Source organism: Ursus arctos, unplaced genomic scaffold, assembly GCF_023065955.2.
Source record: "Ursus arctos isolate Adak ecotype North America unplaced genomic scaffold, UrsArc2.0 scaffold_17, whole genome shotgun sequence".
Classification (NCBI taxonomy): Eukaryota; Metazoa; Chordata; class Mammalia; order Carnivora; family Ursidae; genus Ursus; species Ursus arctos.
In genome coordinates, this window is record NW_026622841.1 from 38,078,805 (window position 1) to 38,222,983 (window position 144,179).

General features: G+C 41.0%; 1 protein-coding gene across 1 annotated transcript; it reads left to right on the plus strand.

Moving 5' to 3' along the window:
• The first annotated feature begins 17,001 nt into the window (after positions 1-17,001).
• On the plus strand, positions 17,002-114,212 carry KLHL14 (kelch like family member 14). Its single transcript, XM_026496163.4, has 8 exons — positions 17,002-17,981; positions 45,198-45,319; positions 91,670-91,759; positions 99,289-99,367; positions 106,335-106,525; positions 106,607-106,765; positions 109,546-109,703; positions 112,047-114,212. Exons 1-8 carry the CDS (start codon positions 17,032-17,034, stop codon positions 112,185-112,187), a joined length of 1,890 nt encoding a protein of 629 aa, XP_026351948.1. The 5' UTR covers positions 17,002-17,031; the 3' UTR covers positions 112,188-114,212.
• The last annotated feature ends 29,967 nt before the right edge of the window (positions 114,213-144,179 follow it).

Consider the following 144,179-nt stretch of genomic DNA (forward strand, 5'->3'; position numbering starts at 1 on the left):
TTTAAGGGAGACATTTTATAAATTCCACACAAAAGCCCCTCTTATATCTACCTGTCGGGAAGGCTGGAAAGTAATAACTGGACAACAAGGAGCTCAGGTGAAAATTAAGATTGCATTATTAAAAAGAAAGAAAAACATGAATACTGAATAACCTAATCGTAATTTCTGCCATCAGGTCCAAGAAAATCAAAATTCTTATTTTCCACCATACAAAATGGTAAAAGGGGAAACACACAACTCTGGGGGTCATGAGAGCTCCTTGGAGTGCTTGCTGAAGTTCAGAATGCTGGTGCCCAGGAGATGTTAAGCTGACATTCTCATTCAGTGATTGTGATCCAGGGGGTACCCAGGGCCAGGCTTTGAGAAACACTGCTTTACAGCTTCATTACCATTTGTCAGCCTTTCACCCGCCTCTGCCTGGAATGTTCTTGGTCATCCCTTGATAACAAACTCTGTTTTGTTCCTTTTTAACCCTTTTATTGTCTATAACTAGATCATACAAATGGGTTGGACACAATCCCCAGAATATTAGTTCCATCAACACAGCAAAGTTGGAAGGGTAATGACAGATGGGTTTGGGCATTGCAAGAAGCCCTTCCTTGCAGGCGGGCAATAAAAGTCTTCCCCAGGAGGAGTTAACCGAGGTCCCAGAGTGGAGAGGTAGGGCCAGGCCTTCCAGTGACTCTGATGGCCGGAAGCAGCCAGATCAAGCACGGCAGTCAATCTAACCGTGAGTGATTAATAGCCGAGCAGAACCTCTGGAGCTTTATTCCCCAGTCCCTGCTCGGCTTCCTCTTTAACACTCAGGTAAATGTCAAAAGTGGACCTAGGGATTATAGCTGACAAGGGGTAAATGCCTTCATGTTGTCCTCCAAAGGTTAAGGTTTCCCAGACTCAGTTGGAAGCCCCAATCTCCAATAACCATTAATCCACTCTACACTGGTAGGAGTGAGCATATTTATGACTGCAGTCACTAAAGGGTGAAATAAAGATTAGTTTTTAGTTAGGAACGCAAAGCTTTTGAGATCAATACAAACTCACTGCTGAAATCAATCTAAAGTTTGGAATTTTTAAGTAAAGATTTACTGGGCTTCCTTGTACAGTTAATTTTCCAAAGGGAAAATAAGCTCAGAAATGTAACATAGTAATCAAATTGAGTAAACACTAGTCAGTTTTTAAACTGACCTTGGTTATGTGCATATCAAATAAGTATGTAAAGCAATAAAAATGCCCATAATGTGGATTGTAAATTTGCCAATAAACAGGTAAAACCAAAATATACATATATATTTGCATGATAAAAATACTAGCAGCGCATTTGCCTGTTTGAAAACATAAATAATCAATAGACATTAATAATGAAGTTATTCGTGCATTTCCCCATTACTGTGCATATTAAGTGTCTCAATTATTTATACTTAGTTTGATAGATAAATGTATAGCCATATTTTGTAAAAAGCCTTCAGAAAGGATATAGAACTGTTCTTGAAAACGAAAGCTACTGTTTGGATGTGAGAACAAGCGGACTGGAAATACATAGCTTGTTATACTCCTCTGCTGTTCATGTTTGATGCATGCATACAATTTATTATGCAATTTCTTGAGATTTGACGAAGTAATTGTCTAGCAAACCATAGGTTTAATGATTTTTTTTTCTGTTTCATATGAAAAGACTGTAGGTATTTTAGGAAAATGGTTTAATAGATCAGTGTCTATAAGCACTCTTTGGCTTGTTATGTATCTGTAGGTTGTGGAGACCCAGAGATATTTTAGGAGAAGTGTGATTCCATGTAGTAAATTCATTTTCTTCAGCAGAGTAAGTGCATGAAAGCTTACAGTAAGCTATAACTCCAGAAATTATTTAAGCTACCCCTGGGCCCTCATAGTGGAGCTGCGTATCTTCTCCGTTGGTGTGGAGGGGAGCAAACAGGAGAGCGTCTCCAATGAGAAGGGGGTCCTGGAAGACAGGCACAGCCTCCAATTAATTTCTGACAAGGATATTGTGATAACAGGTTGGTGATTTCTGCGGATAGGAGAGGGTAGAATGACCAACTACACTCTAAATGATCTATAACTCAGACTCATTTGCCACTATTTGCTGCCTGGATGCCGGAGATGGGCTCAGAGAGCCCTTCACCTAAAGCATATTCCTTCCATTCACTACAGGCAGAGCTGTAGAAAAATTTAGATTCTGGGTACTGTTGTCGTACTCTTTGAAATATTTAGAGAGTAGAGCGAAATTTTTTTAGTCGCTTAATGTTGGCATCTGCCACCTGGTGCCCCACTCTTGGGAAATATACAAAGCCACTGAGCAAACGTGTATATATTCCTAAATAGCAGAATCCACGTGGGTCACAGGAGACAGGTAATATTTCTTACTACACTGAAGCTATTACATTCGTCCTAAAACAATATCTTAATAGATCATACCCTCTAAGGGTGGATAAAGCAATTCTTAAGCTTTACAAAGTGCACATATACAGTAATTATATACACTATGTATATCTATGTATGTGTGTGGATGTGTATGTATGGAAAACTATAATTCATGTGTGCACATATATACATATGTGTGTGCACACGTGTATATATACATGAAAGCATATAAACACACATGCAAAATCACCATATCTACCCTGGGAGAAAGAACTTAACTACTTAAATTGTTATTCAGATGTTTTGATCAACAATACATTATTTTACCAAATAATTTGGTGGTTTTTAAATCACTTTAATAAATTACATTTTTATTAAGAAATTTATTTAGCACAAATATGCCCTCAGATTCTTACACGTGCCATTAGAATGAAGCAATTTGGGGTGAAGGTTGCTGAACTGCCATAATATATCTGTATGAGTTCAAGAAAAGCCAGATTAGGAGTTAAGATACCAGAAGAGTTTTTAGGTTTCTACAGATTTCAGAACCATATTGATAAGTGACAGGGTGCTTAGATAATCCTACAGCGCCAGTTCTTCCTTTGCACAAACCTCAAGGCATTTGTTCTAAGAAGTAGCATGTGAGGACAAAAGTCATCTCACACATAGCATTAAATATTTTGTTGAATGAATGAATGCATGCATATATACATACATAGTGAAATCCATCCGCCTACCAGCACAAGTGAAACAAACAAGTCCAACTCCTCTATCCCCAGGGGTGATCAGTTAACTGCCTAAGTGGCTCCAGGTAGCAAGTTGGGCCCTTGGGAGCCACAGATTCTTCCAAGCCAGCAGGGAAGGAGACCATACACACAGAAGGAAGCTCTAAGAGCCTCAACTCTTCATTTCACAGGAATTCCTGAAATACAAAGGCTCTAAAAGGAAATCTATATTCAGCCCTGTATCTTTGTGCATCACAGAAATCCATCTACCTCCGTGGCTACTTGTTACAGACTTAGCACAATTCTTAAAGAAGCAAATATGGGGTAGATGCACATTCTCTGGTGCCTAAAATTACAAATTTTAAAAAGCTAGCAATACCACAAACTTTGCAAAGTCCACAAAATAACATAATTTTAACTAATTAATTGTCTAACATATACCTCTATAATGCTCTTTTCCATGAAATTTTGACTTCGTAGTCTTCAATGGCACCATGGCAAAAAAAAAATTGTAATACAGTTTTCTAGAGAACAAAAGATCAGTGTTTCTAGTCTTTCTTCTACCTTGATTGAACAAATTGTATTTTTTTAATTATTGATAGCTTAGAAAATTTCTTTCAGATTCCCAATGTGTACGATAAGTTTCTTTCATTCACTAATTATATGATTTCAATTTTCTTGTTCAGGGAATCATCTTAAATACCCCCATATTTTTCAAGGACTGTTTTAAGAGTACATATTCATATCACAATAGAACTTCCAATACTACACTTTTTTTTTTTTTCTTGATGGTGTTTGAGTCAGCACAGTGGAAAGCCAGAATATTCCTGGTAGTCATTCTTCCATTGGGGCAGCTAATAATAACCTAAGTCTATGTGAAAGTAATTGTCAACACATAAATTACATCCTAATACATCCTACTCTATTCACACTACATTCTCTATTCAACTTCCCTTTCACCAATGTCTCAAACATGTTTATGGCTCCTTCTCCAGCAGCGTCTGACATGAGGGAAAGTCCAAGTGGAAATAGAGAGAAATTTTAATTGGTCGCAACTAAAATGTCTTATTTTTGGAACTTTTACACATTGCTAGGGCCTCTCCCAGAGCCTTGGAAGGGGCCCTTGCAAGTGAAGAAGCTTCCCAGAGTACAGCCTCCTCTGATCACTGAATTCAGACATAATTTATTGGAGGCCCTTCATAGCTTGGTTGGGAGGCCCAATCCTCCTGCTTCCCAAATTCAAGAGAATTTACCCAGGCTCTGCATTATGAGCTGGGAGCCCATATCCAATGCCTCAGTCAACATTTTAAGGAAATAGAGATTCAGATCTTGAGATTTAGAGCTAACAAGGATACTAGCAACCACATAATGCCCCTCTCTACTCCATAGATGATTAAACTGAAATCCAAATGAGTCCCATTCTACCTATAAAAAAACTGATTCTTTGAGAAATGAGGTTTCTTGCCTAATTTTACACAGTTGGTAAATTGTGTAGTTGAAATTTTAACCCAAACAATCTCTTTCCAAAGTCAATATTCTTGATCACCATGCGATACCACTTTCAACTACCTAATGGATATGATCTCCCCCCATAATATTTTTTGCATTGCTTTTATCGGTTCAAAAATTATTTTCACATTTGTTTGCTTTCTTGACTGTTATATTGTCGTTAAAAATAAATGTTATACGAATTATTATTATCCCTTTTACAAAGGAGAAAATTGAACATTAGAGGCATTAGAATATTTATGTTACCAATGAATTAGATAGAGCTGATCTTCAAATCCATTTCCTTCAATCCTAAATTCTGTGTTCTTCTCTCCTATTTCCCCTGGGCTTTTGAACTATTAGGGCAACTGTAGCTACAGCCATCCTATTATGGAATTTCCAGTGTCCATCAGGATCAATAGAAGCAAGATCAGGCTAGGTCTGAGATGCTTTTTCTTATAGCCTCTTCTCAATAGGCCTGTGTTTGAGTTCTTCCTCTGCAGTTGTAGAATTCTGACATCTTTCCTACTGAAAAGATATTGAAAAAATATTGGACTTTGAAAAGTTCAATTAAACAATTTTTGGACTTCAGTTGCAAAGTATTCATTTTCTGCATGTTACACATTTGAAGTATAACCCTATTAAATAATAAATCTGAAGACTATTACTCAATGGTTTATTCCTCCATAAGAGCACTTGTTTACATCCTGCGAGAGCTCAGTGTACTCTGTGGTCTCATCAGCCCCAAAGTAGGGACACTGTTCTTCCTTCTTTCATGTTTTTCCCATGTAAACCGTTCAAGTTAAAATCAAGTTGGTTTGTAATGGAATAAAGTTGGAGACATCAGTATGAACTCATGGTTAGCTTAATATAGATACAGATGGTTCCACATAGAAACATGTATAAATATGTGTACATACAGGATTATTATACATACATATAACTCCTTGTCCTGTCAGCTATCAGGTCTAAAGGAAGCACCCCAGGAGCAACTAGCACACTTAATGCTCAGATCTTCATTTCTAATAGCATCTCCAGCAAAAGGAAGCAAGATTCCTTGGAGAAATGGTTGATCTTAGGACTAAGGCATGAAATATACAAAGCAAGCGTGCAATATCTTGCCAGGAAGGAAGGAAGGAAGGAAGGAAGGAAGGAAGGAAGGAAGGAGGGAAAGGAGGAGGAGGGAGGGGAGGGGGCAAGAGGGGAGGCAGAAGGAAAAAAGGACAGTAATGATAGGAGTGTATCAAGGGATACAGAAGCCAATTGAAAGACCTCCCAATGGCTGAAGCTGAAACAGTTCAAGCAACAGAATAAAGCAGTACTGGATTATAACCCAAAGAACAAAAATAAATATCCATGGGTCCATACTGATATAAAATAATGATTAAATAAGTAAATAAATAACTGGGGGAGAATAGATCAATTATCTTTTGCAGACAAGTTCCAAATATTTTCTTCAGCCTCCAGGAGTTGGGACGTAACTCTTCCACTCCTTAAGTGTGGGCTATGAATAATAATTTCTTTCCAAGGAGTACAATTTAAGGGAAAAAGTTTGTGTGAGGGGGCTACTCTCAGTGTGCAGAAATCTGGCTATTTTGTTTAACAGTGATAAGTCATGTTGATCACATGTACCCTTGACATTATGAGATTAAAATGGCACTTTGTATACTTTTGTGGTTCTCCTCCTAAAAATGCACTAACCCAGTCTCATCATGAGAAAAACATCAGACAACTCACAGTTGAGAGACATTTTACATTTTACAAATCAGTATCCCTAAAAACTCAAGGTCATCGAAAACAAGGAAAGTATGAGAAACTGGATAGCCAAAAGGAGCCTAAGGAAATATGACAACCAAATGTAATGTGAACTCCTGAATGGGATCCTGGAAAAAGAAATTGGGTAAAAACCAAGTAAATTTTAATGAACTATGGATGTCAGTTAATAATAGTAATGCATCAATATTGTTTATTAATTGTAACAAATGCATCATACTAACGTAAGATGTTAATTATAGGGGACACTGGGTGCTAGGTATATGGAAACTCTACTATCTTTTCAATTTTTCTGTAAATCTAAATCTATTCTAAAATAAAAAATTGATTTTAAAAGTACCTCTGTAACTTAGGAAAAAAACTAAATAAAATATTATGTTAATAATAGTTTCAAAAGAAAATACAGTTGGCAAATACTGACAGCTACCCGTGCTGAGGAATACTAACTTTGGAGAATAGCAACAAATATACACACACATTTAAAATTTTACCTTCAAAATTAAATACTGTACATATTACCTAAAATCATTATACTTGAGTTTTTCCCAAGCATCAATAGCACATATTCATTAAATGGGCAAGTAAGCATTTACATATGAGACTCAACTGACAACTTTTACCCCTTCAGAGATGCGACAGAATTTTGTGTCAAAAGTATACACATTTTAGATTTATGAAAGCAGTTAACAATTGAAAGCCTTTCTTGAAGATGAGAACTGCAAAGAGCTCCATCTCACACTTACAAAGGAGTGTTCTTGACATTTCCTTTTGAAGCATTTGGTTTCTTTTGACTATTGTTAGAAAGCCAAGGAAATTAATATACATAAAACAAGATAAAACTGGACAAAATGTTCTTGCAGATGAGATTCAAGTCCCCACAGGGGACTTAAATTAATCCTTATCTCAATCCATGGTACTTTTAATGTTGAGCTCAATAATGTGTAAAGACAAAACGAAAAGTTTCCAATCCAGATTTATCACGTTGTCTTAGCAGTGGCTGTATGTTACCACCAGATTTTGAGAAAATATATCCTTTAGTTAGTTGGTTGTCTTTTAAAAAATAAAATAAAATAAAACCCAACAGAATTCCTGAATTGTATGTCACCTCAGCCAACCAACCCCCAAAATGTATCCAAACTGTCAAACAAAACTTCAACAATATAACTATATCAAGCCATAGAATTTGAGCAATTTTAACTTTTTTGAAATATTGTGAAATATTATATTTTAAACAAACATAATAGAAGTAGAAATAGGATTAGGTGTACTGGGGTGGGATGGAGAAGTGGGAAGGGTGTGGTGAAAAAGATAAGAGAGCAACAAAGAAAAATTATTCTGAAAATGGACAATTGGACAAATTTGCACTAATATCAAAGAAGCTGAGAGCAGAAATAAATAGATATTTAAAGGTATAAACAGCTCATCTGTAAAAGAAACTGGACCTTACTCAAGATGGTATGTCCTTATAATGATACAATAATATTTATTGATTAAGCATATGGGTTTTCTTTTTTTTTTTAAAGATTTTATTTATTTATTTGACAGAGATAGAGACAGCCAGCGAGAGAGGGAACACAAGCAGGGGGAGTGGGAGAGGAAGAAGCAGGCTCATAGCAGAGGAGCCTGATGTGGGGCTGGATCCCGGAACGCTGGGATCACGCCCTGAGCCGAAGGCAAACGCTTAACGCTGTGCCACCCAGGCGCCCCAAGCATCTGCCTCTTGATTTCCACTTAAGGTCATGATTTCAGGGACTAGGATCCAGCCCTCTGGGCTCCGCACTCTGCGGGAAGTCTGCTTGAGATTCTCTCTCTCCTTCTCCCTCTGCCCCTCCGCCTGATCTCTCTCTCTAAAAAATAAATAAATAAATTTGAGGGAAAAAAAAAAAAGGAAGGGGAAGGGGAAGGTGATTAGGATAATTTGCCAATTTAGGTGACAATTCTTTGACTATTTGCACGAAGATGACTCAGTAACTACCCTGGCCTCAAGTCTCTGGGCAGTTTTCAGGGAGAGGATTGTTTTCTTCTTCTTGTATTGCTTAAACCTTCATCTTATTCCATAAGTCATGAGGAAAGTTCCCAACTTTCTTTGGGGAGCATTGACTTTCGTTTTATCCCAATGAAACCCCATATTAGTTAAATGAAGGAAATACTCTCTCCAAATATGGGAAAACTGAGACCTGGAGAATAAAAGTGATTTGTCCAGGGTCACAGGTAATGTCAAAGACAAGCTGAAGCCCAATGACCTCCTCTGTCATCTCAGTCATTGGCATGAAGGCCTATTGCCAAAAAGCCACTTTTCAGAGCCAGGCATATATTCAACAACCTATCATTAAACTATTATTAATAATAAACGACCTTACATTTTTAGAATCTCAATTACCCAAGACACGTACATAAAACACCAAATGTTCCCAAAGATAAAAAATGGTGTTTTTTTAAACTATAGGAAAACAAACTGAAACATAAAACATCTAAAGAACAAAGTCAAAAATAGTGGTTCTTTTGTTAAAGTAACCAGTTGTCTCTTGAGTAACAGTATGAATTATTGCAAACCTGAGAAAAGCAGATGTCTTTATTCCTTCCATCCCATATTTGTTGAGTTCTGGGCATAATGTGCAGAAAAGAAAGAAGAAAAGGAAAACTAAGAAGCCTTTAGCTACATATGTGTATTTTTTTATTTAACAAGCATTCACATGGCGCTCACTATGTGTCTGGAACTGTTCTAAGCACTTTTACAAATATTTACAAAATTTAAGCGTTATAAAACCATAGGAGGCAGGTACTATAATTATCCCCCTTCTTGGATGCAGAAACTGGGCAGAGAAATGTTATTTACCCAAAGTTGCAAAGATGGAAAGTGGCAAAGCTAGGATTCAAGTATAAGTGGTCTGCTTCCAGAATGCAGGCTTAGAAACACAGTGTTGCGCTACCTTGGTTTAGTAGTTTAATCAATATTTCCATAAAAGTAACTACTCCCTTCAGATTTTTAGAGCACATTGCTGAGTGATGGCTGCCATAGGTGAAGGATGAGGGAAACGCTCAAAAGATCCTATCAGACTCTTATCAATGGGCTATGAACAATAAATGTTTATTTCACGATGTTAAAAAGATTTTTTTTTTTATTTTTAGACAGTAGATCAGTAAAATCAAGAGATTGAGTAACACCACTTTGGTTAAATGCTCAACACAGTCCCTGATTGTGAAATACCAACTCGTTTGTCCTGATGTTACCCTGAAAAATTTGAAAATTCATCTTTCATCGTCCATCAATATATTTATTGAATAACTATTATGGGCAAGGTACAGAGCTGTGGATTTCATGGGAGATTTTATCAGATACAAGGCTTTTTCTCCTCTAGAAGCTTATAATCTAGCTGAGATCATAAAATGCATTTACCTAAAGAAGCAACTAGCAATACAAAGAGGTAAACAATAAATGTCAAAAAAGTATTACAGGTAATAAGTACTATAAGGAAATTAGGAGCCCGTTCTTTCTGCTCCAGTAGTTCATTACGTATACCCTTATTAGAGCAATTATCACAGTGTGATTATTCACATGCTGTGTCTAATTTACCTGCCTGTCTCCTCCATTAGAATGTTAGCCCCTTGAGGGCAAGGATGCAGTTTTACTCATCATCATATCATCCATGTTTAGCATGTTGTCTGGGATATAATAAATACTTAACGTATGCTTGATGAATAAATGAATGAAGTTCACAGGAGGCAGGCACTCATTTTGTAGCTAGCGCAGCAGCATGGTTCATCTCTGGAGTCAGGCTGGATTGATTTGGATCTTAGCTCTACCTTTGAAAAGCTGTGTGGCCCTGAAAATTTTACCTGATTTCTCTGCACTTCATTTTGCTCATTGGTAAGATTAGAATGATGGTACCTTTCTTTATTGGCTAATTTGACTAAGGAACAAGTCACCCCCAAAAATTAATGGCTCGAAACAGCAGCCATTTATTTTGCTCAAAGGTCTGTGCCTTAGTAAGTTCGAGCTACATTGGTTCTTCTGTCTCAGTCGGGCTCATTCATACATCCCACGTCAGCTGGGACCATGTGGTGTCTCGTCTGCCACCAGGCTAACCTGGACTTTTTCACATGGCTACTGGCAAGATTCAAAGTAGGGAAGTTGAAGCATACAAGGCCTTTTGAGGCTCAGACGTGGAACTGGCACAAAGTCACTTCTGGCACATTCTATCCATCAAACAAGAGACAAGGCAAGCTCACTTTCAAGGGGTGGAGAAGTAGACTCCACTCTTATGGGAAGAATAGCAGAGCCACTTTATAATGGGGTATTTATACCAAGAAGGATAGAGAGTTGGCGCCATTTTTACAATCTACCGTGCTCTCTCACGGGATTAGCAAAAGGATTAAGAAAACAAACATCTAAAGGATCTAGGCTAGTGTCCACCAAACAAGTAATGAGTTCAATAAGAATTAGCTGTGATTATTCTGTCAAAGCTGCCAGAAAGAGTTTCAAAGTGGAAAGGAATCTGAGTTTAATCTGAGAAATAGGTGGGATTTCTCTATGTAGAGAACCAAGGCCTCTCACAAGGATACAACCTAAAGATGTGCTGTGAAAGTGGGATGTATTTCAGAAAGGAGCCAACCACAGACTTCCCAGAAGAGCTACACCAAGAGCCTACGAACATGGAATATTAGGCAATGACTTGGACTTGACCCTGGGGCAAAAGTAAACAATTGGCTTTGACTAAATGCTAGCAATTGTATCTTTTCTTATCTTTTACTGTTATTTCAGATTTTTTGTTCTAGAAGCTTCCTGATGCTGCTGGTTTTATGATATTTCTGTCCATATCTACCCAAGATTTCAAATAGAAGCCTATCATTTTTCTCTGGGTTTTACCATTCCCTATCTTTGGGAATCTAGGAGGTCCTTCTTTGCTCAATTTTATTGTAAAATAGAATAATTCCTCCCTTCACCCATTTTACAATGGTGGCCATCATGAAGGTCAGGCCACAGGAAGTAGTATTTACTAACCAAAAGAAACACAGGAGAGGCCAGGCTTTGGTGTCGATAGAATTTGGTGATCACTCATACATCTTAAGCGGAAAAGTCAAGAATAAGGAAAATAAAGTTTCACTGTGGCTGCCCCTTCACGTGAAGCAGCAAAAACACTCCTGGAACTGTTCTGAAGATAAGCTTAAGTTCACCCAGTCCCGTGAGATGGTCCTGAGCAACCAGAGCCACTGATCCCGCCTGGGTCCCTGTCACCCGGAAGGCTGACCACGCCACTTCGAGCTAGAGCTCTACTGGATTGTTCAGTGGCAGCAGTTCCAGAATCTCGCCACTGTACATAGTTGAAATGCAGATTCACTGATGAATAATCTTGATAATTCTGTCGAAGTATGAAGACTGCTTGAATTAGAGGCCTACACAATCATATTTAGTTTTTTTATAAGACAATTCCAGCTTCTCTTATGCCACGTGAAATCCATCCTGCTGAGCGCTCTTCACTAGTCACGTCCTTCCTGCCATTTTAAAAACAATAGTGGCAGAGATGCAAGCTGCTGATAGCGCTCAGCAGGACAGATCAAACACACAGATGCAATTTCTGTACGTTGAACAGTGAAGTAGGATAAAATTCAAATACTTCCAATCGCTTAGTAGCTAGCCTCTGATTGCTGCAAATTGAATCTTTCATAACGGGATTTATTGTAAACAGTGTCATATCATTTGTGAGTTCTGCAATAATTTCAGTCAAAGCCAGTGCAAGATATTGGAGGTGTGAGACATGATGCATATGCCGGTTTACACCTAGATTAGGAAGGGATTTTTTTAATTATCAATATTATTTTTAATTGCTTACAAAATAGCCGTAATTGTAATTTTTTTTTCTCTGAAATCCTAAACATTCTCAAATAGTGTAACTTTAAAACCCAGAAGAAAACAGCCTGGCTACGTCATTTCAACAGCTGTTTTAGAATTGCAAGACCCCAGCCCTGTTCTTCCCCTTCCACTCTAATTGTTAAAGAGGCATCAAAATTATAGATAGTTAAAATTTTTGAAATGTGCCTTTCATATTGTTTGGGAACAACAAAGATCCTTGTAGTCATAATTAGCGATCAATATATCCTATTAGTAAAAAAAAAAAAGAAATTCAAAATCAAGATATTTTGAGATCTCAAAACACATCTTACTTCCTTTATGAGAACATGGGAAGATGGCAATAGTTTAAGTGATCAATACTCTTATTCATCTTTGGATTTAGTTCCAAATACTTCATTGGAACCTCATAAAAGGTAAACATCAAAAGCATACTTTACAAATTATACTTTCAATGTATGAGAATTTGGTGATACTCCACATTCTTGATAGCTTTAATTGCTAAGGCACAGAACCCCCCAAAGACACTATATCACAATTATACAATCTTCCTGTTCAAGACCTAAATAAGGGAAATTCAAAAAAGGAAAAACTGCAAACCAAATAGTAGAGCCAGAAGATTTAGATCATCTGTTCCCTTTCCTTTCCCTGCTCTAAACAAAAAATCTTTTTCTATTATTTTACCATGTATTTGAGCTTTTTATTATAAATGTGAAATGTGAAATACAGTATCTCAGCAAGATCTAAATAAAGTATCTTACTCTCAGATAACCTAGGACCTTGATAGGGAAGCCTTTGTGAGGAGTAAATGCTTCGGTTCGATCCCTCCTCATTTATTTAAGAGCAGATATCCCACATGCATGTTAATGTTTATTATTCTAAATGGGGAATTCCCTATTTCTAAACCGAAGAATTTTCAGTTTTCTCCTCCTCTCTTAAGCAGGTGTCTTTCCATATCTCACAAATTAAAAGAGAAGGAGGAAAGATAGCCTTTGAGTGGTGCCCTGATGTGTATTTTAATAAGTTTACTAATCAGAGCACATATAAATTAGAATGAATAATATTCATATCTTTAATAGCAAAGAAAACTCAATTTAACTCCTGTCCAGCTTTCTTTCATGTTCATTTTATTCAAGGGCATGCCTTCTTCTTCTTCTCCTTTTTTTTTTTTTTTGGCCTTTTTTTTTTTTTTTCCTTTCTTTCTTTCTTGGACACCTCCAACCCCCACTGACAACCGAAATGCGGGGCTATAAATGTAAGGGCGCAATACATCATGAGATAAGTCTAGAGAACATGTCCTCTACCAAAATGCACATGAATTCCTGGTACAGTGAAAATTCCGGAATCATTTGGGGGTTCATTTTGCATGCTAAGCAGGGTCAAAAAGGTGAGCTTTATGTGGTCATCCTTATATATCAGATGAGGTCCAAAGTTTAAAGGTTACATTTGTGAAATTGCAGCTGGGTTTCCTAGCACTTGATTTTAGCTCCTGCAAATCAAAGACTCTTAATTCAAAGACAAATCTGACAAAATGAAAATCTTTCAATTAAAAAAATATGATTTCTGAACCCTTATCTGTTGAAAAGATGACACAGAAGTTCAGAGATGGTTGTTTAACCAGACAAAATGATAGAGAAAATATATTTTCCAACAAGATCATAAAGCTTGAATAGTGCGGGGAAACAAATGTAAAGTGAAGGGCTGTCCTCTATTCCGTCTACCAGCTCTAATTCCCCCACCCTCAGTTTGTACACTCAGCCACTCACCTTTTAGGCAAGGGCTAGTGTCTTCCAAATTAGACTCAAACCCCAAATACCAAGACACTAGAAAGTGGCATCTTAGCATATTTTGAGATCAGACATTTTCTGCATTTCATGGTGGGGGGGAGCAGCATACCAATGTAGTGAAATCTGGAAACAACAGCATATATACAGACACAAAAAAAAGTTTGCATATTGCACAGAGCGCTTGAAGATCATAAATCTATGCATGAGAAAGATGTAGTGGAAATTTTGGGGGGGATTAGAGTTTATTTTTGTCATCTCTGTGAGACAGCTACTCATTCATCCAGATCACAGCTAAGAAAAAAGCTGGTCACAGAAATTAGCAGTTTCAGCTCAGCAGCGAAGTCGCCAGCCTGTGAAGGCAGAGAGAAATTGACTAATTAGCAATGCGCACTAAAACTTGACGGTTCTTTATAGAGAGAGAGAAGAGAGAGGGAGAGAGAGGGAGAGGGAGGGAGGGGGGGCTCGCTTTTTCCCCTTCTTTCTTCCAAAGATGTTTGAAATCGCAGTCATTTACGCTCGACAATTTTTACAATAGCCTTGAGCCATAATTTTGCGAGTCTCTCCAGCATCCATCCCCCTGTATGGTCTCTCTCTACTGGCCAAGCACGACCGTTTCTCTCCCCAACCGTGGATTTCCTATTACTCTCGTTACGACTCACTGAGCCCCAGGCCCAAGGATAATGATGTGTTGTTTCTTGGTAGCATAATTTGTCACACGTACATTTTTTCTTCTTCTTCTCTTGCAGAAAGCTCTGCTCCCTCTCTCTCTCTCCCTCTCTCTCCCTCTCTCTTTCTCTCTTTTCTCCCTCTCCTACATTTTCTTGCTGTTGCTAATTCATGGTGATCAAATGATGTACGACAAAATAAATTGTAAAGAGTGACTGCCTGGAGTTGGGAACCAGAAGGTGTTTTCCCCCTCCCAAGGAGAGAGCAAACCTTTAAAAAGGAAGGACAATTGATTTTTGGGGGGGAGCTTAAGTGAGCCTTGACTTTGCAGCTGGTTGAAAGCAGGTAAGTTTCTGGCCTTGTGTCTGCCTTGTGTGTATTTTGTTCTGTCTTTTGGGTTGTTGGCGGGGGAAGGGACGGGGAGGGAGTCTTTGGGGGGGGGTAGTTGTGTGGCAAACGCTCATAAAGAATAAAACTATTGCAAGAAATAAGCAGATGAGGGGGAAAGGCAAAGGAGAACAAGAAGGAAGGGGAACAGGAAAAGATGGGGGGGGAGCGAGACAACGAAGCGGGGAGAGCGAGAGAGAGGTATGACCGGGTCCACTTAAAGGGAGAGACTCTGGGAGATGTTTCAGGAAAGCCAGAGCTTTGGGGGCCGGTGGGGGAGGGGGTCCTGCCGGGGGAGGGAGCTCGAGGGAGGTTAGGGTCCACCTGGAACGGGATGGTAAAGTGAGTCGAGAGGAGCCCAGTGTGGTATAAATAGGAAGCCGGCGATCCAGGACTGGCGCCAGGCAGGGCAGAGTGAGCCGCAGTGGAAGGGGCAGGTCCGGCGGGATCCCTCGGAGCCGGGCGGCGGCGGCGGCGGCGGCGGCGCCTCTCCCGGGCGGGCGGGCGCGCGGGCGGGATGTGGGCAGAGGGTCCCTTTCTGCTCGGCCCTGGAAGGTGCAATTACAGGTTAAGGACCTGGCATATCGATTTCGCCTCGCCTCCCCCATCCTGTCGTCCTCCGCCTAGATGCGGGCGGTTCAGACTTTTTTTACAGAAGTAGTTCCAGGGCCAGGAGAGTGGGGGTGCCCGAGTGGGGGGGGGCGCTGGGGGTTGTACCGAGGGGCTAGTAGGGGCGCTGAGGCTTCGCGTGGAGATGCTGGGTGGGATGCAGAGACCCCGCACGGAACCTCACCCCCTCCATTGGACAGCCCCCACCCCTCCCCCAACACCTGCCAGTTAACTTGAACTTCTCACAGTTACTGGAGTTAAAGCCACTGTTCCTGGTGCCTAGGAGACAGATCTTCTCACGTGAATCCCTCCGGGCCTCCCGGCTCCCGCTCTAAATCCACCCCAGTAGCCCCACTTCCTCCCTCCTCGTCTTCCCCGGTGCCGCCCCGCGAGAGAAGGGGAGACACACATCTGAACTTCCGCGCTTTGAAATGCTGGGGGCGGGAGAGGGGGGGCCGGGGGTGGGGGCCTGAAAGGATTCTCCTGCCAGGTTTAAAGACGTCTCTGGAAAATTAGCAAAACTGAGTGGTGACGGGGAAGCCAACAGTTTGCGAAGCAGGGAAGCAGGCAGGGCCGGGGTGAGGGAAATGAGCTAGAATTGATAAGGACAGCTCCCGCCTCTGCCGAGTCCACTGAGCTGGTCCTCACCGCGCTCCACTGCACTTTCCCGGGAGAAGAAAGGGCTTTATCTGCTACCTCAGACTAGTAGCCTAGGAGTTTCTCGGGGCAGCACGGATAATCGAAGGTCTTCCCAGCTTTTGGAGGGCTAAGAATCGCCCACCCGCACGCTTGTCGGGTCCCCTTTCCTACCCCCCAAACTGGACCAACTGCGAAAAGCAAAGCTGCAGGCACAAGTTGACCTGGAATCTCCGCCGACGGTCGCCTCTGCGCTCTCCGGGAACCCCCGGCTCCCCACTCCCCGGCCTTTCCCTTTCTCGGGCCCGGCATGGACACAAGCCCACGAGGTGTCTCGGCCTCCGTCGCCACTTTGCCGTCGCTGCTGCCACCCCTGTCGCTGCCAAGAGCCGAGCCAGGGTGGTTTTAGGAAAGTGAGGGACGAAGTGTGTGGGCGGTGGCGAGAGGAGTAGCTGGGAGCCGAACCGGCGCCCCGACCCCAGACAGGGCCCTTTTGGTGGCGCTCACGGATTCAGTGCCTTCAGACCTTACTCCCGGGGTCGGGGTCCTGGGGCGCGCCGGGCAGGAGCCAAGCTGAACACTGATTGTTGTTCTTCGCCCTCCCCTCCCCTCCACACCCTTCCCCACCCCGACCACACCCCACCCCCTCCACTACCCTTCTCCCCTCCCTCCCATCCCCCACCCGTCTGCCAGGTTGGAGGAGGGTTTAAAGCCAGGTGCGCCAAGTCAGCTCGCCATGTCCAGATCCGGGGACAGGACCTCCACCTTCGACCCCAGCCACAGCGACAACCTGCTGCACGGCCTCAACCTGCTGTGGAGGAAGCAGCTGTTTTGCGACGTGACCCTGACGGCCCAGGGCCAGCAGTTCCACTGCCACAAGGCCGTGCTGGCCTCCTGCTCGCAGTACTTCCGATCGCTCTTCTCCAGTCACCCCCCTCTCGGGGGAGGGGTCGGCGGCCAGGACGGCCTGGGGGCCCCCAAGGACCAGCAGCAGCAGCCGCCGCAGCAGCAGCCGCCACAGCAGCAGCAGCCGCCGCCGCAGGAGGAGCCCGGGACTCCTTCCTCCTCCCCCGACGACAAGCTGCTGACCAGTCCCCGGGCCATCAACAACCTGGTGCTGCAGGGCTGCTCGTCCATCGGGCTGCGCCTGGTGCTCGAGTACCTCTACACGGCCAACGTGACCCTCTCCCTGGACACGGTGGAGGAGGTGCTGTCGGTCAGCAAGATCTTGCACATCCCCCAGGTCACCAAGCTCTGCGTGCAGTTCCTCAACGACCAGATCTCGGTGCAGAACTACAAGCAGGTGTGCAAGATCGCCGCGCTGCACGGCCTGGAGGAGACCAAGAAGCTGGCCAACAAGTACCTGGTGGAGGATGTGCTGCTGCTCAACTTCGAGGAGATGCGCGCCCTGCTGGACTCGCTGCCGCCCCCCGTGGAGTCGGAGCTGGCGCTCTTCCAGATGTCCGTGCTGTGGCTGGAGCACGACCGCGAGACCCGCATGCAGTACGCGCCCGACCTCATGAAGCGCCTCCGCTTCGCGCTCATCCCGGCCCCGGAGCTGGTGGAGCGGGTCCAGTCAGTGGATTTCATGCGCACCGACCCGGTCTGCCAGAAGCTGCTGCTGGACGCCATGAACTACCACCTGATGCCCTTCAGGCAGCACTGCAGGCAGAGCCTGGCCAGCAGGTAGGAGACAACAAAGAGGAGGGCGGGGGTTGCGGGGGGGTGGAAGCAGGAAAGGCCGGAGGGAGGGGAGGGGGCAGAGGGGAGGGGGGAGATGGGTGGGCTGCGCGGGAGGCTCTGGCAAACTGAAAACAAACGCATACAAACAAGTCAGATGGTGTGGCGAAAGTTGATTTCGGAGTCCCCGAAAGGTCAACGGGGAAGTGGCCTAACAGCATCCCTGAGCGCTGGAAAGCCCACGTTCTCAACATCCCCAGAGCAAGAAATGTGGGACTTGGGGACTGAAATTGACAGGCAGGTGGGGCAAAGGCCGGGGCAGTTGCAAGTGCAGCTCTGGAACCCTCTCTTAACCGGTCGTCCCTCCAAATCTCAACATGAGCTTGCTTAAGGGAAAGGATTCTGCAAAGACAAGTCCCACCGCGCTCCACCTCTTTCCTGCCTTGGGTGGGCAGGAGCGTCCTGGGCACGCTCCGTGAGGAGAGCTTTCATTCTTTCTGTCAGGCTCTCAAGGTTTGTCGTTGTTGTTGTTGTTGTTGTTGTTGTTGTTGTTTAGGGACCGAGGTCTGCTCCCTTTGGAAGTTGGAGCCCCAAACATTTTGCCTATGAGGGTCACTGTTGGAAATTCTGGCATGGCAGACCCAGGCAAACTTTTTTGTCTTGTGGAAAGCCTTTCTTTTTCACTTTTAGAGGAGAGCAAAGCAAGAGGGTTCAGGGGGTCGGAGTGAATCATGCCTACAGCTCCCACTCTAAGGGGAGCACAGCTGAAAATTGGGAGGAGAGTCATCTGGCTCTAGTTAGGTCCTTGTGCCTGCTCTGAAGTCATGGAAAAGTTGGGGACTTGTTGTTGCTCTTCGGAATGTGTCTGTGTGTGCTGCAAATAGGGTTTCATGTCAAAGGGGAGAGAGAAATGATGCCTTTTTAAAATGTTGCTGAGATTTTTTTTTTAACTGTAGGAATCGACAGTCGTGTTTTATTGGCTCCAATTTTAAAACCCCTTTTAATGAGCCCTAGCAGAGAGTTTCTTTCTCTTTTTAAAAAAGAGAAGCAGTATCTTCTCAGTTTCTCATGATAAAACATCATGATTTCAGATGCCAGCCTAATCCACCAGAGTGTTACATGATTTAAAAATCCATCATGGCATTTTTCCCATTCAGAAGGATGAATACAGTGGGGGGAGGGGGGTCGCTTTTGTGCAGCTTTATGGGATTAAATATTTATTTTTAGTCGTGATGTTTCTACTAGACCCAGGTAGAAATATTTTAAGAAAAGGAAGATATTCTGTAAGGCACTGGTATTCAGGTGAGGCCCACAGGGGTATGGGAAATCTTGGACTTAGAAACCTTCTAAGTTGATTTTCTACTATTTGTGAGAGATGAGTTAATGAATTGTGTCAATAAATGACAGTAGGACAATAGCACAAGCAAGAATTCAAACCCCCATGTGCTTGAATAGTGAGCACGGGAGTCCAAGTGTGAATAAGAACATGGGATGTACTTTTATTTTGTAGAGTTTTTCATTTGTCTAAAGATCAAAACTTAGTGCGATGGGCAAATGTCACCACACCAATGGGCACTGGTGATTAATATTCTGTTATCTTAACTTTTATCACTTTTAAATGACCTACAGGTATACTTAATTTAGCATATATTATACATATTCAGGAATTCAAACAACACAGTTATAGTCCTGAACATACATTTATTCGTATTTTTAAAAACATGTAAAATCTAGTAGAAACTCAGAAGCCCAGAGGGATAATAAGATGAAGGCTTAACTTGTTTTAGGAGTGATTTTGGGATATGAGCGTTACAAATTTGATCTTATAAAGAATTTCTGAAGCCCTCAATGCACTTTTACCTAATAAGTATATTCTAGGGCTCAATGTTAGAAGAACAGTTGACTTTCAAAATGCAGAATCCGTTTTCCACCTTAGTCTGGATTCAGCATACCAGCTGGGGCCTGCTGGTTCTGTCCTGGTGGATGGCTGAGATACCAGGCTGCCTGGCTCCGTGACGACACCTTCCAGCTTCACTGGGCCATATCATTTGAAGGATATGTAGTGGTGTCTGACCACTAAATGCTTACAAGTGTCATGGATGCTGCAAGAATCTGATACTTCTGCGGTAGGAAGAAAACTGTATTTTTCTTTAAAAGCAGAAGATACAGAGAAGAAAACAGTTCATGTGAACCTGTTGTTGATCTCAAAGTAATATAATTTAGCTTTTGGTCCATTATTGATAACTGTAGCATTTTAATTTGGGGGGACTAATTACATTATTCCAATTTTAATTTGCAGAAAGAATGTCAGACTAACCATCAAGATCTTAACTTTAATGTAGACAAAAATGCTGTAAGTTGTAACCAATAGTATTATATTGGCCCATTTATTATAGCATCAGCAGAATATAAAAATGTTCTCTCAGACTTACATGTAGTTTAACAGAAGGATACATGTGCTAAACAATTGCTTTTGCAAATGCATCACTTTTATTGAAGACAATTAAATGGAGATGCATTGTATTTATTACTCTTTATCCACCTATAGTTTTTAAAGTCTAAATGTGAAAGAATTCCTCAAATTTAGGCAAGGAGTTGAAAAACTAAAATTGACTAATCTGTTGGAAAAAGTATGAAATATAAGGAAATAGAATCACTTCAAAAAGAATTTATTTAAGAATACATTATCTATAGAAAGTAGGGCTATTAATGTAATAACAATATTTTAAATATTTTTAAGGATTATGAAATAATTTTGAATTTTTATTACATCTAGAAAAATAAAACAACCCAAGCCTGAAGACTTTATAAATATCCATATTAATATTTAATTTTTGCTCTAGTTGCTTTAATCTTTCTGAGTATGCTATTTATGCTCAGATTCATGATTTATTTTAGCAAATTAAGCATAAGAATAATAAATTAAAATTGAAAGACTTTTAGTATCTTATATTCAAATATATGCATAACTAATTTAAGAGAGGAGACAAATTAAGACATTAAAAGTCTTATTATTTTCTTTTTGTTTTATTGCAAGAAATATGAAACTTAAGAAATAAGTTCTTGAAAAAGTTTCTGGGAAAGTCATTTTTAAAAGCTTCTAAAGCATGAAAATTTAATTTAATAAGTAACATAACATGCGATGTTTTAGTACATTAATAAGTAAATATCAGAAAACATACAGTCTAAGTTTACTTTAATCCCCAAAGTTTCTTATTTGTGTTTTTAAAATTTTTGTGCATAATTTAGTAGTTGTTCTAATAAGTCAATTTGGACTAGATTCATTAACTTCTTTCTTACATTTTTATTGCATCTCACACGATGTAACAGTTAAATAAACACTTATTGCAAGTTGAAAGAATTAAGATTATAAAATAAGAAAGCTTCAGTGTTGCACTTCACTAATATGTTCCTCAATCTACATTACTATTGCACATAACAAAAGTCCATTGAACCTTCTACAAGAAAACACCTGTAATAGAAAAGCATTGGTGAAAATAATCATATTTTTTAAAACATATAACCACCAGCTGTTACAGTCCCATGTACAGTCCTACACTGAAGTGTAGTTTTCCAGAGATTATATTTTATAGAAGACAGAAGGCTACCTTATAAATATTTCACTCTCTAAAAAAGTCTATTTAAAGATTTCATATAAATTAATTTAAAAATCTACTTAAACATCAGGAACACAATTATCTATTGGCTAAAATGACTTGTAATGATTAAAAAGCCATTAGATTTCCTAATACACAGTTTTGATTCCTGGCTTTAGTGCTTAAAAAGTGTTTCTTTAAATGTAGGACTATATTTTCCATTGGTTCTCTTCCTAAGGCCTGAATAACAACCTTAGCAAAGCAAACTAATCTTGTATCCATGTATTCTCTAGATTGTTACTTCCCTTTATATCAATTTGATACCCTCAGATTAGAAGTTGTTAGGTAGTTAGATTTTTGTATCAGAAGTTACTCAACCATTCAGAATACAATTTGTTTATTATGTGAAACAGGACCATTGATTACAAAATTATATCACAGGTATGGGAGCCAAATAGTTATATCCTACAATCAAAAGGCAATTAGAGTAGATATTAATGTGTTGCATTGGCTTAGAGGATTAACTGACACAAGTGGACATGTTCAAATTTTAATTCGTATCTTGTATTTTTCCATATTTATGAACACGTGGAGGTTCACTCATTACCTTAGCCAATTTCCAAGTATCTCTATTTTCTTAACTTAAAAATGCAGTAAAAAATGTATCATTTTATTGACAACAGCTACTTCATACCAGAGGATCTTCTAAGCATTGTACAAACATTAACTTATTTAATGCTCAAAACAACTTAAAAAGTAAGTTCTTGAAAAAGGGATGAGAACCAGCATTAGCCTCCTTCTATAGATGGGAAAACCGGTACACAGAGAAGTTAAGCACGTTGCCCGTGGTTGCACAGCTGCTAAGGGGTAGAACCGAAGTCTGAGCCCCGGCGGTGTGGCTCTGGAGTCTGTTCTCATCCACAGTGTTCCGCTGCCTGCTCTGAGGCTCTCCAGGCTAGCATACGATCTAGTGATCGTCCTTCGACTTCTATATAGACTTAAGACTTTTCTTTTGGAAAGAAACTTGTGAGGGTTAACTATTAATGTGTCTGACTTTAAAAGAAGTTAAGGAAAGGGATTGTTCTAGGCCTGGGGTTGAATTTTTTTTTTTTCCCCTGTAAAATGACCAAATAGTAATTATTTTTGGCTTTGCGCGTCACATGATCTTTGTTAAAACTACTCCAGTCTTCCCTTGTAGCACAAAAACAGCCCCAGACAGTATGTGAATGAATGGGCGCGGCTGTGTTACAATTGAACATCACTTGTAGGCGCTGAAATTTGGTATAATTTTCACACGTTATGTAACATTCTTCTCCTTTTGATTTTTTCCCCCCACCATTTAAAAATGTAAAAACCGTTCAGGGAGGGGCGCATATAGAAAAACAGGAGGCAGGCCAGAGTTGTTCTGTGAGTCATAGTTTGCCCACCCGTGTCCTAGGCACTTGGGATATATCTATGAACAAAATGGACACAAAATTTTTTCCTTATTCTAGTGGAAAGAATCCCATTGATCTTTCTACCTCTGCTTGGAAAGACTACAAGTCTCAGTAATTCTACCAATGCCAAATTAGAATTTCAACTTCCCATAATAAGGCTTAAGAATTTAAGTAGCAATCTCAGGAAAGTAAAGAGTAATTAATTTAAAAAGTGAATGAGCCGCTCATTTTTTTTCAAGCATACTATACAGAGAACCAACTAGATTGGTCATTATTCAGAAGAGTTTAAATATCATTTGTATGATATTTTAATGATTTCCAGTAGGAAACTAGTCAGGTACATTTAGCACATTGCTAAGATTGACATGCGTATATCCAGCTGACTAGTCAAAGCACATAAACGAACACATGAACAATTATTTTTCTAAATGCTGTCCTATATCTCCAGCTGCTTTGATCAAAGGTATGTGTTGTTAGGACTCCTGACTTCCAAGTGAGCTAGCTGGATGCAGTATATCTATAGTACCTCCCTGCCTTCTCCAAAATGAGTAAGCTCTAGAGGAGCAGTCCTGCTGTTGTAGGTTTGGTTTATGTGTCTGTCTCCCTCAGCAGATCAAGTGCCCGACCTTGACCTAGAAATGTGAGTTCAATTTGAATTGTTATTGGTCTTAAGTGTAATTGAGGTGGACACTTAGGATTTGGTCAGTTAAGTGTGAATTGACAAAGCCAATGTTGAAATAAAAGTGGAGGTTATTTTAAAGATGATTGATACACACAATGTTGTTTACCAACCACAATAGTAACTGTCACTGTGGAGTAACTACCATGAGCTCGACATGTTACTTACTTATATATTCTAGTCCTTGTAACATTCTTCTCATCTTTTTAAATGTTAGAAAATTGAGGCTCAGAGAAGATAAATACTTTGTCTAATTATCTGGATAGGATTGAGTTGGGAGTCGGTTATCATCATCTGAAGAACGCTCCCTTGTTGCGAGTGTCTATTATAGATACGGCTTATACAGAAAGCAAACTCTAATCTACACCTTCCATATCTTTGTTTTACCACATCACAGAAGAGATTAAAAGTTACAACTTTCTAACGCTTCTTCAAACCCACCCAAACAAAAGAAGTGAGAGGGATACTTTGGAAAGCTAATATTCTTTCCCGTTGGTCTACCGGACTTAATTATTAGTTCTGAGATTAAGGGGCTATATAATGGGGTTGCTGAGATTTTTCACTACAAAATTAACTTACTAAAAGTACAATGAGCCAACATATTTTAAATAAATCAATAAAAATAAGAACTTTCAATATAACTATGAAAAATAATTGTGAAAATAAAAAACAAAACAAAACAAAGCCTAGGAGCTTGAATTTAAACCAAGAGGTTTTTTCCCTAGATTTCTGTGCACTGGTGGAGTACTAGAGTGGTATTAGCTTTGTTTCTGTGAGGACAATAGAAAGCTATTCATGTTGGTGACACTTACAGGTGATACATACAACAGGTAGAAGCCAGAATTATAAAAATGCCTGTATACTCTAATAACATAAAATAAGGTTACCCTAATTGGAAATTTATTCTGTTTATATTTTGTTTCAAGAAAATCATTTTAACAATTGTTTGCCATAAATGTTTATACCTTCTGTCATTCACTTAGAATTTCAGAAAATATATTTATTGTTATGTCCTTTCCATTAACTTCCAAGATAATTCATGATGCATGAATTACTAATGATGATTTCTTTAAACTCACACACACACACCACTATTATGATATGGGCAGGAGAACGAGTCAACCAGAGGAAGGACTCTCAGTTGTGACATAGATGAAACAGTGAATATGTCTATTTCACTGTGAATATTAAAATGGCCTATCTAGTCACAAACAATATTAATGAAAATAGGGTCAGAACTGTTTGCAACATGAGAATTAAAGCAGATATATACTAGAGAAAGCCTACAATTGTAGGGAAATAAAAATAGTGAATGTTTATGATGCAAAGAGAGAAAATAAATCATAAGTAAAAAAAGAAGAAAAAGCAGCAGTAAGGGAAATACAAGGAAATATGGGCAAAGAAATTATTAAAAGATAAACCATCTGAAACAGAAAGAAAAAGAGGACGAGCAGTGCAGGAAGATGGACAAAGAAATTCTAGAGCCCGGAGAGTAGGTGGTCAATAATTGTTGGACAAAGAAGTACAAATTTAGAAGCATTTAAGTCACTACATACCCAACGAATATAGTTTACAAGGTTATTGATGGTGTTCCATTGAAGAAAGAAAAGTCAGTCCTTAAAAGAAACAAAAAAAGATTGTTTCCCTAAGGAGAAGAAAAGGTCGATCATGGTATCTTCAGTCCTATAATTCAATTCAGTTCAGCAATTATGTATTTGTAATCTGAGTTAATCAAGATGTTTTGGTAAAAACTCTGTGTCCTTGTGCTAGGTAATGCAGTAGTTTCGGAAGTGTCAGAGTTCAAAGGGGACAGTCTGCTATTCCAATAGGAGAAGATGAAAATACAGCTGCATTCCTTGTAAAATCATCTTAATTTTCAGTAAAATTGGAACTGGCAGCAGACCTGAGAAGCAAGGGGGCCTTCACAACCTTGGGCAGCTTTTCTAAATCCACGCCTACCACTGCACCACCCCACAGTGGGAACTTGGGACGATGCATTGCAATATACCACTAACAAGAAGTTCTGCTGCGAAATATCCCCCACGTTTGCACTGAACATAAATATATCATCCACCAAGCCCTGAGCTAGGTCTGAGATGCAGAGCTAAACAAGACAGACACATTGCTGACTTTGCGCAGTTTACAGTATAAGGAAAAAGGATACAGAATGACGCGAATCCATCAGACTGGTAATACATGCTGCAGATTAGCAAACTTCCATGCGCTAACACATAACTGAGTCCTATCACCTCACTGGGGAGACCAAAGAAGACTTTATCCGCAAAGAAGTTGAAGATGAGCCTTGACAGATGAGCTCTCCAGAGTGATGAGTCTGGAGGAAGGTGTGAGCCCAGGAAAAGCAGAAGCTGGGAGAAGAGCGTGAGCACCAGGCAGAGGAAAGTTTGGTACCTTCCAGGAACTGAGAGAAAGTGTGTGTGGCTAGGGCTTATGTGGAAAGGGTTGTTGAAATCAAACAGGAAGTCGTAGGCCTTGCTAAGGGTTATCCACGACATGGCTGAATTCCATAGTGGAAAAATCAGCATTTTTTTTTCTTATTTGAACTGGGAAAATAAGCAATAGTATGGTAGAAACATAAACCTCGTAGGAGTCCTAGCTCCACTTTAGCTGAGCCCCACAGCAGTAAAATGCGTTAATATTTGTAGTTCTACCTGCCAGATTTTGGTAAGGATAGGCTGAGACAATGATAAAACCATATACACAGAAAATGCTATTTAAAATCAACTTATTAATTTTCAAAGATACAATAAGCAAAATTTACCTGAATACACTTTTGCCTATCAAGAAAACTGTTGACTATATCTGTGATTTCACTGAAGCACAGAATTAGTCAGAGACTTTTCAGACCAGATGAATGAAGTTGAAGGAACCCGGAGGTGAACACAAGGGCATCAGAAGGAAGTGGGAAAATTAGACTATCTGATTGCTCTCAGTAATTTATTTGTAATTCTTCAAAGGGAAAATGATGGCCTTTAGTCCCTCTTCTTTTTAATCGCATAAACTCAAGCTTAGACGCTTCGTTTTGCTGTCCCCAAGCCCGTCACATGCATATGTCAGGTGCTGGGCTCCCGGTGCGCCTGTGAGCGGGTTGGTAAATTGCACCTGCGCAGGGACTCGGAGCTTCCTCAGAGCTCAGCTGGGCCACCGTATGGAGACTGGCTCACTGGAGGCGGCAGAGAAGTGAACTGAAGAATTACAGTCGGTTTCACTTCCCTGCCTTATGTGCCTTCAGGTGCCTCTGAAGACAGGCGAGGCCAGTGAAATGGAGATGAGGAGGAGGAGAGACAGCACCCATGTTAGAGAAGGAAGAGTCCTTGCGAATGTAGAGACATTGCAGAAAAATGGGGATAGATGGAGGTGTGTACGTGTGTGCGTGTATATCCACAGACAGTGTATATTGCTGGGTGCCAGCTTTCAGTTTTCCATACAGTGATTTCTGAGATGTGCTTCTAGTAGCCAAAGGTCTATTTTGTATGTGAGAATGGGAGCGGGACAGTCAGCAATTCGGTCTGGCACTGAGTGAGGAATGGCTGGGTTGGGAGGGTCAGTTTTTCCCCAGAAAGAAAATAATCACGTTTGTAGATCCTCCCCAGAACAAAGCGGCAGGCCACTGTCTGGCCCTGATCTTTAGGCCCCCTCGAAACCAACCACACCAGAACATCCTGGGCGAATGGAAAGGATTAGAAGAGAGAGTGTAATATCTGTGAGTCAGAGACAGAAACTTTGAAGGGAAAACTTTAGTGCTTTAATATGCACACTAGGACCTTAGCACTTTTTACCTCACATGCGTTAACAGGGGTTCATTGATGCCGCCAAGGATCCCAGACAATATTGGTGTATTATATAGAGGCAGAAGTGTGTGCCTCGTAGCAGAGACCAGTTGGGTGGATTGGTTACCATGACAACTGTACCACTACAGTCAGTGGCAATCCCCGTAATCTCCCTGTTTTAAGGTTTTCACAAGTGTTCCCTCCAAAATGACATCTGTAGGTAGGGACTACAAAGTAAGGCTAGGAAATATACATATATGAATAAGAGAGAAAATGGCATAAGAGGAGGTACAAATAAAATGGTTATGTTATAATGCAAACGTCTTAAACAGTTCTATAGCATAGTAATTAAGACCTGAAAGTCACACAGACGTGGGTCAAATCCCACCTTGACCACTTACAAGCCGGCTTTCTTTGGGTGATTTACTTAACTTATTTTCAGACTGCTTATCTATAAACTGTACATAATAATACCCACTTCATTTGGCCAGTTCTGAATGTTGGAAGAATGCACGTGCAACATTTTACATAGTGCCTGGCTATGGATACTTTATAATCGGTAGCTTTTGTTTTTATGAGAATAGTTCTATTTATATCTAATTTGCTTTTCTGTTCACTTGTTAGCACTCCTAAGTCCATACAATATGTTCTTTCTAGAGCTGGATTATCATAGCATGAATCCCAAGTGCTGCTCTGATAGTGATAATGTTTCAGCAGGAACTTTAGAATGAACTACAGAACTTAGGCCAGTCTTGGAGTCTGTTCCATCTTCTTGATCTATCCATGTCAGCAACTGGAAAAGTTAGAGAAATCATGGTGGATTCATGTTGAATGACTTTGTTGAGATATAATTTACATAATATACAATTCCTTTTAAAGTGTAAAATCCAGTAGTTTTAGTATATTCAGAGTTGTACAACCATCAGCACAATTAATTTTAGAACATTTTTATCACCCCCCTAAAAGACCCTGTATCTATTAGCAATCAGACCCCATCTCCCTTCTGCTCCCCCTCAGCCCTAGGCGACCACTAATCCACTTTCTGTCTCCAGAGACACATGGAATTGCTTGTTCTGGGCACTTCATATAAACGGAATCACACAATTTGTGGTCTTTTTTCTGGCTTCTTTCATATAATGTTTTCATAGTTCATCCATGATGAAGTATGTAATAGTACTTCATTCCTTTATGGCTAAATAGTTTTCTACTGTACGGATATGCCACATTTTATGTATCCATCAATTGATGGACATTTGGGTTGTCTCCACTTTTTGCTATTATGAATAATGCTGTTATGAACAATTTGTGTACAAGTTTGTATATGGACTTATGTTTCTGTTTCTTTTGGGAATACACGTGGGAGTGGAATCGCTGGGTCATATGGTATTCAGGGAACAATGAACAAATGTTTCACCTTTTGAGGAACTGTGACATTGTTTTCCAAAGCAGCTGCACCACTTCGCGTTCTCACCAGCAGTGTATAAAGGTTCCACTTTCTCCACATCCCCACCAACGCTTTTTGTCTTTCTGACCACATTATGGCTGTGAAGTGCTAGCTGACTGTGGTTTGCATTTCCTTAATGGCTAATGATGTCAAGCACCTTTTCACGTGCTTATTGGCCACTTGTTTTGTTTGTTTTGCTTTGAAAAATGTCTAGTCAAATCCTTTAGCCATTTCGTAGTTGGGTTATTTGTCTTTTTCTGATTGAGTTATGAGTCTTTTAAGGATTTTTAAAAGATTTTATTTATTTATTTGAGAGAGAGAGAGCACAGAGGCAGAGGGAGAAGCAGACTCCCTGCTGATTGGGGAGCCAGATGTCAGGCTTGATCCCAGGACCCTGGGATCATGACCTGAGCTGAAGACAGACGCTTAACCAACTGAGCCACCCAGGTGCCTCAGGGATTTTTGTGGTGTTTCCTGTGCTCCTCGATCACAGCCAGGACCCATCTTCTGCAGGAATTGGCTGTAGCTGACAAAAATGAAAAGAAAATGCATGCAAATTGTATGGTGGAAAACCCTCCAGATACTTTTGTATGACACACATATGTCTGTTACTAAAACTCGTGGTGTTGGGTGTGACTGAAGACAATATCTGTGGGCGATTTTGTTGTTGTTTTGTTTTCTTCTTTGTGTGATTATTCTGGCTTTAGGTTGATTTAAGCATTATATTTCTCAACCGATAGTTTGGATCGGTTTAGCAAAACTTTTATTCAAAAAAATATATCCATTACTTAATTAATTTATTTAAATTTTCTTGGAGGTACAGAAGACATTTCTATTCAAACTGTGTTTATACAATAATTATTTTAGGGAAATGAAGTGAAATTTTTTGGTTGCCAAGACAATGAGAACTCAAAATAGCCACTGCAGAAGAAAAAATACGTAAAAAGAAAAAAACCCCTGCAAAACAGATGCTCTCAATTGGAAGGCGATGCAGAAGTATTCCTTATGGGGCTCAGCAGGAATCAGTACAGCCCAGGATTTTTGATCATGGGTTTCAGCTAAAGGCTTCACGGCACGTACCCCCAAGGTGGTTTCTGCCCTGGGAAAGCTAAATTTGACATAATAACTTGCCTACTTTCATCTTCCTTTGCTACAGTCTCCTTGCAGTTTTCCTCAGGGATAAAAAATACCTGCTACTCTTGACAAGACATTACACTTAGGACCCTTAGTAGGTCAGGTGCTATTCACAGCTGTTCGGTGAGTGTATGCATATGGAAGAACGTTCAGCAAATCACTTCCCAAACTTAGTGTTTATGCTTCTGGATGGACAATTTCTTTTCTTTTTTTTTTTTTTTTAAAGATTTTATTTATTTATTCGACAGAGATAGAGACAGCCAGCGAGAGAGGGAACACAAGCAGGGGGAGTGGGAGAGGAAGAAGCAGGCTCACAGCGGAGGAGCCTGATGTGGGGCTCGATCCCATAACGCCGGGATCACGCCCTGAGCCGAAGGCAGACGCTTAACCGCTGTGCCACCCAGGCGCCCCTGGATGGACAATTTCTGTTTTGATTATGAATCTCTTTGAACAATCAAATGTTTGCTTTCTGTTAAGGTTTACAGTCTCCACTACATAACAAAGACTACTCCAGATCTCTGACTCCTGTCATAGGTCTGGGTTCCAAGTGGTAGGAATTTTAACGTGGATTTCTTTATCTAGATATAAAGTGTTATCAAAGGTATAGGATAATTTTATAGTTTCTAGTATGCACTGCCAACACATCCCAAGAAAGCAGGTAACCTCTCTAAATTAATCATTTGTATATGTGTTTAAAAGGCAGGCATCTTCTTCCCTCTGTGGAAGTCGTACTCACACAGACAAGATACTAATTCTAGGCAGTCACTTCAGTATCTCTGGAAGCTAACAAACTTCAGCTGTCACTCAGACACTCTTATATTCAAAATCTGGAGAGAGAGAAAGCAGACAAAGCAAAACTGAAATATGTAAACATCACTCTAATGCACTCAAATAAATTCCAGGTTTGTGTTTTCTCCGGACGTAGAAAGCAGCAAACTACACCGGCAGCAAGTAGTCTAAGTAAAACCCTATTCCAAGGAAGAGGCACCCACTGTGCAGAGAGGGGCCCCTCAAGCCTTCCATCAGCCTAGTCAAACTGAGAGCCCAAGTTCCAGAAAATGATAGTCTTTTTGACCTAGAAAGAATAATTCTCAACTCAGAAAGATGTGTCTGGAAAATGTTCCACATTTTTTTATGGCAAGGAAACTCCAGAGTCTCAAAGCATAAGAAACATTTAAAATTTGTGAAAGCACAGAGAAATTCATGTCTATGGCTTTATAGACACTAATTAGAGTCTGCCACAAAAGCGGATGTGAATCACTTCTCTCCATTAGCTGTATCTGTTATTATCCCTCCTAGTTGCCCTTCCTCCACTGGAACATTGTTACCCATTACATTTACTGCATACGTACAGGACTTGAACACCAAACAGAGGAGTAGATAGGAGCCTACCTCCCCATATTCTAAATTCTCCGTATAGAGTATAGATGGAAGGCTGCTATAAAGTAGAGTTATTTTGTGGTAAAATTAGGAAAACCCTTTCTCAGGGTAGTTACGCATGTTTCACCATAGAAGGCTCCTTCTCAAGTGTCAGTTCCCAAAAGTGAGCATGGTATTCGTTGGTCTCTTTCTGCCCTGCGTTCCTGTTGGCTGGACGGTTCTAAGGAAAGCTGTATTAGCCGGCTTGAGCTGCCATTGTAGAATAACACGCTGGGTGGCTTAAATAACAGGAGTTTGTTTCCTCCCAGTTCTGCGAGGCTGGAAGTCCAAGGTCAAGTTGCCAGCAAGGTTGGTTTCTGGTGATCCCTCTCTTCCTGGCTTACACACAACAGCCTTCTCTGTGTCTTCAAACGGCCCTCCTCTGTGTACAGAGAGACAGAGATTTCTGGTGTCTCTTTCTCTTCTTACAAAGACACCAGTCCTATGGGATTAGCGCCCCACCCTGATGACCCCATTTAACCTTAACTACCTCCTAAAGACCCTGTCTTCAAGTACAGTCACTTTGGGGGGTAGGGTTTCAACATATGGATTTGGGGGAAAACACGATTCAGTTTATAACAAGAGCCAGTTTATACCGTAGGATCCAGGAATCAGAAAACAGGTTAGGGGAGCTAACTGAATTGTTACTTTTCAACTAGGCCTATAGGGCAAAGTTATATAGGCAATTGAGCAATAGTCCAAGTCAGCAATACATGAATAGCTATCTATTCCAGTAATACAAAGCTGGAAGAGAAACATATCCTCTTTCCTCCGCCTCATCAATGCCTAAATCAGTAGTTCTCTTAAAAATCAACAATAGAAGGGCACCTGGGTGGCTCAGTCGGTTAAGCACCTGCCTTCAGCTGAGGTCATGATCCCAGGGTCCTGGGATTGAGCCCCACATGGAGCTCCCCGCTCAGTGGGAGCCTGCTTCTTCCTCTCCCACTCCCCCTGCTTCTGTTCCCTCTCTAGCTGTCTCTCTCTCTCTGTCAGATAAATAAATAAAATCTTAAAAAAAAAATCAACAATAGAGATTTTTAATAAAATATATCTTCCCTAGCCGTACCTCAGAGAGTCTAAATAACTTGATCTGGAATGTGGACCCAAGAACCTGCATAGTTAGCCACATCCCAGGTGGTTTTGGGACGGGTGGTTTTTGGACCACACTTTGAAAATCATGAGACTAAAACAAAAAATTGCTTCTGCTTTCCAATTTGTTACATATCTGTAGAAAATGGGAGAACATGCTAACAGTAATTTACTGAGAGATAAGTTTGAGGGAAATATGTTGCAAACTTAAAGGAAATCTGATAAACTGACATGAGAAAGGGGGAAATGCGTAGCGGGGAAAGTTATTGGAATTACCAGACTCCTAAGGGATTTATTTCCTGATGATGGAATTGGGGTACCTACTGCACTAGAGAATTTTCAGAATAATGCAAGCCACACAGTAGAGTGTCCACAATTCAGCCTCAGAGAATGTGGTCAATTTCCCCAGGATGATTTGCTCCTGCCTGGGAAAGAGCTGATGACTGAAGTGGACGTTGTCATGGGTTGGTTGATTGGGAGGGTCTGGGAGGCTTCCACCCAGATGCCCTTTCCGGCGGGAACACTGGGGAGCCTCTTAGCCTCTTGCAAAGCCCTGGAGTTAGGGTTTACTTCAGCATTAGCCCCTCCAGGGTTGGTGAAGCAGCAAAGAACAGAAAGAACTGGCTCCCCACAGGGAGGGAGAGGAAAAAAGGAGGAGGATAAGAGACTCCTATTTCACCCACAGCAGCGGGGTGTCCCTAAGCTGGATCCCACAAGCCACACCTCATTGTCTCCACAGCACACACACCCCGGGCCTGCCTCAGTCCCTTGCTGCCTATCTACCCAAAAGTAAGGGTAACCTTCTTCATTTATCTTAACCCCAGGATGATTTCATAGGATTATTCTTCCCCTCTAATCAAATTCTGGGCCCATTTAGATGGTATCAGCTGAAACTCCCTTTGCTTGAATTGAAGGTGGACGCCTATTTATTGCCATGAATATTCCAAGAGAAGCCTGGAGTAATATATTCAGTTACTAACCAACTTTTCTCACTGTCTTCCCGCATGGCCACTCCTGCAGGGACTCTCCAACTGGAAACAGCCTGCGTGGCGGGAGGCTGGCTCCGGTTCCTCAGAACGAGCTTCCTAGTTTCCCCACGAGAAATGTCTCCCTGGAGTTAAGAGTAATGGATAAAATCAGGCTCTAGACCCTGAGGTAGGATCTGGCCATGGCCCCCCTCGGCATCATCCAGGATGGCTGGACTTTCTTTGGAATGCTGATTTTGTTAATATATTCATTTTGACTGTTAGGTCCTAGACCCTCAGAGACAAGTAATTTTAGCCGGCTCTGTGCTATCCTGAACTTGAATTTTCAACATTATTCTGGGATCTCGTGTCTTTCTGCACTTTTTCTTGTGTGGCAGGTACCAGTTTCCCCAGGTCAGGAAGTCACTCTATCTTTTCGAAAAGCCAGCCAGATGGGCGGGAGAGAGAAAGAGAGAGAGAGAAGTCTCCATAATGAGATTAGTTCTCAGGGGGCAGCATGGTCTAATAATTGAGCTTTCTTAGGAGTGTAAATGCAGGCATTACTTATGGGTCCAGCACTAGCGTGAGAGTGACGCTTTATCTCCTTTTGTCACCAAGCTACACAGAGCTGGAATGGCTCCTTGGTGACAGGCTGCATAGAACCACTTCTCTCTTGAGCAAGGAGAAGAGCTTTCTCCTGTCGCACAAACATTGGCTGTCCCTGCCAGCTCGTTCGGTAGCAAGCCTCTGTGCTAGTGAGCAGTGAGATCCTGTGTCCCACTTGCAGGCATGAGGATTAGTCTAGGAGGTAATACTTGCCACTCAACTTCCTCACAGGGATGCAGGGAAGGATTAATGAGATGCTATTTCCATTGCAATTTATGCTCTTCAGAAGAAAGGCACTAAGTACTAGGTATTAGAATTAGGGATTATATAGGTAATCAAGCAAAGAAGATATTCAACTGCTTCTAGTTACTAAAGGAAGCTTTAATCTGGGAGGTGTGGAAGGAGGGGGGATATGCAGTGAGTATAAATTTGGCTGGGAGCCATGGTCCTCATGAAGCAAAGGACCAAGGATGGAGTGTGAGGTGCTATGTACAGGGGACCTGTTCTGGCCCTGAAGGCTTAGGATCTCAGGGAGGAGGCCTACATTTTGTGGATTCAGATGAAGGTTTCTTTGTCATATCTACCTCTCCCATCATTGGCCAGTCTACCGGTTCGGTCCCAGAGGAGAGTGGCAAAGGCAGAGCAAACTCCCCCTTCCACACACGGGACGCCATGGTCACGTTTCCTAATCCACCTGGCATTCGTACGTGCGAGGGAGGAATTGTGGAAGAACCCGGCATGCTGCAGGAGCTTGGGCGAGGAGTGAGGGGGCGGGAAGATGCTTCCTTACAGTTGCGACGTGCGAAGCTATGGTCCATAAAGAGGTGGATCTTCTCACAGCCAAACACATAAGCAGTGGCAGAGTTGGAATGTACCATGGTTTTCACAGGTTCAGACCTTAAAGTCCTGACTTCTTCCACTTACTATAGTGTGTCCTCAACTATGTTTTCCTTCCTCTGGTAGGATGTGAGACAAGTTCAGATGGCACACGAAAAACCATTTTTTAAATGTATTATAATAATTAGGTTAGCTGTTACTACATGTGAGCATGTGTTAGAAATAAACAATTAACCCATGAAGTCCATCATTCATAAATGTGATTGCTCAGAGCAATAATTCTCAGTAGTGCCTGCACGTTAGAATCACACGGAAAGCTTACAACAAAACAAAGTAAAAAACAATGCTGAGTCCCACCCTCAGTCCTTAAACCAGAATCTCTGAGAGCTTGCCCCCATCCTAGATACTTTGTGAAAGCTTTCCCAAGTGATTCTAAAGAGCGAGCAGCACTGAGAACCACTAAGGTAGAATGGGATTAAATGTTATTTAAGTGAGCACTTTTAAATAAAATACTAAATCATGTCATAGTGTTTGGATACGGCAAATATCACGAAGTTTTTACATTGTGCTAATAACTGAAATGTGGTAAACTTCTCTGTCATGGGTAGCTCCCATTCTGTGAGACATTAATAATCCTAAAGAGCAAAGAGAAAAATAGGGATATCCAGTAAAAATCAGGGATGTGGTGGTGTGCCAACAGCAAGACTGATTATTTGGACATGCTTGAGTAGGCATAAAAGACGAAAGGGTTTGGGGCAGTGCAGAGGAAGGTGGCAGGTTAGATCTGGGTGTTTGTCAGTAAGACCGTTGCCCAAAGTATTACCCTCTGACTCCTCCACCTTATAGTTCAGAAACATGGATTTCCCCCTTCCCCTTTTGCCTTCTGACTCCTTACCACACTCACTGACTGGACCTTAAAACAGATGAGAGAAGACAAACAAAAAGGATGATAAAGGATCAGTAATGATTTCTTGAAGGTGGGATTACCAGTGACTCTTTTCACCTATTCGTTCTTTTGTTTACCATTTCTTCATTCATAAAAGAAGCATTTATTGACTACCTACTGTATACTAAGTCCTTTTTGCTTGTAAATATAGTCAGACTTTTTCTCAGCGAGCATGAATTGTCTTTAGGATATGACCAAATAAATCTTAAAGTTACTTCCATCTTAGAAAAACTGAGTAGTGTATATGACTGACCATTCTCTGGTCACCACACAGCCAGGCTCGTGGAGGTAGGAAGAGGGGCAGCTCCAATGTCAGAAGATGGGAAGCTAAGGCATTTCCAATTATTCCTGACCCTGAGTATCACAGAAGGCGGGGGGGGGGGGGGCTGCTAGAAAACCCTAGAGACATTTCCTCTGTGAGATAGAGGAAATAAAACCCATCTTGAGGCACCGGAAGAGATGCCCAAGCCCTTTTTCCTCTATTCTTTCATCTGTTAAATGGGGATAATGATACTTTGTGTTTACCCACCTCAGAGAGGCATTATCAGGTCTATTTAAAGGCTCTTCCGATGAAAGCTGCTGTGTAATTACCAAGAACAGCTATGATAAAGAAACCTAAATACAACAGCAAATCAGCTGGAACAAATTCTCAAGGGAGTTTACTTCTCTGGAAAAATTTAAGAAAAGGGTAGCAGCTCTCCTCTGGGGACTTTTGGGTACCATTCTAGCTGGAAGTTTAGGGAAGGCTAGCTGATTTTCAAAGTCTCCTCCTGGCCAAACACTCAGGATCTTCCTCTGCTTACTTTTCCCCATGGTCTAAGCAGTTTCCATCTGAAATTCCTCTTTCAAGTTTTTTTCAGACCTTAACTGAGAAACTTGTTTATCCCTGAAGAAAATTGCAAGCAAGGCATTTACCTGTGAGAGAGAAGGAGAGAGAAAGGGGAAGTTAGAATGTGGGGAGAATGTGCCCCTTATAGACGATAGGTAATGGGGAATTCTATGATAGTTTTTAAGAAGAGGACTGAAGTAGGTGATCATGAACGTCAGGCTTTGCTGAAATTCATTTGACAAAGTCATGGAGGGTCGATTCAACGGGAGCAGGAGCACGGAAAGCAGGGGCAGCACTCCTCCGTCAGCTCAGGAGAGAGCCAACCCAGTTGATTCAGGCTAACAGCAGTTTGGAATATAGAGATAGGCTGAAGAAACATGACAGCTGTAGAATCTATAGGACTTGGCAAAACATTGAAGATAGCAAGAAAATGGAAGAAGAATCAAGATTATTGTGAAACTTGGTGACTTGGATAAGGTTTGGTGACATCCTCAACAGAGAGAGAGCAGACCAAAGAGTGAGCAGGTTGAACTTATTAATGAGATCTGGCTCCACACCACTGTAGGAAACCCAATGGTTTTATATTTTGGTGAAACTTACTTATGCAGTAAAGATTCTGGCTATTTATAAGTGGCACAACCCATGGTTTCTGAAAGACTTCTAAGCGATATAAGAAAAAGCCAAATTCCAGTGAGTGATCTTCACATGAGTGATTGATAAGGTTAATAATTATGCATAATAATAACAATCATTTATCGATTGATTACCATGGGAACTACATAAATATTTTCCATATGCAACCCAAATGTCAGCTCGCGGCTTCCCAGATCTGGTAAAAACTATTCCAAACCCCACCAGTCTCATGGTCTATGGAAATCCCAAACCCATCCTCACGTCTGGGAATCCCTGGGGGCTTGCATCTCCCTGGCTTTTCCTGCCCCCCAGACCAGACGTGAAATTGCCCATTCACTCACTGCTCGTGTAAAAGGCCGAGCCATCATAGGCTTAGTGAAGTCCACTGAAATCGGAAAGTATTGGGAATGAGTCGTAACCTTTCAATCTTCTCCAGCTTCTCCCTACTGGGTTATGTCAGAGGTATCAGTTGTTCTCTCCCTTCACTAGGCAGAGACACTCATTTCCAAGGCATCATCAACACAAAGTACTTGCCATTTGTTAAAGGACTGGCTCTGGAAGGTGGTTTTATTCACAAGTAGCAACCATTTATTTTCCTATTACACTTAACCCTTGTGACATTCCCACTCTACAGATGAAGCGACTAAGTCTTGAAGAGGTGGAATACGAGCCCAAGGATAAAAACCTCTGAAGTGGCAGAAAGAGAATTTAAATCCAGGTCCGGCTGACTCTTACATTAAAATGAACGTGGCCTTTAGAGGATGGGAAAATGATTATATACTCCAGTGTACTTTGCCACTTCAAAACCGCTTAGTTTTTCCATCAAATCTCTGTTTAAAAAAAAAAAAAAAAGACTATGTATTCCTAAAGACCATATATGAGGGATTCTAGAGTAAAAACCCCAGTGAGTTAGTATTGTTTCAGAGAGAACAAGTTAGGATAATTAAAATATCTAAACAATGGAAATACAGTACTATTATTTTTAAGTAATAAAACTGGGATGGGGACATAGGCCACTAGCTTGTCAAACCTGCAAATTACACAAAGAAATAGCTAAAAACACTGATGATGGCAATAAGGAGGAGGATGGTAATGATAGCATTTATCTAGCACTACTATAAACACTTTGCATATATTATTTAATTTAATTTTTAAAAAACCCTCTGCCTTAAGTCTGTTGTTATCCCTATTTTATAAATAAGGCTAAAACGGGGAAAGAGGCTAGCCCAAGGTCATGCATCTCAAAAGAGCTAAAGCTAGGGGCACCTGAGTGGCTCAGTCGCTTGAGTGTCTGACTCTTGGTTTCAGCTCAGGTCCTGACCTCAGGGTTGTGGGATTGAGCCCCTGCTGGGCTCTGCGCTGAACAGAGAGCCTGCCTGGGATTCTCTCTCCCTCTCCCCAGCCCCCCCCCTCTGCTCACTTGCTCTCTCTAAAAAAAAATAAAATAAAATAGACCTGGGGTCTTGCCCAAATTGTAGGACTTATACCCTTAACAACTTAACAACCAGGCTCCCTGCTTCAAGAATCATGATATTTTCAATAGATGTCCCCTCTAGGATGGAGGTAAGTGCCATGAGGGACAAGGAATTTACCCCTCTTGTTACCACCATTAGCGCTAGTGTTTAGAACAGTACCTGGAACATAGTAGGAGCTCAGTTAATAACTGCTAAATAATAAGTGAATTGGAACAAGATATCTAAGTCAGTAGAGGATATAAAAACGTTTAAAAATAGCCACATGTCGATGTTTAAAATATTTAACCACAAGAAGTATAGGATAGGAAAAAACCTGGCTTGAAAACATTTGGTTTTTTTAAAAAAATCTGTATTCATGGTCCTCTGGAAGCTGAACAGGAACCCAACACTGCACTGTGACCTCTAAAAGACTACTGTAATTTTAGAAAGCCTTAAAATATATATTATATATATCCTTACATATATGTAAATATACATCATATCACATCATATTGGTTAGTTTGTGTACAATGCTGGTCACATCCTAAAAAGGGGACAACAATAATGTAGAGATATTCAAAGGAGGTGAGTACGATGGTAGGGAAAATGGAAACTTTCTCAGAAAGAAATGATGATTTTCCACACAGAGTAGAGAAGACATAGGGCAACTATCTTGCAATATTTGAAGTGCTACCAAAGATAGGCACTTGCTCTTTTTTTTTTAGAAAACTTAGATAGATATTCAGCTCAGCATAAGGTAAAAAAAAATATCTTTAACACAACTATCCAACATCTTTCCACAATAAAGTGGATTTGAAAAACCAAAGTCCATTTTGTTATAAATTGCCAAATTGATGAGAATAATTACCTACGAAAAAAACTACTAAAAGATTTCTACGTTATAGGGAGAGGGGGACCAAGTCAGTGACCTCAAGCCTGGCTATATGCTTGTTAGAATCAACTGGAAGACTGTGAAACATTATTGATTTTTAAGGCACCATCCCAACTGAATCATAATCTCTGGGAGTGGGCACCCGAGAATCTAGATCAAGAATCTAAATTTTGTAATCACCCCCAATGATCCTGGTGACTCACCAGGCTGGGGGATCACCGAACTAGATTACTTCAAAGTTCTCTTCTAACTCTCTGATTTAATGATTCTTAGAAGATTGCAGAATGTTTTCTTTAATAAATAAATGAGAAAGATTTGTAATCTGTAAAATGAATTTAGTCTAAACTGCCAGCAGACCACCTGATTTCTTCAACAGGTTAAAACTCTCCTTGCAATCTAGTTAATGAAAACTTTTCCCATGTATCATGGAAAGGTAAACTTTATCTGGCCTGTTTCCCAATTATTAAAGTTCCAAATCACTGAAATATAAATAAATGAGACTTTACCGTACTTAGAACACCAGTATGATGAAAAATTTGTTTACACCAGGAGGTTTTAGGTCATCCTTCAATCATTCATCCCTGGAACCAAAGTACATATGCGCGCGAGCACACATGCACACATACACGCACACGCGCGCACGCACACACACACACACAAATGTGACACATGGTAAATGTTGGGCAATTACTGAGATGGAACAAAGGAGACCTTCAAATTCCATCGCCTTTTTAACCTCATATTTTTCTCGGCAAGAATCTGGGAAAGCCAAATCAAAGGCATCTAAATAATGTTATTAATCGTGATATGCTAAGCACTTTGTCTCTAATTCCTTGTCTTTTAAACACATTACTTTGGTCTAGGTGGTGCTAAATTGAGGAGTAAAAGGGAGTATTTTAAAAATATTAACAAATCGGTAGAGATCATATTTACTTTGGCTAAATTGGTTCCCTATGGAAAGAGCTTCTAGAAAGTATACCAGGTAGCCATACGAAGGAACTCTAATTATTGCAAAAGGGCTACACCTGTAGATTTTTTTCCCCTAATCTAAAATTAAACCTGTAAGGCTCTGCTGGAATCATTTAGAAAGGAATAATTGAAACCCCCCTCAGCAAGTTAATTCAGATTCTCCTAATTTTACTTTCCTGGTTCACAGGGCATCTTTTTTTATCATGGTGTTTCCAAATTGAAGCTCACACACGTCAAATAAAGAGCATGATAATCAGGGGTTTCAATATCCAATACACACTCATTATTACCTGTCATTATTGTCAGCGTCACTATTATAATTGCACATTGTAAAAAGAATGGAAGCTTTTCCACAGGAATTATTCACGTGTATTACTTTCTAGGAGTAATTGAATAGTTGACATTGCATTTATATCAAAGTAAAATATGTGATGGTTTTTCTCATTTGTTTTATTCTTAAGAAACAAGAAATGTAGAGGGATCTCTATTAGTGCCCTTTGTTTGGGTCCAGAAAGGTTCAGTTTTACGTATTGTCCAGATGTACATTTTCTTCTAATAAGGCTCAAAAGATATCCAATATGATTAAAGTGATAATTTTCTATGAACATATAAGATAACAACTGGGGAGTGAAGTCCTCTTAATTAGCTTGTATTTATATACACGAACTCAGTAAGAATCTCAGTGAAAAATATTACTTTTCTTTTTTAACTATTTAATCAGGTTTGGTATGTTGAAATGAAGCCCACATTGTATTGCCAATATCTACAGATAAATAATAATTTACTTTAGGGGTGCCTGAGTAGCGCAGTTGTTAGGCGTCTGCCTTCGGCTCAGGGCATGATCCCGGCGTTCCGGGATCGAGCCCCACATCAGGCTCCTCCGCTGGGAGCCTGCTTCTTCCTCTCCCACTCCCCCTGCTTGTGTTCCCTCTCTCGCTGGCTGTCTCTCTGTCAAATAAATAAATAAATAAAAATCTTTAAAAAATAATAATAATTTACTTTAGAGTTTACACAGAACTTTCACTTCATCATTTTATGTAATCCTCATGACAATCCCTTGAAGAAACCAGTCAGATACTATTAATCTATTTAAAGATGAGAAAACAGAGGCTCCAAAAAGCCAAGTAATTTACACAAAATTACTCTGCTGAATAGAAAATTAGCCATAGAGGGGCTCCTGGGTGGCTCAGACAGCTGAGCATCTGACTTCGGCTCAGGTCATGATCTTGGGGATCCTGGGATCGAGCCCTATGGTGGGCCCCACTCACCAGGGAGTCTGCTTCCCCCTCTCTTTCTACCCCTCCTCCTGCTGGTTCTCTCTCTCTCTCAAATAAATAAATAAAACCTTGATTTTAAAAAAAGGAAAAGAAAATTAGTCCTAGAATCCTGGTCATCTGGGTCTTAATCAGAAGTTATGGTAAATTACAGGTTAAAAAATGTTAAAAAAATAAATTTGATTTTAGAAAGATCCTAGGCCTGGTCGCATTCAGAGGCCTGAGTCTAAATACTGTTTATGCCATTTTATTTTACTATGGAAGCCTTCTAACATCCCTGTAAAATGGCGTTATTTCTGTGGCTTTAAGGCTGTTTTGAAAGTCAATGGAGAAAATGGGGAGAAAAACACTCACGTGTGTTCTGTGAGTCTATGTGTTCTTTCTTCTGCCCTCTGCTACTCCTCACATGCTTTATCCTATTTTGGGTTTCTATGTGATTCACCATCACAAGGTAGAGTTTTAAACTTTGTTTAGACTTAAATAATATCGATACTGAGTTAGAAAATTGAGTGACACAACTTTAGAAACAAAATAATCCAAGGGAAATGCCATACTAAGTTTCATGAATGATAATACGAATATAGTAATGAAGATTTAAAATGTGCTTTCACTCACTACAAGGCCATACATGATGACCTTAAAACATGACTCCGTTGCAGAAAACACACAACCAATGAGGGTAGGTAGAGTTTCCTTTCCTTCCATGTAATTCTTCATCACATTCCCTGAGGAGGCTGGGTGGTTTAGAGATTTATCTTAGTTTATGTGGAGGCTTTCATTGCCGCTATGCTAGCTAGCCCTTTGAATCATGTCATTGTTGGCAGGGGTGAAGGTTGTTACCATTTGCCAACTGTTCAGTGGCTTAGGTACCGGTAGTCTCAGGCCAGTTCTTGGAGGACAGATGGCAGCGAGTGGCTCTTTGGGCAGAGAGAACAAAGACTCTAGATCCTTTCCTCATCTGCAGAGATGGTCCATCTAAATTGCTGTTGGAAATCACCAATGTGGATATGTCCGGGGAAGCTGGCCTTATCAGTTAATGGAACAACCCTACGACTGTCATTAAGTCATTCATTTCTCTCCATTTGTCATTCATGAAACACATTTTAAAAGCAGTACCTTTATTTAAATACTAAAACAGAGATTTAATTATATTGCTTTGGTCACACTACCACTTCCCTGAGTCCTTTCCTCTTCTGTGTAACCACAGATACTGGTCTACCTGCCCCCACCGCAGTCTGGCAGCACACAGAGGTGTCCTGTCATCACAGCCACGATTGGCGCCTTCCAGCTGAACAGGAAACGGTCTCCACAGGTTCCCGGTAGCAGCAACCTAAAAAAGAGTATTTGCTCTCATCTTGACTTGTCTTATACTCACACAGTGGTTGATTATTTGGACTAAAACGACAATAATGAAATCGTCTTACGTTAGTTCTGTAACCGTGCATTTAGGAGATTCTATGGCACATCAATTACGTATGTTCTCATTCCAAAATAAAAGAAAGCTGCTTACTGCACTGAGTTTCCATCACCCTCTTAGCAAACCCACCCCGATCACTGAAATCATAGTCTGGAGCTCTTCGCCATTGCATTCCGGTTTTGTTTCACAACTACTGGGCTACAAGGCATATGGGTACAGTTCCAAAGTACTTTAAATTCGAAGAACCGAGGGGGCTTTTTGTTCGTGACAAAATTCATATTGCAAGCTGATATTACATTAGGCATCCTTCTGGAAGTACGACTCCGCCTATCCATGATTCCCTGATAGGAGTTTCTCCTGAAGGTGTTTTTTCTACTGAGGCATATACAATGCATTCAGTGGCACCAGAGTTTCATTAAAGGAATTCTCCTGTTCCCTTCCTTCACGTGGAAATGTCATTAACTGTATTAAGTTAACTCTCCGAATGTTAGGTTCTTAACCAACAAACAGTGCTTCTCCACAAGGGCGTACTTTGCCGAGCGTCCTTGAATCAGAACGACGGGCTGACTATGTAATAACAGATTCCAGCCGCCACCGCGGGTTGCGATCATATGTCAGAGGAACCCTTTTGTATTTATTGACTTTTTTCCTTCAGTCGTGGTTGTTCCGTTTCTTCCACCACCACCTTCAGCCTTTCAGGTAAATGAAAAGTTCAATTATATGTAAAGCGACCGTTAAATCAGCAGGCCCCTCGCGGGGGTCTGGGCCTCCCCTCCCTGCTCCAATCGCGAGTGCGCTCAATCCATTAGCCTTCCTGGGATCACACATCCATCAGGTCGAGTGTGCCGGCCAGGGTGCGTCGTACAGCTTTTACTGCATATGAGACGTTGCAGGCCTGTTCTCAGGAACTGCCAGGCAGACTGGGAATCACAGTCACGGTTAATAGCAGCGAATTGCCAGCTCTTGATGGGTGGGTAGTCACTCCTTTCAGTGGTTGCCCCCTGGGGGAGAAGGTAGAAAAACAGAGGGAGGGAATTAGAGTGACTTCGCACAGCTGAGCAGGCTCCTGCCGCCGGATCAGTGGCAAGCACTGGCAGGGCTCCACTCGGGAGGCTCAAAACAGCCTCACAGTCTCATTTTTACCAATTGGTGCTGCTGTGTCGCCAGTGGTGCCCAGGGATAGGGGGTGGGGGCGGGCGGCTGGGGCAGGGAAGGGAGGGGGCGCTGGGAAAGAGATGAAGGCAGAAGTCTCAGCTAAATTAAACAAACAAAAAGTCTCCTTGATACTGGCTAACCTACCCCGGTGAGCCCTGTGCTACTAATTGTACCAAACTGGTGTTCGAAGTTCCCTGGGTGATTAAAGAGTTGGCTCACAAACTCTCTGCATAACCTTAATTTTTTCAAGGTTCTTTGAGTGGAGAATGGCTTATAATAATGATTTTGACTAATACGATTTTTGACATGCAACTTTAATGCTTAACCTTAGTACAACTCCAGAGCATTTCATGTGTACTCAGCTGTAAAGAGTGATGATTTAAAGGGATAATATAAGAAAAAGGTCGTTCTAGAATGAACCTCTAACAAATTGCATAAAGGGAGCTTATTATTCCATGAGTATGGGGATATGCTGCTCTTCTGATCATTTTTCTGCTTGGTTCAAAAAAATTGTTGAGACATGAATGGGAGAAGAAACAGGAAAAAATGAAATAGAAATCTGCAAGCAAGGAACATTCTTTTGATGGTTATGATTTCGTCGCCACTAAAAAGGCTCTACAATAATGTGGTTATTCATCTCCTCTTTTGTTTTGGGTGAAGAATTCGCTCTAACAAGAAAATGCTGTTATTGGTCGGAGGCTTGCCTCCTGGGCCGGACCGGCTCCCCAGCAACTTGGTTCAGTACTACGATGATGAAAAGAAGACGTGGAAAATACTCACAAGTGAGTGCCCTTCTTTATTTATTTACCCACCTATTTATTTCAGCTTAGAGCTGTCTCGATGAATTTGAAAACATGGCTAATCAAATTAGACATTTTATTGATTTGTTACCCTTTGGAGGTCTGTTTATGTATCACAGGGGATTTAGAGTAAAAGACTAAATTAACATTGCAGAGGTGGCCAATTTGGTAGCCGAATAGGCCTAAATTAAACTGGCCTAGAAGCACTGCGTGAGTTTGCGTCTCTGTGACAGAGAGGGGGTGGTCACAGAGGTGTTCCGAAACACATGCCTCCGTTCTTTTTTTTTTTTTTGCTTATCGAAAAGTGAAAGGTTGGTTAATAGCCCTAGTAAATTTTCTCACATCAGAAGGGGTGTTTCATTCATTGTCTTTGTAACTAACATTCGTTTTGCCTTTTAGGCATTTTCTGCTCGTTTGTCTCTAGTCTGTGAAACGGGTCTTAGGGAAACAATCCCCTCAAGAGAGCGAGAGCAATAGCTCCACAGTTTGGATGGACGGGTATCCGTGGCCTATCCCAGCTGCATTCAATTGTGCTTGCAGACTTCCACCCGAGACTCTCTTCCTCCCCTCCTTAAAGGGTGATTGTGTTTTACAGCAAACCTCTTGCCTTGGGCCCTGAGATTGGGAACTTATTGTTATATCGGTTATGATTCCCAATCTGACTCAGTCATGGAATCAAAAATCATCATTTCTTGAGTGCAGCAGGCTGTGTGCACCAGTCCCCTCGTGGGCACAGTGGCTGCACTGGTCAATAAAACTAAATTTTAACTGTCAAAATTGCCCAGAGCTGTATAGATAAAATAATAAACGAGTAATTTTGATCCATAAATCAAAGCCATACATTTAAAACCAACAAAAGAGAAAGTTAGATTTTCTTATAGCATATGTCTTTTAAGCAGTTATATATTTTATCAGATTTTTTAAAAATCATTTCCTTTCCTCTTACTAAAAGCCCTTTAAAATAATAGAAACAGGACAACAGTTTGCCCATAAGAGCAGAAGAGGCGCAAAGACATGTGAGGTGGTGCTTGAAATAATACATTTCGGAGCTGGCTTACCCCGGTGAGACTGCCAGTAGCATTGTCCAGGATCTGCCACAAGGAAACTCCCTGGACAGCCATGCACTACCGTTGTAGGAAAGAAGTGGGGGGATGATGGCAGCAAGCTGAAGGAGAAGGAAGGAAGAAAAATAAGTTAGAGATCCTTAACATGGTTTTTATTCCCTTTTTTGACAAAAGGACCGTTAATAGTGATTTGAACATCTGAATGAGTGACCAAGTTGTATTTTAAAGGTAAAACCAAAGAATCAATTATCTGACACTGATCAATAGAGAAAGCCTCCACAGAATAAGACACTGATGCTAGGAGGAGGAGAGAAGAGAAAGGAAAGACAAAGATTCACAGAGGCCAAAGAAGTGATACTCATTCACAAATCCATCTGCTTTCCCAAATACACCAGGCAAAGCCCAATCTGCTACTGGTTTGAAGCCCTTCATTAAAGGCAAAAAGATTAATTAAAGCATCATGAATAATACCTAAGAAAAGTCTTACATTCATTTTAAACCTTGTTCAGAGACAGAGTGATCATCCAATTTATTCTCCAAACGGGGACACTTTAGAGCATGACTTGGGGACCTACTGATTATGCTGGGACAATACGTATAGACTAGAACATAGGGTCACCCTACTCAGATTTCCACATTGCCTGATTTAACTCTTTACTTAGAAGGATGTGGTAAGAAGGCCTGAACTTGAATCAGTCAGACCTGGGTTCAAACCCATGTCTATGACCTTGAGCAAGGCATGTCAATGTCCCAAGTCATGGCTTCTTCATGTTTACTTATAAGTCACCTAGCACATAGCGTGAGCTCAACCAATCCCAGGTGTTATGGCCATTATTATATCACCACCAGCGGTCTCAGCACGAGGACTGTGTGGATCTTTCTACCCTAGAGGCGTCAGTCAACTCAAGCTGTCTATGCAGAGGGGAGACAAATTCCACTGCGACAGATATAGTACTTGGACCCACAGTCCCGGAGCCAGGAAACTATTTTCCATAGTTTTCTTATGTTGCACGTGGTAATCTATAGATTCAGAAGTAGAGATAAGTGTTGGTTGACTCCATTCACCAGGTTTGAAATGGAAGGAAATAAAGACATGAATGTATAGAAAAGTTCTTATAATGGGAGCATACTCAAAGATCTTGAACCTCTTTTCTATAGTCAGGCATGCTTACAGCTTTGAAATAAATGTCTACTCCGCTTATACTCTTCATTTCACTGGGACTTGTACTTTAAAAAATAGAGTTTATTACCTGCTGGGCTGTGACTACGTGGCCCCAAGTGAAGGCATATTTTTCAGGTTTGTTGGAGAGATAGAGACAGTTTATCTGGATGATTTCTGCTGTTGGTGTGTACTTTTTAATTAAGGCATCTTATTTGACTAATAAATAAGTCAGGTCACTGACAGATTTCCATGCTGTTTGGGCCATGTAACAATAAAGGAAGAACGGTTTCTCACTGGAATAGGGGAAAAAAAAATCCAAATTCTCCCTAAATCCAACGAAGCTTTAGGGATCTCAGAGCTTCCCACTGCCATTCTTTTGACCCTGAAGGACCGCTAAACTTGTTGGCGGGGAGAGGTGGATGACAGTTTAATGCTAGCAGACAGTGCCCAGCGTGGGGCCTGCTTGTTTATTAAATGGCTGTTTCCATACGAATAAGCAAATACGCTAACCAGCAAAAACCTAAACCTTGAGGTTAGCTAGAGCCTCTGAATCTTAGAATCCTTTGCCCACGTGGCTTGAGCATGCATTTCTCAGCCTGTCTCATAAAGACGCTCCTTCGAGAAAGATGGCATTCCACAGGCAGGAGCACAGATCCCCAGCTACGGCAGCCACACAGCTTACACGAATTATATAACAAAGAAAAATGCAAAGGAAAGGCCGTCATCACTTTCTCTAGATCTTACCCTGTTATGTTATGTTTTAGAATCACAGCTTAAGGGGTACACAAATCATAATAAATTGAATGGAGGAGGATGGTAGAAGGGAGAAAGTGAATGTACATCACATAAAGAAAACAAACTCCAACCGTCAGCCAGTCCGCGGTCTGGTTTACCCAAACGGCAAAGGGAACGATTATTCTCACTGAAAAGACTGTTTTGGTAACATGCTGACACAGATTGCATTTTTATCCGCCTCTTTGGAAAAATCATTTAATATAACATTATATAATTAACGTTGAGAGTAGCGACAGACCTCTGTGGTCTCTCATAGAGAAAGTATTGAGAAATCACATGTACAAATGACTGTAAAGTCCTTTTGTCAGTGTAAAATGTTAAGTAATACCAGTAAAATTGGCATTGTTTTTCTCTCGACTGTTAATAATAGAAGGGAAGTTGAGATGCACTTTCGTTCATTTTTATTTTACAGTACTGCTTTCCCTGCATTTCTCACTCCTGCACGCAGTCTCCCGTTTCATTCTTAACTTATTAGAAAGCAGTACAGGAGACATGAATACTAAAATGGCCAGTGCAAAAAACATGCCTCCTGCACTTTGCAGGCCCTAAATCCTTGGTGCACAGATAAAACGAAACAATTCCCGTGGCTACTTTAGACATTTTCATAACACATCAAAGTTTTTATGAAGTCCACATGTAGAGGTCCCTTACGTCCCCCCACCCCCCTGCAAGGGACAGCACTGAGGAGCCTACTTTCTTCGTGCTCCCCATTGGCCAAGGCCTTCACTGGTGGGGAAAGGTGTTTCCTGGGGCTGACTTCCTTCTTTCTGCATTTCGGATGAGACATTCTACTTGTTAGGTGCTTGTTACTGCCTTCTATGAGCAATCATGAAGACTTGCCTTTAATAACGTTAAGATGAAAATTAGAAGAACTAAGTTAGAAAGGCATCTTCCTTCTTCTGGCCACCTCAGTTCCCTTTGCCGGAGGTAGGGGGAAATGGCCTTTTTTCTCCTCTTCCTTTCAGTTGATTTGTGGCTCCGTCTTCTACCTGGTAGTTCAGGGATTGGGGGCCTTGTATTTTTCAGTGGCAGGACATACAGGAAACCATTGCGTGGAGATTTCCTGGGCTGTCTCCTCTGATCCCTGGAGGACATTAAATTTGATCCCATCCACATGGGAGGGGTCCTGGGTCTGAGTGTCATTGATTTCTTTTAAGAGAGTCACAAAGATCAGAGGCTGGTGGACTCTTTATTTTATTTATTTATTTTTTTAAGTGTGGAGAGGGACTAAGGGTGAGGGAGAGAGAGAATCCCAAGCAGACTGCATGCCCAGTGCAGAGCCTGACCATGGGGCTTGATCTCATGACCCCGAGATCATGACTGGAGCCGAGATCAAGAATCGGTTGCTCAACCCAGCTGCCCCTCATTCTGTCTTTTAAAATATACTTTCCAGGGATCCCTGAGTGGCTCAGTCAGTTAAGCATCTGCCTTTGGCTCAGGTCGTGATCCCAGGGTCTTGGGATCGAGCCCCAGGTCAGGCTTCCTGCTCAGCAGGGAGCCTGCTTCTTCCTCTGCCTGCTCGGCCTGCCGCTCCCCCTGCTTGTACATGCGCTCTCTCCCTTTCTGAAAAATAAAAAAAATCTTAAAAAAAAAAATATATATATATACTTTCCATAAATGTTGAAGGAATAGTACCAAGAAAGCAAATCTTATGTAAGACAGTGAAGTTCAGTTCCAAGAGATAAATACAGGTTTGATCATATCCGATACCCAATAATTGCTGATTATTCAGGAAATAATAAGCCTGCACACTGATACTTTCACCCGGACTTCTTTCCTTGGCCCCTATGTTTCTTAATTTCAGTTTATTTCTTTGAGGATATGTTGGAGGGAAAGTCAAGTTAGTCAAAAGCTAATAATAATTTCTTATGATTATTTATTTAGAAAGAATGAAAAGGAAATTCAATTCAATTCAAAACCCCAACAGGGTTTTATACCTGTGGGTTTCCTTTATTTATATTATCTTTAAACCTAAACCCCACAAATTATTTAATTTTATTTAATTTCATTTCATTTCTAAACAGGGATGCAGAATCCATAGACAGTGCATTTCTCATTGCTGGAGAATCTCAGAAAACAATTAGGTGCTTCCAGAAGGACTCTGAAATTGCCCAGGGAAGAATTTAGACTTATTTACAGACTTCATTCTTTCATGTAACAAGCAATTATTGAATACCACTCTGTGCTGGGTGGGAGGGTAGAATGTGGATAAGATCATCTCTCCTCTCAAGAATCTAAGGAGGCAATTACAATAGAGAGTGTTAAGGAATCGAGAGGGACGGCTCAGGGTGCTATGGGAGCACAGAAAAGGGACCCTAATCTAAACATGAAAGGTTAGGGAAGCTTTCCTCAAAGTGACCTTCTGTAAAGTTGAGAAAATGAGTAGGAATTATCAAGGCAAAGAAGCGGATGAAAAAGTGTTTTAGTAATAGGGTCTAGTACTGGGAATACCAAAAGGCAAGACAGAGTTGGTGCCTTCTAGAAACTGAAATGAATTTGTGTATCTCTAGGAGAGCCCGAGGCTGGGAAAGTATGTGGTGGGCTGTAGGATTAACCAACAACCATATTATATGGGACTATTTCAAGGAATTGTTGAGATCAGTTTAAGAATTAGAACTGAGTGGAGTACCTGGGTGACTCAGTCACTTAGGTGTCCGACTCTTGATTTTGGATCAGGTCATGATCTCAGGGTCATGATCTCAGGATTGTGAGATCAAGCCCCACGTCAAGCCCCACTTTGGGCTCTGCTGGGTGTGGAGCCTGCTTAAGATTCACTTTCTCTCTCTCCCCTGCCCCTCCCCCCAAAAAAGTAAGAACTGAAAGGTGTTAGTGAAAACATAGTGATCTAAAGACTTTATATAATAGCATGACATTTGTCCTCTCTTAGCTTGGAACTTTTTATTTCGGTTCATGGAGTGATTGTTTCCATGACTTTGGACAAAGAAGGAGAGAGAATTGTGTTTGGACTTTTTAAATATGTTAGCATCTAATTTTACCTTCAATGAGCTCAATTCTAATTTGAGATACATGGCTGCACATTGCTATATATCTTGAATTATTTGCTGCTGTGTATTCATGCACCAGTGCATTAGTGGATTTTTCATAGATTTTTAAAAAAAAATATGTGTGGTGGTCACTTCCAAAATACTGTATTTCAAGGAAGTTGGGTGCCTGGAAAAACTAGTTGACTTTATTTCTGGTTTATACCTCCCTTGAATATAGCAGTTGCTTTTTCTCCAGAGAACAGCATGTGTACAAATAATTCTGATGCTTTTTTTACATACAAGCTGTGGTACTTGCCACTAAGTCTGGTATAAAGGGGGTATGAGTCATATTTGCTGCTTAAATGTGCTGTGTGTCATTCCTAGGCAAAGTGCAGACTAAGTCTGGCAAGCCAATGAATGTGAATACCCAGAGATTAGATGATCTCCTTGCCCAGCCCTCTCATTTTACACATTAATTTCATTCATTCAATAAATGTAATTGATATCTTCTACGTAGCAGCCATTGCTCTCAATACAGGGAAAACAAGGCCGAGTCAAAGCAGATATTATCATGCCTTCACCAGTCTTAGAGCTGGGGGAGGGAGGGAACCAGAATTAATAAACAATCCCAGATCGTAGTCTATAATAGCAACATGTGATCGTGATCAGGAGGAGAGCATAGAGGTGTGAAGGCCGTGTAAGATCTCGTCGTGGAGAGACTGACCTAGTTTAGCCTTCTTGGAGAATTGTCACCAAAGAAGAGGCATTTGAGCTGAGAACTGAAGGATGAGACAGAGTCAGCCAAGTGAAGATGTGAAAAGAAGATTGCTCCAGGTTAGTTAATAATAGGTACGAAGACCCTGTGGAAAGAAGATGCATGGCTGAAATCAAAGACTAGGGGGCAGAAAGATAGGACACGTGGCTAAAGACATTTGCAGAAACTGGACCATGTAGGCTCTTCTATGGCAGGTTCACAAATTTGGCTTTTCCTTTAAGTGACTGGAGGAGAGGAGGTGTCATTCCCAGAGTCACAGGATGATTTAGTGGCAGGATGAGGAATAGAACACTGGTCTCTGTGTTTCCATCAAGCAGTGCTGCCTCACGTACCACACCAATCTGTCTCACCCGCAAGTGCCATTAGTCAAGAATCCAAGCAGATGAATGGGATTTAATCTGTGCTGACCCATTTCACTCATGAAAATCTGAATGGATCCAATGTACTTGTCATAGTACCACATTCAGAGAATAAAACTAATATAGGTTAATTGAATGAATATCCTACTCCTAGAGATTAAGAATATTATCTCGGCTTCTGGACTAAACTGCAAGTTATGATATGTAAGTGATAAAATTTGCATTTAATATTATTGTAAAGCCATAATTCAATGCAGATTTCTTGACATTTTAACTCTGTCTTTGAAGCAATGTCAAAAATGAAACAACAAAGCACAATACCCCCCCCACACACACACACATAGCCACATCTTTCAGGACAGATAGATCTAAATTGAAATACACCCCCAGGCACTTGCTGACTGTGAGCCCTTGGTATGCTGCTTTCACTCTGATTCTTCTCATCTCAAAGTGAATACAATTCTACCCACCTCTTAGAGTTATTGTGAGAATTAAATCAAATAATACAAATAAGGCTGTAGACTCAGTATCTGGAAGATAGTTGTTCCTCAAAAAACTTTTATTCTATTTTAGTCTATTTCGCATATAGCCAAACAGAGGAAAGCAAAAGATTGAATCTTGCCTTCTGCTCTTATCATCAGGAGTTTGAGAAAGAAGACACACCTTTGATTCAGAATGAAATTTCTATCTATTTCTAGCATGAAGCTGTGTGTATCAGTCAGGGTGGGCTAGATTATGCTGTGGTAAGAAACAACTCCAAAATCTCAGGGGCTTAAGCCAACACAAAATGTATTTCTCACTCGTGCTATGTGTCCAACACAGGTTGGCGGAGGGCACCTGTTCATCAGAGTCAATTAGGGATCCAAACGTATGGGGCTGCATCATAACATGTATCTCTATCATCAACACAATGGGGGAAGAATGTGCCACAGTGTCTTGCACTGGCAATTAAAAGTGACATTTAGCATTTATGCTCAGTCACAAGACCACACCCCATTTTAAGGGGGCAGGGAAGTGCCATCTTCCCCTGGTTCAGGAAGAAGAGATTCCAAGTATCTGGTGAACAGAGCAATATGCCTACTGTAATCTGTCCTACTGGACATTAAATAGTCCATGTACTCTCCTTGCCCTGCTCAAAGTACCCTTGTTTTTCCACACAGGGAGATCACCACAAATCGTCAAGCTCAGTGATGATCTCTGAGTGATGGACAATCCTCCCATTACCAGGCTCGTTTGTTCTTGGTCTTGATCTGGAAACAAACTAAATAATCAAACGACCTCGTTTCCTCCTGCATCATGCTCAGTGATGGATTAGGGACAGGATCAGCTCAACAAGTATTTTCATTTGGAAAGAGCATAGCAACTTAGCAATCCCACCAAACAGACATTTTGAACGGTGCTTATTCAACGTCGTGTTCCTTGATGAGGGCCCTCCCTAGTTCTGCTTCTTGTCCTTCGTTCTCTGTGGCCCCTGGAGCCACCTTATGGGAGATTCTTCTTTTTCCATTATCATCTTTGGACATCTCTGAAGTAAACCTGTGACTATGCTCTTCCTGCGAGTGGAAGAGGTTTTAAGTACCTTTGATGTCTCTAGACATTTAAGTTTCTAATTTCCACAGCCTCTTTTAATCCAGGCTGGTGGGTCTTTTGGCAATTAACTCCCTAGAAAACGTAGCTATCTTCTTATGTTTATATCCACTCCATGGCCACTGACCATGTCCACAGTTCTTTTCCGATAATACTTAGATTGCTTTTTCCTTCTCCCCCCACTTTTCTCTCCTTTTCACACACGAGCACATACACACTCTAATACTCTATTTTTATCCGTCTTCAGTGGGAAAGCTCTCTTTTTACTCTTTTCCCTGAGTTAGAAAAATTTATTGGTTATCTGGCCCTTTATTGAAACTTTCTTCTGAGATACTCGAATGTGGTGAACTTCCTGCTGTGAGAGCCGTATTTTTAACTTGGTCTTCGTCGGCTGAGTTGTAATTTACCTATTTTGCTCAAAATGCGCCTCATTTTGTGTACGATACAAAACCGAAATCTCTTACCAGATGAGATTTAAAAAATTACTTCTTCCAAGGCCACACACTCCAAGATTTCTGGACTCCATTCCTTCCACTTTTTTTTTTTTTTTAAAGATTTTATTTATTTATTCGACAGAGATAGAGACAGCCAGTGAGAGAGGGAACACAAGCAGGGGGAGTGGGAGAGGAAGAAGCAGGCTCATAGCGGAGGAGCCTGATGTGGGGCTCGATCCCAGAACGCCGGGATCACGCCCTGAGCCGAAGGCAGACGCTAAACCGCTGTGCCACCCAGGCGCCCCCATTCCTTCCACTTCTGCTTATAAAAGGGCCAACTTTGTGAGATCATCTCTTTTCTGTAAATCTTGCCAAGTGCTACCAACAGCAGCCAAGGCACACTGTCAATATTCTGTCTTCCAACCTTGCAGTGGAGGATTATTATTATTATTTTTTTAAAGATTTTATTTATTTATTTGACAGAGATAGAGACAGCCAGCGAGAGAGGGAACACAAGCAAGGGGAGTGGGAGAGGAAGAAGCAGGCTCATAGCAGAGGAGCCTGATGTGGGGCTCGATCCCATAACGCCGGGATCACGCCCTGAGCCGAAGGCAGACGCTTAACCGCTGTGCCACCCAGGCGCCCCATTGGAGGATTATTTAATAAGCAATCCGCTAAGTAAGAGCAAACAGCAGTTTTCCCTAGTGGTATTCCATGCCATAACATGAACGTCCATCTTCCCACCCTCCTGTGGTCAGCCACTGTGCACCTTCTTGATTCCAAAGCCTGTATCAGTCAGATTAGGCGAGGCTAGGCTAAGGGGTCATAACAACAATCCCCAAATCTTTTTTTTAAAGATTTTATTTATTCATTTGTCAGAGAGATTGGGAGAGAGCAAGAGTGAGCACACAAGCAGGGGGAGCCCCAGGCAGAGGGAGAAGCAGACTCCCCACCGAGCAAGGAGCCCAATGTGGGTTCGATCCCAGGGCCCTGGAATCAAGACCTGATCTGAAGGTAGATGCTTAACCGACTGAGCCACCCAGGCGCCCCAGCAATCCCCAAATCTTACTGGCTTATTTCTTTTCATGTCATCTGTCTATGGTAGGTTTGCTGGGATCTCTGTTTGACTTCTTATTCCCATCCTCAGGTTCATGACAGCTCCACAATTTGACTTGTCACTGTTGCCTGGCAAGGGAGAGGACAATTTCACTCTGACTTCTTAAGCTTCTGCTGTGAATTTAGCACATTTTATTGGCAAAATAAGTCACCTAGTCACACCTAACTTCAAAGTGGCTGAAAAAGTGCAATCCTCCCACACTCTCAGAAGGATTATAAAAATATTTCTTTAATAGCCCTAATGATTACAAACCATGAACCCTTAGGTTCAGAGAATAATGTGGTGCACTCTTCTTATCACATGCAAAATATCCTCACTCTTCCTATAAACAGTTATGAGTTAGAAGAGATAGCTTACTGCTCCATGCCTCTGTCTGTCTGTTCCTGTCTTGGTGTGACTTCATCGTCAGGACCGATATTTATTCACAGAAGATTGGATGCCTCTATATTAAAGGAAATGTTCAAAAATACATTCCAAATATTATAATGCATTTGGGGTGGAATTTTTAAAATTTTGCCTCCCCTCAAATAGTGTAATTATGTCTGACTTTATGCGATTTTCATTATTTCTACTGCTTATTATATATATGTAAACTACTACCCATCTATAATATAGATATGCAAACATGTATATAGATGAAAATTGCATTGATACACATAATTCCCATAGAACAAAATGGTTTTTATCATGTAGAGAGAACTCATTTAAAAAAGAATTGAAATGACTTTCAAAATTACAACAAAAAAATGGAAAGATAATTGGGGTGAGTGATTATTATATGCAAATATCTCCATCAAAATAAAGGAGTAATTAAGGCAAAGTGCAAATAAGCAAACTGTTCCTTCTCAGATCCCTGAGATCACTTTGCACTGGAGTTTGGAAGTAAATCTGTATTTCATGACCATCTGGCCAGTTAGAAATTGGTTTTGTGTATCATACACAAGAGGACCTCCTGACTGGGGAACGATCACTCTGACCACACCTTTGTATTTATTAATTACACTGTTTTTGATGGAGCAAACAGTTGTATTTCACGGAAGATACCCTAAGAGCCTGGGCACATTCAGCTGGCTTCAACAATGGTTTTGCTGAAAGGGGAGTGCTGAGCAGACACTTTCTTACCTCTGTGTCTGGATGCCAAGACTTGTACTGCTCCTTACAGCGTGTGCTAATTATTAATCCTACCGGCATGCCTTGTTTGGTCATTAAGTCTTAATTTCTTTTAAAAAAATTAAGATTGAACTCCAGTTATTTAGCTAGAACAATAATCATTGTGAATTTCAAAGACCAAAATCTTCCCACATTTTTATGTCGAGAACCGCAAAGTGCTTTCAGAAAACCCTACTGCTAAGGCAATGATGTATCGCTTTCGCTTTCATTATATGTTTTTAATCAGAGCATGACTTCACACTAGACAAAGCGATGCTTTATGCATGGTCTCACTTGTTTTTGCTAAAATCTTCTGACATGATTAATTTTACTTTAATGCTTTTGTCTTGTTGTAATGGTAAGGATGATGGGTATAAACCAAGCAAAAATACATGCTTTTCTATTAATAATGCCTCTGAGCATTAAAAATATCTTAGCTGAAAAGGGGGAAAAAATCACAGGAGACTGGTCCGACTGGAATTAAATTTCTTGCTACCTGAACACAGAGTACATGAGATTAAAAAAAAAATGATTCAGTCATTGTTTTTAGTTTTATTTTTGGTATTTTTTATAGCAATTTATGCATCTGTCTGATTGGATCAGAACAGGAGGAAAGAGATTGTGGCTTACAGATTTTTTTTTTTTTTATCTCATTTGTCGCCTTGTAGCATTTACTTCTCAGTATTAAGGGACCAAAATATTAACCAATTTTATACGAGGTGTACCTCGACCAGATGAAGGGAAAGCATGCCATACTTTTCCATGGGGATGCCCGGCATTGGATGGAGGCAAGTTTTCAGCTGTACTAATTTTCGGTCTAAAAGAATGAGTACAGTAGCCTTTGTCCAAACTACAGAAAAGCAGTGATGTAAATGATCTTATGAAGAACACAGCAGACCATTCAGCAAGTGAGACTTGCCTTGCGAGCAGCTGTCCAAGTACGGATTCTACCCTAGCCTTTTTCTTTTTTCTTTAATAAATGATGACATTTTTTACCCGTATTACAAGAGTATGACACTTGCCTTTTTTCTACACAACCTGTCTAAACTTGTTTTACTTGCCTCCCAAATAAATCTTGTTAACAATACAAATATCATGCAGCGTTGTCCAGTAGAATTTTATGCAGTGATGGAAATGTTCTTTCAAACGTCAGAGGCCAATACAGCAGCCACATGTGGCTATGGAGCACTTTAAATGTGGCTACAACAGAGAAACTGAGTTGTGGATTTTATTTAATTTTAATAAATTTCCACTTACAGTCGCCTCCCGTGGTAAGCGGCTTCTGTCACAACAGCACGGCTCTAGATGACAGAAAGCTTCGTGATGCTCGCATTTCCTCTGGAAAGCTGTCTGCCACCCCAGCCTCGCTGGTCCATACCTATTCCCCTCTGTACCAGGAAAAAAATAGGTGACCCTATGAAATCACTAAATTCAAAGAACACCCAGTGAACCACATGCGAGAGCCCCCTTCTAGGTACTGAGTTTCACCTGTTAATGTCTCATTCTCTTCTTCCGCAAGTCCCCACTTTTGCATCTAGATTACTGGTGTATTCATTTCCTGGAACTCCCATAACAAAAATACCAAAAACTAGGGTACTTAAAACAACAAAATGTATTGTCTCCTGTTGTTGGAGGCTAGAAGTCTAAGGTCCAAGTGTCAGCAGAGCCAAGGGCCCTTCCAAAGACTGGAGGGGGGATGCTTCCTCTCTTCTTCCTGGCTTCTGACGACTCCTGGCAATGCTCAGTATTTCTTGGTTTGTAGCTTCGTTCCTCCCATCTTTGCCTTGTCTTCACACGGACTCCTTCCCTCTGACACTCTTCTGTGTCCACATCTCTCCCTCCTTTCTTGTATAAAAACATCTGTCATTGCCTAATCCAGTCTGCCCTCATCTTAACTTGATTACATTTGCAAAGACCCTACTTCCAAAGAAGTTTGTGTTCACAGTTCCTAAGGGTTAGGACTTAAACATATGTCTTTGGAAGACACCTCACTACCCCTAGCAAATGACACACATAAGGAAAAAGCACAACAAAACAAAGAGACACAACTATGTGGAAGGCACACAGTCTAGTCACTTCACTAGCATTTATTCGTTTAATTCTTACACCACTAGGGTATTAGGCACTACGATTACTTCGACTCGAGATGAAGAAATGGAAGCACAGAGATCTCACGTCATTTGCTCAAGGTCACACAGATGGTAAATGGCAGAGCCAAAATGTGTACCCAGCTAAAGCTCCAGAGCCTGCACTCTTCTTGTTCTCATTACTGGGGTAGTAACAGAGTGTGTAGTATAAAAAGAGCTAAAGGTGAAGCAAGACTGGACAGGCCACTTCAGCACTTTATGCAGGATAACATGGAATATTCTCTGCACAAACTGAATATGTTAATATCATAAATATGCATATTTGTTGAACTTTCCACTATCCCCTTTGTTATTAAAGATCAAAGGAAGAATATTGTATTGAGTTATTCCTAGGGAAAATCATTCTAGAATGAGATGACCTTCCCTTCTAGGGGACTTGCAGCTCTTGTCACTGCTCTCTGTGTGTACCTCTCCACTGGCAGAAATCATAATTGTAGGATCTGTGTGCCAAGACATGGTTTGCTAAGGAGGGAAAAGCTGTGTGTGTCCGCCTTCTTGCTCGTCTGTTTCATCTTGTACTAACAACATGGATGGCCTCCTTCGTCTGAAGCGTGTTGGTAAATCTCAGATCTTCGGTTCCTGTCTGGTCATAAATTTGTTTGAAGTGTTTCATTACTGTAATCACTAAGTTTACCAAATACCAGTAGCTGCTCTTGTGTGCACATAAACATTTTCTAGGATTAAATTACTTCTTCCACTTTAGAGCTTTCTTTTTTTTTTTTTTTAAATGACAGAGCTTTCTTTTTTGTCTTTATTCTTGTCAAAAACCCAAGTCCTTTTTTCCCACCTGAGTGATGATCAAAAGATCTATGTGCAGATGGGTTAAGGAGAATTGTAATGTGCTTTCAATCTTATTATTAAATTTGCGAGGTCTGATATCTTACATTGTGTTTGTCACAAATACATGTAAATGGGTTTCTAGATCTAGTTCAGAAATAACCCAGGACGGTTCTCCTGTTTCTTGTATGTGTATCTCTAATGTCCAGTTCGTTTGCTAATCTCCGCATCAGGGTTTCATCGCCATCTGGTCTCAGACCCTGAACTGGAAAGCTTAGTAGATGTGAGTCCAGGATGAAGCCAGAAGGGGGCACTACTGAGCACTTTCACTAGACAGAAAACCTTTCCTGACCTTTGGAAAATTGTTAGGTTTCCCATACTGTTTTCAAAAAGAAAACAGAAACATAAAATACATATCTTTTTAAGAGGCAACTTCTGTTCTTTTTTCCAAGTTTAGTCACTGACAAATACGATGGCCAATGCCTGATTGTGCCGTGATCTGAGGAAAGCCAAAGATAAGAGTTCAATTCCCTCTACAGTTCTGCTGGCTCTGTACGGAGGGAATTCTTTTTCCAAGCGGGGGCTGTGCCCTACCGCTTCATACAGGCACCTGTGACTGTTGGTAATGCAAGCCGTCCGAAAGAGCGGACGGAACAGCACAAATCCATTAACACTGCTGGAAAATAACAGCACATTGATTCTGCCGAAAGCAGGTTAGTAGCATCACCCTCGTGCATGTTGCTTCCTTAAGCAGAACTGATGGGGGCTGGGAGGGCACAAAGCAGTACCCTCTGAGGTCTTCTGAGTTTCACTTGTTTGCCGCATATAACGTGTCACTTGACAGAATGCAAACAAATGAATGTAAACACATTTCCCAGAATAAATAATTTCTACCACAACTTGTCCTTTTGAGAAAAAAATATGTTAGTAGTAGTTGTCTATCCAGGGGTCGACAAATTTTTTTCTGTAAAGGGCCAGATAGTAAATCTTTGGGGTTTTGTCTCGATAAGGTCTCTGTCACCACTACTCAGCCCTGCCACCGTAGCATCATTCACACGGAAATGAATATGTGTGGCTTTGGTCCAGGAAAGCTTTATTTATAAAAATAGGTGGAGAGCCGGATTTCACCTGCAACCTATAATTTGCCAAACTTTGCACTCTAAGGACGTAACGATTTTATTCATAAATCGTACCTGTTGGTGGTAAAACAATACTTATGGTCTCATAACTAACATTTTTTTAGACTGACTAAGCCCTTTACTTGCATTGACTCATTCAATATTCACAACAATCCCATGGCACAAGGCCCACTATTACTCCCATTTTATGGAGGAGGAACCAAGGCTTTAAGAGGTAAAATAGGGGTGCCTGGATGGCTCAGTCGGCTGGGCATCTGCCTTCAGCTCAGTTCATGATCTCGGGGTCCTGGAATCAAGCCCCACATCTTGTTCCCTGCTCAGTGGGGAGCCTGCTTCTCCCTCTCCCTCTGCCTGCTGCTCCCCCTACTTGTGCTCTCGCGCTCTCTCTGTCAAATAAATAAAATCGTTGGAAAAAAAAAAAAAAGGAGGTAAAATAGTTGTCCAATGCCCTGAGTAAGAAGCAAAGCCAAGGGGCCCCTGGGTGGTGTAGTTGGTTAAGCGTCTGACTCTTGGTTTCAGCTCAGGTAATGATCTCAGGTCTTGAGATCAAGCCCCGCATTAGGCTCCACGCTCAGTGCAGAGTCTGCTGAAGTTTCTCCCCCTTCCTCTGCCCTTCCCCTCGCTTGCTCTCTCTCTCTCTCTTTCAAATCAATTAATCAATTTAAGAAAAAAAGAAGAAGCAGCAAAGCCAAGATTCAAACTCAGGTAATCTCGCTCCACAGATCACAAACCATTGAATCACAAACCATACTGACCCCCAGGGGGTATTTCGTGACCTTCACCTTCAACTTTGGAGGTAGACTTTGCTCTGAACATAAATGAAACACTTTCTCTGCCAGCACCAGGAGAGCAGACATTATATCTACCTTGTTGATTCACTCCACTCCCCTTCCTGGCTCACAGGACACAGCCCACAGACAGTAGGCAGAGGCTGAATCGGGGATTACCTCTCACTCTCGCCAGCGCCACAAGCCAGTCCCCAGAGTAGCTAAACATTGGCTCAACAGCCATTGGGTCCTCCAAGAGGTTATCTACTGCTTGCGCTGAGACAATGTCAGCCTTTCAAAGATATGGCCAGCCCTTAAATGTATGCAGTCACATTTTTCTGCTTGTCTTAATTCTATCTTTGAATTTGCAAGTATCTGCTATGTAAACCAGCCTCTTTGCAGACTATATACGCAAAAGCAGTAAAGGATAAAAAGATAAGGAAGGGAGTTTCAATTTTAGCAACAGCAAAATGATCATGAACATTTTAATTGAGCATTTATTGTGTGGCCGGCACTGCATTGAACAGATTGCATACATCTTCTTACTGAGATCCCATTTTAAGGCAGACATAACTACCCTGACAAGGATTTAAAAACTAAGGTTTAAGTATCGCATGGTGCACTGGGTGTTATACGCAACTAATGAATCATCGAGCCTTACATCGGAAACCGGGGATGTACTGTATGGTGACTAACATAATATAATAAAAAATCATTAAAAAAAAAAACTAAGTTTTAAGATAACAAAATAACTTGTCGACAATTACAGTTGATATTAAAAGGCATGAATGTTTTATTCCCGAACCTGGATGCTTAACCCCCGTACGACGTGTCTTCGCTGAGATGCTCTCTCTCAACCTCTATGGCTTGAGGCTAAATAGACGGAGAAGTTTTGTGTAAGACATTGTGCCGCAAGCTTTACATGGGCTATTCAGAGTGACAGCGTGAGGTTGAGATCATTATTTTCTCCATTTATTAATGAGGAAACCAAGGTCAAGGAGTATTTCCAAGATAGCCTGGTGGAGCCAGAATACGAAACTAACCAGTTGTCTTCTACCTCTTCAACTCAACGTCATACTACTTTTATCTTGTCGGTATGATTTTAAGGCTCAGAGTAGGTATGTACTGAGGGCTCTCCAGGATAATAGAATTTTACAAGTGTATTTATTGGATACATTTTATCCTCATAACAATCCTCATCATATCCCTACCCAGTCATTACATTTGGAAAGCACGTCCAAGTCTATCATTATTGAGTCACCCAGAATAACCCTGTGAGATAAACAGGTCAGGCATTATTATCACTGTCTGACATATGAGGAAACTAAAGTTCAGAGTGGTTAAGTGACTTGTCAAGGTCATGCAATAATTGATGAATTTGTGACTCAAACCTGTGGCTTCTGACCTAATTTATTTCAGTGTTCTTTCTATTAGGCCATGTTCTATGAAACCTTATTAGGAGTTCTTTGACCTGTAACTGACATTATTTGATCTCTTTCTAACACGATATTTTTTTTTTTCCAACTGGATTATTTAGAAAAGTATGTATCAGAAGCTTTTAATTCACTGGAGCCATTTTGAATGGAAAGTAATTAACTCCTTCCTTGTTGCAAATTTTGCCGACGAGAGAACCCACGAGGTGCCGTATTAAAGCTGAAGCATACTTGACGAATAACACAGGATTCCAGCAGGAAGCAGACATAAGAGCTGCTCCCCTTTCCTATGCCCGATGCCAATACAGCGGGGCACTGTTCCCACCCAGGTCTGAAGGCAAAGAGAGGGAGAAGTTAGCAGAACCAGGGCAGAGGGGCTGTGTTGAAGAGATTCTCTAACGGGATCTTTATACAGACAAAAGATGCAGCCCACACCGACCCAGAAGAAGGAAGCCAGGGGAGGATATACCCTGACCCTCCTCTCCTCCTCCCGCCAGTCTTCTGAAACCAAATCCAGCCAGAAGCCAGAGGAAAGGGAGCCCCTAGATGTGGTTAGTACAACTGATACCTGGGGAACTGAGCAGGGTCACTGGGAGTGGTGAAGGGATCTGCTGGGGTGATCAGAGGAGGCCCACCACTCACTATGCTTTTTTTTTTTTTTTTTTTTTTTTTTTTAGATTTTATTTATTTATTTGACAGAGGGAGAGACAGCCAGCGAGAGAGGGAACACAAGCAGGGGGAGTGGGAGAGGAAGAAGCAGGCTTCCCAGCAGAGCAGGGAGCCTGACACGGGGCTTGATCCCAGAACCCTGGGATCAGGCCCAAAGGCAGACGCTTAACGACTGAGCCACCCAGGCACCCCCCACTACTCACTACTCTTAAGCTGCCTTTTATTATAGACCAAACTTGATGATTGAAAATGTCAAAATGCAGATACGTTTTCAGTTCTTTGGAACTATAATATCTACTTTAGCTTCCCCCAGTTCCTTAACACTTGAACTGTTTTATATTTTCTTCTGGATCTAACTGGCTCACTACCAAATAAGCAAATTGGGAGTGGAGGCAGGGAACAAAGGGGCAGTGACATGATGCCACCAAGCCTGTCCACCAGTAACAGGTCAAGCCTGCAGCCAGCATTATCCCAGGCCCATCCCTCACAGTAAGAATAACCAGGAATTTTTGTTTGACTTTTAAAAGATGAATCACTTTTCTTCTTCCCTATGATTCTTTTTATGAATGGAAGCCATTGTCCACGGTACAGCATTGTGCTTTGCACACCTTAATGGTACAAAGTAAAAATTAGGGGGCGCCTGGGTGGCTCAGTCAGTTAAGCGTGCCTTTGGCTCAAGTCATGATCTCAGGGTCCTGGGATTGAGCCCCACGTCGGGCTCCCTGTTCGGCAAGGAGTCTGCTTCTCCCTCTCCCTCTGCCCCTCCCTACCTCATGCAGTCTCTATTGCTCTCTCTCTAATAAATTAATAAAATCTTTTAAAAAATGAAGTAAAAATTAGTGGTCTGATTCACCTTTACTGGAAAATACTATTGGTGTTTGCAGCAAGAACTGAGACCACTGTCTTCAGTAGTGTAGTTCCCTATTGGGCTCTGTGAATTCCTTATTCACAGAGCACAGATCACTCCTGTATTGGCTCCTCTCCGTTTTCCCACGTTCCTCTTAGTTACATTTTCCTCTCGCATTTTTGTCATCGTCATTCCTATCATGTTAGACTTGAGGCTCTGTTTCTGATAAAGCAAAGGCACTATGTATCTGAGAGATGTCATAGGTTTGTGCTGAGGCCTCCCGATTGTTCCTAAATGTAGAAGGAAAAGCTATTACTGGCAGGGTCCTACGGGAAGAGTCATCCGGTCTCTTTTTCAAGGTCAGATGGGTAACTGCGGATCGAAATGGGTGAGTCAGGCAAGTGAGTTCACTGTGCTTGGGCTCTGAGACAGAGACTATTAGAGAAGGCTTCCCCAAACTTGTGAGAATTAAGTGTTCTAACATTCTTCACCACATAAAGATTTTTAGACTGGTAACTGAGGAAGGCCAGCCATGTGAAAAAGAAGAGCTTGATTAATTAGCCATTTAAAACAAATGTGTCAAGGTTGGGGGAGAGGAGGCCGTCCCTTGAGTGAACAAAAAACAGGTAAAAATGTAAATTTTATGGGAATCAAGCCTGAACAAATGCTCAGTGAATGTAGATGTCAATAACGAATCATTCTTAATGAGTATTATTAACTTCAATAAAAATCTAGTTTGAAAGTCATTCTATTCCTTTCTTTTATCCCTTAAATAGATGGTTCCCAATAGGAGGAGCTCACCTCTTACCTTTTACCTCTGCCCGTTCTTGTGATGTATGGCCCCAGGGCGTCAGGGCTGGCAGACACCTGCCGCAAACCCACGTTGCTCCAAGACCGCCCAGAGGTGTGCACCCTTCTGCAGACTACCAAGAAATGTCCAGACTTTCTGTTGGCAGGATTTTAAATATGGACTTTGCCACTTTTGTTGTCCCCTGTCTACTAATGTTACCAAAGTGTCCAGAGGCATGGAATTGAGGGCATAACTGTTAGAGTGGCTTAAAATTCGCCAGCCTCAGAGCACTAGCACACTGCTGGCCAATGTAGGGGGAGAGAGCCTTTTCTTCAGAGAACTCACTTTGTTCTCTGCAACTCTACTTTTCACCTTGTTACTGTGCCGTCACCATTCTCCCACCTTTCCGTTTAATAAAACCAACGTGAAGAATCTTAAAGTACCGGTGTTTCCAAAGGAAAAGAAGAAGAACTTGAGGAAGAGGAGAGGAATGACAATTTTTAAATTGTTAATTTGTGAGGAAGCCTGGTGGGCCTGGTACTGAAATCATGAAGAACAAGGAGGGTTTTATTGGGCTATGAGTTCGGTCCAGAGAGCATCCATTCTGTCCTCCTAGCACTTCTATCATATCCTTCATCTCGATGAATGTCACATCTATCTGGTGAAGTCATCTTCTTACTCTGAAAATGTGGCTTTGGGAAGAACGTACTTTCTCAGGTACCTCCCTGGATGCCTCTTTTCGAGTTACTCTTTAGGTACTAATGTTTGGCAAGACATCATGCCAGCCCTCTTATCCCGAATGTTCATCCTGTGTGTGGCATCCATGATGGTTGGTGAGGGACCACTAATCTACGTTTCCTTCCCAGACCTCTCTCTTAAAACTGACTACTGTATTTCCAACTGCCTCCTGAACATCTTCATTTGGCCTCAGAATTGTTATCTTGCCTTCAAACCCATCATCGTTGTTCCGTATTGAAGTAAATGACATCTTCATCTCCCCGATCTGAAAATTTAAGTTTCATCCCTGACTTGTCCTTCTCCTCTAATCCCTTCGTCATTCTGCCAATAAGTGTTGTCATTATATCTTCTGTTTTAATCCATTTCTTCCTCTCCACTCCTATTGGCAGTCCCATAAGTATAAAATCTTCCATGAATCACCAGAACACGCCAGATGAAATCCGCCTCCTCAGCATGGCTTCTAAAGCCTGCCTCCCCAGATTCACTTAGATTGTGTCTCCCACCCCACACCCTTTCCTCCAGCTTTCCCAGACCCCACGCAGGTCCCTGAAAGGTAGTCCCTTCTAACACGCTCATGCCCTTTCTTCTGTGTGGGATGCTCTTCAGCTCTAATTCCACACGCAACACCTGTTCTACTTCAAGCTCTGTGCTAGGACTTTGGGATACAAATAGGACATGGCCCATATGATTAAGGTCTCCACAATTTTCACAAGTGAATTGGTTCATAAATAAATAAATGGATAAATAGAAATACAAGTGCATCAGTTGGATATACTATGATAGGCCAAGATAAATGTAGGGATGGGGTGTTAAGGGAGCACAGAGAGTTGCAACCACTTAGCCATGCGCCTCCTTCTGACCAGGTTCCAGGTCACTCCTGCCCCACCTCTAGCAAATAGTTGCTGCTTCCTCTGCAGGGTCACCCAGCCTTGCCCCACTTACCTTAGAAAGCTTATTGTTTCCTGTGGTCGTTGTTTATATGTCTGCCTTCCTAGACTGCAAGCGAGAATCTCGTGTCTTGTTTCTCTTATAGCCACTGTGTCAAGCATATGTAGTCGTTATTGAAGAAATGCGCGAGTAGTGTCTGAACCACGATAGCAGCTGAAGCAACCCTGGCAGTCAGTAAACTCACAGATGCCAAAGCCACTTTACCTTCACGTCTTATTGATACACTGATGAGTGTGGGTGAGGTTACATCGTACTGTGTGAAGTATGCATACGCATACATATATATACACGCTCACACGTACATACATATGTATGTGATGTTATATACATATATATAATGTCAAGTAGTGAGGCCCAGAACGCTTATAGGTGTTAATGGTGAGAGAAATGCCCAGTTTATCCAGATCTGTGACTAGTGGACTTAAGGGATATAAACATATTTATAGTTCGAGTCCAAATATTTGGGCAAGCTCTGAAAATGTATTCTGTCCTATGGACTGTGTACTAAGTGCCTGCCATAGTTGCACAAAACAGGCCCTAGCTAAATATTTGTTGACGTAGTGTGTTTCCATCAGATTGCAGCACAGCGCATGATACATTTTGATGAAACTAGTGGGTGCTGTTTTGACGAAGTGTTCATGAAAGCTAAACTGCAGCGATATTGTTGAATATAGCTACATCACTGTAAAATACATCAGGATTAAAAATAGAGTGGAGCATGGGGTGCTTGGGGTCTCAGTTGGTTAAGCCTCCGACTCATGATTTCAGCTCAGGTCATGATCTCAGGGTTGTGAGATCAAGTCCCACGTTGGGCTCTGTGCTGGGTGTGGAGCCTGTTTAATATTCTCTCTCTCCCTTTCCCTCTGGCCACCCCCCTTTTCTCTAAAAAAAAAAAAAAAAAAAATAGAGTGGAGTTTATTACTGTGACTATAAAATAGTGAATTTTTTAAAATTCTGATCAGTGTAATAAATTCAATTTAAGAATTGGCTCTCAGTGTAAAAGAGGCTCTTGGATAAAATATATGACACCAAATGCTGATGGGAACCTATATTCCAAGTTCATGTTATTCAGTAAAAATGCGACACCTCAATCTAATCTGTTTTTTGGTGGTAGTGCTTATTGACATTTAGCATCTGGGCTCTCTGGCTAATCATAAGACCCTCGGTAAACCATTTACATGTTCAGAGCCTTGGTTCTTTCTGTTCTAAACTCTAGAAAATAATCCCTGCCTACCTCACAGAAGGTACATGGGAAAGTCCCATGTAAAATGGCAAGTGACGCAGAAGCGTGATGAGTTCTTATTCTGGCCAGAGAGAGTACGATATGAACGAAAGCTGAAAGTGACATTGCATTTTAAATCGAGGAAGTCACAAAGAGTTGGGAACTGCTGAAAGGTGCGCTGAGAGCAGGTGTAAGGGGTCAAGTGAAAACCATTTAGATCTTATTCTACAGTCAGTGGGGAGTCACCAAAAAATCTTTGAGCAGGGCAATAACATAATTAAACCTGTATTTTAAAAGCTAATCTGGGGGTGAATTGGAAAAGGAGAGACTGGAGACAAGGTAACCTTTTATTGCATAACCCAGGCAGGAGATAATAAGGGCCTGATATAGAGCATCGGCTATGAAAACAATGAAAGAATAGCAAAATTAGAACTCATTTTACAAATAGAGTTAAACATCATGTGGTGATGCTGGGCAGTAAGAGATAAGAGATGGTCTGGCTTGGCCGAATGGAGCGGATGCCTTTCCTCAGAAGAGGAAACCAAGAAGAAGATACAGTTTAGAGGTGAATAGATCTAGTCTTAAACATCTGTGTTGCACTGTCTCTATTCACCACATCCAGACTTGTGCCTGGTACATTGCAGGTGACTCTTTGGTGAGCATACCAATGAACAAAGGAAGAATTAAGGACTGGGAGATATTTAAGGGAAGGTATCCAGAGAGGACTGGAATTAGTCTTTATGATGGGAGAAAATGCTAGAAATACAAATTGTGAAGTCAGCATTAAGCAAATAGATAGTATCCTTGACATCTGAAAGGGCAAAGAGATGGAGTCAAAAGAGAATTAATGACTCAACTCTAAGAAAATAGGATTATGTATGTCCAATGCCTGGTATAGAGTAAGATTCAATTAAGAGATATTTGTTGAAGAAACAAGTGGAGGAATGAATGAATACCAACTTTTCAGGAGAACAGCTGGTTGTCTCCTAGTAGCCCTTTGTTTTGTCTGAAGTGTTTTGTCTGTATCACATAGGCTAATTCTACAATTCATCCTCTGTCTCCATGAGGAACCATGAATTGTAAGACCAAATTTCAGGCAACCATGAGGAACTTCTTCCCCTTGTCCTTCTCACTTCCACATGTTTTCTTTCCAGTTACTTAAATCTATCAACAAACTGCAGTTATAACGGATTGTTCTTTCCTTATGACTGCCCATTATACAACAGCAACGGGAATTTTTCATAAAACGTTTTCATGCAAAATGGGCCAAATAGAACCAAAATATTCAGTCCTCACTTAAGTTACTGTGACCCATATATACAATACGATGCATTAGAGTTATTGGTCCAATACCTTTTTTTTTTTTTAAAGATTTTATTTATTTATTTGACAGAGATAGAAACAGCCAGCGAGAAAGGAACACAAGCAGGGGGAGTGGGAGAGGAAGAAGCAGGCTCATAGTGGAGAAGCCTGATGTGGGGCTCGATCCCAGAACGCCGGGATCACGCCCTGAGCCGAAGGCAGACGCTTAACCGCTGTGCCACCCAGGCGCCCCTGGTCCAATACCTTGACCACCACTGGGAATTTGGAGAAAGAGGCCATTTCAGTCTCAACCTGAGTTGATTTTGCTCTTATGGGCCCAGCCTAGATGGGCAGATGAGGACAGCAGGACAAATAATATGTAAAGATTAAATTAAACCTAAAGCCTTCAGCAGGTATAATGTAAAAGGCTCATGTCTATGAAAGTAATATTTGAAAAAAATTTAGATACGAACTAGATCTAAAATGATGTAAAAAACCCAATTTCTAAATATTAATTATATGAAGTGAAAGACTAAAATTGATTGTTAAAAGTCAGTCAAACTAAAAACTTCACCATTTATAGAATTTAAATAACCTTATCCTATTCTTTCACTACACACCCCTGCCCAAAAAAGCAAAGTTTTTCATGGCTGATACATGATCAATTTATTCACATTTACCACTGCCCTTTGGCTTTACCCACCTCTGAAGGATTAAATAACCAAAGGACAGGCTGAAAGGAGGTAACAGAAGAAATAATAATACTGGAATAATATATGAGCCAGACCACTGGTCATTGAATAATCAAGAGTTGACTATATTCCTAAAATATAGTCATCATTTATCATTTAGTCCAAGAAATCTCATCTCTCAGCTAATAAAAAATTTTTCCTTAAAATTACTTCTAAATGTCAGATGAATGTAATTCAAAAAATGAGAACATAAAATTAGTGTCTGTTTTCAGAAGCACCGTTAAGGCCTTTTAGTAATTTCACTGACTTTTTAGATTTTCCAACTGAAGATCTACCTAGAGATTTTTTTTCCGTCTCATTATTGTATAGAGGAAATGAACTTTGAGCAGTCCCTGTCAGCTCCGAGGCCCTGTTGGTTTGACGACTGTTTTCCCTACACAGGATGATCCTATCGATTGGCTACAGTCATCTTTGACTGTTAAAGATGCAGAAAGTTAACTGCTACTTGAGGTGAGAAGCTATAATTCACAGAAGACCTAGGTTAATATGAAAAGAAAGAGTAGGAGATATGTTGAAACTACTTAATCATAAAAGGATCACCCATGGTTTAAATGCATGTATTATTTGTAAAAATTGGAGAGTACTTTAAGGGAAGGGGGAAGACTCTTTTTTATTTTAATTTTTGTTAATGTTTCAAGTTTTTATTTGAACTGCAGTTAGTAAACATATAGCGGAATAGTAGTTTCAGGAGTAGAATTTAGTGATTCGTCACTTCCATACAACACCCAGTGCTCATCACCACAAGTGCCCTTCTTAATGCCCATCCCCCATCTAGCCCATCCCCCACCCATCTCCCTTCCAGCACCCCTCAGTTTGTTTTCTTCACTAAAATGTTTGCTTCTTAACTGAAAGCAGGTTACTATTTTTTTAATTATTTCAATAAAGAGTAAAAGACATGTTGAGGCTACTTTAAAAAAAAAAAAAATGTCATCCACAGCTCAATGCCTTTGCATTTGTAAAACCCCAAGAGAGAACTTTAAGGAAAAGGTCTTTATTCTTTCAACTTCTCTAAAACGTTTGCTTCTTTTTTTTTTAAGATTTTATTTATTTATTTGACACAGAGAGAGACAGCCAGCGAGAGAGGGAACACAAGCAGGGGGAGTGGGAGAGGAAGAAGCAGGCTCATAGCAGAAGAGCCTGATGTGGGGCTCGATCCCACAATGCCGGGATCACGCCCTGAGCTGAAGGCAGACGCTTAACTGCTGTGCCACCCAGGCGCCCCTCAAGCATTTGCTTCTTAAAGCAATTTATTTACTGGTTTAAAATGTAGTGTGATTATTCCCAAAAAAGCAAAGAAAATCAAATCATATTTCCAACTATGTATACACTAAATAGAGAAATACAAGTTTATATCGATGCGTGGATCAACGTTGCTTGTAGACACAAGGGCAGCACTAGGTTCTAATTCATTACACCTGTACCACATACCCACCACAGGACTTCTCTGCAGATCTTTCAATTATTGGGCAATCTGGCCTACTTTAAATACCTGTCTTTGATACTATTAGCGTAAGATAGCACTGCTAAATATTTGTCCATATGAGTTTTAAAAGAGAAAATAAACGATATTGCCTTCAGCACCGAGGTGTGAAGTTTAACGATAGGTTACTATGAACGCTAGAGAATCAAAGCAAGATTTTGGTCTATCTCAAATATTTGGAATGACTTGAGAAAAAATGAAGTAAAGAAAATAACATTGATCTTATTCTCCAGCTTGGAGTGATCTGCATCCAAAAAAAAATAGATGAACACTAGAGTTTTTAAGAGATTCTCTTAATTTTGTCTTACTGTTGTACTTTTCCTCTTTGTTTCTGCTGGCCTTAGAGCCCCATCTCTGAGCAGAGTTCTTGAGGCTTTTTCTGGGGGGCAAGCAAAGAACAGTGTACACCATCTAGTGGCTCAGCTCGAAATTGCAGCAGTCCGAGGAAGGCGAGGTTGAGCAGGACGCGGTAATGGGTGTCTGCGCCATGGCAATTAACAGACACTCCTTCCTTCAGCATGTCTCTGACTGCCTGAAGAACACGGGAGTGGTTGCCATGAATTCCAGAGGGAAGCCCTCACTGCACATAAAAAGATTCAATCTAGGAAGTTAATTTAAATAGCCCACAGTTAAAATCCTACTTTACCCTGATATGTATCTATAATTACTCTGCTTTAATGAGAACTTTTTACTTGCCTGCTTAGTACCGGAATTAATATTACTACTGTAACACTTTGTTATATCACGAAGTGAGCAACTAGGATGAAAGAGGAAATAGGTTCCATTTGTGATCATATGCTAAGTGAGCTGCATGTCGAAATCATCATCAACCAGAGCTGTGGTTGGCAGTCTGTGAACTCCTGGAGAGCCACGGAGTCATTGCAAAGGGCCCTTGAATCCACCCTCGCAAGGCTCGTTCTCTGTAAATGGGATCTGGGATGTCTTCTGCATACATTAGATTCAAAACTGCGATTCAGGGGCGCCTGGATGGCGCAGTTGTTAAGCGTCTGCCTTCGGCTCAGGGCGTGATCCCGGCGTTCTGGGATCGAGCCCCACGTCAGGCTCCTCCGATAGGAGCCTGCTTCTTCCTCTCCCACTCCCCCTGCTTGTGTTCCCTCTCTCACTAGCTGTCTCTCTCTGTCAAATAAATAAATAAAATCTTTAAAAAAAAACAACTGTGATTCAAATGTAATTAATAAAAGAGCATTACTAAATTGTCAATAGTTTGTCATTTTCATCAATAAATATTAGTATATCATGCTCACCTAAGAATCTTGAAAAAATATTTATTTATATTTATGTAATTTATTACATAAAAAGATTTTCAAGCAATATAATGATCCTGGGATGCTTGGGTGGCTAGTTGGTTAAGCCTGTGACTCGATTTTGGCTCAGGTCATGATCTCAGGGTTCTGGAATTGAGCCCCTCATCGGGCTCCATGCTAAGTACAGAGTCTGCTTGTCTCTCTCCTTCCCCCTCTGCTCCTCCCTCTCCTACTCATGCTCTCTCTCTCTCCCTCTCTCAAATAAATAAAATCTTTAAAAAAAAAAATCTCTCTCTCTCTCTGTCCCTCTGCCCCCCCCCAAAAGAAATATAATAGCCCTGATTTCAGCAGCCCTACTTCTAGGAATTTGCTCTAAAGAGTTATGTTTAAAGACATTCACTTCAGTGTTGCTTATCACAGCAATTAATTGGACTCAAACTTGTGTTTGATAGTTAGGGATTGTTGAATAAATTTTAGTTTATCCATACAAAAAAATAGCTTATCACTATTAAAAACTATTAATGAAGATCTCTGTTCATTGAAATGAGAATAGTTTACCATATATTCACAGTGAAAAAGAGCAGATTAGAAAAGCATATATATCATAATCCATTTTTATCTATTTGTGAGTAGGCAAAGAAAAAGTTTAAAAGACTATCTTTAATCCCAAGAAGAATAAATACTATATTTTATCAAACATAATATGAGAGAAAGAAGTCAAAGAGGCCCTCTCAATTTTTTTGTCCTAAACAAGTGGAAGGACAGAGTTGACACTGACTTGGTTGGAAAGGGGAGTGGTTGAAGGGGAAAGCCAAGGGTTGATTTGGAGCGTGTTACATTGGAGAGCCCACCTCATACCCAAGTGTAGCTGTAAAGTCATGTGGCTAGAAGATCAAGGTAGTGAGTATGGATAGAGGTGAGAAGAGATTTAAAGGGCATGCTCTTGGGGCATGCCAACATTTACAGACAGGAGATGAGAAGGAAGCAGTAAGGAGTGGGACCAAGGAACAGCTGATCGGGTAGAAGGAGGATTCAGAGAGAATGGTTGCCCAGAAGGACACAGGTGGAGAAGAGAGTGACCTACTATGTCAGATGCTACAGATCCTGTGAGACAAGCACTGAGAAGTGACATCATGGATGTTAATGTGACAACAGCTGTTTCAGTGGAATGATGAAGCTAAAAGCCTAAGTGGAAAGGATTAAAATGGAATTGAAAGGGAAAAAAGTGGAAACTTTGCATAAAGACAACTCTTTCAAGGATTGTTTATGTAAAGAGAAACAGAGAATTGAGATAGGTAGGAAGTGGAGGATATTGATCCAAAGAAATTTTTTAAAGATTTATTTATTTTTATGAGAAAGAGGGAGAGAAAGATGGGGGAGGGGCAGAGGGAGAGAGAGAATCTCAAGCAGACTCCCTCCTGGGTACAGAGCCCGTCAGTTGCGGCTTGATCTCAGGACCCTGAGATGGTAACCTGAGCCATCAAGAGTCGGACACTTAAATGACTGAGCCATCCAGGCGCCCTGATCCAAGGAAGTTTTTTAAGGTAGCAATGTAACAGCATTTTTCTCTGCGGATAGGAGAGATCTGATAAAGAGGGGAAAAACTGATGATGCGAGACATGATAAAATTGCTGGGACAATATCCTTGAGTAGTTGAGAGAAAATGGAAGCTAGTACATGAATGGAGGGCTTGACTTTAGAAGGGAGCAGGGACGGCCCATCCGTCCTTAATAAGAAAAGGAAGCAAAAGCAGAGGCAGAGTATAGGTACACTGGTGCAGGCCATTTGGTAGGTATGATGCTGGGAGCCTGTGGGAGTTCTTTTCCAAATGTTTCTATTTTCTTAGTGAAACAGAAAACAAGGTTATCAGCTAAAAGTAAGTCAAGGAGCAGATGTTAAAGAGTTGGAGAGAGAAGATGTGAAATTATCATTTAGGACAGAAGTCAGAAAACTTTTTCCGTAAAGAGCAAATAGTAAATATTTTATCATTTGATGGTCATTAGGTATCTGTCACAACTATTCGACTCTGCCATTGTCACATGAAAGCAGCCATAGACAATATATAAACTGATGGGTGTGACTGTTTTTCAATAAAACTTATTTACAATAATAGGTGTTTGGCCGGATTTGGCCCATTGGCCACAGTTTGTTAACCCTTGACCTAAAAGAATGGAATAAGGAATGGTCTAGGGAAACATGGTAGGAATTTCAGACAACAATATCGTGAATTTAAAATGAGGCCTGTTCTAAACCAGGAGCAAAACCAGCCACTTCCCTGTCACACATGATGCCATTGGCCTGTCGGTCCCAAATCTACAGTCCGGCCGCCCTCCTGCCCCAGCTAGTGCGCACTGTCTGCCACCTGCTCGACACCGAGTCCACACACCTTCACCCCAGATCAACAGAGACTCAAACTGAGACTCTCCCCCTCAAATTCCAGCCCCTGTACTCAAATTTGTGCACACAAGTAGACAAAATTTTAACAGCAGATGAAGCAATCCAAACGGTGACACTAATTCTGTGGAATTTGTGATGGATAAAAGGAGTGTGCTGGGTTGGGAACACCTTCAACAAGCACATCAAAGAACACCACATGTAGCATGATTCTGGTTACTACAAGAAACAAATCCAAACCTAGCCTTTAACGTATAGATTTGAAAATGGATGGTGGGAGGCGCTGGTACACCTGCCTCTGGGAAGGGGTGGGGTGGGGGAAAGGTGAGGGAGGTTTTCCTTGCACATACCCTTCCTGCATATCTTTTTAAGCTTCTAAGACAAAAGGTAAATTAAGCAAACAAGCAAACAAAAATCAATTAATTAAAAAACTAAAATAAAACAAGGCCTGTTCACATGGTGGTATGAATGTCTCCAGCCACATTCAGTTGTATGGGTACTGACATAAGGTTGGATATAACCAAGATTTGACTTAGCACTGCAAGTATGGAAAAGTAGAGAAAGGAAAAAGAGAGTTGAGTATGTATGCCAGAAAATTATTAGGAAGGTGAGCAATGAAATCTAAGCTGAATCAGGGAGGAAATGAAGACACAAGGGGTAGGGCTCTGAAGGACAGTGAGAAAGAGGCAGGCTTTTAATGGTTGAGGCCTTTCTATCAGCCTTTGATGCTCAGATACTCTTCCTGAGGAAAGAAGACAATTCATTAGCTATTTTATTGAGCTAAATAATGATTCAAACTTTGTTGGCTCGCAGTACGTTCAGTAGTCATCATTCTGTGGGGCAGATGTAATATTACTCCCCATTTTATTACTAGGAGGGAAAAGAGAATCCAAATCCAATTTGGAAGTCACGTTTAAATGACAGTTTTGCTTACAATTATGTCTAGTTTCTTAGTTATTAGGGCTACTCCCTCTCTTTTTCCCCTTTAGCATATAAAAATTTTCTTGCCTATTCTCCCTCCACAAATAATGCTTATACCTATTGATATGATTTCATTAATGGTCTTTCTTTTTTTCTTTTGTTATCTCACCCTCCCATTTTCTTTGCCTCTTAGCCTTTACATGTGGTTATGTCTTACTTTTTCTGGGTGGACACTTGAAAGTGTTCATACTCTTCATGTTTTTCCTCTGCATTGGATCATTTCCCACTCTTCCTTCCCACACCCAACACACATCCACCTGTAGCTGTTATTTTCCAGGACAACTAAAAAATGTACTCTTCATTTGCCTTGTCTTTCTCTGAACTTTGGACCTCTTTCATATCATTAACTATAGTCTGTTGTTCATTAAATGTACGTGTGTACATTTGTAAGTTTTTCCTCTATCGGATGTGTAAACGTACGTTATGTACGTATGTAAATTTTTCCTCTTTCAGACGTGATCAGGGACTATGTTTGTGTTCTCTGTTTCACACACTGCACACTGTAGGTGTGTAATATATATTACATAAAAACCAAATGAAATCTGTTATACCACGCAGTGTGTGTTTTTAGGAAGGGAGTTTAAACCACTTTAAGCACCTCCAATATCACTCTTGAAAATATGGGGACCCATGCCCCTTCATCCTAGCCACATACTCAAATGTGATCTTTTGGGAACCACACGTTCTGACTTCAATACATCAAAACTGTATTTTAAGTCAGTTCTCTATCAAATCCATGCTTTAACAATTTCATGCTTTTATTAAGTAGTTAATATCACAAGTAATGGAACTTTGCTTATCTGGAAATGTTTTGTCTTTTGTAACATTAAACAATGTAAAAATATTTGGTGGAAGAATCAAGGAAAGGGGACAAAAAAAGAACTAACTTGTATAGCTTGTCTATCACGAGCCTGGTGCTTGACATAAGTTACCCAACTTAACTGAATCTTCACAATAGCCCTGTGAGGTAGATATTATAATCCACATCTTACTGATGAAGAAAATCGAGATGCCTAAGCGCACACAGTTAAATGATATAAAACCTAGATCCATATGACACTGTACCATCTTCCATTTTAAAAGGCAAATTGCACATGCGTCTCCCGTATTGAACCAAGTAGCCGAAGTCTCATGCTTATTGAATTACTATTTCACCTTAACCAAATTGCTTTACTTTCTCCATCCAAAATGTAGAAGTATTGGTTGCAAGTTACAGAAATCTAATTCAGTATAACTTAAACTATTTTGTCATTGACAAGTATTTATTGGGCGCCTACTGTGTGTAAGGCATTGTTCTAGGCACCAGAGATTTGGTGGTGGGCATGATAGTCATGAACTATGCAGCTAGTATATTGCCTACTTGTTAGTATAGAAATTGTTTACAAATAAAAACCCTATATAATGATGGGCATTATCAATTGCTGTCAGGAACATTAAAGCAGGGTAAACAAGTGGTGAATGACAAGGGAGGTCTTTTGTAATGGGATTGTCAGAGAAGGTGTCCCTTTCTAGCAGACACCTGAGTGAAGTGATGGAGTGAGCCATGAGAACACAAAGGAAGAACATATGAGGCAGAGAGAACAGCAAGTGTAAAGTCCCTCAAATAGGAATGTGTTTGTGGTGTTGGGGAGATCGCACGGAAGCCAGTATGGCCAGAGCACCATTGGTGAGGGGAGAATGGTAGAAAAGGTTGGCAAGGTGGCCAGCACCCAGACCATATGGTCTTTGTAGGCCATTCTGAAAACTTGAACGTTTATTCTAAGGATGATGAGAAGTAAGGAAAAGACTGAGTAGAAGTGAGTGTCGTCATCCGACTTGACTCAGAAGAAGGATCACTGTGAGTGTTCTGTGAAGACTAAGCCAAAAAAGAGCAAGAATGAAAGCAGGAAGGCAGGGGGATATTGGGAAGGTCGAGGGGAGAAAGAGAACTTATGGGACCACCTGAGCAGGAGGGCAGGTCAGCACTGGCCTTACACATGACTCCAAAACAAAATTTTGAAATCCTATCAGGACTCTTTCTCTGTAAGTCCCTTTTCTCCTCACTACACAAGCTCCTTTGTTCAGACCTACTCCTCTATTGCCACCAGCAGCTCCAGGATCTGTAGTCAGAAAGAAAAGATTTCTTCTTGTCAGCTCCAGCATGAAAACCCCTCTGAGGGACTGGCTGGGTCATGGGACCATCTCTTGAGCCATCATTCATTGTGTCCAGCACTGTGGTTGTGAGCCCAGCTTTGTGGCCCAGGGAGTGGGGTGCTTTAAGGATAGCTGGAAGGGCCAGCTAGATGAAAGGAGTTTGCATTTTCTAGTTTTTTTAAAGACAAGGCAGGGCACCCTGTGAGGATGTAGAAGGATGCGATGGCTGGAGAGAAAGGGAAGGTAGCACACCAGCCAAGGCCCAGGGACTTCTTCCTTCTTTAGATTTCTTTGGCACAATTCTACACCACTGCAGTAGTCCTTCCAAGTGGTCTCAAATATGTCTATTTAGTGTTTCAACGAACTGTACATTTTCTGAGGAAATGAAAAAGGGCCATAGTGTTAACTTCTTTGACAAATTCTCTGGCACCTCTGATAGGACGGAGTTGGCCACTGGTGGGTTCTCAGGAGAGATTTACACACTGATTCCAAGCAAAGGACATCTGGAACCCATGCCTCTCCAGCCCAAAGGGTTCTTCAGGAGTCCAGAAGCAGTCTTGTCATAAGCACATGCATCCATAATCAGTCTCCTGAAAGAGCTTCACACATCTAGAGCCAACTAAAAACAGCGTGATTTTTTCCAACCAAACCTCTCTGTTGGCTGTGGCATCTGTCCCCGGGGCTATACCTCAGGACGTTCTTAGAGCAGCCTCAGTTTTACTGGGATGTTAAACCAAAACCTCATCCTCTCAATACACCGGCAGATTCTCTGTCTCCTACTGTATCAGAGATTTGCAAGACCACCCTCAGGTTCAATGCTTCACTGGAAGAACTAACAGGATCAACATACAGCTGTACTCACAGCTATGATTTATTACAGTGAAAACATATAAAGCAAAGTTAGCAAAGGGAAAAGGTGCATGAGACAAAGTCTGGAGGAAACCAGGGGCAGGCTTCCAAGAGTCCTCTCCAGTGGAGTCCCACAGGACACTCTTATTTCCTCCAGCCTGAAATTACAGCAGCACCTGTGGAATGTTGTCCACCAGCAAAGCTCATTAGAGACTCAGTGCCCAAAGGTTGTATTTGCAGTTGATCAGGTAGATATCTAAAATTCCATATTCCCAGAAGAAAGGCAGGTGTTCAGCATAAACCATATTGTTTTTCAATTTGAGCACAAATAGCCACTCTTAGTTAAGGTAGTGGGAACAATCCTGAAATCTAAATTCCCAGGCATCAGCCAAAGGCCAGTCTTTCTAAGGCCAGGCCTTTCTATGGATAACAGTCTCAGGCCTGCTATGTTCGCCCTTTCCTGCACTGATGTTGATGTGGGAGTGAGAAAGGCTGACCTGCCCTGGAGGAAAAATCAGCCACGCTGAATAATCTGGTTCCACCAGGGACAGAACTGGAAGGGAAGGCACGGAGAGAAAAGTTCTTATTTACCTAGTGTTTTTAGAACTTGGCTTTCAAGAAACAAATGCTATAAAGCTGACTTTGTTTTTGATGAGCTGTCTTTATTGGTTTTTTTTAATAATAATATTATTTTATTATATTATGTTAGTCACCATGCAGTACATCCCTAGTTTTTGATGTAAAGTTCCATGATTCATTACTTGCATATAACACCCGGTGCACCATGCAATACGTGCCGTCCTTAGTACCCATCACCAGCCTATCCCATTTCCCCCAACCCCCCGAAGCCCTCAGTTTGTTTCCCAGAGTCCATGTCTTTTTGGGTTCTATTCTAAGACTTTGCTTTAAACCACGGGCTATCCACCACGTGGCTTCTATCAGGGTCACCTTGGCCTGGCAATTCATGTTCTTGGGTGGAGGATCCTCTTATAGCTGTTCTAGCCAAGCATCAGCTCAGCATGCGGGAAGGTACTAGATACCACTGCCCCACCAAATCCAGAAATGCAGGTGCCCCAGCTCTCTCCTTCCACAGTCCCATCACAGCCGGCTCCACCAGCTTCTTGCTTTCACACTTCTCCTTGTGCCTGCCAAGCCCCAAGAGATGCAGAAACATCTGGCCCAAGAATCTTCCACCAGTTTTTGTCTTTGGGGTGAAGGTGGGAGGAGTGTTCTGTTCTCCTGCAGATGGAAAATGCCCAAGGCGCCAACAAATTTCCACAACACTCTCTTAAGGAAAATTCCCCACTCGCTAATAGTCTTCCATGTCATTGTATATACAGGCTGAATAGGGGTGTGCATGTTTGTGCATAGGTGTGTGTGTGTGCGGGCGCAGACACATACTACTAGACAGAACAAGTTTAGGGGTCGCTTTTAGCTAGTCCTGCATAGATGGCTTGGCATATATCTTTAGATTAGCTTCAGCCTTAGGGTCTCAGCCTAAATTCTAAGACAGGAAAATTGCCAAATATTCATGCACATTCATAAATATATTTATAAGTAAATATCACTTAGCATTCAGTGGCTGTCTAGTTTTGCCAGTAAAAAATGGTGCCAAAAAACAAACAAAAAAAAACAAAGGCAACTTCAGTATTCATCATATTTCCCTACATGTTTCTCTCTTTAGATCTGAACAGCTACAAGTCTCCACTTTTTCCCAGCAATACAGATTTCAGAACTTTCTCAAGATGGCTCTAGGTGCAAATACCACCCAATATGGGCTCATCTCCAAAGATCACGGGCTGCACTTTAATTTCTTTTTTGTGTTATAAGCTATTGACTTAGTATAATCGTCACTGCTAGGCTCAACTGCCCTAGTATTTCCCAGATTTGACACACACACGACTTTGTGTGAGTGGACCCAGGCACACACCATGAAATGGTCATGGGAGGAATGTACAGCAAATCCCTCCGAATCTTTGCAGTGAAATATCCTTTGAAGTCAAATAAGTATGATAGCATAAAAACACAGGGAAGCAACAAGAGCAAATGTGGGGAGGGATGGCCTGAAAGGAACAGAAGTATTGCTCACAGTTCTGATAATCCTACCAACTGCTTCTGGAAATATCAGGTGACTCTAAATGTTGGGAGAGATTTAATTAGAGCAGAGGCCATTACTGCTGGATTGTCAAAGGAGAGAGTGCTCCAGAGGGAATCTGAGTTGGGCAATAGGACAGCTGCCTAAAAAGACGGTATAGATAATGGTCCATCCCTTTTATTCATTCCCACGTTTCCCAAACACATTTCCTCTGGCCTCAACAATTGATATTGTAGTAATAGGATCATACTATTAAGAACATTTTGGAAATTAATTTTAATAATCAATTTTTATAAAGTAATCTCACAAAAATAAAAATAGTATCACTAGTGCCTAGTCCAAGTTCCGGCACATAGTGGGAACTCAATAAATATTTGTAGAATCCATGTTCCTTTTGCTGATAATGACTTTTGCAGCTGTGACAACCTGGAAGATGCCTTTTTAGCCTTATGATTTAGCTTAAGCCTCTCTTTCTCCCTGAAGTTTTAGTCCTTTCCTCCCCGGTGCTTCTATTGCTCTTCTCCTAGAGCACTACGTATCCTATCTTGTTGTTTGTATGTTCTCTTTCAATGTGAGAGCTGGAATACAGAAATGGTGCCCCAGAGGGACGCCTGGGCGGCTCAGTCAGTTAAGTGTCTGCCTTTGGCTTAGGTCATGATCCCAGAGTCCTGGTATTGAACCCTGAGTCGGGCTCCCTGCTCAGTGGAGAGCCTGCTTCTCCCTCTACCTGCTGCTCCCCTTGCTTATGCTCTCTCTCTCTCTCTGTCAAATAAATAAATAAAATCTAAAAGAAAAAAAAATGGTGTCCCGGAGTTTGGCACAATAACTACTATTTCCTCAATACATGTTTTTGAATGAAATGAATGAACAAGTCAGTTGCTAGACAAGTAATCCTTAAATAGACCTTTTGATATCTCGTGGGTTTTAACGTGAACCACTAGTATTCACCGCTCAATGTTGAGTTTATGGGATCTGTATCAAAAAACTCTGTGTAAATCCTCATTAAATAGACCACACCTGTTTCCTTCCTCCTGCCCTCAATAATCTGGGACAACTAGGGGACCATCATCTAAGAGACTTTATTTCACGAACATATTTGCCACCCTGTTGCTGGACCATCCACAGTGTAAACAGCCCTAGCTGCCTTGACCTCTATCAAGAGTCTTATTTTCACAGCTTTAAACAATATGTGCTGCTCTGCTGCTTTAACTCATTTGAAGAGTTTACTGTTTTTTTTAGTGAGGTGTTTTAGGTGTTGAATGAAAGGTGCCATTTCTCACTGCCCCAGGAAGAGCAGATCAGGAAGGTAACAAGGAGGGAAGGGGCTTGAGGGAAGGGGCAAACATCAAAGCACCAGCACGTCTCATCAACCTGCCCCTGAAAACACAACACTTTATAAAACTGGGGAAAAAACAAAACAAAACTAATCATTGGAAGAGATTGTAGTTTTTATTCCCAAAGATGTTTCAGTTTCCAAAAGTGAAAATCAAACGATGTTTAACTTCTAACTAACATGCCAGGAAGTATCCAAAATGAAATAGTTGATATTATAATAACATAGTCGTAATTTAGGAACATACTAGTAAAAATATTCTAATTAAAATAAAAATAAGACTTCGGAAGTCAGTTTTGCTTAAATAGATAACAGAAGTCCTATTTCAAGTCCCCTCAGCTCTGCTGGCTGTTAGTGCTTCCCCAGGTAAAGTGCTCAGAGCTAGAACTGTAAATCAACAAGGATTTATTGAAGCCTTTGACCTTGGCACGATTAGGTCTATAATAGTTCCTAAAGAAATATGTCACAGTTTTTGAGGAACTTTCAAACCTCCTTCGTTTAAAACATATGTATTGCTCACAGGGTGACTTCTCTCCTAGAAGTCGTAGAATCTGGTCTAAGGCACAACTTCTCCCCTTTCTTCCTTCAATCCCTCCCTCCTTCACATCTTCTGGGACCCATCCTATTTTGCACACCTTCCAAAGAAGTAAATTCCACAGTCTCTCTTAGCTATCATTCATTCATTCATGCTACTAACATTTATTGCTCACTAATATTTCTTTCTTTTTTTTTTTTTTTTTAGATTTTATTTATTTATTTGAGAGAGAGAGTGTCTGAGCAGGGGGAGGGGCAGTGGGAGAGGGAGAAGCAGAATCCCCTGCTGAGCAGGGAGCCCAATGTGGGGCTCGATCCCAGGACCCTGGGATCATGACCTGAACTGAAGGCAGATGCTTAACCAACTGAGTCAGCCAGACACCCCGATTCACTAATATTTCTAACTAACGTATTAGGTCTAAGAGCTCAGGCTAGTGCCCGAGTCTGACCCAGCACTATGTATTGGGCACCGTGCGAGGCATAAAGCTATAAAGATGACACAGTCCGGCCTCAAGGAGCTCACAGATCTCTTCGTGGTAACAAACATAAGACAGGCAATCGTAGTATACTGTCGTGATTTGGCAAGTGTACAATAAAGGCATGAATTTAGTACCACAGTTGCACAAGAGAGGAAGTATCAAAGCAATACTCATTGTCAGGAAAACTCTCCCTTAGACACAATCTTGAACTGTAAGAAATAAGCTCTCTTGGTTCGTGCACAGCGTCCAACACCTAATACATATGCACTTTTTTCAGATTTATGTATCACGAATTCACTTCAAAAATTTTGTCTCCAGTGGGACTATGGGAACCTGGCTCCGTGTGCTCAGAACAAGTTGGGGATGCGGGAGAAAGTGTTGGTAACCTTTGGGTTAATTCAGAACTTCAGCCAACTCACCACTGGATTCAGACCACGTACATTTCTTACAGGGCTTAATTTTTTCCAGACTAATTGTCCTTAGTGATCCAGTCATCCCCAAATATACAAACTACTATTGGTAGTTTGCAGAGAGAGTACAATCCAAATATGACAGAAAAAAAAGTAAAAAAAGAAAGGCCTTTTCTGTGGATTATTTATTCAACAGCATCTATCAAGCCCCTGCTTCATGTAAAATGTTTTATTATGCATCTGTTTCTACCTCCAGGGAATCACTGGCCAAGTTGCTAGGTCTTTGCAGAAAGACTAGAGGGTAGTATTAAACTAACTAGGAAATTTTTAGTTATTTTGTTTCTCAATTACACTTACTGTAAAGTTGAAGAAATTGTTCTAAAAATTCCCCGATGATCCTATGGCAAGGACTGCTCATTCAGTAGTACTGAAGTGGGGCATCTTTCTTTCAGGTTATATTTGTTCTCAACAACACATAAATGCTATTTGAATAATTGCCTCAATGAGTAAATATTTCACAAATATACATTCTAGCAACATCATTCTTCCAAAATACCATTTTTATTTTGCCAGTCTAGATAATTCCATAGAAAAGAACACTTCAAAAACAGAAATCGCATAATTATAGGTAACATAAATTTTGATATCATGAAATTGAAAACCCAACAGAAAAAATATCTGAAAGACCGATTTCGGGGCACCTGGCTGGCTCAGTCAGTACAGCATGAGACTCTTGATTTCAGGGTTGTAAGTTCAAGCCCCACATGGGATGTAGAGGTCACTTAAAAATAAAGTCTTTTATAAAAAAGACTTGAAATGTATGAAAAGATGCCCAACGTCTAGCATAATGAACCCTATCGTTCACCTACCATATCGGCAAACAAATGTAAAAAGGGGTGCAGTGTGACAACATCTAACAAAATCTACAATGCAGCCATCCTTGGGCCCAGAACTTTCCTTTGGAGGAATCATTCCTAAAGATGAACTCCCAGGTGTGCACATCGTGTGCCTCCAAGGACACAACAGAGCACCGCTGGTAGCAACAACCTTCCACAATCCATCCCTGCTGTTCATCCCTAGCTTTGCTTCCTGATCGGGCGGGCGTCCGTCATCTCCCGTCCAGACCACAAGAGGGGGGCTCTGCCTGGTCTCCCTCTTTCCCCTTTCTCCCTCCCTCATCTACGGGAGCTAGAGTAATGCTTTTAAAACAGAGATCAGATTACATCATTCAGCCACCTAAAACCCCTCCAATGCCTTTCCATCATGCTAAGAATGAAATGCACTCCACTCACCTTGGCCTATGAAGACCCTCTACCCAGCCTCTGCCCGCCTCCTGACTTCATCCCGTGACTCTGGCCTGACCTTCAGCGTTCCAGACACACAGGCCGCTCTGGGCTTCTCAGGCACATCCGGTTCATTTGTGTTTCAGGGTCTCTCTGCGTGGACTCCTTGCCCCCGTTTCATAGCGGTGCCTCCCTCTAACCCTTCAAACTCTATCTTAAATGCCATTCCCTGGCCACCCCGGCTACAGCAGTAACCAGGCGCTCACTCCGTAACACATCATCCCATTTTCTCTCTCCTTACATCACCTATTTTCATTTGGCCGTGTTCCTGTTCATCATGTGTCTGTTTACATACTTCTCTCCCCTGTAATGTAAGCTCTATGAGAGCTTAGTTCCCTGCCGCATTATCGGCAACCAGAAAAGTGTCTGCACGTAATGAGCTTGAATAAATGCTTGCTGAATGAATTCAGAATGGAACACAGTATAGGACCCACATACAGAACACCGTGCAGCCGTTAAAAAAAAAAATGAGGTAGTGGACAATCCAAGTGGTGTCTTCTGACCAAGCCTGCACCCTTGCACCTGCCCTGCCCTTGGCCTCCCCCAGACCTCACCTCAGATCTCGCTGTGCTGGTCTTCCTGCCGTTCTCGATTCATTCCACGCATGTGCCTCAAGGCCTTTGTCCTTGTTATCCCTACACCTCTCCCTTGCATGGTTCCCTGGCTCACTCGTTCAGCTTGAGAGGACTCAAAATTCTACTCACAAATGCCTTCCCCGACCACTAGCTACCCCCCCCCCCCGCCCCCATCACTCTTTCTCTCTTCTGACCCTCCGGTACTTTTCTTCATTGCACCTGTCATTGAAAACAAAAGTGCCTACTTATGTACGTGTGTGCTATGTCCTTCCCCTGACTAGAACGTTCCTCGATACTCCTTTCTGCCATGACCTCCCCAGCAGGTAGAACACTGCCTGGCACAGAGTAACAGTTGAACAAATATTTGACTGGCAGAGAAAGATTAAGTGAATGCATCCCCGAGCACAAAGAAAGCAAGATACTAAACAGTAAGCCCACAGTAGGCCGCGGCCATTTGTATTAAAGGAAAGGACTTCTATATATAAAGTCTTTGAGAGGGAAATCCAAGAACATGCTAATGGTGATAGCGTCTAAGGTAGGAACTGAGAGGCTGAGGCGCAGGGATAGGAGGAAAACTTACTGGTCCTGCATAGCTTTACTTTCAATAAGATTGCATTTTTACCATGGGCATTATTTTTTTTAAAAAAAAATTAAGAATTATCTCATATTTGACAGTTTTGCAAGCTTATGTGTTTGAAGCCAATAGAAAACCAAGGCCCTCAAAAGCATTACAGCAAGATGGTAAGCATTCAACAACCGTTTATTTAGCAATCCCATAAACTTAGCATAGCCCTATTCAGTCTCTTCTTTGGATGTTCCTGAAAATGTGTGGTTGGAAAGGATACCTATACTTTCTGCTGGAAGAGATGCATATTCCTTAGACATATATGGGAGGAAACAGGGTAATGTGGATCTCTAACAGAGTAAGACCTACATGAATACAACAAGCCCCCGCACGTTTCGTATGGCAGGAAAAGCGCCTCTGTACCCAAGATACTTTGAATCTGATTACAAGGTCAAAATATAACTTGGGTGTTTGTTTTTTTTTAAATAAAAACTATCCGCCAAAAGACTCTACCCATCCTTAACTGGCTGATTTTTTCAGTATTTTTCTGAACACTGGCTCTGTCAACCATACCTTATTTTAAGAAAACCAACTATTGGAATATCTGCATTTATTAAAAAAAAAATTATAGGGGTGCCCTTGCTCTAATTAAGGATTCCTTTCAATATGAAAATAATAAACTTTTAAAATATGATTCAATACAAAAAATTACATAGAAATTTCAAGAGCACCCTCATTGAACACACAGGTACTCAGTAATTACTTGCTGGTTGGATGAACATACCTATTGAAAATCAGTAGAGTGAAATGGACAAGAGCGTGGGTTGGGATCCGGTTATCCCTGTGTTCGGATTCTCTCTCTGCCATTCATTAGCTGAGCGTGACCTTCAACAAGTGACTTGACCTCTCAAGGCCTCAGTATTCCTTATAGAAATAAAGCGAATGAGTAATGCCTACCTTGAAGTGAGTTGTATTAAGTGAAAGATGTAGGTAAATAAAAAACTGGTCTATTTTATCACCTATTGCATATTATCATGTATTACAATATATCAGCTATGATTTCATTTACTTAATTTCTGCTTGCCTGAATGGAAACAAATGAATGGCAAGAAAAAACACGAGTATTGTTCTATTTTCAGGGCTATAATATAGACACTAGACACGAATACAAGTACGTATTTAATTTCTCTACCTGTATCTGTAGCACCTGAAAGTGTCTGGCACGTGGTAAATGTTCGGTAAATGGTGGTCAGTAGTATGAAAAGGACCACAAAATACTCTGAGGGTTTGACTCTCCTTTGTCATATCCACGAAAACCAGTTTTGTGCATAACACTCTAGGACACTTTATTGCACTGGCACAGGGAGGGGTAAAAGAATTTGTGTAACTGAGATTTCTTTTTGTGGCCTTACACTTAGGAGAAAACAATGAACAGGCATATAAATAATTGTGGCCGCTTGTAGCAATGGCTCACATCTCTTGAGTGCGTGATGGATTAGTCATTCTGCAGAGTAAATACTGTGACTTAATATCCTGTCCAAGTTTATAGTGTTACTTGCTTCCCACTTTCTTAATTAAAAATACTAAATGTAAATGTTTTATTTAATGTCCCAGACTAGAATAGAATATCAGGTGTTTGGGGCTGGAAAGGGAAACATGGTACAAACTGCTTCCGATTCAGAGACTGAATGTGTTCCCTCAGGTGACCAAAGGTTTCTTCTTTTTCAATTTTCTGGCTTCCCCCCACCCTTTTCTTTCTGGAACTTCTAGTTTGTTTAGTAAAGTGTAGAATTCTCACAAAGGGCCTTATAAACACGTGTTATGAGATTTTAAATCTGATTTGAAAGTGCCTCTCTCCTACTCCCTCTGAGTAAAGTGACCTTTTTAAATGGAGGGAAGTGGGTTTAGATGACAGTCATGATAAATGCGGTCATGTTCACTCAATAAAATAAGGCCCAGTGCATTTGAGGATAAATCAGTGAAATGTACAGCCCCACCTGTCTGTCTCCATCATTCATTTCCACTGTCACTTTCACAGTGGCTGATGGATCACAGTTGCTGTAAAATTAGACAGCCTTTAATCTCATTTCATCCTGATTAGCTTCTCTTTACCCTTTCCCTCTAACTCACTGACTGACACGCTAAAAACTCGCACTGGGCTGTATATGAGCTTGAGTACAAACTTCTCCTCCACTACCTGCCTGGGAGGGCAAGGCCGGCGTGCCCCTCTCGAGAAATCTGGAAAGGGTCAGGCGCGTATACCTTGTTATTTAAAAGGTAATCAATACGTGCCGTACCTAGTGCCCTTTAAACAGATGTTTGTACCCGCTCACTGCCCGATTTATTTTGTTTTGCTTCAGGTTTAATCAGAAGTCAAATTAGGTCTTTTGCAAAACTCGAACATTGATTTAATATAGATTTTTTTTCTAATAAATTTGGAACGTTTCACATTCAGAATAATTTCAAAGAGTTATTTGTGTGTATTTATAGCCTCTCGATTCACGGTAATAATTTAGAAAAGACAATAATTCAGGAATGAGAATACTAAAAAACTCAGCCAAGAAATATAGCATATAAGGTTTAAAAACAAGAGTAAAAAATGGGAATGCCTTCAAGTAGCCTTTACATTAGGACTTCAAAGAGCTTCTGTCTTATTTTGAAGGTTTTGATAGTTTAGTGCAATCGTTTCATTTGTTTGCATAAAGCATAACAATAGGGGTAATCAAATGAAAAAGAGGCTTAAGAATAAATCATGTATTATTTCCTTCGCTTAATTTCTGCTTGCCTGAATGGGAGCAAATAAATGGCAAGAACAAAACGCAAGTGTTGTTTTATTTTCAGAGATTGCGCTTTATTATCAAACTGGACTTCTAGTTAAAAAGATGATAATATAGGTTTTCATTATTTATAAGGCTTGGGCCCTGGGCTGGCCAAGAATTTAAATATCGAAAGAGTGGCAGTCATAACGTAAGTCAGTTATCATCCAGGGCCTCTGTTCTCACGCTCACATCCCACGTGAATAGAGGCACGTAGATGACAATCGATGCCGTGAGCTTACACTGCCCAGATGACACCATGATGACCCGAGTAGCACCGGGCTGTTCACAACAGGCACAGTACACATCACGTCTGAGTAGCATCGTCTTCTGTTTGCTATTTTGGAACTAGCATCCTAATCTAAACAATAATGATTAATTTTTTTTTTTTAATGTTCAAAACCTATACCATCTTAGCTGGTCAGCAAACTCAACATATATTCTGCCCCAGTGGATTCTGAGAAACTATATGGTAGCTTTGCAGAGCTGTATTGTTAAAAAGCGTTTTCCAAAGAGATAACTGAGGGTGGAGGGGCAAAGGGACATCCCCAACATGACCCCCTAAGTCAGTGACCTAATTAATGGACCACAGAAATCCACATCCAATGTCCACATCATCACAGAAATCAGGGGTTTCTGTACCAAGGCCTCCTGACATTACAGATGGAAGTTCAAAAACAATGAATATTCATAGTAAAAAATAACTAACTAATAAAATAAACCCAAACTCCTAAAATCCTTTAGTAAGAAGCTTAAATGATCTGATTTGCTCTTTTCGGAAGCCGTGTTATAGATTTCAAGGCTATGCCTGTTCCTTATTCATCGTATTTACATATCTTAGCCAGCATAAGTGCATCCTGAGAAAAATAAAAGATAGGAAAAGCAAAATGAAATGAGAGATCTATCTCATCCAAAATAAGTTGGGTATAAGATAGGCTCTCTCTCTTTTGGCATTGGCAAAAGAGCACAAAGTAAGAGCTGGCCCTGACTCATATTGATTTCCCACTGCACTGGTTTCTTAAGTGCTCTGTTGATCCGTGTCAAGCAATAAGTTCCCTGCCTGAACATGCACATCGCCTCCCCATTTGTCCTCACCTAGATTTAAGGTGCCCATATGATGAGCTGAACAAGGACATCATTTTTCCTACTGGTGTCACTGGGTCCAAACCACCGCATGTGATATGATAACTAATTCTGTGTGAGTTTACATTTGCCATATGATATGATAATAGCAGAGACCAGCACTGCACTGCACACGGGGTGACAGGGCTGTCCTCGTCTCACTGTGCGTGTCCCCGAAAGAAAATGTAAATGAGAACAGACAAATACAGAGAAACCTGGCTTTGGTGGGTTTCTGAAGAACACGCCCTCCTCGCAGCCACCACATTGGGGCCAGCGGCGGGGGCGGAGGGGAGGGGTGTGGTGGGGGGGCGCGAGACCAAGAGAGTGGATATTTGTGATGTTCCTGACAGTTTTTATCTTTGTTCCAGAAGAGCTCCTAAGCAGATAGATAGAAAATGTGTGATTGTGCTGCTAATGACATTGTACAGGAGATTAAGCGTATACATTTGGAGAAGGCATTAAATCAGCAGGACCTTAATTTAAAAACTTAAAACTGTATGGAAATTCAGCTTGCTCATTGCTGTGGAATAGAAAGCTCCCAAGCACCCCGAGTCTGTTTATGGAAAGATTGCCAGCAAACCAAGTCTGGGCAGAGCATCTTCATGGCTCCAAGTGTATGCAGGGTTATTTCTTCCAAGAAGTAACCCCAGCCCTGACCATTTGGGAGTTTCAGTCCTTGCTTTAGAATGCAATCCCCATCATCAGGCAGGTAAGGAGAACTTAAGAATTGAAAGCAGCATGACAGGTTGTTCTTGACTAATTTGCGGAATAACATTATGTAAAATTAGTCAAAAGGGGTTGGGTTTGAAATTGCTGGGAACACACAGCTGAGCCACTGTGGATGGGTGGGTGCCCCGCTCTGCTGCTTATGCGCTCTTCTTCCTTCCGACTTACTCTCACATTTTATGCCCTTTCGTGGAAGCAAATAACCAGTGAGCCACGGTATCGAGTCCTAAGATGGAGAATTTCATGCGTCTTTTTCTCCCCCCCCTTAATTCCAGTTATGCCATACAACAGCGCCCACCACTGCGTCGTGGAGGTAGAAAACTTCTTGTTTGTGCTGGGTGGAGAGGACCAATGGAACCCCAATGGTAACTATTGAACTCAACAAGTATGTGTGTTGTGGAAGGCGCCGGTAGCAGCCCGTTTCGTATTTACTGTGGAAAATATATTTCTGTGCACAGGGACAAATGAAACAGTCGGTAAATTGGGCTGACAATTGGAGGGAGGGTCAACCATTGAGCTGGCGGAGGGCGTACGCAGCAGAGCATTCGCTCATTGACTGTCTGGGGATTTGGCTTCGCAGCGATGCCCCAGCCCCTCTCCTTATCCATCCCCTGAGGACCGCCGCGAGCAGAAGCACAGACTCCCTAGAGGCAGGTAGCAAGCTGCAGCTATTAAGAATTCTCACCACCTTCTCCCCCACTTTTCTCCCGTTTTATCAGTGCAACAATGCAGTTTCCGTAAATAAGCTTTATCTGCGGTCATAACTCATAAGCCTAGTTGAGGTTCTTTTGCAGCTTTCGTCACTTGAGACCCATTCAGGTGGCTGCACCTTTTGCAAGGGCTCCTTTCGAAGACGATCCACCATCCTCCCTGTTGATGTGCTTACTGCATTAATTTATCGCAACGAGAAATTGAACCTTTTAACACACTTCCCAAGCCAACACAGGGAGAACACCGTGCCTTGCCGAATACACAAAGGTATCAAGGTATTTTTGGAAGGCTTGCACATGAAGGAGGACTTGCGGTTGTAGCCTTCTGTGTAACAGAGATCATTATGACCGAGAAACCATAAAACAGCTTGCAGGTACACATTTTTACTTTAAAACCCCAGAACATCCAAGTGAAATTACATATTCTGCATATATTTTATTGTGAATGCTCTCTTTCAGCATCTGCACCGAAGCAAATTATAGGAAATTGTTACATCTGTTCACTCTCGAAAATCTTCCAGGAAAACAACCCAGGCCACCCTCCACGAACACTTCTTCGAGGAGAACGGGACGTTCTCTCTCAAACCCTGCAGCTTTGCTGGTTCCTCTCCTTCAGCCTTCCAAAGGGGACAGTTTCTGAGCTTTGTAGAATCAGGTTTAGAACAGGAACAAAAGGGATATTTAGTATCTCTCCTCTAACGTATCTTTGCAATGACAGACTTGACGTGTCCCCAGAAAACGCTAGCAGATGTACAATCCACTGTAAACTCCCCATTTACTGTTTAACCTGTTCTCCCTCCGAAGTGATTTGAACTGAATAGAGCCTTTGTAAGTGAACGGTGCACAGCCATCAGGTTTACCTAAGCAAAAAATCTGCAGAAGAGTCTTTTTGAAGGCCAGATCAAAACTAACATGTGACAAGAGAAAGCTGCGAAGTCCTGTTTCTGGGGACTATGCTCTCTTAGCCCGCCTCCCCTCCCAGGTGGAGCAGGCCTCTGTGAAAATGCCAGGCTCGGTGTGATCACGTGGTGTTCACAAAACACTGTGAATTTCCCATTTCTCGGAGACAGACCTTTTCAGCAACACCGGAAACCTGCTCCCTGGGTTATGCCCCCTCCTCCTCAAAAGAACCTACATCTGCTTACTGTTCCGTGTCTTATCAAGCATAGCTGAGGGATTGGGTGGGGGAGGGTGGATAGGGAGGAGCATAATGGACATATTCCTTCCTCTGGTCTAGAGAGTCGAGCTTTTATCTCTGAGCTAATTCCAACTCCCATAAAACTGTGCCATTGGACCTCACTGGTTTGCGTCCCCCCGCCCCTGAGAGGAACAGGAATTCAGTTGAAAGCCCTCAATGAATATGCTGCAAGAAAAGACTATAGGAAACAGCGTTGCATTTACTGCAGGACACCTGTCACTGTCACCTCTCAGCATGCCCCATGTGAAGACCTATGTGACAAATTCTTGCCAGACCGTAGCACTGAGGTATTGTGTGCTTTGGACAATTGCCACTGATGCATTTGTGTGATTTAACGTGTCTCCCCTCTTTTGCTTTAGCTACTAGGAGGCTCAGAATTGAATTTTAGTAAAACTTTAATTATACGTGTACTCTCAATTTGGGCCTGGCAGCTCTTTTTCTACTAAACCCCCTTTTAGAGCTGTGGGAGTCCTACCTGCAAAGCTGCGTCATTCTGTCCCTGATGTGTTTGGTACGTGAAGTCATTTGTATAGGTCTGGGCAAATGCTGATGAACCATTGATTTGGCTCTCCTAAACAAAGGAGAATTGGTCACATCAGGAGGCAGGCAGGCCAGTCTTCTGTACCCCTGAGTCAATCACTCAGTCATTGGCTAAGGCCTTCCCCCAGCCCAGGGGGAGGGTGGGCAGGGACATGGCCTGTACAGCTGAGAGCAAGTCCGCAGAGAGGGAGCAGCATGCCATGAGCAACCTGGGGAACACAGCACCAGTGTGGTCAAAGTATCTGGGCTAGGTACCAAACACAGCTCTACCACAATCGCTTAGACAGATTCCAACCATCTGGTCAACCATAGCTGGCCCTTTTTTACCATGGACAGTAGTATTTATTGAGTACTAATTATTTCCCAGGACTTCACTATGCATTCACCTGCATATTTGACTTAATCCTTACAACCATCCTGGGAGGCCTGTTCCATGATTTTTCTAGTTTTACTATGAGGAGTCTAAGCCTGCAGAGGTGAAGGAACTTGCCAGGACACACAACTTGCACAAAGATGGGCTGATTCCACCCTAGATCTGTCTGCCTTGGTCTTTACCCATTGTATAACATTTCCCCCTCACACAGACATATGTATTTTGTTAGATACTAAATAACAGTCATGTTTTTGCTTTTGATCTTGTGAAATTAAGTCAGTATTGTATCACAGTGGAAAGTGGCTCTTATTCCCAAGGAACTCTTTATCACTTCTTATTTAGAAAACCATGCAGGAACTCAAGCATCTCAAAAATGTGGGATTTTCATATTATAATACCTTATGCAATTAAAAAGTAAGCAGTTAATACCAAAACTTATAAAGAATAGCAATCCTATGATAATATATAACCTTAATTTCATTGCTACCAGGGAGGAAAAATGAAAAATCCATGAATTCAAATGCTTTGGATATGTCCATTCCAAAGATGAACTCTTTTAAGTTAAGCTTCAGTTCTTATGAAAATGATGCCTGAGATGCATGTCTTTGAATGAAATACAAAATTGTAAATTTTAATACATGCTCATAAAACATGTATGTACTCATAAAATACAAATATAACCTCATTTATCTATTATCTTGATTACAAGACTGAAATTTGAAATCATAATGCATATTAGTCACTGGAAATTTAAACAGGATACATACATTGTTTTTCTAGTCAGCTATAGATATTAAATCCTATTAACTCCCTTCATGTCATCAGTGATAGGAATGCATTATAATATTCTAATACATATGCATATATTCTGTCACTGCCCCAGCTTACAGAAAACCAATTTATATTTGTCCCTTACTGATGATTGACTCCCAACAACACTGCCTGGAGGAGACTTCTTTTCCTTCCCCCTTCTTCCCTTTCACCAATGGCTGAAAACTGCCACCCCATGCTGCATTTTACCTATCACCTAAGGAAGGAATTGTCAACGATGGTGTCTGGTGACAGGGTATTGTCACAAAAAGAGAAGAAATTGGGAAAGAATTAGGAAAAGATGAGAAGAAATTCAAAGAGTGGAGTAATCCAAAATCCCATTGCATATGGCCAACCACTTTCAAGCTGCTGGTAGAGTCCCATTAGAAGCCACAAGGAAGGAACAAATAACTCCTTTTCAGCTCACCTTCCTTTCGCCACCACGCTCATTTCTTCTGAGGTTCATTATCCCCTCCACATATCCTTTGCCAACTCCAGAATGCCTTCCTTCTTTTTCTCTCCCCAGTCCTCTGTCCTCACCGCTCTTTCACACCATTGATCCTGCCCCCGGAAACTCTTTCTTCATCTTCTATCCGTATCCCACCAGTCCCTGTTAGCCTTTTCCCTAAGTGAAGGCCACTACCAATACAACCAAAGCAAACATTGTTCATTTCTACCAGAAGGCACTCTGCCCCATTCCTGAAAGGAGGCAGATGTCTTCCTCCAAATGGAAATTCTAAACCAAACTTCACAGAGAAACATTCTAACATATGGCAGGTATGCTCTACACTCCTATTACCAGCCTTCACCTTCATAAAACTTATGTGCTTGAAACTTTATCAAGAATATTTTTTTTCTGGAGTGAAATGATTGCAAATTCTACAAAAACTCCCTTATAAACCGACTCTAGATGTAACCCTTCCTTGAGCTGGAACCTCCCTTTGTGGAATCCAAATCTTTTGGGTCATTCTCACTCTTGGAACTCTTTCTGTATACCCCCAAATAAAATTTAACTTACCACCCAATCACACCATCCAGACCCTTTCACAAGGTCCTTGGAACTCCTGGTATCACATCCACAAAATCCCCAGAACCCTTAAACTCCCTTCTGAATGGTCACTTCCATTCTTTTCTAGTCAAAACCTGGCACTCTTCTGAGAGTACTGTTTTCCCAGCCACCCCCTCTAATGGGCACTGGGTTCTGCTCCCCCACCTCACCCAGAACTTCATATTATTGGAGGCAGGTGTCTTCCTACTATGTCGTTATTGTCACTCCACAACCTTAAAACCCACCACTTTAAAGGATGTCAGGTTTTATCACCCATTGCCCCTTCATGTGGCCGCTATCTACTCATCCTGGAGATGCCACCTCCTTTGCTCTACCCTACCACCTTCTCACTGTCTATCATCTTCTGATGTCCTTACTTCCCTCCTCACTGGCCTTATGTCGCTCATCCCTGAAATCACATTAGCACATATACCTACAGCCCTTGCGTCCATCTGTCCTTCCATTATACCTGCCTGGTAAAGCCCTGGCCCTGGTTAAACCTAACACTCTTCACCCTCCTCCCTGTACCTGAATGACTACATGTGGATGGAGAAAACCGGCTACTGATGAGCCATACTGGCTACTAGCCAACCCCACTAGGTTTCCCTCCCACCCTCCAAGTTAGCTATCTCATGCTTTCTCTCTCCTCACATGCCTCTTTCTCCAAAACCTCCCTCCTCACTCTCAGCTGATGGCCTTGCTTCATAGTTCATTGAGAATAGAAGCAATCAGAAGACACAATCTTCATCTTGCCACTAAGATGTCTAATGCCAAGTCTAGTGCCATTTACCTCCGTTGCTACCTGTATATTTTCTCTTCCCTCCTATTATTGTTCCTGCTCCAATCTAAGGCCTATTTCTCATTTCCTCTTGCCTGCTCAAGTACTTTCCAGTACTTCTGGACTTAAAAACACAACCAAAGGACCAAACAAAACCTTGTCTTGATGCTGCATCCTCCAGCTATCATCTTCTTCTTTTTATGGCAAAAGTCCTAAGAGGCATTGCCTTCCTCTTGCATCTGTTTTCTTAGATCTTCGTCTCTCTTGGGGAGTCCCCTACCTGTCCACTGAATCACCACTTGTCAAGCCCACCACCAGCCTCCATGTTGCCAAATCCTCTGGTCAGTTTTCAGTTGTTCACTCGTCTTTTTGAAGCACTCTTTGACATGGCTTCCAAAATATCATGCTTTCCCTCCTATTTCTGACAATTCCTTTCCTTTGCTGGTTTTTCTTTTTGTATTCTAAGGCTCAGTCCCAGGACCCATCATCTTCCATGTCCATACCCTCTGCCTAATTTCATTTTATTTTATGATTTTAAATAATATCTCTAGGCCAAAGACTCTAAAGTTTGCATCTGCATCTTCATTTAGCCAGTGGCCTACCACACACTTCCACTTTGAGATCCTGTGGGCCTCTCAAGGTTAAGTCCTAAACAGAACTAATGGTTTCTCTTCCCAACCCCCAAACTGCTCTTGCCTGGTCTCCCCTACTTCAGCAAATTTTATGACCTTCCATCTAGTTAACTCAGGCTAAAACTCTGGCAGCCATCCTTAATTACTTATTTTTTCTCATACCAATATTCAGTGTATTTGAAAATGTTATCTGCTGTGTCCATAGAATAGTTCCCAAACTTGGCCGTATCTTAATGTCCCCACCTTCATCCAAGCCACCATCAGCTCTTGCCTTGACTGTTATAATGGCTTCCTGACAGCTCCCTTGCTCCCAGAGTGGCCCCCTTCAGTCTGTTCTTCATACAACAGCCAGAGTGATATTGTAAGAGAGAAATTAGGTCATGTTCCTCATTTATTCAAAACCTTCCAGTGACTTCCTACTGTTCTTAGAAGGAACAATCCTATACCTGTCCACGAGGCGCATGGTATTTGGACCTCATTATGCCTCTGACTTCTGTCCAAGTCACCCCAGCATTTTGCTGGTTTTGAACTCATGGCCAACCCCAGGGACTTTCTACCCACTGGCCCACTATGCGAGAGGCTCATTCTGCAGATATTTGCATGGCTGGCAGAAGACTTCTATAGGCAGGAAATGATCCTTTTTAAATTAACCTCCCCCCATTAATCCCTGCTTTATTTTTCTTTATAGCATTCATCTCTATTTGAAAATATATATTTCTTTATTCATTTACAAGAACTGGGACTTTTCCTTTCTTGTTTACCAATATATTCTCAGAATCTAGAACACATAAGACATATAATAAATACTGAAAATATATGTATGCAATTAATAATTGTGTTGGATATACACGCCTGTGTGAGCATGTGCACACATACTGCACACACACACACACACACACACACACACACACTCCTATCTGTTTATTCCTGCGGCGAAGTTTGATACCTGTATTTTAATGTTTAGTTACACATATATGAACAGAAACAGACTTTCAGAGTTAAAACTTCAAGTGCTTTAGAAAACCGTCACCTCAGGTGCTACACAGAAAATGGAAGGCACTCTTTTGCTTCCATTTCTTGCTTTGGTGTCAATTTGTATGAAAAATAAGATTCATTTTAATGCCTTGGAGGCATTGCTGTGCTTCCAAGGCTCAACAGAGGGGATAAGCTGGTTCAACGGCTCTGAGGACTCCTGTTTCCCATGTCAGCACATGTCCCTGCAACCGTGCTTCCCCCAAACACACACACAGAACTAACGTGACATGCGTAGGCTAAACCCGATTTCCTAAAGCAAACTCTTATTCTAGTGATCGCTGTTATTTCCACGGGGAGAGAGCTGACTCAACCACTGCGAGGTTCCTGGATCATTAAAAAAAGGGCTCTCACCAGAGATATCACACAAGGTAGTCTCTGGAACTGATTATTTACAGACAATAACTTCATGCTTTTAAAACACAGAAATACCAAAACCCAGAAATTTGTCCCCTAATTGTGCGGCAAAACTGGTTTGATAAACATACTTGCTTTTATTCTCATGGCTGATATGGTTTTATGCTGACTCCTTCCAAAAAAGAAAAAAGAAAGAAAAGGAAAAATGGAGGGGAAGAGAAGAAAAAAGAGAAAATCGTTGAGCTGGCACATTTATTTTTCCCTGACTTACTGCTTCTCAGACTGTGTTAGGTAGTCCCTGCACTTAATTCGTCTGTGTGTTAACACCTGAGAACAGAGACATCCTATAAACACTATTAAATGTGCAAAACAACAAAGGAATCGAAGTTTTAAATGTCTCAAATATATTTTTACAGGAAAACACAGTACAAATTTTGTCAGCCGATATGATCCTCGATTTAATAGCTGGATACAACTTCCACCCATGCAAGAAAGGTAAGTGTTCATTTCTTATGTCTGAAATATTTGTAGCAGCTTTGCAGGAAGCATGGGTGCTGAATGGTTTTCTGTGATAAATTATGCTAAATGGAGTCAATGAAAGATATATGAGTCAAAATGCAAAGTTTGGCCTGGCCAATTTAGAGTAAGTACTTTGTTAACTCAATGGAGAAAAATAATAAAATAGGTCAATTTATTGGTCCTAATGAAGGAAGAAAAAAATTGTTGACTTGTCTTCCGTTATTACATTGCTTTGGTTTTTTGGCAATTGGAGCTAAAATAGCACTGCCTCTCCCACTTTTCTCAGTGATAATAGACTTAAATCCGATAAATGAAATATAAAACACCATTCTTACAATGGTATCCATTTTGAAGTGGAAATTGCAGTATTAAATTTTCAAGTCTCACTAACTCAAATCCTTGACATTTGCCCTCTCAACTATCCTCCCATCATACATTCAAGAACAGGTCCTTTGTTAGCTTTTAAAAAAATAGTTTTGCAAGCTGTCATCTCATTTTTGATGTATTTGGTGTTTATCTCACCCCCATCTCCTAGCTGCCAAGGGACAAGCAGCTACTACATTCACACAGATTTTGCCTCTCCTGCTGTTACCTACACGAGGCCACATCTTAACATGCACATGCCGATTCCCATTTGTGCTAAATTTTGAGCACTCAGGGCACCTGGGTGACTCAGTCAGTTAAGCATCTGCCTTCAGCTCAGGTCATGATCCCAGGGTCCTGAGATCCAGCCCCGCATCAGGGTCCCAAGCAGGGAGCCTGCTTCTCCCTCTCTCTCCGCCATTCCCCTGCACCCCTGCTTGTGCTGTCTGGCTCTGTCTGTCAAATAAATAAATAAAACCATTGAAAAAATATTAATAAATTTTGAGCTTTTGATTCTTTTCAAATAATACTTCAGCACCCTCTTGAGCCAAGTATCCAATATAATAGCAATAAGCTGCAACCTATTTCTTCTTCTGCTCTGAATTTTTGAAGCAATGATTTTCTTTCCTGTTTCCCTCATGACTCTTCACCTTAACATCTCTTTTATAAACACTCAATTAGATTACACTAAGATCAACTTAGATCCTTAATCATAAATTCCAAGTGAACAGGAAGTGTTCGGGTAATATCATTTATTCAAAAATGTGCATTACTGCGGCAAGGCAGTATGCGTCAATGCAAGGAGAAAACTCCGTGTCGAATGCTCTATTCCCTATAAATAGAGTAAAGCCCTCTTTAAGGAAACTAAAAATTATACATTGGAAATGATGAGGCACAATATAAGGACCACAGACACTTCTAGGACCGTGTAGCTCACAGGGACCTCGAGAAATGATCCTAGGTCAGTTAACAAAACTGACAAACTTCTCCGTCCCCCTCTGGTGCACACTCGTGTGCCTGGCAGCGTCCAGAGGCCTTTCTCCAGTGCGCCTTGGTTCTCTCCCTTTGGGGTTAGTTCTTGGTTGCCCTTACTGTGGCTGCATCACTTTACCCTTTAATCAAAACCATTCCAGAAAGTTTTATTTAAACAAATATTTTTAAAATAAATACCAGTAATAGGTTTGAAGTGGCAGCATCTCATCTCCACGGCCCCTTTGCTGGGGGCTGCACACCACGATAATTAACCTTCACGCCTTCGGTTTGGGAGGCATAACTCACGTCGCGGTCAATTATCTCACTGTAGAGCCCCTAAGGATGAGAAGTATTGCTGCAAAACCTAATTAGTAATTTTTTTAAATGTGTATTGTTTACTTGATATTCTATAATGACTTCCTCTGAGGCACTATGGCCTATCATGGCAGGGTCCTACTTAGACAATTTTTAGCAGCTCATTGACCTGATAAAAAGACCTGCCATGGTCTGTCGGCGCCCGGCAGCCACCGTTGACAGGATGGACTGTTTAACGTTTCTTTCTAAGTCATTATGGTATATCATGTCAGGTCCCTAGTAAGAGAAGTTTTTTTTTAGATTTAGAACAATCAACTCGATAGACCAAATAAAGAGCTCCTTACAGAGCTGAGTGGGAAAAGGCAGATCTCACAAATGCCCAGTCAATCTTCTAGCTCCAGATCTCCTATGGGTTGGTTGATCCAGGCAGCAATCCATAACTTAAAATGAAATTTTTCTGTCATTGCCAAGCCTCTATTCTAAGTATCAAGTAGGATCAGTGACCGGTGTGGCTTAATTGGTGATTAAACGAAGAAGAAAAATAAAGAAGAAAATATATGAGACACCCTTCAGATCCAAAAAGAAGTTTCTGGAAACATTTGAATGAGTTAATTCTGCATTGTATAGATCATGAATCAGGCTCACCAGAAGTTCTCCCACCTCCCTCCTTCCATTAGTGGCTACCAAACAGCTGAGAAGTGGTTATGCTGAGAAATTACCAAACTGAGAATAATAGAAACATGTTGAAAACCACCTCTGGGGTAACCCACTCTTCTTGCTGGCTGGACAGACTCCTAGGATATCTTATGTAATCATAGCTTCCCAAGGAGTGTTATAATAAAAGTGCAGAATACCCCCCCCCCCCACCCAGTTCAACAGGGAGATGGGCACACTGCTTCTAGGTTTACTCAACTAACTGATGAATTGCATCCCTGCTACCTATGAACTGATTGCAGGAAAATATAAATTTAAAGGTAATGCTACTGAGTTGTTTTGGTCTCAGATGTAGGATTTGATTTTTTAGTGAAAAGAAGAGGTTAAAAATTGAAACTAGGATCAATAGAAATGCTTTGGTGACTTCACATTTTTTCCAGTAAAAATAGACATTTTGGGTATTATTCATATGGAAATCTTACCCCCTACCTAGTCTAGAAAAAAAAAAAAGATGAAAAAGAAAAAGCAGTTTGGAGAGCACCAACGATGAAGTTTATATTTCACAAAGTAAGAGAAGAGCTAGAAGCAAATACATAAAAAATTGTTTCCAAATTTAGAAATTTCATTTCTAGAATCCTTACAAGAAACAATGTGAAACAATATTCTGTTTGAAAAATCTGTTGCCGTTTTTAACCTGATGGTGAAAGTCAAGAATTCAAGCCGAGATAAGGCTGTAGTCATTCAGTCTCATGCTTTGGGAAATAAATTGACCACCCGAAGGGTCAGAAAGAACTAGTAAAGACCTGTACAACACGCAGGGTTCAAAGTATGTTTGTAGAAGTTGCTGGTAGTCTTTTTTAACTTATCACAATACATTGAATATTGCCTCTGGCGTTGGGCCAGGAAGGGCTGGAGGAGGGAGAAAGGAACAATTTGAAACACATAGTGTAATCCCATTTAAAAATCTTCAGTAATCTGGAATTTACTTTTCAAAAAAAAGCCCCAAATAGCCTAATCCTATGTTCTTTATGTGGGGAGGAGGGGCAGGGAACACTCCCAAGAAAGACCTGGTATGGTAAAATTTTAGCCTGGAGCAAATGTTCACAGTTGCTGACAGACCATTAACTATCCAGTCCTCCTATAATGCATTTCATGAATTCTCACTTTGGGCATGCAAGGGAGTAAGTCCGAGGCTCAGAATCTTCACTATTGGAATTTCTACATAAAAATACACTTTTTGTCAGGAAGTGAAACCTACTGATTTTTTTTCCCATTTAGATCCTAACAGTGACACTGTGTGGATAAAGCCAGGAGTACACATGAAGCATCAAATTAAGAAAATCTTGGCTAAAAAAAGAGCAAGTTCTGACAGGCTCACTCAATGTCACTGAGGAAGGAAGGAACCAGGACAGAAAAAGTGAGAGAACAATTTAGACTAGATGAAAGGAGTTCACACTACCATGAGGAGATCTTGCTCTTATTCCCCATTATCTAAACGTATTTAATGGAGAGTTTTTATACTTGTCATGACTAACAGGCATTTTCTCTTCTAGACCAGTATATAGCGCAGAGAAGAACGCAGCACCTTACAGCCTACATAGTTCAAATTATTTAAGCATGGCCCCTTAGTAAAATTATTTCAGAGGCTCTAAGACTTGTTTTAGAATCATCATATGGAAGAGGGATAGTGACGTACTCTTGTGTCCACGGTGCAAAGAAATATCTGTGTTCCTTCGGTCTCTTCTTGTAGACATGTCAGTCTTTTCAATGAAACATTTTAACTCAGAAGGTAAAAGCACTTGTAAGACAACTAGGACCCATCATATTCAATGAGAGAACAACTGAAATCCGGCTGGAGAAGTAGAAGGAAGCAGTGGACATCTGTGGGCACTTAATTTTGCAACTGTTTTTAACCTAATGTTTATAACCTAATATTATATTTAACATATATTTAAATGGGTTTTTACTTCTCTGTAATAGGAAATCCCAAAATGTTTAGATTAATGATTACTCTGATAATCTGATTAAAAGCTTCTTCCAAATAACTTTCTCCAAACAAACATTTTCTCCAAAAAGGCACATGTGCAAAACCTGTATATACAACATTTTGTTATAATTTTATTGTAATTTCAGAGCTTCCTGGACCCCTCAGAAGACCCAGAGGGCCCGGTTCACAAGACTTACTCTAAGAAATCCCACACCTGCTCTTTATTTTCCTTCCTCCTTTCCCCATCATTGTTGTTCTTCATCATCCTTCTGAATTTTCCACAGCACATATTTCTTTCAAAAGCATCAAGAAAATACAGAAGAAAACAAACAGAGCCAGAATTTTGCTCTAAAATGATCACTGATGCTAACAGTTTCAGGACTATTAAAAAAAAACACTGAACTATATGATCCAGCAATCCCACTTCTGATTTTATATGCAAAGAAGACAAAATCAACATCTTGAAGGGGTATCTCTACTCCCATGTTCATTGCAGCATTATTCACAATAGCCAAGATATAGAAACAACCTAAGTGTCTATCAACAGATGAATAGATAAAGAAAAGGTGGCGTATATGTACAATGGAATCTTATTTAGCCATATAAAAAGGAAATACTGCCATTTATGACAACATGGATGAAATTGAAGGCCATTTTGCAAAGTGACAGAAGCCAAACAGAGAAAGACACATATTGCATGGTATCACTTATATGTGGAATTTACAAAAAAAAAAAAAAAAAGTCAAACTTACAGAAACAGAACAAATGGTTGTTGCTAGTTGCTAGGGGATGAGGGAAATGAGGAGAAGTTGGTCAAAGGTATACACTCTCAGTTAAAAGATGAAAAGGTTCCGAGTATCTAATGTGTAACACAATGACTGTAGTTAATATTGTACTGCACATCTGAAATTTGCTAAGAGAGTAAATCTTAAGTGTTCTCACCAAAAAAAAAGTGGCTCTGTGAGGTCATGGATGTGTCAATTCACTTAATTGTGGGAGTCCTTCCACAATGTATGCATATATCAAATCACTGCAGTTGAACTTGAAATATATTACAATTTTATTTGGCAATTATCCCTCAAGAAAGCTGGAAAAAATGAAAAAAAAAAATGGAATACATCACCATCTATAACATATACCATTACCCATATGGTAATAAATCACCTAACTAAACATGAAAGAATTTAACTGTCATTTAAAATATTACTAGGAAAAGTTTCCTTGCAAACATCTTGATGGCTGATTTTTTAAAACCGTTTTAGCTGGGTAATGTTAACTGATGGTTCCAAACCATGAACCAAACGCGGGACACTAGGACAGCACTTTACATATGTATTTGCAAATAACCCCGTAAGGAAGGTGCCATTAACACCCCCCTGTTACAGATGAGCAATCCGAGGCTGAGAGGGATTGAGTCACGTGTCAAAGGTCACACATCCAAGAAATCATGTAGCCAGGCGATCTGTTCCAGAGACTAAACTTAATCAAGCTGCTGTATACTGCTTCCCAGAGGTGGCGGCACTTTGTAAACACGACTTGGAAAATCTCCTGAAAAAAACCTCTAGGACTCTTGATCTTGCTAGTCACATTGCCCAAGAGTCTTGGCACTAATTTTTATGAAGACCGCACATTCATCAAACAAATTACATTCTCTGAGGGGCTGGCACTTACCAACTGAACTTATTCAGTATTGGACCACATGTTATCCCCATAAAGTATATTATTCCAGTAGCAGCAATGAGATAAAAGAAACAAAGGGTCAGGGACTTGCTCAACATATCAACGCAGTCATCCTAACTCCAAATTTTTGAGTCCCCTTTGAACATGTGTTCTCCCTCAGCTCTCATGTCTTACTAGTTCCCAGGTCTTACATCTTCCTTTAAAGAATCTGTGGCATCAGCCCTTGTATGTCTTCCATAAAACTCTAATTCAGGTCCTCAATATCTCACTCCTATCTTATGGTCTGCCTCAGAATTGGTCTCCCTGTCTCCAGTCCTTCCAACACAGCTGGTGTCTTTGGCCTTTGAAGGCATAATGGGAAAATTTAATAAATTGCCTCTCTTGAGAAGAGACTAAAAACTATCCTGTAGCTTTGTAAGAAACAACACCAAAAGCCATATCACTGAAATTCCTACAATAGGTTATGTAAGAGCAAAATTTCAACACTAACTTCAGTTCACAAAAGTTTCTCTATTTGCAGTAGTACTGGGAAGGAAAAAAAATGATAATTGAAGAAAAATTTTGATGATGTAGTTCTCTTATAAATTGGGAACAATGACCCTTGAAGGACCATGAAAAAAGTGAATGTCAAGATAATTTATTATTGTTACATTATCTACCTCATTTTTCACTTTGTCTTACTGAGCTGTGATATCCTTACAAGGTACCAAATATCCCAAACATTAGTGAACACTTTAACAGTGTATAAAAAAGCAAGATAAAAGGAGCTGAAACAGAGTTGGTGAATTTCTCCTCTACTGTTACTTGAATACCAAAATGTTAACGGAGTGAGCATTGCATACGATTACTGTAAAGGCCTCAGATTTATGTGTGATTTCCAAATCCCTGCAACTCTTTCTAAGGCAGGATGGACCTCCCTTGCCTGACTGAATTTCTTTTGTGATTTATGGTGGGTTGTTATTTTCCTTGTAGACGAGCCAGTTTCTATGCATGTCGGTTGGACAAACATTTATACGTTATTGGGGGAAGGAACGAAACCGGCTATTTGTCCAGCGTGGAGTGCTACAACCTAGAAACAAACGAATGGCGTTACGTGTCCTCTTTGCCACAGCCTCTGGCAGCTCACGCAGGAGCGGTGCACAATGGGAAAATATATATTTCAGGCAAGTCATTCCTCCACTTTCGGTGACAAAGTTCAGTTCCAAGGCACTTTCTTGACTTGTATGTATATGTTTAATTCGCAGGGGGTGTGCACAACGGGGAATATGTCCCATGGCTATATTGCTATGACCCTGTAATGGATGTCTGGGCTCGAAAACAAGATATGAACACCAAACGCGCCATCCACACTTTGGCTGTAATGAATGATCGCTTGTATGCAATTGGAGGAAATCATTTGAAAGGTCTTTTTTTTTTTTTCCTTAAATCACAATATCATTTGCATCTCATGTTTCTTGCTAAGGGGGTTTCTCATTAGATAATCATAGTTAACCAAGTAAAAAACCAGTTGACCAAATAAAACCAACTCTGTAAATTAGCTGTACCCTTGGGCAGGCATTTTTTTTTGGCTCCTCTGCAGATAGGATTATTTTTAAGTTACCACACACATTAAAGAAATGAATAATGATGTCAACAGAAAGTAAAAAACGAGAGCATTAATAACTGAAAAGCACAAACAATTTGTTGTAACAACGAATTCAGTAAAATAAATTATTCCTTATCACCAAAGTTATAGTAATAAATTTTTTCCAGAAAATTGTTTTTTGTAGTAATCATAAAGAACTTCAGTCACAGCTGCACAAAGAAGCTAATACATGATTTTTCTTAAAGAAAACATTTCGTAGAATTTCATGTCTAAATTTAGAATTATTTCTTTGAAGAGTTGAATACCAAACCTTCTAGGACTCTCGAATTCTTTGTTTGCTTTATGAATAAAAAATATTTAAAACATGGGATTTTTAGGGTTTTGTTTGGGCTCCTTTCCTTCTCCTTATATGTCGATGACAACTTCCTGTAGTTTCTGTGCGCGTGTGTTTTATGCGCATGCGCACTACACGGGGTGCGACAGGGACACAGAACTCTCGTGTTAAGAAGAGTCGCGAACTGCTTCGGGCCGCAGTCTCCTCACCTGAAAATGAAGAAACTGGTCTAGGTGATCTCTGAAATCTCCTCCAGCTCCGACCTGCCATGATCCTTGGAATTGAACCAAAGGAGAAACAGGCCATTGAGTGTGGTAGCTAAGGCCCATGTGTGCATTTATTTTTCCATAGTACAGCCGTCTAAAGAATAGGGTAGATGTCGACATTCCTTTCTGGTTTTCCTCGTATATATATGTACCCCTAAGGTAATAAAGACCACGCAGGCGTAATGTTGATGTAACTATGTCCAAGTTCATATTCGGTCCGAAATGTCAGTATCCTGATCGAAGCTACTCGTCTTTGTGCTCTCCTCAGTGGGAGATTATCTTTGCTGCTTGTAACTCTTCCCGTTTTATTCCTTTTCTCTCTCACTGGTGCTCCTTCATTTCAATCCATACACCATTCCTTTACATCCAAATATTTGTATACGGTATTAACTTTGTAGCTTTCTACATTAAAATGTGATTTCTGCTAATTTCTTTTGCATAATAATGACTAAACATTCTAGGAACTCTTAATGTTTGAGGTTATACTAGAACAGAGAGATTTGGGGAATGACAACCTAAATGAGAAATAACACACACACACATCAAATTAGGTTGGCTCAGGGAGGCATTGTGGCTTAGAGGGAAAGGTATGGGTCTGGGTCCCAGTTGTGCACTCGCAGCTCTGTGGTCTTACTCAAGACACTCAACCTCATGTCTATAAAAGAGGGATAATTATCCTTTCCTTGCAGTTTTTGTGAGGCTTACAGTCGACATATATAATATATGTACTGGGCACAGAGAAGGCATACGTATCCCCCCGTGATGGCACTAGAACTTCAGAACTGGGTATTTGCCTCATTCATGTATATTATCATCAATAATCTTAATAGTAAAGGAAATGAATATACCACAGAATTCCAGTAAGCCCTTCATTCTACTATTCCCAAAGCTATGTGATTTATTTTACATAAGAAGTTAGTGGCCTGAAATAATTTGTCCACCTCCTCCAGAATGAAAATTATTTTACTTTTTGGTCTATCTTCTCAATGACTTTGAAGAGTACAGTAGGTTGATTAAGTTAGTGTATGCATTGTAATTGTCAGCTAGCAAATATCCATTGCATGCATTTAAATAGAAGAAAAATATTACTAAGGATTTGGTCTGCTCGGGGACCATGAAGCTCTCCCCCTATGGATTTTTGACTTCCTAAATTAACAGCAGGGCCCCAGTGGAGTCCAAGAACTTAAGTTGTTCTCTGCAACCTTCTTACTGCCCCAGCCACTGAGAAACTTCATCAGAGGTGAGAGGAGAAGCCCTCAGCCGAAGTTCGCCCCCTACTCTACCTTGATCCTTACTAGATATTGGAAACCATTCACATCATCATAGTTGTTTATAAACATAAAGTGTTAAAAAGGTAAAAGATCCTGAACACCATGTTTTTAGTTAATTAAAACATTTTAAGAGAGTTAAATATTCTTTTAGGAAAAGCTGTACAGTTTGGTCTGTAAGAATATGAGCTCCGATGCCTGTTTGCCTGAGTTTCAACCTCAGCCTGTCTACTTGCTGGCTGTGTGACTTATTCAAGTCATTCCCTCTCTCTGTCCCTCAGTTTTCTCATCTGTAAAATGAACATAATGGCATGACTATCTCAGCGGGTGGTTGAGGGGAATTAAGTGAATTCATCTGCATAAAGCACTTGGCAGACAACCAGCTTATCGTAAGCACTCTATAAAATGCTTGCTTTTCATTACTTTAATCCTTGTGAATAAGGTTTTAGTAAACATTTTAAAATAAGAACTACCCCCATATAATCAACGTTTACCAATGACATCAAGTCAGACATTCTTGCTTTGAATTAATTGGAAATACCCAGAGTTTGCTTGTTTGAGGTCTCTGTAACATGTCTCCCAATTTCACTAGTAAATTTATACTATTGTCTCTTTAAAGACACAATTGTCTATTTCTTGGTTCTAGAGCTTTTTAAAAAAGAAGCCCTAGCCTTGAATCAGGACACTGAGAGTTTATTCTTATGTGGTTGCATTTTGCTATGTCACTTAGGTTTCTCCCACCTCGATGTAATGCTAGTGGAATGCTATGACCCAAAAGGTGACCAGTGGAATATTCTCCAAACTCCCATCTTGGAGGGTCGAAGTGGTCCTGGCTGTGCGGTGCTAGATGACAGCATCTACCTTGTGGGAGGCTACAGCTGGAGTATGGTATGTGTCCACATTTACCTCACCCTCCTTCTTTCTGCTTCGTTCGTTCCTTGTGTGTCCCCCCATGTGTGTTACCATCTACACAAAAACCTTTTTAAGAGTATCATGCTTGGGGGCGCCTGGGTGGCTCAGTCAGTTAAGCATCTGCCTTCAGCTCAGGTCGTGATCTTGGGGACCTGGGATCAAGTCCCACATCAGACTCCCTGCTCAGTGGGGAGCCTGCTTCTCCCTCTTCCTCTGCTGCTCCCTCCTCTGCTTGTGCTCTCTCACTCTTGCTCTCTCTCAACTAAATTAATTAATTAAATTAAATCTTAAAAAAAAAGTTGAAGAGTATCATGCTTGTATTCAAGCCGTAAGTTACTTCAAGTAATAAAAAAGAATCAGTGTGGTTGCTGTCCAGCTAGCTTGCTTTCTGATCAACCGTATCCCAAAATGTGGTTGCTCTCCACTTTTCTCCTATCCCCATGCTTTTGTGATTCTGGCTTTCCAACTAAAAGTGAGACTGAAGTGGTTTTACAAACGTTCTGTTGAAATTGTTTGCATAGTTTGTCAAATCGTTTGAATTGTCCGAAAAGTTTCTGACCAGGGAGGTCTGAAAACAAGAAACTGTTAAATATCCACAAATTCTCTTTAGGATATATAATGGGCCACTGCTTGGCACTTTGCCCAGTCTTTATCACGAAAATGTCCAAGCTCACACAGAAAGCGAGAGTACAGTGGACTCTGGTTAACCCAGCATCCACCTTCCACATCCATCAAGATTTGGCCATACTTTATCTGTCCTCTCTTTTTTTTTTAAAAGATTTTATTTATTTATTTGACAGAGAGAGAGACAGCCAGCGAGAGAGGGAACACAAGCAGGGGGAGTGGGAGAGGAAGAAGCAGGCTCATAGCGGAGGAGCCTGATGTGGGGCTCGATCCCACAACGCCGGGATCACGCCCTGAGCCGAAGGCAGACGCTCAACCGCTGTGCCACCCAGGCGCCCCACGTCTGTCCTCTCTTTTAAAAATTTTGGCTGAAGCAGTCTGAAGCAGTCTGAAGCAAGTTCTAGACATATTATTTCGCCCTAAATGCTTCAGGATTTATCTTTAAAAAAAATTATGTATGTAAACATACCATCATCACACCCAATAAAATTAACAATAATTCCTTTGTATCTAATCTATATTCAAATGTTTCCTATTGAAATGTATATTTCAAGTTAATATGTTCAAGTTAAGATCCAACAGTCTCACTTGTATTTGGTTATTATATCTCATCCATCTCTTGCAATCTGGAAAATTACCCCACTCTACTTCTTCTTCCATACCATTAACTTGTAGGGGAAAAAAAACAAAACACCAGGATCAGTTAGTTATCATAGAGAATAGCTGACATTCTGGAATGGACTAATGACTACCTTGTGATGTCATTTAAAATAGTCTGTCTTCTGTATTTCCTATAAAATGGAGAGTTAGACATAAGGACTTAATAATTAAGCTCAGCTTTTTTCTCTTTAAAATTTCTTTTGTTCTTTCTTTTTTTTTTTTTTTCTCTTTTGTCAAGAACACCTGAGGAGGTGACCATGTAGTTGGAATTACATCACATTAGGAGACACGTAGGGCTGTGTGGTCTACATACTCATTTTTTAAATGATGACTGTTTTTATATTTTCTTAGTTGTGGGTTGGTATTATAAGAGTACGCTTTCAAAAACTAATGACTAGATTGGTTGGAAGTTTTGATTTTTGCCTATGATAAAAACCAAATGCCTCCAGTTTTGGGAGGGAAATGTTACACAAGCACTACCCCCAGACATTGACAAAGGAAACACCATTAAAGACAATTTTTATTTCTCATGTGACCACTTGAAAATCAATCAATCAATGTGCAAAGAAGTTGGCAAGCCCACTTTTCCAGTTTATTTTAAGCTAGTTTTGAATGCCAGCTCTGACTCTCTACAGTAGTAAAATAAAAATGGAAAAGTGAGGCAACAATCTCAAATCCAATTTACTGAAATTATTTGAAAATTGAGGATGAGTTTTTTTTTCACTTAAACTGGCTAGATAAAGACCCAGTTTTTGGTCAGTTCTTTTAAAGGATTTGCTGATCACTGAGGTGTTGTAGGCACTTGACTTTTATTATTAATTACACACACGTACACATACACACAGATTTTGAAATCTTGTGAATCTCAAATTTTCCCTTCAAATGAAACAGTTTAAACTCCACAGCTTTCATTTGGAACTTTTGAGCAAGAGCCGAGAATTGGTGTTTTCTTTCCAATGTACATGTGATAAGTAAGATCGCCATTGCACTTGTCTGAACATTCTTCCCTAAATGCCCCCTGCTCTGCCCTTATAGGGGGCCTACAAGTCATCCACAATATGCTATTGTCCGGAGAAAGGCACCTGGACGGAACTGGAAGGAGATGTAGCGGAACCACTGGCAGGCCCCGCCTGTGCGACGGTTATCCTGCCCGCCTGTGTACCTTACAACAAATAACACCAGCAAACCCTGGAATGAACAGAATCACATTCTAGGAGACAATGACGGGTGACATCACGATTATACTAGGAACAGTGCATTCTAATGGTACAACTGCCGAAACCCACCCTTGGTTTCTAACGATATTTCCAAGTAACTACAGAAGAAAAAGACCCGTTCTTGGACAGATACCGTGTCTGTAACTCGGATCACACAAAACTTCCTGTGGTGACAGACTCTTCCATTTCAGACTGGTTTGAACTTGTCCCAGCTTTACAAAAACTCCTCACGTGGATTTTAACTCTCAAAAGGAGAAAGATAAAACACCGAAGAGCGCCCCCAGAGAGACTTACGATCAGTATTGTGCACTGTAGTCTACCTGCATGTGATCTGTGTTGGAGTTTTGGGGATATTGTGTTCATGACTGATTCAGAATTTGACCCGCTAAAATACCTACTGCATTACAGAAATCGCCACTTGATTCTATATTCCTAACCTGTGGCTACTTCACAGACTCCATAGGCAACACGGTTATAGAAAATCATATAAGATTAAAGAGGAACATGTTTGTTTCTATAGACCTTCATTCCATTTACCTTCTGCCCCTTAGAGCACCTCATGGGATCAGAGAAGAGAAAGATGTTGGCTCTTGTAGCAATTGCTTTCTGCCCCGTAGGTTCTAGGCCAGCCGGTCATAATCTGTGTCCTCAATTTTATACGAAAGATTAAAACAAAATATATTACATCACTGTTCATTCCACAGAGGCTCATGGTTTCTCATTTTTTACAGTATATAAAAAGGTAGTGAACACACCTGTCATTTCCTTCAAAAGGTAGGACTGACAAAGTCGCTCTTACAATATTGAAGAGATTCTGTTGGGTAACACATCTGACCCAAACTTAACCCATAATGAAACTGGGAGATTGCTTTCAGGAATTCAGGGATGAAAAGAAAGAATAATTTCTTTTAAGTACAATCTCAGTTGTCTCTCTGTCCCTAAGACACACAACTTAAAAGAGCCACAGGAATGAATCATAGCTCTTAACAAATATTTCTCCCTCTTCCTCACCTTTGGCTCTAGAAATGGCTCTAGATTCGGCTCTAGAAAAGCACACGACTTACCCTGATTTTTCTCCAACTCATCACATTTGTTTGTTATCACCAAAGATGCCTGAGCTCAGTTAGGTGAGCGATTGCTAGCTGTTTTAGAAGCAAGAGGAATTTAGGAGCAGAAGGTCGGGAGAGCAGGAGATAGTTTTTCAGTGCTGCCAGTCAACAAAGCAAAACCGGAAGGAGCATGAATTTGATCGTCAAGCCCTTCAGAGCTGGAACAACAACAGTTAGGAGTAAATACCAGCCTAAAATAGTTTTCACCAGCCAGAGGTGTTGTTGAATCCCCCAACAAATGTGTCATTCGAAACAACAATGTGGGGAAGCCACAGATTAAAAATGCCTTGGTGATAAGCTTTCACCGTGGAGCATGTCAAGCTAGATGGGTGTGCTGGAATCTAATGCCGTTTCTACAGTAAAGTGCAATCTTTGTTGTTTTTGTATTTATTTGTATGTTCAGATCCAAAGGATCCGTTGTAAAAATATATATATAAATATATATATATACATATATCTCCAGTGCAATCAACTTTCATTTCTTTTTCTTTGAAAACCTATGATATAGAGAAGGCAAGAAAAAGTGACGGTGCTTTGCAGGGCACTGTCCTAGCTGGCGTCCTGAAGAGAACAAGGTCGGCTTCAGAACCTTTGATCGCCAACTGCTACCATTTCTTCTGAAAGTCCCAGTTTAGACGAGGAGATTCGCCTTCCTTAGGCTTGTTCTTCATTTATTTTTTATTTCTAGCCAAAATAAATAAGAGCATTTATGAGAACTATAAGTAAAGCTTTCTGTATTTCAGAAAGGCACAAACTATTAGAAATGAAAAGTGAGTACAGAAGTCACAGAAATTGTAAATTTTGTACAGTATTAGAATGTGTAAATGAAGCTTGCTTGGAAGGGGAAAACTTTAAATAAAAACTTTATGTACTAATTCAACTGTCTCCTATTCCTACCTATAAGTCACACGTATAAATCTCTGTGGTGAATTGTTCACAGGTTTACAATATGGAAGGGCCTAAATATTGTTACTCTGCTGATGCGCTTTGCAAGTTTATTTAGCTTCCTGGCAATAGGTAAATTCATATGGTATGAACGATGCAAAAAATTATGGAATGCTTCTGAAAGAAATGTTGTGAGTTCAAAGTTACAAGTAGAGGAGCGCCTGGCTGGCTCAGTCATTGTAGCATGCAACTATTGATCTTGGGGTCGTGAGTTCAAACCCCACGTTGGGTGTGGAGCTGACTTTAAAAAAAAGGAATTTTTAAAAAATCATGAGTAGAATCAGATTTATCCCCTGCAAGAGGGCTGTGATGAGGCATAAGTTAACTAAGATCTAATAATTAAATATGTAGATTATTAGAAGCACCATAGGTATTAAACAGTACTTGCACACTTTCTAAAGAATAAGTGAGTCATGCACTTAATTAGATCAATGCTCTTAAAACATTAATACATTGAATTGTATTTTCTTTTTAAAATCTGAAAAGGAAGTGCAGGGGCAGGAAAGAGGCTGTGGGAGATGGTAGGGAATACTGAGGCATGTAGCTGAAGGTAGAAGTTGGCAACCTTCTGGGAAAAGAGCTATGAAGGGTTGGAAGCTATTTCCTGAAGCCTGCAAGCTGGAAAGAATTTACTAACTTTTCCCGGCCAAATGGACCTTTACTGATGATTAAACTCACAATTAAAGGACCGTTTGATCCCTCCTAGCATTCCATGAAAGCAAGAGCAAGGGGGTTTCCGTGTTCTTCTACTGGGTCTCCAGCCTTCCATGCCTGCTCTCTGTGGTAGCTTCCGTTACCATCTTCTCCTGAGCTGACTGGCGAGTTGTTGCAGGGCTTCTTCCAAAGGCCCTGAATCCCCAAAACCTCTAGTACTGACCAGGTGGCACGGGCAGTTAAGCAAAAACGTGTCTTTTTCCTAATCCCAAGGAACTGCCTACTTTTACTCCCTAACTATTCAGGCAAAAACTGGGAGAGTGAGCATAGGGACCAGGTTTTTTAGTTAATTAAGCTGTGTCTGTAGGCCTAAAGTTCGTATCTGTGTTTGTGCTCCCCATTAGGGCCAAATTTATATTTTTCCAGCTGCTTGACACTTACACATCACCTAACAAATTGTCATCATTATCGACATTATTAGTATCAAATATTTATTGAACATATCCCAAAGGCATCACTATAAATGCCAGAGTTCTTATTAAACTTGGTTCTCTAGGTTGAAGTATTTTAAATGAAATAGCAAGTGAGCTAAAATAAGGTTGGCAAAGCATCTCAAAGCCAATGGAAACACACTGGCGGGTATCTTGGTAGACTGAGTTCCTATAGACGAGGTAACAGGAAGATCATGACAGATCAGCCTGACTTCCCAGAAGCATCTGACCTAGAGGATGTTGAAACTGTGATAGAAAATAAAACGGCAGGCCACCTGGGTGGCTCAGACCTCGGTTAAGCGTCAGACTCTTGATTTTGATTCACATCATGTCTCAGGGTCAGGAGATCGAACCCTGTGATGGGCTCCATGCTCAGCATGGAGTCTGCTTGAGATTCTCTCCCTGTCCCTCCTTCCACTTGCACTCATGCTCTCTCTCTCTCTAAAATAAATAAATCTGAAAGAAGAAAGAAAAAGAAAGAAAGAAAGAAAAAAAGAAAGAAAGAAAGAAAGAAAGAAAGAAAGAAAAAAGAAAGAAAGAAAGAAAGAAAGAAAGAAAGAAAGAAAGAAAGAGAAAGAAAAAAAAAAAGAGAAAGAAAACAGCAATGAGAAGAAGCGGAAAGGTCAATATAAAAAGAAAATATCTAAGTAGTGTGTTTTCTTTGTGTGTTTGTACCTGTATAGTGCTGCTCCAGGTAAGACAGTAAATACGGGCCAAGTATTGGGTGGGGTTCTTGATGGAGGTATTCCACATGGGTTGAGCTTACAGGCTTGGTGCAATAACAAAAGGTTTAGTTCTACAGATGAATATGAAAAACACGCTCTAAGAATGCAACACAATAACATGAGAATAAGAACAAAGCCTTCTACAAATTGAAGTGTGAGTGGCTTATTCTAGTCTAGGTTATTGCCTGGCATATATTAAGGACTCAGTAAATGCCAGTTCTTAATATTAGCAGGAGTAACATTACCTCAGCGCTTCTAGCTCACTAACGATGCTAAAAACAAGATGATTGGAGTGAGTTAACATGTAGAACTGTCTACTCCTCAGGCTACAAAGAATTATATAACTTCAGGTAAAGTGGTCTTGATTCTAACCTCCCCTTCTGTTTTTTATTTATTAGGTTGACTTTTCCTCTGTGGCCTTTCAAATCCCCTATATACAACAAAATAACACATAGGTGGGCCGGGGCTGGGGGGAACATTTGGCTGAGGGATGAAGTCATCCTACGTTTACAGAGATGGCAGGCTTCTTGCTTCCAATCAAGTCACTCAAATCCAGGACATTTGGGGGGGGTGTTTAGGGGCTCAGTTGGTTAAGTGTCTGCCTTTGGCTCAGGTCATGATCTCATGGGTCCTGGGATGGAACCCCGTTTGGGGCAGCCCGCTTCTCCCTCCCCCCTACCCCACCCCTCCCATATTTGTGGTCTCTCATGTGCTCTCTCCCTCAAATAAATAAATAAAATCTTTAAAAAAAAATAGAAACATTTGAAAACTGAACTAAATTAGGAAAAAAGGAATAAAAGAAATAGGATTTAGTTATTAATTCAAAGTTATTATGTCAACAATATTATAACAACATAATACTTCCACTGATTTAATGCTTATTATAAATCAGGTATTATGCTGGCATTTTATTCACGTTTTCTCATTTACTCCTCTGCACAGTTCCATGAGGTAAATATTATTCATATATTAAAGGTCAGGACACTAATGCTCAGAAAAGGTAAACTATTTGATGAGGTTAGACAGCTGATAGGTAGTGGAGCTAGGAGTCGAACCAAGGCTTTAAAATTAAGTCATCCTCTGACCACCATCTTCTGCCAACAAAGAAACTTCTTAAGTCAACCGTTTGAAGTCATGTAGGAACAATGAGTGAATGTCTCCATTTGCCCTAGATGAAGAGGATGTGCTGGAGGGGAGAAGGAACAATTACAATACATTGTTGGTGTGTATTAACTACAGGGAAGTGCAAGAGTGGGCAAAAGGAACTTGCTCTGTGACCTTGGGAGGTCATTGAGCTTCTCCCACTTGAGTTTTGTCATCTGTATATGGAGTGATAATCTCTTATCCAAAACATTATCATGAAAATCTCACATAAAGAATGTGAAAAAAAAGCTGGTAAACTCCAAAGTGAAATACACAGATTAGCTATCGGGATGCTATGACATAGTCTAACTTTTCCCTTGGCATCCAAGATTCCTTAAAACCTGGCCTCAGCCTCACTTCCAGGTCACATTTTTCTTTACTACTATGTTCACTGAGCAATGTGAATCCTTGCTTTTCCACAAACACAGCTATGCTTTTCCATCTTTGCCCTTTTGCTTGTGTGTTTTCTCCACAGAGAATGCCATTTCATGTTCAACACTATCTATTAAAATCATGTCCTTCAAGGTCCTGTTCAAACTCCACTGCTTTCATTAAGCCTTCATGATCACAGCAGTCTTGTGTGATATTTTTCATCTGACTTACTATGGCTTTCTTACTTTATCTATTCCGTACTGTTTGTGAGATTTTATGTCTTACCCTTTTACTAAATTCAGGGTTCCTTGAGGGTAGAGAGAATATACGATGTGTCTTTGAAAAAAAAATAATGCCATAAAATATTTATTGAATAAATATTTTTTAAATTATCAACATAATATAATCAAATTATGGCCACTTAGGGAAATACAGGGGAGAAAAAGAAAAATACCTTTAGTCTACCATACAGCCCAATAACTTTTATCTTTGGGGTCTGATCTTATCCATCTTTTTTCATTTGACATTTTGCATTCTATGCAACTGAATTTATACCTTGACGTCTTAAATTTTTTACATTTCACAAGCATGTTTCCATGTGACTAGGTGGTCTTTATAGTAATTTTTGGTAATTTCATAGTGTGCTGAATGAACATTCAAGCATTGGCAAATTCTGATTTATGTGCTGGTGTCACAAAATCCTCAGACTTATGTGTTCTTTCTGATTTCCTCCCACCAATTTCTCTCTACAGTTCAAGTTCCACTCACTGCTAATATTGCTTCACTATAACAAACACTTTGAAATACAGAAAAGCTCTGGCTCTCCAGAGATATTGCTTATTTGGTTCATCTCCAGTCCTCTTCCTCACTTAACATTTCTGATGAGAAATGCTGCAGCTACCCCCCCCCCCCCCACCTCCAGGCTCTTCCAGAATAGTTGTGGTAACTTGTATTTTCCTTGTGAATGGACCTAGGCCACCAACATCCCACTTCAGGCCAGATGGCATTCATAAAGTTTGGCAGGAAGTTCTTTACTTGTCTTACAAGTTTTTCTTAAAAGCAATTCATACTATTAAAACCAGCTGGGCTAGGATGCCCTATTAAATGTATTCACTTATTTTCCAACATGATTGGCCATGTTAAATTAACTCACAGGAAAGAAAAGAAAGAAAGAGAGAAAGAGAGAGGAAGGAAGGAAGGAAAGAAAAAGAAAAAAAAAGAGAGAACTGCAAAACCAAAAGCCCTTGAGGCTACATGTCTGATGAGAAAATATAATTCAAATCTCTGATAGGCCTTACTTAGGGTGGTCATCATCTCCTTTAAATCCTTAAAATATTTACTACCTATACTGTTCATATAGCAACAATCATACATTTTATTATATCGATGGCATTATATGACATACTTGTCCCTTGTTTTAACTAACCCCCTTGGTATAGAATGGATAATGCCTGAAATATTGTGTTTTCCCACAATGCCTTGCCCATAGTTGTGCTCAAGATATGGGAAGAGGTTGATTTTTGAGGTTTTAGAATCTGTGAAGTAGCAAAGTCATTTCTGACTCAGAAATTTTATGCTCATTGGGGCGCCTGGGTGGCACAGTGGTTTAGCGTCTGCCTTCGGCTCAGGGCGTGATCCCTGCGTTGTGGGATCGAGCCCCACATCAGGCTCCTCTGCTATGAGCCTGCTTCTTCCTCTCCCACTCCCCCTGCTTGTGTTCCCTCTCTCACTGGCTGTCTCTATCTCTGTCGAATAAATAAATAAAATCTTTTTTTTAAAAAAAAGAAATTTTATGCTCATAATCTTGAAAATGTAAGCTGTACATGGATTTTCTCAAAGACAATTCTGACTCCTATCCATATGACAAACTCTACAATAGCCTCTGTCTGTAAGTGTGGGCAAGCTAATAGTCTTTGCCATATTAACCATGTTTCCTCTATTTAATGACTGTGAAAGCCAAATTTTAATGCAAAAACCCTTGTTCAGTTGTATTAAAACCTTACTATCATGAAAGTCTTTACCCCAGTACACAAATGAGATAGTACTGGTATAATTCTGGCCTCTAGCTCTGAAAAAATTCACAAATATTCCTTCTTAGGGGATCTCTTCACAAATGATGAGGATGAATAGCTAATAACTCTTTTGGTATCCCAGAGAGTTATCTCCAGTATTATGCTGTCAGTTTTTTGCTCATTTATTCCTTTCACTGTGGACAAAGCTCTGTGATGTGCCCTATAAAGAATATAAATACAGGTAACTATAATGCAAAGTATATGTGCAATAAAGACATATGAGTAAGGTGATGTGGGAGTTCCTGGAAGGAAGAGTTTATGTCCAACCAAGGGTATCAGAGAAGGATAGGGCAGAGGGAGTATATAAAGTCAGTCTTAAAGAACAAGTAGAAAATAAATCGAATTTTTTCTTTTCAATTAATGTTTGAAAGGTAATTCTTGAAAATACAGTAAATAACAACTAAGTTGGTTTCATACGGAAAACTGCTAGATAAAAGATATTATAATCATCTCCAGAGTCGAGTACAGAATGGTGGCATAATGATGAAGAAGATGAAGAAGTGTGAGGACAAGAACTTTTCATGTTTAGATAGAATGAAGTAATCCAGAGCAGGCTAAGATGTTCACTGTGCGCAAATAATGAATCATGGAACATTGCATCAAAAACTGGGGATGTACTGTATGGTGACTAATATAACAAAATAAAAATTACCAAAAAAAAAAAAAAAGGTGTTCACTGTGGCAACTAACAAAAAGTGAATAAGTTAATTTTTAAAAATATTTTGCAAGGCATCAAAGAACACAAAAACAATTGGGACTAAATGAACTAAAGTCCCAAAGAAGGGAACAGTGTTCTGAAGTGAGCTGATGATGGCCGGTAATTTTTTTCTCTGGGGACATTTTCAAGTCCTGGCCACAAGTTGATCACCCTTGGCCCAGGCAGAGAATCTGTGCTGTGGGAAACAAAAACCAGCAAACTTTTAGCTGTCATCCAGAACTAGAGTGACAAAATGAAAACTTGAGGAATCCTAAACACACAACCAATTTTCCCTGAAAGGAAACATTTGAAATTCTGGTGTTGTTCAGGAGAATGGGGAACTAGGTCAAAAACTTCTAGAAGGCAGGAGAAAGTACCCATAATTTCACAGTGCTTAGGAATTAAAGCTTTGCCAGGTAAAGAGAACTGTTTCAAATATATGAGTCCTCATTCCCTTAAGACATTTGTGTTTTTAAAGTTGTACAAGTTAAGAAGATAAAAAATTAAGCTGAAAGCCACTGGAGGGGAGAGCTGAATCTTCTTCAGACTTCAGCCTGAGGTTACAAAGACCAGACTCTCAGCCAAGAACCTGGGAGAGACTGCCCTAGGAATAGGAACAAACCAAGGGTAGACTAAGATATCCTGAAATGATCCCCAACCAAGCTCAATCCCTGAATGAATTGAGTTAATCACCTCCTCACTCTATCTGAATAACAGAGGACGAAAAGTTTCCTAATGGAAGATAAAATTATATTGAGCCTCTATAGTTCTTTTATACACAAAACCATGCATTCAGCCAAAAATTACTAGACAGGAGAAAAAATACAAGACCATATGACCTATAATCAACAGAACAAAAAGAGAAAACAAACACACTACTGATCTAGATTTTTGAGTTAGCAAATAAATACCTATTATCAATATATCAAATAAAATGTAGGAAAAGTAGAAAAATAAATGAAAGGATGGAAAATTCTCCAAAGAATTAAAATCTGAATTTTAAAAGAATCAAATAGCTATTCTAAAACTAAAAAGAAAAAAAATACAGTATCTTAGATTAACTCAGTGAATGGAGTTAACAACAAATTAGATAGAGCAGAACACAAGATTGGTAAACTGAAAGAAAGATTAATAGAAAATATCCAAATGAGGCACAGAAAGAAAAAAATAAGAAGAAAAAAGTATACATACATATGAAAGAATAAAATATGTGGGAAACTATAAATGAATATTGACCATACAAAATAATTGCAAATTCTTGTGAAATTTAAAATATATAGATAACTAAATTCTATAACAAGAATAATTCAAAAGACAAGAAGGAATGGTAAATAGAGTTCAAATGTTCTAAGTTTCTAGCAGTATTAGGGAAGAGGTAAAATAATAATTTGTAATAAGTCAAGGCGATGTGTTGTGGTCTCTGGGTTAACCATCAAAAGAATAATAAAAACATAAAATTAACAAATGAATAGGAGAAAAATGGTATAATGAAAATACTTAATTCAAGAAAAAGCAAGAAAGGAGAGAAAAGAGGATACAAAGCAGACCAAATAAAAAGCAAATAATATTATGGGAGATATAAAACCAAATATATCAGTAATTTCATTAAAGATAAATGGACTAAATACTCTAAGTAAAAGAATAAGATTGTCAGACTGGTTTTTAAAAACTCATTGTATGATGCTTACAGGAGACAAAATTTAAATGTAAGAATATGCCAAAAGAAAGCTGATGTAGCTATAATACCACTAGGTATAATATAAACATAAGCAGAATTTTAAAAGTTCATCAAAATGGGCAAGCTTAGCACCTCTGGGTTGGTAATATTTGGCACATTAGATGTTGTTTTACATATTATTAATCAGTTGTAACTAATCAGTGTTTTAAGAAATGATTTTGTACAAAAAATAATTTAATATGAAAGAAAGAAGGAGACAGAAAAAAGATAGATAATAGATAAACAGGGAGGGAGACAGAGTAAGGTGATCTTGGATGTTTATTATAAGCTCTCCCAGAATTTATATCTGTGGCTTAAATTTCTAACATGACTCTTAGATCTTTAAACCATCGCCACAGCACTGTTTCTTTAAACATGGTTCCTAGTCTCCAGGAGGTCTGCACTGTGTGTCCTCCAACATGTACCCATACACAAACACAGCCATCTCAGTAATGTTTAGGATAAAAAGGTACTATGTCCCCCCAAAATCCTAAAACTGGGGGTGGAGTTGGAGGGCATAAAGTAAAGATAAAGGAGGCTGACATATTCCAAGAATAAAAAGAATCTTACTCTGTAGAAAGGAAATATATAAAGAAGTTTTACTCATCCCCAAACGAAAACAAAACCAAAAAAAAAAGCTCTGTCAGGGGGTAAAAAGTCAAGGAATATGTCTGGTATATATTACCTCAGACACCAGTTAGATTCTCAAATTCAGGTTTGACTCCAAAATGCCAGGAGAGGCAGACCAAATGAATTGTGTGAGAAGTGAGTAGTTAATGGGAGAGGCAGATAGTGTTAATAAATTCCAAAGGGCTTGTTCCATCAAGAAAGATTCCATTAATCTGCAGAAGCCTAACTCATAGGACCTCATAAGACACATTCTGTTAGTGTCAGTGTTCCACACCAATTACAGATTTCTGAAGGGCCATCAGAGCAAAACTATGCCCTTAATATGTAAGCCGGCACTGCTGTAACTAAGATTGCAATTGGACTGGGACAAATCTCTATGATCTTGATATATGAAAATCCAAATAGATGGTTTCCACAGAAATGAATAAAAACATTTCCAAATTACTTATTCAGAATTAATCCACTGCAGCTCTGCAAAGCAAATACATTTGATGAGGCTCAGTAAAGCAGCCAATGAAAAATAAACCAAAATCGCCCAATAAGGTAGTGCTGTTCGCTAACACAAAATCCATGCACAGTTAAAATATGAATTCAGACAAAGTGTTATCTTTTAATTTCAGTGTATAAATCCATAAAGTTGATAATTGGAAACATCTTAAAGCTCACTGGATGTGGTTTTAACTAGATGAAAAAACCAACGGCTGTAGCCACTGACCTTCCTATCCAAATCTTGATTCCATTGTTTCCAAGCTGGCTTAACTTAGGCAAATTAAATTCTTCTCTCTCAGCCTTAGTTTTATCATCTGCAAAATGGGAGTAATAATACTTTTTTCTTGGGTGTAATGACTAATTTTACATTTTCAGATGAAGGAAGCGTAGATGAAGGGTTGTATTCAAGACCATCATTAGTGGGGTGCCTGGGTGGCTCAGCCGTTAAGCGTCTGCCTTCAGCTCAGGTCATGATCCCAGGGTCCTGGGATCCAGCCCTGCATCGGGCTCCCTGCTCTGCTGGGAGCCTGTTTCTCCCTCTCCCACTCCCCCTGCTTGTGTTCCCTCTCTCGCTGTCTCCCTCTCTCTGTCAAATAAATAAAATCTTTTAAAAAAATCATTAGTAAGAGAAAGAGATAAATTAGGAGCCGCATATCTGGCCTCAGAGTCCCAAATCAATCTTCCTCTATTTCTGTTCTGTTTCCTTTATGGTTGGGTTTCCATTTATACAAGTAAACTGAGCTAGAAACTTGGGAAATTATCCCAGGAATCTCTACTAAAATGATTGTTCTTCAAATATTCTGTTGATTCAAATCTACCTGCTCCCCCCAAAAAAGTTTGAGTTTCAGATACCTGGCACTAAATCAAACAATCTAAAATTTGAACCCATGGCATATATAGCACGATATTAAATGGATTTTTTTCTGTTGTTTCAAATGAAAATTTGGGCTAAGTCTTCAAAACTGAAGACAGTACGTATTAAGCACAAACATGTGTTCGTTTAGATTCTCTAAGAAGCAAACACCAAGACAGGTGTAGATGTGAAAGGGAAATGAGGAAAATGCCCATTAGGGAAAAGGGGAGGGCACTAATGGAGACAGGAACCTTGAGAATGCAATTCAGGTCTGACCCCAGTGAAGGAGAGAGGGAAGAAAGGAAAGTTGGGCAGGAAGATTCTCAGACTACAGCAAAAGTCTAAGGTTTGAAGACGGCCAGTGCGAAGTTCTAGAGGCAAAAAGCACTCTTCAGGAAAGTTCTCCATTTGGTAGGAACAAGCCTGTCTTAGCATCTCCCTCACAGTCTGTCATCGGCTGGAAGCGATCTGTGGGAAGTGTGGCTCCAGCATAAACGCAGCAATAGATTCAGAGCACAGCACAGCAGCTGGGGCTGTCAGTCAAACAGCCTCCCCACAGCAGAGGATCTGAGTGGCTCATTTTTATGGCTGCTGCACCACATTTTCTATATGTGGAGTGTCATATCCCCAGAGGACTTGCTCAGAAGGAGGCTTACTGATCCAGTGACTGTAACCTTCAAGCACTTCTGAAAGCAAAGACTGTAAATTAATTAGAGGGAGATCTTCAAAGGGAATTTGTAGGCAAGAGGGTGCTGAGACATTTCATCTCCCCTCAGACATTCATGGAAATTGGAGTCGTCTGATGGAGTAGAAGCTGAGATCCCTACCTCCTACCCCAAGCTTCCACGCCTGCTGTAAAACACTGCTTCCAGAGCAGAAAGCAAGAGCGTCCTTGGGAGAACCTAATGCATGCCACCATTGAGTGAGGGACCACAGAGAATAATCGATATCTTCCCTTCACCTGGGGAAGCCTGGAGGTGGGATTCTGGTTGGAAAGACCCCGGCACATATGCATTAGACACATCCTCTTCACATCAGCTCTCTCTACGCTTTGAGAGACAGCTTTTTATATCCTCAGAAGGGGCAAAGGCAATGCAATGGCATAGTTCATGGGCTCGTCACTTATTTGTGACTTAAAGTACATTATTTTACTCTCTTGAGCCTCAATTTCTTCATCTATAAATGGGAATAGTAATTTCTACTCCAAAAGTTTGTTGTCAGAATTAAATGAGACAATATCTGTAATACCCTGAGAAACCTCAACAAATAGCAACTCTGTTCCCAAGTAAAGAAGTAAACTTAGTGCTCTGCAATCCTGGCCTATTGTACAGTTTGAGAAAATACAGATTTTGTCGTTTAAATAGCACCTTTAAAGAACTTGCTGCCCTGAAAGGAATTTAGTGAAGACCTGGGGACTCAGCAGTACTTAGGACAGCTAATGAAATTTTTTCAGTACTCTTACTATTTGAGGACAATATTTTCATAAGTCCCAATGTTTTATTATTTAATGGCTGTAAATTACTCTACAGATCGCTTGGAATTAATGATGTGACAGGGTGGCCAACTATCCCAGTTGCCCTGGGATCTTTACAGTTTTACCACTGCAAGTTTAGCAAGCAAACCAAGACATTGGGTCAGTTACATGTTAAGCTTCTAGAACACTGCCTAGAATATATTAGGCATTCAGTGAAAGTTAACATTTGTTGTTACTTTTATGTTATTTTTATTTGTTATTTTTTTGTTATTTTTATTGAAATTTGATCTTTATAGCATCTTTATGCATAATAACCCAGTTCTAGAAATCGCCAAAATGTCTCACAGGAGGTAAGGTTAAATAAGCTGTGGTATATCCATGACATGGACTCAATAAGAAGAAATGAACTACTGATACATGGGACAATCTGGATAAATCTCCACTGGATTAGGCTGAGCAAATAACGCCATCTCAAAAGATTACTTACTATGTGAATCTATTTAAATAACATTCTTAAAATGGCAAAGAACAAAGAATAGATGAGTGGTTGTCAGGGGTTAAGGAGGGAAGGGACACCATGAGAGGTCCTTGCGATGAAGAAATGTTCTGCATCCTGACTATATTGTCTGTGTCCTGGTTGTGATATTCTATCATACTTTTGCCAGATGTTACCATTGGCGGGAAACTGGGTAAAGGGTACACGGGATCTCTCTGCATTATTTCTTACAACTCCTGGTAAGTCTACAATGATCCCACCATAAAACATCTAACTGACAAAAATCAGAAAGTGTGAGAAAACCAAAGTGCGAAGTCTGCCTGGAGTTGATTAGATTGCATTTTTTACCATTTGATAGAATAAAGAGTGGAAAGTTTTGGATGAGTTGTTGCCAAAGCCAATTGAAGTTAAAAAAAGTTTAAAAAAAGAAATATTTTACAAAAATATCTTGAAGATTTTATCGTGACTTAAAATATACACGTGTCCATTTGTTTGCTGATCTGCTGTCCTAGCGTCACAGTCTGTTGTTGGAGGATGAAGCCCTGGTAGAGCTCGGTATGTGGCTGCGTGCTCCAGGACTGTGCTGTCCACCATCACGAGGTCACGTCTTTAAACCAAAAAAGCTTTAACAATTTGGGACACGATCCAAGTGCTCCACTTCTAGGTTTTTCATAGTTTCTGGTTTTGTTTTGTTTTTTCTTCTTTTAAAGGTGTTTTCCAGTTATCTCCCACACAGGGCTAATTCAACACTTTTTCAAAGCAACTTTCTGGTTCTCTCCAAAGGAACCATAAAAATGAAATTACCATATTAGCAGTCCGTCCACTGGGATAGCTATTCTTAATACATGGCAAAAATCTTTCACTGCAAATCTAACTCCAATGTATTTTTAACTGAGGTGAATTTTTAGATGTGCTTATTTGTATTTCTTTTTTATATGGTATGTGCTACTTTTGTAATAAAAAATCAATTGTTGAAAAATAAGTTCTTATAATAAAAATAATGTTCTTATAATTAAAGAATCAATTGTTGAAAAATAAGTTCTTATAATAAAAATAATGTTCTTATAATTAAAAAATCAGATGAATAAGTTCATGTTTTGTAATAAAAAAAAATAAGTTATCAATGTTCCTATAGTCTTCCTTAGTACCCTTCCCACCATCACAAAAAGAGGAAATTTCTGTCCGAGGCAAATTTTGTATCCACTTCATTTTCCCATTGCACTCACTACAATCCAGGACCACCTTCCTCTAGTTTCAAGCAGCATTTGTGCTCAAGAAATATAAACTAATTTTCACACCAACAAAAATAAAGTATAACTAGAATAGGAAATACACATTATAGGCATTACATCCTAAACCCAAATGTAAGTTATCTGAGAGAATTGTTGGCTCTGTTATGTTGGTGCATATTAAGCTGATAGAAAGAATTCATGAATGAAATAACTAATCTGCAAAGGTGAAAATATATAAGGTATCCTCTTTTGGGGAGTTAACCCAATAGTTGAATAATTGCTGTCAATCCTGTTTAATCATAAGTGGGTTGTCCATGTTTTGAAAGTAGTGTTTATGATCACCTAGGACTTTCTGTCCTTCCTTGCCTAATTCAATCATGATAGCTCCTGTACAGAGAAGCCCGGTAACAAACCAGTGTGTGTGTGTGTGTGTGTGTGTGTGTGTGTGTGTGTGTGAAAAAATCAGAAAGGTAAACCCGTGTATACCCTGAAGTAATGGACTATGTGCATTTGTATATAAAAGATTGTTGTCCCTGTGTGGGTGCATACATGCACCTGTGGAGAAGACTAAAGCTTTTGATTATATTCCAAACCAAGTATACATTACAGATGACATGATGTACTGGAAGGAACACAGAAGGAGAATTTGGGAGACCACCCACAAGCCCCATCTTTGATGATCTAATTTCTACACCTGACTTTGACTGACTGTTCAGAGCACCAATGGCCCCGCTAGCAAACTACCTGAAGACAGTGATTTCTCAGAGGACGCTGAACAGGAAAGAGGAGAAATCGACTGAAAGAGAAACTAGTGCCCTCAGGATGAACCCCACCGAGGAAAACTGAATCTCAAGGTTTAGAATTTAATTTTTCTGGTAATGGTGTAATTCTGCTCTCAAGTGAATCACTCTTTACTCCACTTTATTTTGCACATATTATCTTGAAGTCACAATTTTAATCTCTAATTATCTTACCATGTAATTTAGACGTTTGTATATAGCAGTAGGATACGTGTTACATAAACTAGTCTGGTGCTAAATTGTTTTGCCAGGGTAGGTCTTACCATATCCATTTTTAAAATATATCTCTTTGCTCAGAGCCCAACTTGGTGAAGCAATGCAGTGGTGTAACCTGCATGACAATGGTTGTGAAAAATATTAAAACAAGCCCCAGTAAGCTGCTGAGTCAAGTGGTGGGAAAAGGTGCTCAGAAAGCATGCTTCTTTCTGCCAAGAGAAGTTTAAAATCTCTCATCCTACTTCCCGCAAGAAGCTAAGGGGTTGAGAGAGCATGAAAATGGATGCCAGGCAGAGCTGCATCAGGAGGAAAAAGGAAGGGGGGAAGGGCAGGAGAGAAACAAGGAGTACTAAGTGCAGAAAAGAGACAGAACCCAGAAGAAGAAAGTGTAAGCAGAATCAGGACAGAGGCCATTCTTCCAGTCATTACGACTATGAGAGAAAACCAGTTTCTTCACCATTTTGGTAATCTCAACATTAACTTCCACTGTTTTCCTGTAGCATTGTGCTTACTCATGAGACATGAGAAAAAAAGAAAGAAGAAAGAAGAAGGAAGGAAGGAAGGAAGGAAGGAAGGAAGGAAGGAAGGAAGGAAGGAAGGAAGAAAGAAAGAAAGAAAGAAAGAAAGAAAGAAAGAAAGAAAGAAAGAAAGGAAGAAAAAGAAGCTTGTTTAATGACCAATCTTTTCTGTGTTTAGTGGGACAGGAACTCTTCTACAGGAAAAATATTGACAATCTCCTTTTCTCCTTCCCTGGATCTCCAAATAAAAACACCCCAGAAAGACTCTGCTCTTCTTACTCTTTGTAAATTACATAATAAACAGAGACTCATTGGAAATTTCTGCCTTGTTTTGGGTCAGCCTCTCATCTTAGTCATCCAGTCTACTGATGATATAGTTGAACCTGAATTTTTATTAAACTGCTTTTACTTAGCATGTGAATTACTTTGGGAAAGAAAACTGACAGTAGATTCTAAGCAATAAACTGATGCAAATCTGCAAGTTTTTGTCTAACCTTCTTTTACCATCCAAAAGGGTCTAACGTTGAAATTCCAGCTGCAGTGAATTGTATTCTTTTAAGACTTTATTTATTTATTTGAGAGAGGAAGAGAGAAAGCATGAGGGGGGAGAGGCAGACGGAAAGGAAGAAGCAGGCTTCCCACTGAGCAGGGAGCCCTATGCGGGGCTCAATCCCAGGACTCCGAAATCATGACCTGAACCAAAGGTAGCTGCTTAACCCACTGAGCCATCCAGGTGCCCCTGCAGTGAATTTTATTAATGTATATTTCACATATGCAGACTGTGAGGTCTAGCAATGTAATGGAAACATTCTCTTTAAAAAGAAACATCAGGGCCACCTGGGTGGCTCAGCTGGTTAAGCATTTGACCCTGGCTTTCAGCTAGGGTCATGATCTCAGATCGCGAGATGAGCCCTGCGTAGACCTCCCTGCTCAACTCAGAGTCTGCTGAAGATTCTCTCACTCTCTCCCTCTGCCCCTCCTACTCATGCTCTCTCTCTCCCTCTCTCTCTCTCAAATAAATAAATAAATCTTTAAAAAAGATAAAATGCTTGGTACATGTAATCTCATGTAAAATATATACTAGATACCTGGTAGATACTCAAAACACATCATCATCATCATAGCGCCTAGCACTTCACATTTATTTATTTAGCAATCTCTTTCACAAGACTTTGAGATCCCATCCTCCTGCCCCATTCTTGTCTGAGGACACATCCTACTCCAGGTCACTCTGCTGCCACCTAGCTCTGACCAGCCTTGACCACTGACCTGGCTTTGAGCGCCTCATAGCCTCTGCTTCCCAGTAGCTCCTGGTGCCCACTCCTTCACTGACCTCAAAATTTCTGTATATTGACTTTCTACCATAGTTGTGCTTAAATTTCTTCAGTATACGTAAGTACTAAACCTTCCAGTAATACACATATACACACACATTAGTAAAAGGTTTCATTTGCAATGAATATCGATACCAGGATATTACAACAGATAAAATAAGGAAGAAAATGTTCAAAAATGGTGGCTTTCAACATCCATGTACATTACTAAAGTGCTTTCTCCTCTCTCTTATTCCAGATAATCTTTTCTCCCACCTCTTATTCCAGGTAACCTTATCTCCAACACCCCATGTAACTGTCACAGTGTGGATGGTTCCATTTCAAATTGTATTTGTCAACTGCTTCACGTTTATTTCCCAGTAATTTCACAAAGCCCATTCACTTATTCAGGCAACTGAAATGATTCCATCATTAGGAATAATAATTTAGATTTACAGAATAGTTAATATACATATGCTGTCCTCTACATATATTATCTCATTTAATCAGCAATATAGCATTTTAAAGGTCCTCTTTTAAAATCCATATTAAAATCAGTGCATTACATGATAAATAACCAGTACCCACTATAGTTTGATCACAGGATAACATAAATTAGTACCTTGTTATTATGTACATTTGTATATGCTTATTAACATTCCTTCTGAAAACACGTTGCATTGAAATGCACTATACATCTGGTTTTCCCAAGAATAACTCCTGGCTTCTCTTGGTGTCACAGTGTCTTCTCCCTGTAGGGTAAAAACTCTGATCTTCTCATCAGTGTCAGCCATGAATAATTTTATAACCTCCCAGTAGGTTATGTGCTTTGGAATTTTTCATTGGCCTGTGAAACATTTATTATATTGAGAACTTATTAAGCATGGTGTAAAACATGGAAAAGATATAGTCCCTATCCAGTACCCTCTTCATCTAAATAGCACAAGCAACCAAACAAAAATAGTGCGTCACAAAGATTGGTTTCAATTTCCTTCATTTCTTTTTAGGATTATGATGTCATTTTTCAAAGACCATGTCCGGGAGCTTCGGTCTAAGGAGAGCCTGTGGTCATATGAGATTAGAGGCTGGTTCACCAAAGAAATGAGTTTTGAACAAGACCCACTGAAGCAGAATTCAGGCCATACATCAGAAGAAACGCTGAAATGGAGCTTAGCATAAAAGAACTGAAACACCAGCTTTTTTTTTCTTTTGCAGGAGCATCTATTAGATAACATTCTGCATTTGGAGTAAAGAAATGTTTGAATGCCTGGTCCTTGCTCCTAGCAATGATGAAGTCCATGACCTCAGGCAAACGATTTTACCTCTTTCTACTTCTGTTTCCCCAGGTGTGAAAAGGGGATACATTTTTGATCCCATGCTGCTTGCAGAGATGACAGAAGTGCAAGAATACACACAGTGAGCATCTGAGACCTTGGTTGTAGGGGCCTGAGCACTTTGGTTGCTAACTCTGGTTTTCTCTCCTCCCATTTATAAGGGGCAGATTGACAGAGCAGTCAGAATCCTGCACGGGTCCAATCTCAAGCTCGTGTGCAGGACCCGGAGGACAGCAGTTCTCCCATTGCTTCGCACCTAGATCTTCTCCCTAGCACAGGGAGAAGGCTACCATCCCTGCAGTCACTGCGCTGCACCTCCCCTGCAGGGGCTGAGGTCCATGGACACCAGCAGATAGGGGAGCCACTTCCTGCCAGGGACCATATGTACAAGACGGTCATGTGCTGGGGGACTTGTTAGTTGTTCTGCTCCAAATTATGTTCACCAGCATTTACACAGAGCTTAATCATTGATCAACACTGTTTCATTTCACTGGGCTATCACAAGAACCTCCAGCACCATCATCCAAGAGCTGCAGAGCACCAGGGGACAGACAGGTAGGCCTGGGTTAGCCATCCAGCTTAGTCATTCACTGACTGTGTGACCTTGTGCAAAATTCTCAGCATCTGTAAACCCCAAATCTCTGTCTACAACATAAGGATCACAGAAAGGGATCTAATAGGGCTCTGTGAGTGTGAAGTACGAATTCAAGGAAAGCATTTAGTGTAGTGCCTGGTTCATTGTAAGCACTCCATAAATGCTGGCTATGTTTGTTTGTTTATTATTCACACTTCATTTTTTAGAGCACTTTTAGATTCACAGGAAAATTCAGGGGAAGGCACATAATTCCCATATATCCCTTGTCCTCACTCCCCACCCAACAAACCACAGAGCCTCCCCCATTATCAACACCCCTCACCAGAGTGGTACATATGTTACAATTGATGAACCCACATTGACACATCACCATCGCTCAAAGTCCATAGTTTACATATGGTTCCCTCTTAGTGTTGTATAGTCTGTGAGTTTGGACAAATGACATGTACCCATCATGGCATCATACGGAGTTTTCTAATTACCCTAAAAATCCTCCCTGCTCCCCGTATTCATTCCTTGCCTCCACCTCAACACTAATAATCATGGATCGTTTTACTCTTTCCATTGTTTGGCTTTTTCCAGGATGTCGTATAGTTGGAATCATATGATATGGAACCTTTCCAGGTTGGCTTCTTTCACTTAGTAATGAGCGTTAAGTTTCCTCCATGTTTTTTCATTGATTTATAGCTTGTTTCTCTTTGGTGCTGAATAATATTCCATAGCCTGGATGTGCCACCTGGCTATATTTTTAATGCCCCTGTCAAACAGACCCAGAGAGGTAGTGCCCAACCTTATACAGCCAGTAAATAATAAGTCAGGACTTTAACCCATGATTCCCTCATCAGCACTCTGGCAGTCCTGGCTCAGATGAGCCCATGCAGCTGGCAAACACACTTAGACATGGAAACTGTAGCCCCACTTCCAGGGAATGGTCAGTAGACTGTACATTTCTGTTGTTGGAGAGAAATTCTTATTCCTCTTGCTTAGAGAAACCACCATTACTGGGTAGAACACAGAGGGTGCTCACAGAGGTGCCCACTTTTTCTCTCAGCCAGTCTGCTAAAGCAGGGCTGCTCTGACTCATACTCGGATATAGCAGGTCTACATTTTCAACAAAATTTTGTCTTCCTAACAAAATTCCAGGTGGTGCCATGCTGCTGGTCCATCAACCAGACTTTGTTAAGGAAAAGGCTAGCCTATCATGCTCTCTGAGACAGAAAATGTGAATGATTCAATAATTCATCTGACAATTCTTTATGAATATCTATTACATGCTAAATAGTAGAAATCCAATGAAGAGGAAGCAAAAACCTGATATCTTGGACATTCCATAGGAAAGGATAATTAAACAAACACATAAAAGAGTAACAAATGCTACAAAGGAAAAAAAACAACAAGGCAGACAAAACAAAACAACGACAATGACAATAAAAAACCAGAGACAGACCGTGAAATGAGGATGTTCTTTAGCCTGGACAGAGAAGACCACTCTAAGAAGGTACCATTTAAGCTGAGAGTTGAAGGATAAGAAGCTAGCTCTGCAAAAAGCAGAAGAGGAACATTCTGGGCTAAAGCACTTGTAATGTCCCTGAAATGGCAAGAGAGGAGAAGAGGAATTCTGAATTTCATTTTAATGCATTCGTTCTATCTGTTGGGTGAAGAATGGGCTGTAAGGGAGCAAAAATGGCAGCAAGGAAACTGGCCAGAGGCCAGTTCAGGGAAAGAAGTGATGGAATTCCAGGCATGTGGTGCTGATATAAAACATCAAGGATGGACTGGCAGGAGGGGGGTTAAGCGAGGGCGAACAACCCAGACTCTTCCATCTTTGTGCCCAGTGTCAAGTCAGTCTACCACAAGGACAGCAACAAAGGGATGACAAAGGGAGAAAAGAGTCACCATACAGAAGGGCTGGCCTCATGGAGAGAAGGAAACGTATCACTTTGGCAGGAAGACTCTCCAGGTAGTAACAATGATGCTGAAATTAGAGCAATGTCCCAAAGCTCTAAAGCTGCACTGTCCAGCACGGTGGCCACTAGCCACATGTGCCTATTTAAATTTAAATCAATGAAAATGTAATAAGATTAAAGTTCAGTTTCTTAGTCATCTTTCAAGGCTCCATCGCACATGTGGCTTGTGACTACCATTTTGAACAGTAGAGATTCACAGAACATTTCAATCACCATAGAAAGTTCTAGTGGACCGTGCTGCTCTAGATGGCTAGGATGTGAGTTAAAGGAATGATGAAAGTTCATAAGATATTCCCTGAAGGCATGTTTGTTATTTTCTGGCATATAGACTGACTCGGGTAATGTGGCCTAGGGTCTATTTGCTATGCAAGTAAACAGGGAAAAAATGTGTAGTGGGGCTTCCATGGGATGAAGATGGGAAAAACTGGTACCATATAAAGACAGGTGGATAGGGAATTAAGTATGCTGATACGGGAGTAATTTCATTGCCCAATCCAAGGGACCTAGGCCAGGCAGGAACTTAACTAAAGCCAAAATGAAAACAAATGGATTTTGAGAACTGAGTGTGTGAAACGGATGTGAGATCTGGATGTTGGTCAGTAATGAATTCAGTCAATGAATGGGGTGGGCGAAGGGAAGGTGGAAAGTGAGTTCAGATAAGGAAATTTCATGACCTGAGATCTTGAGTGAGAGACAGTCAGTCCAACATGTGGCCTTGCCCATGGTAGCTGAAGTGGCGGTAAAGATCATATGCAGGAACTGTAAGACCGAAATTTGCAGAAGGGTCATCAACATGGATTATTTTAACTTTTCTTATGAAAAAATCTCAAGTTTACATAAAAGTAGAAAAATGGTATAATAAGCCTCAACATACCCTTAACATAGCATCAACAATTAGTTAACTCATGGCCAGTCTGGTCAACATGGATTTTAGCATCGCCAAGACCCTGGGAGGTCGTGGTGTTGAGAAAGGAAAGTGGGGGCAGGTGGCAAAAAAAGAAAAGGGATGGGAAGTCCTCCTTCCCATGGGCACTGTGGCAACTCAACAGAAGAGGTGAAATTCAAAGCAAGAATGGTGCTAATGCAGGAACAATGGGAAGCAGGCAACACAACATCTGGCACGTCAGAGAGACTCGATAAATAAGAAGGCAGAGAGGATAGACAAGTGGGGGGCAAGGGATGTCCTATTCCCATCTCCCTATATCTGTGGGAGATATACCCAGCAGGACACAGACACGGGAAAAGAACAAACCCAATGGAAAAGACTTCAAACTTCAGAAAAACTAGGTTGCAGTAATGGGTACAGCCCCTGTAGATTAAAATAATCTGGCCAAGCCACATTAGATCCATAAAATGTTGAGCAAAAACAACACAGCAGAGAAGTTTGCTCCCTGCTGGTATTTGAAAATAAAGCTTAGCTACAAAGATCGGTCTCCATTAACAGGAGACCCAGCTGGCTCTCCACCACCCTCTGCTCTGTCCTGAGAAAGACCAGTGTCACCTCTACAGTCTGTCCTCGAAGCACAAAAATTCTTGCTGAGCCAATGAGTTACTGTTTTCGGGTAAGTGTGAAGGGCACGGCTGCCCGTGCACGGGCCTGTGGTGCCTCAAAAACCTTCAATGGTTTTCTGTATTTATCTCAATTTTAACAGAACCTGTGAGTGACTGAAGTCCACAGTCACACCAAAAGCTTCCTCCAAAGTTTGCCTCTTGGAGCATTCAGAGTCGTAAAACTCTACATGCAATAAGCAAAAAGCACGGATGTTAGTGTTCCTATGTGCTCTAAATTTGTCTTCCTTCTCCTCGAGGAAAACCCACCACGGTCTCCTGACACCACAGAAGTTCACGGTTTGGTCTCCTAACCCACTTTTCCGGTTCAGTTTCGGTCTGGAAGTGTGCTGAGCTGAGGGGCGGGGGGTACCGCTAATACATGTGGTTTACATTAATGCTATTCATGATGTTTATCCGAACTCCGCAGGAAGCAGCTCGCCATATGGTATCCACGTTTGTGTGTTGCTAAAATACAACCAGAATCCCCATTTTAAAGAATTCATCAATTGCAACATAAATAAAGCACATGCCTCTGCATTTGTTATTGCAAAGGCCGTTTTCAATCAGAGAGAAATACTGCAACGATACACGGAGAACGCCCCGTCAAAATCACGCATCTCCCCAAGCCCGCATCGTGACTGGGGGACCAGCTGATACCTACAAAACAAAAGGGATGCTTAGAAAGGGGGAATTTCAAGTGAGTAAGAGTTTGGTGGCTTCAAGGAGGAGAGCAAACGATTCAGTGCAAAAAGGGTAAATTTGCTCAGCACCTTCCTAACGGAGGACATTGTGCTCATCTCAGGCGGGTACTAAGTGATGCAGTAAAGCAGCAAATTAGAAGAATGTAAATTCTTTAGTAGGAATTGCACGCAGGGGAAAAATGCCTCCTAATGCTCATATTTGTTTTCATGTAAATAATGTACACTCTTCCTAAAATCAGACTGGCATAGGCCTAAGTAAGATGTCAAAATCGCCAAAAGATAATATGCTGGGCTCCAAAATGGCAGAGAAGCAGTTATCTTCCTTCTTGGGTGCAATTCTTGCTGGCAAATGAGAGAGAGCTCCCCCACGTTGAAATCCAGCAGTTTCGGTCTTTTGCTTTCTCTCTTATTCTTGGTAGGCACATGTGTTCTTGCTCTCATTCTCTCCCCTTCTCCCTCTCTCTGATTTCTTATTACACTAAATTGTATGCTAATTGGTTGAGTGATCCCAGCTGATATCATTTCTATTTTAATTGGTGTAACTGCTATTGTCATTCCTTCCTCATCCCTCTGTTTGTCGCCATTGTGCAGATCTGCTGAGGCCCAGAGCTCTCTCTGAGGTCAGTCGGAGCCCCACAATCCCTCAGGGACTGGTCCCCAGGAGCCTAGAGGGTGAATCGCAGTCTCTTAGGACCAGGAGACTTAGGATAGGGGCTCGGATCCCCATCTCTAAAATGTCTTTGATTGACTTTCTATCAGCCTCACCTTCATTTTTTTATCCCTAACTGCTCATGGCACCTGCAGACTACCTCAACACGGAGCATCTAACTGTAACGTGCCTTGTGTTGTCCACTGGGGACATTATTCTCTTGTAGGTTAACCTTATCGCCCTCCCAAGAAAACTTCTCAAGGTCACATGTCACCGAGCACACAGCGCTGTCTGCTGCCTTCTGCTCTGTCCTGTTGGTTAAGAAGGTCCAGCCCCAGCTCTCAGGGAGCTCCCAAGCTAGGGACCCGGACAAAGGAGTTAACAGAGGATTTACAAATACAGCATTCAGAAGGCAGTTAGCAGAGGCTGTGAAGAAGCCCTTGGAGGAAATCTGGGATATCTGGGGAGTCCAGATCTCCCTGTTTAGGATGATATCTCAGATAGGATTATCAGGATGACTAGCAGTTAGCCAGGAAAGGATTGAGACAGAATCGTCTCAGGCAGAGAACAAAGGTCAGTGTCTATGGGGTGATGTGGGTGGGGCATTCAAGGACCGCAGCAAAAATGGAGGGAAAAAACCCAAGGAGATAGCACAAAGTATTTAGAGACACTCAAGGACGAGTCATAGGAGATTACCAACCTTCAACCAGAAATTTCTGGCCTAACATCATTTTCACACATTATGAAATTTCTTCTTACCTTTCTTTGTATTTCCCAGGCATGCTACCTATGATTTGCTTTTACTTTAAAATACTTGCCCATCAACAGGGTTTATTAGGTAGTCTCTCTCTCGCTGCAAGGAGGGAGGCCAGTGCCCTAATTGAGAATAGGGTGGTCGGAATTTGAAAGACTATAATGGAAACTTCAGCTTCCACATGAGGCACTAGGCCGATCAGCTCCAGAGACTTTCTTTGTTAGAGTAATGGATCTGAGCGATGATTTCTCATTGGTGAAATGAGTGGTGATCAAGATGTGTGTATCGAGCGAAGTATCGCACAGGCATTCCCACTCATGCGTGAACAGGCATGAGAATCCAGCGAGCCCAACAGCCTGTGCAATTAGGAGCGGCGCCTGAGGCTTGATTCAGAAAGTGTCCTGGGTCCAGCTGCTGACTCAGAGGCTTCTCCTTTTCTGAATCTGGCTGGAATGTTAGCTGAATCCTGCCACTAAATCACCGCCTCTCTGCCTCTAGTGAACCATCCATGCAAGGAGCTGTTGCTGCACTCGAAGGGACCTAGAGCTGGGCCTTTATCAAGCTCACAGTACAGGTTATATGACTCTTTTTTGTGTCTCCTGGCTAAAAAACGTTTGTATAAGCAGCAGAATTCGATCTGAGCCCTGCAGTCATTAAAACCTGATGTCATGGTTGTCCCAATCTAAGAGATCTTAACCCTCCCAAGTTTCCACTATCAGAGGCTACACTATCTTCCCCCAAAAGGCTTACTGTGGATGATTCTACTGGCCTAAGTCAGCTCACAGCACCCCGCCAGCATAGCACCCAGCACAACAGGCACGCAGTGGGTAGACTGTTAATCGTTAATTAAATTAGGGTTTTGACACAAGGTAAGACAAAGGATTATAGTTGCATGTAGGCTAAGAAGAGCAAGTCAGAGATTTTTGGAAGAAGGTACTTCCATTCCCTCAAACATGAGACAGAACAGCCACTTTCTTCTCCAAGAGGTTCTTGGAGCCAGAATGAGAATGAATCCCAGCCCTGCCCCCATGTGGCACGATGGAATTATGTTCTGGCCTTCACATCTTCACAAAGGCCTTCATTTCGTGAAGAATGCTTCTTTAATACATCAGTGGGTACTCATGACGAAAAAGTTTGCATAAAGAGGATGATACTTCAGAGATGATCCTTTCCAACCCCCTCAGTTAAGAGAGAAGCAGAGGCCCCACGGTCTCACTGATAATCCCTGACAACCCGCACTCCAATCGAGTTTTAGTAAGGTTGTTCGAGTTTTAGTAAGCTGTCCGTGTCACCAGACGGTGGCCCTCAAACTTGTGTGTGCATCACAATCCCCTCGATGGCTTATTAAAACACAGATCCTGGGGCGCCTGAGTGGCTCAGTCCATTAAGCGGCTGATTCTCGATTTCAGCTAGGTCATGATCTCAGGGCTGTGAGATTGAGCCCCTCCGCACTGGGCATGGAGCCTGCTTAACATTCTCTCTCTCCCTTTCCCTCTGTCCCCACCCCTCTCTCTCTCTTTCCCTCTCTAAAAACAAACAACCCCCCCCGATTTCTAGGTGCACCCCCAGAATGCCTGATTCAGTAGGGCTGGGATAGGGCCCGAGAATCTGCATTTCTACCAACTTTCCAGGTGATGCTGACGTTGCTGGTTGAAGAACCGCACCTTGAGAACCCCAGCACTACACCAGATCCCTTTCTTGCTTTTCAACCATCCCACACTCCCCCACCTCATCCAAATATACCTGTTTCTGTACAATCCAGGTCAGCTCCGCTTAAATGACCTCCATCTGCACACTGAGCGAAACACAATCAAAATAGCGCCCCATCTTCTCACGCTGCTCAGCGGAGGCCCTGCGTTCTTATCACAGGTTCAGCAAATGACCCACCTTCAGGAAACGACAAGGACATGTTTTGTTTTCTTTTCTTTTCTGAAACATAAGGATATCTGAGAGGACGTACTGCAAATTGAGCTTGGAAAAGCTTCTGGGGGCCAGATCGTACTGGGTCTGGAATGTCAGGTTAAGGCCTAGGGGGACCAACGCGGCCCGGTCTTGGCACTAACAATTGCACAGCCTGAGAAACCCCTTCGCTCTGGGCACACCAGGGTAGTTGTTCATCTTATAAAGTATGGAGTTTGATTTGCAATTGTCGACGATAGAATCCAGCCGTTCCTTCACTGTCCTGTGTTACCATGCTTCCTTCTCAGCACTCTGTCAGGCCCAGAGAGACAACACAGCACATACTCCGGATCCTCACGGTCTACTGACGGAGGAAGATAGGCAGACAACGCATTATCTTACTGTACGCTTTGTACTTCCATGGTGTTTCTGCACGGGAGTTAAAGGGATGGAATTGTGCTTTAGAATCCAAGCGAGGGAGACTGAGAGAAAGAGACATGCGTCAGTTTCAAGACGCTGTGGTGGTGGTGGTGGTGGTGTTGTTTGTAATAGGGAACGCTAAAGTTGCTTACAGGCAAGAGGGTAGAAAATAGATGCAGAGGGTTGAGAATAGCTCATGGTTGGGAAGGAGAGAATGAAACAGGGTAGAGAAATTCTGGCTTTGCTTTAATGACACATCCCATGCTCCATGCTGACCCTCCATGTTGAGAGGAGCTGCATTGGGGACCACTATGCAGGAGGAGAGACTGAAGGGGAGGGGATACTTGGTAGAGACGGTCCCAGAAGAGGCAGGAAGAAGAAGAATCAGTGGCAAGCCCGGAGGGGTTAGCTTTGGGTAAGTGCGGTGCTTCCTCCTTCTTGGAGACCCAGCAGGAAGTGTCTCTGTGATGTCCCTAAGCCGCCTGTTCCAAGCCCTTTAGCTCCAGGTGCCCATTGCTCTTTCTCTTCGAATCTCAGATACATCCCCTGCCTGCGGAGTAAGCCTTAGGCGATCACCTAACTTCCCTGAGTCGCAGTTTGCCTATTTATAAAATAGAGATAGTAATGCCTACCTCAGCGAGACTCGCAGCAGTCGAGTGAGAGAAGGTAAGTTGGAGTCTCAGAGACAGTGTCTAACTTACATTATCTGCTCATTAAACAACTTCATTTCTTTCATTTGTGTCTTTCTCCCGTACTCCCCATACAAAATCCTATTTGTAGATCCTTCTTTCCCTTACCTGCGATTATGTAATATCTTTTGAGTTGAAACACCCTCTCCGGAAAGTGCTTATAATTTTGCATACAATTTCAGGGGACTAACTGACCATTTTTGGAGCCCATCCATGGATTTTCCCAGTTTTAGAGCAGGAATCGATGAAGCTGGCTTATTTTATTTAAAAGTATATAATTTATATACATTTATGTTTTCATTGTTATTTGTGCATTAGCATAATACATATAACGTTGGTACTACAGTATATGTTAAGGTAAAGACATACATATTTTGGGGTCTTCTTCAAATTCACTCAAAGGCACTCCAAAATTACAACCCCCTCAGAGGAAATTCACATTTTAAGTAACTAGGGTTTAAATAATAAAAGAACGTACTAGAACTTCACAGTGACCAGTACCTGAGGAACAACAGCAGAAGGGCAGCATTTTAGGCCTTCCTAGAGGTCTTTGTTGTACCCTTGAAATCACCCCCATCGGGCTGCTGTCTGCTTTTTTACTGCCTAGGCAGAGCCCCGAGGGGAAGGAAGAAGAGAATGATTAGTATTATCCTAGCCCACAAAGACAAAGAGAGAGGAGTTATTGCTGCTCAACACTTCAGACCTCCATAGCCTGCCATCATCCATCCCCCCTTAAACAAATGCTGGTTGTCATCGAAATGATGATTATTACTATGCAGGCCAGATCCTCTGATGAATCAAAGCTGATGAAACACTCCTCTCAAGTAAAGAGACTAAACTATTCCCAGGTGGCCTGATTTATTCCCTGGAAGTTGTGGTTTTCCAAGTGGAACCCTGATCGCTGAAAAGCATTCCCTCATTGCATTAGGATGGAAAGTTAACCCTGAAGAGTACGGGTCTCTGGAGCAGGAGCGCAGGGATAGGTACGGGTACCCACGCAGGTGACCAGAGAAGAACGCAGCAATTCCCCAGAAGCGTCCACGAACTTGAATGTGTGTAAGAATCTACTGGAAGGAGTGTGAGAAGTTTCCTGGACCCCATCCCCAGAGATTCGGATGCCATAGACAGGGCAGCACCCAGGAATGTCTGTGCTGCTGGGATGGGCTTCACCCTTTGCATACGGGCAGGTGCTGGGCAGAGACCCCTGACCTATGCGACGTGAACTCCCTCCCCACTGGTCCTTCAGCCTGGGGCTCCCTGCTGCAGCTTTTCACTCTGCTGGCTGCTAGAACGATCTTTCTAAAATCAGAGTATATCACTCCCTTATTCAAAATCATGTTGGCTTCAAACCCCAGTGAACTCAACAGCAGAATCCAAATGGCTTAACACGGCACGAGAAAGTACATAGTACAGCAGCCAGATTTGATCGGTTTTGTTTTGGGTTTTGTTTTGTTTTCAGCTCCCAATTGCATCTGTGTGGGGCATGTGTGCATCTTCTCTCCAGGCCCTTGTTTTCCTCCTGTCAGAGGAAACTTGCAGATGCTCCAGGCCACACCAGGTCATATCAGGAGGTCAGTGAAGTGACACTCACCAACCACACTCTGTCTCCTGGGTTCAGGAGAGACGTCCATAAGACGTCCTCCCGCAGCTCACACTGCTGTCTTGCTCTCATCAAAACCCGCGTGTCCCTGCTCCATGATTTTTTCTTCTCTAACTTGCTTTTGATAAAAAGGAAAGCATTTCCTTTCCCAAGAGGGTGCTAGAAATATGGAGGTCATCCTAAGCAAACACATTTGTTTCTCAGTGTTGCTTGTCAGTACACAGGGAGGACTGAGAACACTCGCTGGCTTCGTTTTCCTTTCAAAGCGCCACTTTCACAAGCTCTCCTGTGTATCTCTTTTTTCCAGGAAGGAGGCACCAGTAACTCTGCATTGGTGGTCCTGTTAACCCGCCCACCCTGCTGGGAGTAGGAGGAACTGAAACATAGTCCCACCTGGAGAACGAACACTACCTCAGGGTTGCCCACCAAACCCCTCCAGAGGGAATTCTGGCCGGAGACCTTTTGTTTGGGTGGGTAACCACGGAAGCCCTTGAGAGAAGTTGGGGGGACAGCCGTAAAACACACAATTATGTAGTCTGGATTCTCTTGAAGCACGTCTAGGAAATCCTTGCTAAGATAAACTTCCCAAGAAAATGTGGCCAAACCTTAAAATTCCCATATCTGAGACCCAGCCCTGCCTCAGAACCTGCTTTCACCATTCTGGCCCCTCTGCTGAAAATCCCAAAGTCACAATTTTTAGGAAAATTGTTCAAGTCTTAAGTTTTAGGATTTTTATTTCAAATAAAAATTGTGAATATGTTTTCCTGAAAGAATAAATTGATCTGATTAAATATCTTTGAAACCTAAGCTTGTTGCAGGGTTCATTTAAGTGCTCGTTACATATGAAAACTGGCCCTTCCATCTATATGTGTATTGATGTATACAGGTATATACAGACACAAGCACACACAACACTCACAAAACTTAATTCGCTTGCTATGTTAACAGCCTCACTGGTACTCTCTTATCTTTCAAAAATGGTATGGTTGGCTGCCTTTATGGCCTCATTTAGCATCTCAAAATGGGAGCCTCTTTTTTAAGAAGGGTTACAGTATGACTCAACCACTTAGTTAATCTGACTAATTAGCATTCTGTCACCCATTGACAGCATTAAAAACAACAACTAGGGCTCTCAATACTTCTCAGATTTCCAAACAGACCTTTCCAGTGTCAAGGACATTTGTTGCTCCCTGACCTCGGTGAACTTTTGGCATAGTTAATACCCCAGAAGAAGCCCTCCTACTCTCCTTAATAGAGAAAGCATCATATTAAATGGCCTCCTACATTAGTCAGCCTCCTAAATTGTACCACCTTTTCAGAAATACAATTCCAAATTGAAATTCTGCATCAGGAGGAAAACATTAACCAAATTGCAACCGTTCTTTTTTTTTTTTTTAAAGATTTTATTTATTTATTCGACAGAGATAGAGACAGGCAACGAGAGAGGGAACACAAGCAGGGGGAGTGGGAGAGGAAGAAGCAGGCTCATAGCGGAGGAGCCTGATGTGGGGCTCGATCCCATAACGCCAGGATCACGCCCTGAGCTGAAGGCAGACGCTTAACCGCTGTGCCACCCAGGCGCCCCTGCAACTGTTCTTAAGAGTCTCATTTAACTCAGGTGCATGAAGTTGAGAAAGCAAATTTACACAGAGTTTGTTTTGAGTTTTGATGTTTCTTTTTTGGGGGTGGGGCATGGGGGGAATTTATATATTCATAACTATGAACGGGCTAAAGCTAAAATTTAGATATAAAAATCACAAAATTAAAATTCAGCATTTGTTCCAGGGCAGTGGGAGAAAGAAAGGGAAAGCTAGCTAAATATTGAGGAAGTATAACCATGTGTGAA

What these genes read in the sequence shown, in the direction of transcription:
- KLHL14 (XM_026496163.4), top strand. Translation starts at nt 17,032, where the DNA reads ATGTCCAGATCCGGGGACAGGACCTCCACCTTCGACCCCAGCCACAGC. An exon ending in GACGTGGAAAATACTCACAA is followed by an intron (nt 45,320 to 91,669) that starts GTGAGTGCCCTT and finishes CCTTAATTCCAG; the next exon opens with TTATGCCATACAACAGCGCC. An exon ending in CTTCCACCCATGCAAGAAAG is followed by an intron (nt 99,368 to 106,334) that starts GTAAGTGTTCAT and finishes TTTTCCTTGTAG; the next exon opens with ACGAGCCAGTTTCTATGCAT.